The sequence below is a fragment of the Salmo salar genome, chromosome 20 (genome assembly GCF_965601325.2).
Source record: "Salmo salar chromosome 20, fSalSal1, whole genome shotgun sequence".
Classification (NCBI taxonomy): Eukaryota; Metazoa; Chordata; class Actinopteri; order Salmoniformes; family Salmonidae; genus Salmo; species Salmo salar.
Window position 1 is genome coordinate 55,451,648 of NC_138310.1, and position 144,179 is coordinate 55,595,826.

The following is a 144,179-nucleotide window of genomic DNA, read 5'->3' on the forward strand; positions in this document are numbered from 1 at the left end:
GCAGCGTAAAAATGCAGTTTGAGTCGTCAGGCAAGCTTTCTGCAAACACAGTCTGAATTAAAGCACTGCAAAAACGTAGAAAGTTTCCTTTCAAGCCAGAATGTTTAATAAAATTGCATTTGAACTTGTATGTGCGGTTGGTCCTTATTCGGGTAGAAATTTGAGAGAAAAAAATATCCACAGGACAGTATTATTTACCTGACCTTTTAGAGTGATGGTACTGCCTTTGAGATTTCTATCACTTGGCACATGCACAAAACCATGTAAATACCTGCAAGACTTCGGTTAGTATGCATGCATCACATGGATGTACTTGCGTCTTGTGCACATCCCTTAGGTGATGAGCAAACAAATTGTGATAGATACACAGAGACCCGTGTTTTGAGTTGGTTTAATAATACTTTCCTGTGGATATTTTGTCTCATATTTCCACCAGCAGAAAGACGAAATCAGCGGACAACGGGTAAAGTTAAAATTAAGTTTATTCAAGATTCAGATTATTATTTTTTTTATCTAAAAATGTTAGAGAGGAGAGTAGACCAGTACACACTCAGATTCACCTGATTATGTTTTTCTCTCACTGTAAGACATATGCAAACCAACCAGTGGTGGTCAGTGCCATTTAAGATAAGGGAGGACGATTTTTTTTCATGAGCATGGCCTTATTTCTATTAAAGCATATTGGATGACTGTCATTCATATTCCATTCCTCCAGTTCAATGTAACAGCAATAGGTTTAGTCTAATACATGATACTAGAATTTTCCCTATACCCATCATGCGGTTGCTACAATCTAGCCTATGAATGACAGTTTACAACGCAGATGCACACAGGTCGAGAGACAAATTTGAGGTGAAAGACAGTGACACATGGACAGACGTGACATTCAATACCGCCTTGCACACTCTTTCCTGCATCTAGCTGATATAGGGTGTAATCGTTAGTCCAACAATTGCAAACAATAGTTTCTATTGGACAAATTCAGGTATGCTTATACCCATTTTGTTCAGTTTGCTTCCGTTTAAGAAAAGTTTCAGCAGAATCGGCGGAATGAATATACCCCTGATCATGCGTAAACACAGTTCACTTTCATAGCAGCCACTTTGTATTCCTCCTCGCATCCATGCGCTCTCCTCCTCTCACCTCTTCCATTCGCTTATGTACTTCAATGCACAACACACCTGGGACCAGGCGAAAAAACCTTTCCAAGCCGAACCCTACATCGTTGCCACCATATTAGCTAAAGTAACATCATAGTCAGCATAGCTAATCGTTAGTAAACCCGCTACAATCATGCAGTGTAGTCAGTAAGCAATTACACCGGCGGCCCCGGTGGAAATACATTTGTAAAACCAAAAGCTTAGCTTGACTTGGAAGAGTTCCAGTGTTGTGTTGCAAAGTCATAGCCAACTAGCTAACATAGCATCCCTCTGTTTGAGCAGGGTGTTTCAGTAGGCTAAACTAACTAGCTGCATTTGCTAGCTAAGTAAGTGAAAAAAATTACTCTCTCCATTTTAGAAGAAATTTGTTCAACTAGACTTCCTCTCTCATTGAGTCAAATACTCACCACATTTTTATTTAACTAGGCAAGTCAGTTAAGAACAAATTCTTATTTTCAATGACTGCCTAGGAACTGCCTTGTTCAGGGGCAGAGTGACAGATTTCTACCTTGTCAGCTCTGGGATTCGAACTTGCAACCTTTCGGTTACTAGCCCAACACGCTAACCACTAGGCTACCCTGCCGCAGTGCAGTGCTAGAACCATGAGACTCCTAGGTTTTGAATGGAAGTCAATGTACCCAGAGGAGGACGGAAACCAGCTGTCCTCGGGCCACACCATGGCGCTACCCTACAGAGTGCTGTTGAGGTTACTGTAGACTTTCTTTGCAAAATAGTGTGTTTTAATAAATTATTTGGTGACATGATTATATTTAGGATAGGTTTATCTAAAAAAGATGACTTTTTAAATGTTTAAAAAAATATATTTTGATAAAATTCACTGAGCATGGTCCTCCCCTTCCTCATCTGAGGAGCCTCCACTGATACCATCATAGCATGGGCCTACCAACAAAAATATAACAGTGAAAGAAAGCAATGTATTACATTTTCACATGCAGTGCTCAGACATTCTGTGAGAGGAAATGACAATTAAAACATGAAGCTATTACATTTGTTTACAAAGTTTCCTATGGCAACAAAAACATGAACAATGGAGCCTATACCTGGTCCTTGGTTTTTATTTTATTGTGATATGGCAAAACAGTTGAACCAATCAATCGAATTAATTAAATGTTACTGATTAGTTGAAATTTGACTGTGGCTTTAATCGTGAACTATAATTGGTACAAGACATGCACTACATACAGACTTGGGACACACGTTGCCGTCCACAGTTACCACCAATATTGTCATGCCATGGAGAGGGAACTGAGGACCAACCATCTAAGAAAAAAGCGAACTTGTTCAAATTACTGGACAAGCAGAAGAACACCTCAATATGCCCTAAAATCCAGACCCCTTGGCTGCAGATATGCATAGACCTATGCCATTGTGCTCTTTGACAACTGCTGAACGAAGAACGTTCGGGTAATTCAGTGACAAACGTCTGAGAACGTAATGTTTATGTCGTCACGTTCGGAATATCCCGCCCCTTCTCTTTGGAGGAGTCAGCCATTTTAAGTGGTTGAGTTTCATTTTACAGCGCAACTGTAGGACGGAGAACCTCAGGACACAATTTCTACCTATTTCTCTAACAACTGTTAGTGGGGAATTGACTACTATGAACTGAAACTCTTCCTAAAACCATTAACAAGTACTGTAGATCCAAGTTAAGTGACGCATAAGCCAGTAGAGTTGTAATTTTTTTTGCACCTAAATGTAGCTAGAGGAAATGGCTGTGGAAAGCATGACTGTCCATCCAAACTCCCCAACAACAACCAACCACGAACACAGTCTTCTCACTGACGAAAGGTCGAGTAATTCTACAATCATATTTCTATCAAACTATTTATTTGTCCTGTGCTTTTTAGGCATAAAAAGCACAGGTTTCTTTTTCATTTTTTTTCTTTCAAAGGGATTAAAGTCGCCTTTTTCTGGGGAACAAGTACAGAGGTAACGAACGCCATCTTGAAACGTTGCTCAGCGCAAACTGGAAGGTCAAATATGAACATGGGATTTGTTCAGTTTGAATAAGTATTTCAAGAAGTTATTTTATGAAGAAGTGACCATCAGTTCAAATAACTGATCCAGCAAAGTTGCATCCCCATCAAAGTAAAGACCGAATGAAGAAAAAAAAATAGGATATTTTTTTTTGCTTGCTAATTGTCCACCATTAACTTAACTAGCTACAATTAATTAATTTCTGAATATATGTCCAATTATCTAGATGTCCAAACGTTTTTGAACACAAAAGCTTTGCAAAATTACATTGCAAAGAAAGGCCTAGTTAAGGTTCCAACTCGCTAGCTAGTTGGCTAGCTGGCCTCCCTTCGTGAAAAAAGGCAGTTTGCAAACTATCCGCCAAGCCTATAGGGCGAATTTAATCCGTTTCCTAATTAATCATTCCATTCTAGGTATTTCAGGTCAGATTAACGACTTTATTGTAATTGATTTCATTCGAAAGTTGTTGGAAATAGTATGTATTTCCTTTATTGGCACTCCAGCTAAGTAACGACGTGGCTAACTAGTTACGCTAGCTAACTACGCAGTTTCTTTTTTGATAGCTAGCTTGCCAGACCAATCTAGCCAGACTAGCTAGTAAACCAAAGGCCGCCATTGTGCCTGCCTTTGTAGCAACTAGCTAGTTGTGTTGAAAACATTTTTGTCATTGGAATTGATGCAGATGGTCACTTGTCACCCAGTAGACCGAGCCCTCTTGAATCGGCGAATAAAATTAATTGCTTCTATTAGCTAACTATAGCTAAGTTAACTATTGGTCCACAGGTTAACGTTAACTAAGCCAACCAGCTAGCTATTGATAGAACATTTAATCACTAACAATTAAGAAATTGATACAATTCCAAGGCGTGAAGTTGATCATACTAACTAGTCAGCAACAATGTAACCAAAGTGATTGCACAATTATTTTATCGTTCTCATCTCCACTTGGAATGTGTTTGTGCCACCCATACAAAAAGTAATTACTACATCTGTACATTAATGGATTTTCTTCCATGTACGTTCAGGAAAATTGGCTAATTTCGTGCCCCTATAAAGTTTCCCCCTTCTCTCTTCTCAGGATAGACTGCTATTTTACTTTAGATTGTTATCCCAAACACCCACCAAATCCCAGAACTGTGTTGAACGTTTGCAAAGCATTTCAGATGTCTAAAAAGTGAAGTAAAACACAAATGTTCCCTATTTAGTTACCTGATTGCCCTGTCTGCAACATTCATTCCCCCCAACAACCCATGTTATAACATTGCACAAACCCTAATAATAAAGTGGGGAGACCACTATTAAGTTCCAAAAACTTTGGGGGGGTCATACCAGTGCTTTTGAGTGCAGAATGTGAAGAAAACCTCTCACAGTAAGTACTTCCCATAATTTTGATAAAGGCCCATTGTTTGTAGTTTAATTGATTATTAGGAAACTTTTTGACCTTTTTAATTAAGCTGTAATCCTGTTGTGATAATGCATGAATAGTGTTGTAAAATGTATTTGTAAGTGAAAACGTGAGTATACATTAGTGATTGTACCTGGTACTTTCAGTATTAACTCAGTTTATGCTCTTGGAACCACACAGGGTGTGTCCAGTGCGCACACAACTTTATAGCAACAGTAAAGGTTGTCTTGTTTGATGTCTGATTATCCAAGCCTATCCTTTGATTGCGGATTATTTATTTTTATTAGGCTATATATTTGGATCCAAGTGTAACTTTTTTCCCTGTTAATAGTTGCTTGGCATTGTTGCTTGGCGTAGAGTAGACTAGAGCCTTATCTAATTGGCAGTAGTGAGTGCTGTCATTTACTGACTCATCTGTTGTTATTGGAGTGATGCAACATTTCTTTGCAAAATCGTTGTGATGTATGTAGGCTATAAAACCCAGAGGAGGCTGTTGACAGGTGCTTGGCATTTGCTATTTCACGCATTTGTCAGGAAATCTAACCAGCCTGACTATCATTTTCATATACACCCTTTATTACCGTAATGTTAATAAACCAAAACCCTTTTAATCTCAGTTTGAAATAGGCCACTGCATAATGTTGTAAGAGTAAGTTTTCATTCAGTACAAGACAAGATAGGGTTTGGCCAGACCCTAACATCTCTTTACACAGCCAAATGGTTAGGCATACTCCCAGCCAATGGGAGTGGGACACCTCTGTAGAAGTATAGGTTGGCTTGGCTGGCATCTGAACTGAGCAAAATCATGATAAAGCGTTTTGCTTGTCCACAGAATCCTCAATACTTGTACCTGGCACCCCACTAGGGAAATGGCCAGGAGTCAGAGCTGTGTCAGTAGAGCCTTTGATCTGTGTGTGCCCATGTCAGTCCATAGAACCCACAGCAATGCAAAGCTCAGCGCTCATCAAGAATGGCCTCCCTGTGCCTCTTGAAGGACGTGAGTGTTTGTGTGACTGCCATGACAGATCTTGATTTAAGGGTGGGCTGTGCTGAGTTAAATTATGTGGACTCCATTGTTTTAGGCCAGGTTGTAAAACCATGCCATTGACAATGAAGGAAAAATAAACGTTTTGATTAATTTGGTTTATTTAAGAGTGACTAGATCTATATGTGGTCCCTCTGGCTGAGAGTAAACTTAGGATAACTAAACGTAAGTAGGAGCAGGAGACTTTAGTAAGACCCAGAAACCTTCTGGCCCAGGAGGAAAGTAATGTCCTAGATAGGAAGTTAGTATGTTGAGGATGTGGTGTGAGTATAAAGAGAGATAGTTGACATTTTATTTGTTTCAATTGGCCTATAGGCCTATGTCCACAGATTGGGTCTGTATGCTCAGAGTAAAGTCTATTCTATAGCCTACATCTAACTCATTGTTTTACTACCCAAACCATTTCTGTGTACTTTGGCCAAAAGTCAATTCTATTCCAGTCTGTATTTGGATAATAGGGTAAAGGCCTAACCTGTACCATTTTGAAATTAGGCTATACCAGAGACTGAAAGCTAGGCTGTTACTCAAGCCTGCTCTGATCAGTGTCAGCAAATATCTGTTAACTCTGTAGGCTGGACTCGATGGCTAAAGTGAGGCTTCAAATGGACATGGTGGTCATATCCTACTTATCATCACCACCACCACACCTGCCTTATTGTCACACCAGTGTGTTTCAGTAAATCATGCAATGGTGTCTCTGTGTGAAACTACACCTTGAAAGCAGGCAAGGGGGAAAAGTATCTGTTTCTTGCTGTCTGTGTTCTCTAGTTACATTTAGGTCTGTGTTCTCTAGTTACATTTAGGCCTAGCTATTCCAGTTGTAATATAGTTTTGACCATTGTGGTTTTCTGTGTAACGTTTGAGATTTGTATTGGTTGTTGGTTAAATATTTGTAATCTCCTAAGCAAGCATATTGTATGCTGTTGAGGACTGTTGCGAGAGGAAATTGACTGGTCTTCACTGATAAATAGCAGACTGTTTAAGATTATTTGTATGTAAACACTTCTGTCTCCCTGCACAGGAATGACTAACTCGATTTAGTGATGGGCCTATTGCTTTCAAAATGTCCTTGAGATAGTGTTGAATGTTGATGTTGAATCCACCCTGCGTAATGAAAGCCCACGGATTGCCCATGTCCAGTCCAGCAAGTTGGGACCTACTGAATCGCCCTCCCCCAACCTGTTACATCATAATAGTTGCATCACTTTCAACTTTTCCCAGTCCATAGAGACAAACCAGTGAAGCTCAGTGTACACACTACACACACATGGAAATGTCATACCTATATTGAAATGCTGTTCAGAGAAACTTGCTGTTACTGATTGCTGTCCCATATATTAACTGCCATTTAATTTGTTTACCACAGAGCACACCCACCTTATCCCTGACCCCCTGACAATAACTCTGCTTGTTTTGACCCAGAAATAACACACAGCCTTTACACCCTAGCAGTCCTATCTCCAGCATACAGTCAGTAGGCCTATGCCTATGCGGTCAATCTAAGAAAAACATGATCTGGCCCTCTTGACTCTCAGCAGACACTAGGTCCTTCATGTCACCCACAATAACAGCCAACCCAAACACAACACTAATGACTCATCAGAGTGTTATAGCAGAGCAGCCTACATTGTGTCATGGTTTGTGGGTGAACGGTGGTGTGACTGTTTGACGAGTTCAGACAAACGCAGCTCTCAGACATTGTCATAGGATAACAACAGCTGATTGGCCCTGCGGATAACCGTGTTATCTCCACTGTCAAGACAAACGTACAGAAACACACAAGGAAACGCCATAATTAGCAACTGAAACCTACTGATTGAATTACTCGAGTTAGAACATGAGGGAAGTGACTCGCTCGGGCTACACCTCAATATAAAATGTGTAAAACGGGTACACCTGAGACTTGCAATGTTACCACCATGAAAAAGGAATTATCCAAATTCCCAAACTAGCAGTCGCGGTTGTTAATGCCATTTTATTCCACTGTACCTTTCCCCAGACAAAAAGCTTTGATCCCTTATTATTATAGTCTGGTGGTGTCTAGGAATGTAATGTTCAACACCCAGGAACCATCCACCTGTCCCATACTGGGAGTCCAAACATGAACTACTCGGATGAGACCTGAGTGTGGCTTGAACAGCATTTTGATGTCCTGTCTATCTGTCCTCTGTCACAGGCGTGAGGATGGTGAGTTGGAAGAGGGGGAGCTGGAGGATGATGGTGGAGAGGTAGAGGTGGCAGAGGAGCCCAGCGCCGGAGGAGGAGGAGAAGATGGAGGTGAAGGTGAAGGAACAACAGCAGCAGCAGAGGCGGCCCCCCCAGAGAAAACTCACCGCAGCAAAGAGCGCCACGCCAGCGGCGACGAGAAGGATGACGAGAAGGCCCGCCGCCACAAGAGGAAGAGGAGAAAAGAGAGGGAGCGGGAGAAGGAGAAGAGGAGAGCCAAGAAGAGACGCAAATCCAAGCACAAAGTAAATGTTTGTGTGTGTGTGTGTTTCACATCCAGCTCTGTTCTGGGTGTCATCGTCCTATACAGACCCTTCAGATCAGGGAGGTTATTGCTTTCCTACTGTAGTTTAAAGATGTTTCTAAGTTCTTTTTCACTCAACCTATCCCTCTTTCTGTGTTGTGTGTGTGGTGTTACAGCGTCATGCCTCCTCCAGTGATGACCACTCAGACTTTAGCGATGACTCTGACTATAGCCCAAGTGAGAAGAGGAAGTATCGGGACTATAGCCCTACGTATCCCCCTTCTGTAAGTTACCCCATGGCAGTGCTCTAAATCACATGATTGAAGATACTTGCTGTGGAGTTACTAATCTGTTTACTACCATGTAATCACAGTGGTCTAACAATGATTGATTGTTTCCAAGTCCCTTGGAGGTTACCCACCAGCCCCGTCCTCCGGCCACGGTGGCCCCATGCCTAAGAAGGGCAGCTACGTAAAGATGGACAAGCAAGGCTACGGGGGCTACGGCGATTATGAAGAGGAGAACTACGAGGGAGAGGAGGACGAGGAGATGGGCGATGAAGACTACGATGACTTCACCAAGGAGCTCAACCAGTACCGCAAGGCCAAGGAGGGAGGCAGCGGTGATGGAGGTGGAAGGGGCAACAGTCGCGGGGGCAGAGGTAGCAAAAATGGGGTCAGAGGTGAATTGAACAACCTTTACTAGTTTGCTTGCAGGTCCCCGCGTGCCTTTCATATGCTAACAAAAGGTGCTGACAGTGTTTCGTTTTCTTTCTCCACAGGAGGTAAAGGTCGTATGAAGAACCAGCGAGGTCGAGGAGGCATGAGAGGAGGAGGGCGTGGAGGTAGAGGAAGAGGAGGGAGCAGGGGTCGGGGGCGAGGGGGCAAGATGGGTGGAGACAATGAGGACGGAGAAGGGATGATGTACGGAGGAGGAGGAGGGGGAGGAGGAGGAGATGAGATGGAGGTGAGTCAAAGACAGTCATCCTCTGGCCCCAGATGCACAGACAATGTGAAATTATCTATCAATCGTACTGGTGTGCTGCTAAAGCAGCAAAATGCTGAACATCTCAGGAAAGTATATTCTGGTTTCTGAATTGTTCCTCATTCAGTTGATGTTGTGTTCTAGTATGGAGATGATGACTATGACCACATGGGTGAAGATGACTATGATGAATACTCTCAGTACAGGAAGTCCAAAGACCGTGGAAGGGGTGAGTTGGCTGTCAGAATTATTCATACTAAACAATACTTAGTCATGCTACTGTAATATACATACTAGGTTAGCTGTTCTGATGTCCTTTCTAAGTAAACATGCTTTGCACCCGATCCAAAATGGTTGCCTTGCTTGTTCCATTGTAGCCCACTGATGAAGTGTCTTTCTCCCTGCTCCAACCAGGTGGCAAAGGTGGGCGGGGAAGGGGCCGTGGGAAACAAGGGCGTGGTATGAACCGGGGAGGCCGAGGGCGGAACCGAGGGAGAGGCCGAGGGGGCGGAGACCAGGGTCACGAAGAGGACAACAATGGAGACATGGGGGACATGGGGGTGAGAATGAAACCAACACCTTACAGACCTGCTCGCTCCTCTGAATGAATACTCAACCTGTACAAGTTGGATTTCTGATAACACTCTAAAACTAGTAATCCTTGGAAGACCTCACCGCAAGGCCAAATAGAACCTGTTTGTTTGTGTTGTGGTGCAGGATGGAGGAGGCGGCCAGCACAACAAGCACCAGGGGGACAAGCACCAAGACAAGAAAGGGAAAGCTATCTGCAAGTACTACATGGAGGGCCGCTGTACTTGGGTAAGAATGAAATCATAGAATTTGAGCGGAGAGGCATTCTCAATAGAATGTCAAATCATTCTTCTAACATGTTACCGTCAACTACTTTTTAAAATCTTGTCCAAACGTGATTTTGATCGTTTTATCTCTTTGCCAACTTTCCAGGGGGAACACTGCAACTTCAGCCACGACATTGAGCTGCCCAAGAAGAAAGAACTCTGCAAGTTCTACATCACCGGCTTCTGCGCGCGGGCTGAAAACTGCCCCTACATGCATGATATCCTTTACCTGCAGTCCACTTTGTATCAGATAGGACATTACATATATTCCCTTCAGTGTGTGTTTACAGCTAGCATAACTAGAACGGCCATACTAGTTGCCAAGTTTAGTATAGCCTATATCACTGCTACCCCTGGGATGCTTTTTGAGTATCGGGCCTATATGGCCATGAGACCGTCTTTGAGTAAGTTCAGTCCATCCAGGCCATCCATAGTTCTTTAACTCGCCAGCACGTGATTTCCCCTGCAAGCTATTCCACACCACCGGGAGCTGTGTGAATGGAGACGAATGCATGTTCTCCCACGAGCCTCTGACCGACGACACCCAAGACCTGCTGAACAAGGTGAGCCGTCCTCAAGTGGATTTAGACACCACCTCTGTTTCTTTAACGCTCTCGCACTTTTACTCACTCTCTTCTCATTTCTGGTGTTTCTTGCTCTGTCTGTGTTAGTCTGTTAACCCCTTTTGATCACCTTTTGATCTCTTGTGTTCCTAGATGCTTGCGGAGGATGCCGAGGCTGGAGCTGAGGATGAGAAGGAGGTGGAGGAGCTAAAGAAGCAGGGGATCAACCCCCTTCCCAAGCCTCCTCCAGGGGTGGGCCTGCTCCCGACACCGCCCAGACCAGGGCCTCCTGACAACTCTGGTTCTGGGGACTTTGGACCTCCTGGACCACCACAGGGCCCCATGTCCCCCAACGGCCTCCCCGGCCCAGGGCCTACCCAAGGGCCCGGTCCCTGTCCTGGCCCCCCTCCCCCCTACCCAGAAAGTGGCCCCTACCAGGGCCCTCCCAACCCCAATGGTCCCCCACCACCATCCATGGGCCCCCCACCCCCCTGTTCCGGCAATGGTGGGAAGAAGATCCCCTCGCTGTTTGAGATCAAGGTGCAGCCCACTGGACAGCTAGCTCAGAAACTAGCTAATCACAGGTGAGCTTTTCACATCCATCCACACCTATTTATGTGGCTTTTATAGTTTGAGTATGTACTAGGAACATGGTTTAACTCAACAATCCTTCTCTCTACAGAGGTCAGACCCCTGGAACTGCCACAGGCCAAGCTGGTGTAACTGGCCCCCAAGGGCTCCCCGGTGGGCCTGGTGGGCCTCCACCTCGGTTCCCTCCACCTGGCATGATGCCCCCAGACATGTCAATGGGTCCTCCCCCGCCTATGGGCCCCGGAGGACCCCCCATGATGCCAGGCTTTGGCCCAGAAGGGGGGCCCATGATGCCCCCCGGACCTCCTCCAGGGGGTAACTTCTTTGACAGCTTCTTCAACCAGCAGCAAGACATGAATATGGATGGGGTGGTGGAGGAAGGTAAGCTGAGCTGACAGCGTATCACATAATTAACGAACCATACAGTCACTGTTCGCATCAGAGACTAATGTTGGCCCCTCCAATATAATTTCAGATTGAATCTAAACCTGTACTGTAATGTGTCTCAGAGTGTTGGAGTTGTCAACCCTCCTCCTGTACCTTCCAGGTGATGACTTCCAGGGCTTTGGAGGGATGGACGAGAAAGAAGGAAGAGGATCGGGAGGAAACCAGAGCTCCATGGGAGGCCCGGATGTTCCCTCGAACGGAGGCTCGGCCAGTCAGCAGGCGGGGATGGGCATGCCCGACTTCCTGCCGCCGGCCCAGCGCATGCTGTTCCTGAGAATCCAGCAGAAACAGCAGGAGGACGAGGAGAGGGCCAGACTGGCCAAGGGGGGAGGAGAAAGGGATGTGGACGGTACGCTCTTCACACACACTGTAGACCAGGGGCAACATACGTTCAGTGTTTCATCAAATCATTTTTTTATATATTTTTTTATACCTAAAGGGGTCCTAAAATTCTAAATCAAATATCTAAATGATCCTTGGTATGATCATCTTAAAACAATTCCATATGTTAGCTTAGTAGAACCCCCCCAGGCTTAGACTCTAGGGGGTTAAAAAAACTCCAGGCCACTCAAAAAAAAAAAAAAGGTTATTGGATAGGATATAGAGATAGGATAGATAGAGGAGAGTTGCTGAAGTGCTCCACCAGTCTAGGCCACCCAGGCCACTCTTCAATGTCTAAAACTAGATAGAATGTACAGTCCGTTGAAATTATAATGGACCTATACGTTTTCAAGTAACTGCCCTTCCCCTCGATACATTTTGAAATCCCGATGTGGCCCTCGAGCCATAGACACTGTATTGATGTCTATTTTGCTTAGGGACTAATATAACGGCAAGCCTGCACAGGCAGTAACATAAGCACTTCTCCTGGGCCTGGTAAACCTGGCATGCACCACCATGGGAAATTACTGCAGGCACTGTCTCAATTCTCCATAGACAAAACAAACAATTCCCACTGACACAGTATAAACACTGCAGGACTATGCAATATTGATACAGACACAATATAAATACTGGCTAGAGGTCGCGCTCACCCGTATAGGCTACATAGAGCGCATAAAAAAGGTTGAGTCGAGTGCATATGCTGTGTAAACCCTGGCTACGTCCCTGGCTGGGCCCTGGTCATAAGTAGTTCACTATAAAGGGAATAGAGTGCCATTTAGGACACAACTAAAGCTAATGCTATGATTCATAAGTTGTACGGTTTTAGACCCGAAAAGTGCTTGCTTAAGTCCGTGGAAAGTTTACAGTGTTCCTGTCTCTTTTTGTTTGGATACAAATGTACACTACCGTTCAAAAGTTTCGGGTCACTTAGAAATGTCCTTGTTTTTGAAAGAAAAGCAAATTTTTTGTTGATTAAAATAACATCATAGTGATCAGAAATACAGTGTAGACATGGTTAATGTTGTAAATTACTATTGTAGCTGAAAACGGCTGGTTTTTAATGGAATATCTACATAGGCGTACAGAAGCCCATTATCAGACACCATCACTCCTGTGTTCCAATGGCAACGTTGTGTTAGCTAATCCAAGTTTGTCATTTTAAAAGGCTAATTGATCATTAGAAAACCCTTTTGCAATTATGTTAGCACAGCTGAAAACTTGTTCTGATTAAAGAAGCAATAAAACTGGCCTTCTTTGGACTAATTGAGTATCTGGAGCGTCAGCGTTTGTGGGTTCATTTACAGGCTTAAAAAGTACTTGCAAAACACCAGTCTCGACGTCAACAGTGAAGAGGCGACTCCGGGATGCTGGCCTTCTAGACAGAGTTGCAAAGAAAAAGCCATATCTCAGACTGGCCAATAAAAATAAATTATTAAGATGGGCAAAAGAACACAGACACTGGACAGAGAAACTCTGTCTAGAAGACCAGCAACCGGAATCGCCTCTTCACTGTTGCTGTTGAGACTGGTGTATTGCGGTTAATATTTTAATGAAGCTGACAGTTGAGGACTTGTGAGGCGTCTGTTTCTCAAACTCGACACTAATGTACTTGTTCTCTTGCTCAGTTGTGCACCGGGGCCTCCCACTCATCTTTCCTTTCTGGTTAGAGCCAAGTTTGTGCTGTTCTGTAATGTGCCATTGGAACACAGGAGTGATGGTTGCTGATAATGGGCCTCTACGCCTATGTAGATATTCCATTAAAAATCAGTAGTTTCCAGCTACAATATTAATTTACAACATTAACAATGTCTACACTGTATTTCTGATCAATTTGATGTTAATAGACAAAAAAAAAGTGCTTTTCTTTCAAAAACAAGAAAATGTCTAAGTGACCCCAAACTTTTGACTGGTAGTGTATATGTATCCCGGGGAGGCAGGAAATGTCTGTATGACACCGTTGACCCTCACCGGAACCCCTCAGCAGAGTCAACATCCTCTGGGCTGTGGTTGCGTAATATACTCCCATGGATCAGATTAGGGACTCCAATTGGCCTCTACACCCTCGCTAGGTGGAGCTGTTGTTGTGTGAGATACTTTACTAATTATCTTGGGCTCTGACATTGATTTAAGTCAGGGTTCTCCAACTGACGACCCGCGGGCCGATTTTGGCCGTGGGTGTTTTTATTTGGCCCCCCAAGTTTTCTGTTTTTTCATTGTTGGACATAAAAGACTGTAAAAAAAAAAAGGCATTTTTTAAAATTTGTTCCCAAGTATTCCTAGGCATAAAGGAGCGATACTGTACATGTGATTGTATACAAATGTAAGCAAGGTCTGAAATTATGTTTTAGTCAAATATTATATCTGTTTGGGGTTCTTGCGGTCAAATTGCAGTCTACAAATGATTTGTAATTATGTTCCGGCCCCCGACCATCCACTCCAGAAAAAATTGGCCCGCGGCTCTGATTGTAGGTGGATTTCAGTAGGGACGTGACAAATGGACAATTTTGCTTAATGTTTAAAACAGCAATTTTTTCTGTTTTCCATTAAAACTATAAGAAAAATATAATACAATTCCACGTCAATGCAGAATAATGGTCCTATTACGTATGTATGACCACTTGGGAAAGGCAATGAAGTCAAATCTACCGTAGTCATATACCCTTATAAGGGCTACGGCTGTAAGGGTACACTATGGCTTTTTAAATGCCAACACGAAACCTTCTCTGGAGATAGGTTTGAAGCATCAGTGAACAGGCATTATATTTCTCTGTAAAGGAACTGTCAATCAAATTATCTTGAGCTGCCTGTGCGCAGCCTGCCTGCGCGCAGCCTGCCTGCCTGCTCGCAAGACCACTCTCCTACAAATGTACTTTAAAGTTGAAATACCGTGACTTAACAAGACATTTAGTAGAAACAAAACATCTTCCACTAGGAATCGACACCTAAGATTCAGTATTTTTGGAAAGGACGAGACTGATTAGTTGCCGTACTTCCGAGAACCCAAACACTCACATCTTTCATAGTGAGCTAGCCAGGGACGGATAGAGAGAGGAGGGGCACAGTATAGGCAGGTCAGGCAGACAGTCAGAACTGTACACTAGGCCTATCTACCGGCAATCAAAAGCTGTATCTCCCAATGGAATGCTGTGTCTCGAAATTTCTTGGCTTGCAATGTCTCACAACCTCAGTAAAGCAGGGCCTGTCAACAATGAATAGGCTAGGATATTCTACACGCTACAGACCGAAGACTGAACACACTCTCATCATTTGCAAAGAGAAAGAGCAGGCGAGCCAGCTGCACTGTGATAAAAATTGTGGGGGGGAAAAAACATTGTTCTTGATGTTAAGGGTCCCAAATACGTTTAAATGTTTAAATGTTCACACCCCTAGTTTTTGGTGGTTGTGGTTGCTATACTGGTTGTGGTTTCTAAACTGGGTGACATCACTGATTCCTGTTGCTTTACCTCCTAGGTGACTCAGCTAACTGGTACTCCAGTGAGGATGAGGATGGAGGCGGCAGTGTCACATCCATCCTGAAGACGCTCCGCCAGCAGAGCCAGGGGCCCCCCAAACCTGAGGGCCCACCCAGCGACCCCCGCCTCCAGAAAGGCTCCCCAGCGCACCCCCCCATCCGACCGGCGGACCCCCGCCAGGGGGATCCCCGGCTGGCTCGTGATCCCCGCCTCTCCCGGGCCACAGACTCTGCCCAGGCCTTGGACTCTCCCAACCCCTCCTCGGCATCCACCATCACCCCTGCAGACCCCCGCCTGGCCCGGCTTGCCACCGCCACTCTCACCCCTAAACCAGACGCCCCCCTGGTGTACAAGCCCCCGCCCCTCACGGCGCCCCCTGCAGAGGAGGAGGAGACGGAGAGGGTTCTGAGGGACAAGCCTGTGCCCATCCCCCTGGACCCCCTGATGGGCATGGCCCTGAGGGACCCGCGCTCCCAGCTGAAGCAGTTCAGCCACATCAAGAAGGACATTCTCCTGCACATGCCCCCATACGCTAAGACAGTGACATGGAACCCTGAGGACCTCATCCCCATCCCAATCCCTAAACAGGACCTCCTCCCCCTCCCCCCAGGCATCCCCCCTGTCTCAGCCCTGGACCCCCGCCTCTCACGCAGCCAGCAGCGGATCCACACGGCCCTCCCCCCTACCCCACCCGTCCCCCCTCCCTCCTTAGAACCCCCCGCTCCAGCCTCCTCCTCCCTCCCAGACTTTGAGCTGCTCTCTCGCATCCTCAAGACTGTTAACGCCTCATCCAGCCCCTCGCAGTCATCCCCTCCTCTCCCCCTTGTCCCTCCAACAACTCTCTTGCCGGGGCCTCCTGCTTTGTTGCCCACCCCTGTCGACAAGCCCGTCGATCCTCGAATGGCCCGCAAAGCCCCTGCTGACCCACGGCTCCAGCCGCAGAAATCTGCCCTGAAGCAGCCTTCAGAGTCCCCTGTCCCCTCTCTGACGGTCTCCCCGGTAGCCCCTCCACCCACCACCGGTTCCTCCTCCCCCACCATCGCCCCCTACGACCCTCGGCTACTGTCTGCAGGTGGGGTGGGCCGTGGAGGGGGTGCAGTTGGTGGCAGCAGTGTGCTGAGTGGGATCAGTCTATATGACCCCCGGACTCCTAGTGCAGGTAAACTTGAGGGCCCTGGTGCCGCCACAAACACTACCCCCAGCAGCGGCCCCACAGAGCCCAAACCCAGTGAGGCGGCGCCAGCCAAGCTCAAGGCCAAGGAGCCCCTGTTTGTCCGTAAGTCTGCCCTGGACCAGCCGGAGCCAGAGAAGAGCAGCGAGCAGTCCACTGACCGCTACAACAGCTATAACCGACCTAGGCCCAAGCCTGCACCCTCGCCGTCCACCGGGCCCCCCGGAGGTCCTGCTGCCTCTGGCTCCTCCACGGCCGGACAGGGTCCCCCTGGTGCTGCTGAGCAGGCCCCGGCGGGTGTCCACAACCTGCCTGTGTCCTCGCTCTTCACCATGGTGAAACAGGCCAGCAAGCCCAGCGGCTCCGGCAGCCCCTTTGGTGGGAACAGCCCTGCCCAGCCTGGCGACACCACCACCACGGAGCAGGACAATGCTTCTCTGAAGGAGGTTTTCAAAGGCTTTGACCCCACGGCATCACCCTTCTGCCAGTGATATCTGAGCCTATCCACCTGGCTGGTCGAACATTGTTTTAGACACGGACACTGAACGCATCAGCAAGGAGCGCACTGAGGCGGGAGCCGGACTGGCCACAGACGGTGAACGTTTGAACGTGTTGGTCAGGCGTCACACCTGCAGTGTTTGCTAATGAGATTCTATAACAGACTTTGGGGCCGGGGAGGGAGGGTGTGGGAGGGAGGGATATGTTGGAGTCTGGGAAAGAGAGACCTCTATTTTAAAACAAACAGATGTATAAATAAATGTATTCCCTTTATGAGAGTTCCTCCCTGCTTTGAGAGAAAACAATTGTTGGACAACAGTAACATAAGAGTCCAGAGATTTAAATGGGCTGTACTTCCTCATTTATGCTCCTCCTAGTCCTGTTCATTTTCCTTTGCATTTGTTTGTAACTCCAGTCTCCAAACTCTCCCTTTATCAACCGTTCTGTCCCATCCCACCAACCCTTTCACGTCACTGACTTCCACTGTCGCCGTGGGAAGAATTCTTGTCAATCATTGTATCTTTTCTAGTCCAATCACAGGCTAAGATAACACATAGAGAATATTTACTGCCAATCCCTCTGCCTGTAGCGTTATAACAGTACAGTATATTATATATGAATACAACTCTTTTGTTTGCTTGATTTGAAGTAATTTCTTTGTGCTTGTCTGTCTGTTATCTGTCACTCTTTCTCCTCTGTCGGCTGTCTCTTTTTTGTTTTATATATTTGAGCCCTCTGCTCTTTCAGCACTGTGTTCTCTCTAGCCTCTTCTGTTTGTTTGTTGTGTGTCGGGGTGAAGCCTATGACTATGTCGGCCATGTTGGTCCCACCACCCCACACACCCCTGCTTGAGGTTCCACTCACACCTCTCTGCCACTGAGTCAGAACTGTACAATTGAAAACCACAACTGTCATGAGTGTCTGTCTGTCATGTGTGAGATATGATCATTTTAATTTATTTTTTTATACTTATATCTGCCTGTCTCCTCCCTATGTCACATGACAGTTAAATCAAATCATTTGGTGAGAGACACTTCCCGCCTGCATTTAAGTGCGATGCAGCCTGTAACCGTGAGAGGAGAAACAGACACTGACATTCTTGTTTTGTTGAAGTTTCAAACAAATAAAATAAACTCACTTAATTCCGTAGAGGTATGAAAAGTCTGGGGTGACCTGGCTATACAAGTGTCTTTTTTTTGTTTTCCCTTTCCAAAAAGTGACTGCTTTGTAAATTGAACAGTGTCCTGTTTGATGAGAGGTACCATTTTGTAACCGTTCACTGTAGGGGAGGTTGTTAAGTATTTAATAAAGGCGATACGTGATCAATCGGTAACTGACCAGTGTTTCTCGTAGTTTGGTGGGCAGCCTAGGCGGTAGGGCGAGCAGGCGTCTCTGTGGTAGTATGTCATCACCATGTAATCCTAGTGTTTCCTGCTAACCATCCTTGTGATTAATTTCCTTCCATCCTGATGTCTCTTGGCTCCAGGAAGTCACATCATCATCCATCACAGATCTCTTTAACTAATGGTGCATTTCCACTGAGGATTTATCCCCGTGTTTTACCCAGAAGGCTCACACTATTCTATTTCCATCTATGCGGGTCAGCATCTGTGACTCACTGGGCTGTAGTTCCGGTGGACCTGCTCTGACTTGGAGCCAAGGCAAGGCCCTGGGTACTTTTTAAGATATTTACTTACACAGTAATAATGGCTAACTGAACTTCAACATCTTCTCACAAAGCAACAGTCTTGAATGATGCAGAGGTTGTTGATTATGCTCACCACAAGTCTTTTGTGTCAAGCTACTGATGGAAGCACATTGGGCTAGTTCGGCGTTGCTGCCGACTGCGCAGGCGACTGCCGACTGATCTACAAAGAACCTTGCATCATAAATAACTACTCATTATTATTTGTAGATCAGTCAGTCACAATTTACCTATGACACATTACAGTTTCGAGCCTCTCAAACACGGCCAATAACACTGGAGCTTACATTAACATAAACCTCTGGTGACACCTTGCCTGGCTACCCAGACTCCTTGCTCTTGCCAAACGCTAGGCCACGGACGTGAGCTTCTTCTCTGCAAGGAGTCTGGATCCGAGAACCTGCCCGACGCTTCACCAAACGTGAACACATTTGTGGCCATCTGATTGGTCCAAAAACCGATGGGTTGATACACTGATTGGTTAGAGACAATCCAATTGCTGATGACTTTGTTTTGTACAAAGCCCCTCCTTTCCCCTCGTCAACACAAACGACTTCAATGATTGCAGTCAGACTTAATTATGACATAACCTATTGTTGGTTTAGTGTCACTGAGTTTCAGGCATGGTTGGTTGGCTGCTGAAGAACTTCTATGAGTGACTTATTCTTAAAACGTACAGTACCAGTCAAAAGTTTGAACACCTTCTCAGGGTTTTTATTTATTTTTACTAAATGAAAGTCCCAATAAGTGCAAACCAGATGCGATGGCATATCACTGCAGAATGCTGTGGTAGCCATGCTGTTTAAGTGTGCCTTGAATTCTAAATAAATCACTGACAGTGTCACTAGCAAAGCCCTCCCACACCATCACACTTCCTCCTCCATGCTTCATGGTGGGAACCACACAAACGGAGATCATCCGTTCACCTACTCTGCGTCTTGCAAAGACACGGTGGCTGGAACCAAAAATCTCTAATTTGGACTCATCAGACCAAAGTACAGATTTCCACCGGTCTAATGTCCATTGCTGGTGTTTCTTGGCCCAAGTAAGTCCCTTCTTATTGGTGTCCTTTAGTAGTGGTTTCTTTGCAGCAATTTGACCATGAAGACCTGATTCACACAGTCTCCTCTGAACATTTGATGTTGAGATGTGTCTGTTACTTGAACTCTGTAAAGCATTTATTTGGGCTGCAATCTGAGGTGTAATTAACTTATCCTCTGCAGCAGAGGTATCTCTGGGTCTTCCTTTCTTGTGTCGGTCCTCATGAGAGCCAGTTTCATCATAGAGTTTTATGGTTTTTGCGACTGCACTTGAAGGAACTTTCAAAGTTCTTGAAATGTACCGCATTGACTGACCTTCATGTCTTAAAGTAATGATGGACTGTCTTTTCTCTTTGTTTATTTTAGCTGTTCTTTCCATAATATGGACTTGGTCTTTTACCAAATAGGGCTATCTTCTGTATACCACCCCTACCTTGTCACAACACAACTGATTGGCTCAAACGCATTAAGAAGGAAAGACATTCCACAAATGTACTTTTAACAAGGCACACCTGTTAATTGAAATGCATTCCAGGTGACTACCTCATGAAGCTGGTTGAGAGAGTGCCAAGCATGTGCAAAGCTGTCATCAAGGCAAAGGGTGGCTACTTAGAAAAATCTAAAATATATTTTTATTTGTTTAACACTTTTTTGGTTACTACATGATTCCATGTGTTATTTCATATTTTTAAATGTCTTCACTTATTCTGCAAGGTAGAACATAGTAAAAATAAAGAAAAACCCTTGTTGAGTAGGTGTGTCTAAACTTTTGACTGGTATTGTATGTGAATTGCGAGGTAGTGAGTATTCAGGCAACTGATTCCATACCATATTGGGAAATTCTTGGCTTGCACCCAGCTCTTTTTTGACAGGAATGCCTTTCGTTTTTGGCATTCAGGATAGTGGGAGTGTTACTTAGGCCTCATTCCAAAACTGCTCATGAACTTCCTCACGATCCCCCTGGCAACGAACAAATCAACAACAGTAGCCCAGAAATGAACACACCAGAAACATAATATGAAATCCTACTACAGTAGTGTTTGTTTTTGGTTTTATATTTAGTCCTCAGCTAAAGACGAGCCTACTTTGAGTGTTGCCCCTCCCAAATCGTCATAAATTGTTGCTGTTGGCTTTTGGAACCTTGAAAATGTGTTTATTTTCTTTGGGTGGAATCTGAATAGTAACAAATAGGCCTAGCTCTTATAGGCCACAAAGGCAAATAAAGAACACTTTAACTAACATAGATTACTGACCACTAATCCTCTTAAATCTAAACTCAGCAAAAAAAAGAAACATCCTCTCACTGTCAACTGCGTTTATTTTCAGCAAACTTAACAATTGTAAATATTTGTATGAATATAACAAGATTCAACAACAGACAAACTGAACAAGTTCCACAGACATGTGACTAACCTAAATTGAATAATGTATCCCTGAACAAAGGGGGGGTCCAAATCAAAAGTAACAGTCAGTATCTGGTGTGGCCACCAGCTGCATTAAGTACTGCAGTGCATCTCCTCCTCATGGACTGCACCGGATTTGCCAGTTCTTGCTGTGAGATGTTACCCCACTCTTCCACCAAGGCACCTGCAAGATCCCGGACATTTCTGGGGGGAATGGCCCTAGCACTCACCCTCCGATCCAACAGGTCCCAGAAGTGCTCAATGGGATTGAGATCCGGGCACTTCGCTGGCCATGGCAGAACACTGACATTCCTGTCTTGCAGGAAATCACACACAGAAGGAGCAGTATGGCTGGTGGCATTGTCATGCTGGAGGGTCATGTCAGGATGAGCCTGCAGGAAGGGTACCACATGAGGGAGGAGGATGTCCTCCCTGTAACGGACAGCTTTGAGATTATCTGCAATGACAACAAGCTCAGTCCGATGATGCTGTGACACACCGTCCCAGACCATGACGGACCCTCCACCTCCAAATCGATCCTGCTCCAGAGTACAGGCCTCGGTGTAACGCTCATTCCTTCGACGATAAACGCGAATCCGACCATTATCCCTGGTGAGACAAAACCGCGATTTGTCAGCGAAGACCACTTTTTGCCAGTCCTGTCCGGTCCAGCGACGGTGGGTTTGTGCCCAAAGGCAACGTTGTTGCCGGTGATGTCTGGTGAGGACCTGCCTTACAACAGGCCTACAAGCCCTCAGTCCAGCCTCTCTCAGCCTATTGCGGACAGTCTGAGCACTGATGGAGGGATTGTGCATTCCTGGTGTAACTAGGGCAGTTGTTGTTGCCATCCTGTACCTGACCCACAGGTGTGATGTTCGGATGTACCGATCCTGTGCAGGTGTTGTTACACGTGGTCTGCCACTGCTAGGACGATCAGCTGTCTGTCCTGTCTCCCAGGGACCCTGGGCATCTTTCTTTTGTTGTTTTTCCAGAGTCAGTAGAAAGGCCTCTTTAGGCCTCTTTTGAAAGACAGGGTCCTAAAAAAGGGACTTTTCTTTTTTTGCTGAGTTTATATGAAGTGAAGGTACCTGTTCCTTGTGTGTGTATATATTGCATCCCTGATCTTAAAGGTCCAGTGCAGTCAAAAATTTGAATTTTCTGTTTTTTAAAAATATATTTCCACACCATGAGGTTGGAATAATACTGTGAAATTGTGAAAATGATAATGCCTATTTAGTGTAAGAGCTGTTTAAAAAGAAAGCCTGAAATGTCAACCTGTTTTGGTGGGGAGTTTTGGCCTGCCTGGTGACATCACCAGGCTGTAAGTTAGTTCCAAACCTCTCTGTCAACAACAGCTTCTTTTCAGTTTTCCCCTCCCCACTCAGATCACTCCCAGACAGTCCTAGCAAAATTGTTACTTGAGAAATTGTTCTTTGCTAAGAAGCTATTTTTGTTTGGCTACATTGGACCTTTAAGGTTGCATTGGACCTTTTTAAGGGGTTAAAATAGGTCAGGATTTGAAGGCACCTAGGACTTGTAGTACTGCCATCAGCTGGGGGCTCCTCTGTGTATTCAGTGTTCTACTAACATTCCTGCTTGATCACGTTGTCTCAACGTCAGCTGAATCCTTCTAAACTCCTGTCTGAGCTGCTATTCTGGAGCAGTCAGTCGCAGAAAACATTAACCATCATTTTTTTTTTAAAGGTTTGTTTCCCAGACATATTAAGCCTAGTCCGGCACTAAAAAGCATTCTCAATTGAGAATCCTAATTTAAAGCGCTCATAAATCCAGGACTAGGCTTAATCTGTGTCTGGGAAATTGGCCCTTAAATTTGCACAACATTGTCATGCCATCTTCTTTTCCCTTTGAGAGTATGTATGCATCAGATATGCAAACATTTTCAGGGCCAATCATTGGGGAAAATATGATATTTTTTTATTTGCTCAAATGAACAATGTACCTTAGCGTTTTCTCTGCATCAGTGACATTATTGTATATTTGTATGAGCACACTGACATCAACCTCTTGGTATGTGTCTGGTGGAGATATGACACAGAGAGCTTTCTGGTGTACACGTTGTTGTGTTTGGTGGTGTAGGCCCATGTTGCATGCCAGTGATTGACTGTCTCCCTGTGGACAATGAATGCACACATCTCAAAATGGTCATAATATCCATAACAATAAAACACCCACAGTCTGGAGTGAGTCTAACTATGGAAAAATGTACTGCTCTTGACGTATACATGGGAAGCTTACGCACATGGGGTCAATTGTGTTCTTTTGGGGTCGGGTGGGGGTTGAGGATTTTTCTATTCCTCCTCTGTGTGAACAGCATGTACCCCTCCAAAGTGTTGTGCAAAACGTCTGGAACTGTCAAGTTTGCGATTCCCATGGGACTTCAATCCCAGTTTGTACACCTCCCCCCCGTTTCCTGTCCCCTTTGGAAGAATTCCACGCAATGCTTGCTTTTCATGAGAATACTCTGGTCTGAATACGGTAGAGACAACTTTGCTCCTCCACGCCAAAGTGACCGTTTAAGAAACTTCAAAATAAAGCTCTGGCTTCATTTGGAAATAACACAGTGAAAAGTACACAGTACTCTTTAGCAGGCCCCCTCCCCTTGATTCAGTACTTTATATGTTGATACTTTGAAGTACTAAAATAGGCTATTATGCAATGATATATTATGGGTGTTCAGGAACTAATTGGTCTCAACTTGTTGAATATTTAAGTTTTACTAAAATATAAAAAATACTTTTTTTACTGCCATGAAGCATATTTACAGATATGGTTTGTTTTAGCTTCTACATTTCTTTTAAGGCTCTTATGAACTGATAGTCTGAGAAAGTAATATCGACACATGACTTTGTAATAGCAGCTATATCACAGGGAATTAGGATTTAGGTGTCTCTACTCTCTCTACTCTGACTCAACTGGCATTACAGTGGATTCGGAAAGTTTTCAGACCCCTTGACTTTTACCACATTTTATTACGTTACAGCCTTACTCTAAAATGGATTCAATTGTTTTTTCCCCTCATCAATCTACACAAAATACCCCATAATGACAAAGCAAAAGCTGTTTATTTAATTTTTTGCAAATGTATATAAAAAAAGAAATAACGGCAATATAACATTTACATAAGTATTCAGACCCTTTACTCAGTACTTTGTTGAAGGACCTTTGGCAGCGATTACAGCCTTGAGTCTTCTTGGGTGTGACGCTACAAGCTTGGCACAACTATATTTGGGGAGTTTCTCCCATTCTTTTTGCGGATCCTCTCAAGCTCTGTCAGGTTGGATGGGGAGCATCGCCACACAGCTATTTTCAGGTCTCTCCAGAGATGTTTGATTGGGTTCAAGTCCGGGCTCTGGCTGGGCCACTCAAGGACATTCAGAGACTTGTCCCGAAGCCACTCCTGCATTGTCTTGGCTGTGTGCTTGGAGTCGTTCTCCTGTTGGAAGGTGAACCTTCGCCACAGTCTGATGTCCTAAGCACTCTTGAGCAGCTTTTCATCAAGGATCTCTCTGTTCATCTTTCCCTCGACCCTGACTAGTCTCCCAGTTCCTGCTGCTGAAAAACATCCCCACAGCATGATGCTGCCACCACCATGCTTCACCGTAGGGATGGTGCCAGGTTTCCTCGAGATGTGACACTTGGCATTCAGGCCAAACAGTTCAATCTTGGTTTCATCAGACCAGAGAATCTTGTTTCTCATGGTCTGAGAGCCTTTAGGTGCCTTTTGACAAACTCCAAGTGGGCTGTCATGTGCCTTTTACTGAGGAGTGGCTTCTGTCTGGCCACTCTACCATAAAGGCCTGATTGGTGGAGTGCTGCAGAGATGGTTGTTCTCCCATCTCCACAGAGGAACTCTGGAGCCCTGTCAGAGTGACCATCGGATTTTTGGTCACCTCCCTGACCAAGGTCCTTCTCCTCTGATTGCTCAGTTTGGCCAGGCAGCCAGCTCTAGGAAGAGTTAGTGGTTGCAAACTTCTTCCATTTAAGGAGGCCACTGTGTTCTTAGGGACCTTCAATGCTGCAGAAATGTTTTGCTACACTTCCCCAGATCTGTGCCTCGGCACAATCCTGTCTCGGAGCTCTATGGACAATTCCTTTGACCTCATGACTTGGTTTTTGCTCTGACATGCACTGTTAACTGTGGGACCTTACATAGACAGGTGTGTGCCTTTCCAAATAATGTCCAATCAATTGAGTTTACCACAGGTCGACTCCAATCAAGTTGTAGAAACATCTCAAAGATGATCAATGGAAACAGGATGCACCTGAGCTCAATTTCGAATCTCATAGAAAAGTGTATGGATACTATTTCTGTTTAAAAATATAAATTAGCAAAAATAAATAAAAACCTGTTTTCACTTTGTCATTATGGGGTATTGTGTGTAAATTGATAAGGATTTTTATTTATTTAATCAATTTTAGAATAAGGCTGTAACGTAACAAAATGTGGAAAAGGGGAAGAGGTTTGAATACTTTCCGAATGCACTGTATGATCTACAATATAACCAAGACAAGCAGCACTGATTTATGGTGATTAAGAAAACAAGTGTTGTCAATTTATAAGGCCTTCGCCCTCCACACGCCGCCAACATTCAACGTGGATATCTCCCCATCCTGTTGTGGTCAAGAGCACACAAACCCAGAATCAATATGTGGAACTGGAGAAAGATATACTCCACCTGGAGTTGGCACCCAAACTCCAACATGCCTCTCTGCTCCAAAAACACGTTTTTCAGGGTAGACGTTGGCATGATAAATTGTGAAAAGGCCTTCTGGGTTCTCACTGTGTGAACTTGCCACCCCACTCACTGGAGTATTGTGCCCTCCATCCCCTTGAGACTTGGTCACATTCAATGAGCCGTGAGCTTTGTTTATTTATCTTACTGCTCAGCTGTAGTATTTCTCAGGTTCACTTTTAGTTGTGTGTGTGTGTGTGTGTGTGTGTGTGTGTGTGTGTGTGTGTGTGTGTGTGTGTGTGTGTGTGTGTGTGTGTGTGTGTGTGTGTGTGCGGCTTCTATCAAATCAGGTTTAGTAAATCATCTTTCCTCCATAAAAATGTTCCAGCCCAATGTACCATCTACCAATCAAGTAGCCATCCGCCCAGGTTTGGCCATGTAGAGTTTATTCTCTTCCTCTTTTCTTTGTTTTTGTCTATTTTGGTTTGTTTCTTCTAGCGTGCCCTTATCCATGACCCACGAATCCACCCTGGCCCTGTCGTGGGGGGACAGAGGGAATGATGGGAAAGGAAGGGGACGGGAATGGCTGGCCTTCCTTAAAGGGAAGTGTGCGTGCGTGTGTGCGTGCGGCATGGTGGTAGCAACGCCAGGACTGTGGGTTCGATTCCCATGGGGGACCAGTACATAAAAAATATGTATGCACTCTACTGTAAGTCGCTCTGGATAAGAGCATCTGCTGAATGACTAAAATGTAAAATCTGTGTCTGAGTGAAAAAGAAAGAGAAATAAAAGAGGGAGAGAGAAAAGACAGACAATATGGAAAGCCAGTCACTCTATCTGCTTGTGTGTACAGTAGTGTGGAGGACGGCTACTTTTTCAGCATCCTTCCTTCACCCTCTGCTATTTTCGTCTGCCTCGCACCCTCCTGTTTCATCATTCATTGTTATGTGTTTCACAGGCTAGACCAATGAAAAAAGTGTGTGGAAATAGTGACCACGAATGAATTTTCAAAGTTCATTCAATAAGGCATTCTATCATCAATGTTTATTGTCTCCTTGTTTAATTTCACAGAAATGTTCTAGTTGTCTGTCAACAAGACTGACTGTCTTTTTACGACACATTTTAAATTAGACTGGAAAGAACTGAAATACACCAATACCAACACATAAGCATTGATGGCCATTCTCCTTCCTTACCCATTACTATTGATGCAAAAGTGTCCAGTAGTTTTTCACTGTGAGTTTATCACCATAACTGACTTGTACATCCTAATCTAAACTGGGTAGACAGTTGCAGTTAATTTGTGAGTGAGTCAAGGCTACTGCTGCCTCAGACTCTGACACTTAGTACAACTTGACTGCCTGATTAGTTTGTCACCTTCCCTGTTTGAGTCATCCTTTCCAAATGGAGCTTCTCAGCCCAATTTTCCCCCGAGTTTAGCTGAAGCACTCAGAGTTGTCTATAATGGAAACCACATGACATGAACACACACACTCCCCAGGATTCCTGCTTGTGAGGTCACTCTGTTGCTCATCTGTCCATTGTCCGTGACTTTCACTGCCCAAATCCCGCTCAATCGAATACTTTATGATTGTCAGTGTTCTCTTATCAACAATGGAGCCCTTGATGGATTTAGGTAGCCATCTGAGACTTTCTAAGGAGTTGTGGGAAGAACCCAGACTGGGAGGGGTCATTGTAGTTGTGACCAGGCCCACATAGCCCTATTCCGCCCTGTGCATTTAGAGCTGGCCACCTGTTGAACCCATACAGCAAGGAAGAACTGCTGCATATGACCCCCTGATAAACCCAGCACCACAGGCAGGGACGATCCACAGCTTAACAGACAGATTAGAGGTGAGGGTGGGGGTGGAGGGACAGGGCACCCACAACCTTTGAGGGGGTCTTCTTGACTTTACCCCACCTGTCTGTGTCCCCAATTACTCAACCGTTTTCATAACTCTCTCCCGCTTTGTAGTGTGCTTGTACTGTCTTTGATCTATCCACATTTACTATCAGTCTATTGCTCTGGCCTGTGTCAGTTCTTATCTTGTGTACAGATTCTCCCAACACTTCAAAGGCTGGAATTGTGTGTGTGTGTGTGTGTGTGTGTGTGTGTGTGTGTGTGTGTGTGTGTGTGTGTGTGTGTGTGTGTGTGTGTGTGTGTGTGTGTGTGTGTGTGTGTGTGTGTGTGTGTGTGTTCTGGAACCTGTCAACAATTCCACTGGCAAGTTCTTGGGTTGAACTTTAATGAGCATTTAAACCACAAGACCATAAAAGTTAAATTAAGACTTTTTTTTTGTAGATTGTTGGGGTTGTTCTGCCTGCATGCAATTTTACAGTGTTAAGTCAATTCAGCGGAAAAAAATGTTTGTCTTGCAGACCCGCCCGAAGAGTAATACTGACTGTGAAACAAATGTTTCTAATCTACACTGCAAGCATAACGCAAGGACCACAAATCAGTTCATGCTCTGTTGTCAGTATGACTCTTGAAGACCTAACGTATCAGACTAGTCTCAGAGCAAAACGTATAATATTTTATAAAAATGAAAGGAGGGAAGTTGGTCGGGTGGATGGGCGTATAATGCGAACTGACAACTTGTCACGTCCTGACCATAGTAAGATGTTATTTTCTATGGTAGAGTAGGTCAGGGCGTGACAGGGGTTGTTTTGTGTTTTCTATGTTTTGTATAACTATGTTTAGGTTCTAGTTTTTCTATTTCTATGTTGTTGTTTTTTGGGATTATCTCCAATTAGAGGCAGCTGGTCCTTGTTGTCCCTAATTGGAGATCATACTTAAGTAGGGTTTTTTTTTTCACCTGTGTTTATGGGTTGTTGTCTTCTGTTTAGTGTTCTGTACTTGACAGAACTGTGCGCTTTCGGTTTCTCTTTGTTATTTTTTCTTTAGTGTTCTGAGTTAAAATAAATATTCATCATGATCAATCAACACGCTGCGCATTGGTCCCCTCTCTACGACAGCCGTTACACAATTTTAGCTAATTAACAACTTTGCAACTACCTACTACTTTGAGCTTCTTTGCAACTACTTAGCACGTTAGCTAACTCTTCCCCTACCCTTTGACCTAAATCCTAACCCTAACTTTAACCCCCAACTTAATGTAGCCTATCACACTAAAGCAGTCAAAGGTAGCATATCATACAGTAGAACTTAATATATCATACTAAACTGAACAAGAATATAAATGCAACATGTAAAGTATTGGTCACATGATTCATGAGCTGAAATAATAGATCCCAGAAATGTTCCATACGCACAAAAAGGTTATTTCTCTCAAATGTTGGGCACAAATTTGTTTACATCCCCGTTAGTGAGTATTTCGGGCGGCAGGTAGCCTAGTGTTTAGAGCGTTGGGCCAGTAACCGAAAGGTTGCTGGATTGAATCCTCGAGCTGACAAGGTAAAACTCTGTCCTTTTGCCCCTGAACAAGGCAGTTAACCCACTGTTCCCTGGTAGGCCATCATTGTAAATAAGAATTTGTTCTTAACTAACTTGCCTAGTTAAATAAGGGTTACATAAAAAAAAAAAAAAATCCTTTGCCTAGATAATTCATCCACCTGACACCTGTGTATATCAAGAAGTTGATTAAACAGCATGATCATTACACAGGTGCCCCTTGTGCTGGGGACAATAAAAGGCCACTCTAAAATGTGCAGTTTTGTCACACAGCACAATGCCACAGATGTCTCAAGTTTTGAGGGAGCAAGTAATTGGCATGCTGACTGCAGGAATGTCCACCAGAGAATTGAATATTAATATCTCTACCATAAGCTGCCTCCAACGTTTTAGAGAATTTGGCAGTACTTCTGTACAACTGTCCTCACAACCCCAGACCACTTGTATGGCATGGTGTGGGCAAGCGATTTGCTGATGTCAACGTTGTGAACAGAGTTCCCCATGGAGGCGGTGGGGTTATGGTACGGGCAGGCATAAGCTACGGACAACAAACACAATTGCATTTTATCGATGGCAATTTGAATGAACAGAGATCCCTTGACGAGATCCAGAGGCCCATTGTCGTGCCATTCATCCGCGCCATCACCTCATGTTTTAGCATGATAATGCACAGACAGCCCCATGTTGCAAGTATCTGTACATGCTTCCTGGAAGCTGAAAATGTCCCAGTTCTTCCATGGCCTGCATACTCATCAGACATGGCACCCATTGATAACGTTTGGGATGCTCTGGATCGACGTGTACAACCGTTTCAGTTCCCGCCAATATCCAGAAACTTCGCACAACCATTGAAAAGGAGTGGGACAACATTCCACAGGACACAATCAACAGCCTGATCAACTCTATGAGAAGGACATGTGTACAGATGCATCTGTATTCTCAGTCATGTGAAAGCCATAGATTAGGGCCAATGAATTAATTTAAATGAACTGATTTCCATATATGAACTGTAACTCAGTCAATGTTTTGAAATTGTTGCATGTTTCGTTTATATTTTTGATTTAGTATAAAATGGTCAAAGCAAATTGGTGCTATCAAGATGTAGGATACTATATGTCCTATAATTCGCGTTGACCTAATGTAAAGTATCATTATACTAAATGGAGTGGCACGGATTTTAGTGCTCTGAGACCAGCAGACGACCTTACGCCTGACTTTAATGGGGTAGATTTACGGTGCCAACATTTTGGCTACCTAAATAGCGCACTGTCTTTAATTACCTTCATAATAGCCTACCTGTAAACTTTTCAAAGTGCTGAATTGAGACATAAAACGTGTTGTGCATGGGGAACGTTCTTATGGAGTAAATATAGGCTAACCTTATTCTTGCAACAGTAGACTAGGTGTGTATGAGATGTAGCCTAGATGGCATGTACTAAACCTTAAATATGTAGACCGAGTAGGCCTAAATCGAAACATAGGTTAGCCTACGTGAACAAGGCAACAACGCAGGTCTTTGGGTTGTGTCAATGTGTTTGCCCATGAGGGGCATCTGCTAAAGTCTACAAATGAAATTGGCGAACAGTGCTGTCACTTCACTTTCACCGGCTCCGATGAACTCCAATCAGATTAATTATCTGGCGGGACAGTACGCCTGCCTAGGTAGTTCTTGGCCATCAAGACAGTTCCTCAGAGACGTGAAAAGCAATGACAGATCCATTTTAAAGGCTGACTTTCACAATATCACATACTCAAAATGATTAGGCCTATGCTTAATTGGTTGGCCCATATGCAGTATGTGCGCATCAACTGTTTGTGCTTCACTGAACTTTAAAAACTGCTGTGTTATGCTTAGCTAAAGATTTAATAGACTGTGATGAATTTACTTTCACAATGTTTTTGAACAATCTGTTGCTGCATGCTATTTAGCCTACTATACTTTACCAGTCGTTAATTGCACACAAGAGCGCGCAACACAGGATCGCCTTTCACTTTCTTCATTCACAACCATCACGCCCCCTCCCTTCTCCACCCAAACTGTTTGCGAGGCTCCTCGATTACAGAAACAGTTCGCAGTAAGAGGTTTACCTGTTCTTAAACTAACCAGAGAAGCTGACGCCTTAATGGTGGACAATGGACACATCTCCGCGATTATTCCTTGTGGAAATATAGCTATTCCTTTACAAGGTAGGCAAGTATTCACTCAATAATCTATTATTTACTTCTGTTTAGGCTATTATTACGACATTAAAACTGTTGTTTCACAAGTAATTATGGCTGCAAGCTGTTGTCACTTGTCCGTTCTGTCTGAATATCTCTCACCTAAATTATAAAAATAATATATAGGTTATATTTCGCCAGCCTGCATGACTGCAAATTAGAAAACAATTTATACCCCTGTTTGATTACCAACAATGAAATCAAAATGTGTTGAAATGACAGTCTTCACATGAGATGAGCAGTTTAAATGTGTGTAATTTGGTAGCCGATACAATTTGATGTGTCAGAACCACTGTCTGCATCTGATTATGATGGATCTAATATCATAAGAAGATTACAAGTTTAATAAATAGGGCGTATGATATAACAGGGTGTTCCACTACCAGAGCTGTCAACCAGTGTGAGCCACGCGACCCTCACAACGCTCTATCAAATAGATATAAAATAAATCAGTGAGAAGAAGCCACTTTAAATTCAGTTGTTTGCTATAAACATGTTCGTACTTTTGTTTGGGTATATTCCTTATAACCATATAATACTGTAGCCTACATCGTCCCATTATTTACAGCCTTATATAGTAGTCCTCTGCTATACCCTAATCAATGGCCTCTTCAATAAACGTGAACGACTACTCCTTTAAGCGTGTGTCCTATAGGCCTACAAACGTAAGCCTATGTATTGCTCTCTTGGAAAATAATCGCCTTTAAAATAGCCGAGCTGTGAGTGTGGATTAGCAGGTATACAGTGGTAGCCTACCAAATAGTTAACTGGGGGATGTCCGGGAATTGGATGATCTCAGAGCCTAACTATTACATAAGGCTTGTGTTGGTACAACCCACCCACTGGGCACAGACGCCAATTCAACGTCTATTCCACGTTGGTTCAACCAGTATGGGTCTGAGTGAGACTGTTACACAAGGGCACAAGAACCTGGGACCTTAATCACGACAAGAAATCAGAGCCTTTCGCTCTACAATCTAATTTCAAACCCAGAAATCTGTTTTCCACAAGCCATATGACAAATGAATTACATTGGCCATACATTTTGATGCTTACGTATTACCTCTTCAACATTGCACTGATTGAATTCACTGCTGGTTTGATTCAATTATACCGTCTTGGTAGGCTATATAATATGCACAACAATGCACAACATTAATTAATGATGGTAAAGTTGACAGGCAATACGTTTGCGCAATAGCCTGAGTATTCCCTCCAAAAACGTCTGGATAATGTATTGCACCTACTGAAAAATACACCAGTAGAATTATTTATATATTGGGCGTTGGGTTATTTTGTTGGCCTGGTTTTGATCATCAGAAGAGAGAAAAACTAAGCAAAATGTCAACCACATTACGCATGACGCAGAACGCATTCTGATTAGGGGACAGCGTGCCATTAGGATGGCCGAATTAGGAGTTTCAGGACAAGGAATGAAGCACAACTTCTTAATAGCCACTTTCCTTGGTCGGCTAGAGAAGTAACAAGGAGTGCGGAACTGGCGGTATAATGGAATAACCTTTTGATACACAACGCAAATTGAGACCAAATGTGGCAGAAATAAACTACAAACAGGTGTTGACTTGAATAATTATGTAACAAATGTGTCCAGGAAAATAATAACAAAATATAACATAATGCAGTCAGAATTGTGATTTTCCTGTGTTTTATATATATTTCCACACTATGAGTTTGGAAATATACTGTGACGTTCTGAAGAGGATGATAATGCCATTTTAGTGTAATAGCTATTTGAAAAGTACACTTGAAATTTCAGCCTGTTTTGGTGGGATAGAGTTGGTGACATCACCATGCAGTAAATTAGTTACATTACATTACATTACATTTAAGTCATTTAGCAGACGCTCTTATCCAGAGCGACTTACAAATTGGTGCATTCACCTTATGATATCCAGTGGAACAACCACTTTACAATAGTGCATCTAAATCTTTTAAGGGGGGGGGGGGGGGGGGGGGTTAGAAGGATTACTTTATCCTATCCTAGGTATTCCTTAAAGAGGTGGGGTTTCAGGTGTCTCCGGAAGGTGGTGATTGACTCCGCTGTCCTGGCGTCGTGAGGGAGCTTGTTCCACCATTGGGGTGCCAGAGCAGCGAACAGTTTTGACTGGGCTGAGCGGGAACTGTGCTTCCTCAGAGGAAGGGGGGCCAGCAGGCCAGAGGTGGATGAACGCAGTGCCCTTGTTTGGGTGTAGGGCCTGATCAGAGCCTGAAGGTATGGAGGTGCCGTTCCCTTCACAGCTCCGTAGGCAATCACCATGGTCTTGTAGCGGATGCGAGCATCAACTGGAAGCCAGTGGAGAGAGCGGAGGAGCGGGGTGACGTGAGAGAACTTGGGAAGGTTGAACACCAGACGGGCTGCGGCGTTCTGGATGAGTTGTAGGGGTTTAATGGCACAGGCAGGGAGCCCAGCCAACAGCGAGTTGCAGTAATCCAGACGGGAGATGACAAGTGCCTGGATTAGGACCTGCGCCGCTTCCTGTGTGAGGCAGGGTCGTACTATGCGAATGTTGTAGAGCATGAACCTACAGGATCGGGTCACCGCCTTGATGTTAGTGGAGAACGACAGGGTGTTGTCCAGGATCACGCCAAGGTTCTTAGCACTCTGGGAGGAGGACACAAGGGAGTTGTCAACCGTGATGGCGAGATCATGGAACGGGCAGTCCTTCCCCGGGAGGAAGAGCAGCTCCGTCTTGCCGAGGTTCAGCTTGAGGTGGTGATCCGTCATCCACACTGATATGTCTGACAGACATGCAGAGATGCAATTCGCCGCCTGGTTATCAGAAGGGGGAAAGGAGAAGATTAATTGTGTGTCGTCTGCATAGCAATGATAGGAGAGACCATGTGAGGATTTGACAGAGCCAAGTGACTTGGTGTATAGCGAGAATAGGAGAGGGCCTAGAACAGAGCCCTGGGGGACACCAGTGGTGAGAGCGCATGGTGCGGAGACAGATTCTCGCCACGCCACCTGGTAGGAGCGACCTGTCAGGTAGGACGCAATCCAAGCGTGGGCCGCGCCGGAGATGCCCAACTCGGAGAGGGTGGAGAGGAGGATCTGATGGTTCACAGTATCAAAGGCAGCAGATAGGTCTAGAAGGATGAGAGCAGAGGAGAGAGAGTTAGCTTTAGCAGTGCGGAGAGCCTCCGTGACACAGAGAAGAGCAGTCTCAGTTGAATGCCCAGTCTTGAAACCTGACTGATTAGGATCAAGAAGGTCATTCTGAGAGATATAGCAGGAGAGCTGGCTAAGGACGGCACGTTCAAGAGTTTTGGAGAGAAAAGAAAGAAGGGATACTGGTCTGTAGTTGTTGACATCGGAGGGATCGAGTGTAGGTTTTTTCAGAAGGGGTGCAACTCTCGCTCTCTTGAAGACGGAAGGGACGTAGCCAGCGGTCAAGGATGAGTTGATGAGCGAGGTGAGGTAGGGGAGAAGGTCTCTGGAAATGGTCTGGAGAAGAGAGGAGGGGATAGGGTCAAGTGGGCAGGTTGTTGGGCGGCCGGCCGTCACAAGACGCGAGATTTCATCTGGAGAGAGAGGGGAGAAAGAGGTCAAAGCACAGGGTAGGGCAGTGTGAGCAGGACCAGCGGTGTCGTTTGACTTAGCAAACGAGGATCGGATATCGTCAACCTTCTTTTCAAAATGGTTGACGAAGTCATCCGCAGAGAGGGAGGAGGGGGGGGGGGAGGGGGAGGAGGATTCAGGAGGGAGGAGAAGGTAGCAAAGAGCTTCCTAGGGTTAGAGGCAGATGCTTGGAATTTAGAGTGGTAGAAAGTGGCTTTAGCAGCAGAGACAGAAGAGGAGAATGTAGAGAGGAGGGAGTGAAAGGATGCCAGGTCCGCAGGGAGGCGAGTTTTCCTCCATTTCCGCTCGGCTGCCCGGAGCCCTGTTCTGTGAGCTCGTAGTGAGTCGTCGAGCCACGGAGCAGGAGGGAGGACCGAGCCGGCCTGGAGGATAGGGGACAGAGAAAATCAAAGGATGCAGAAAGGGAGGAGAGGAGGGTTGAGGAGGCAGAATCAGGAGATAGGTTGGAGAAGGTTTGAGCAGAGGGAAGAGATGATAGGATGGAAGAGGAGAGAGTAGCGGGAGAGAGAGAGCGAAGGTTGGGACGGCGCAATACCATCCGAGTAGGGGCAGAGTGAGAAGTGTTGGATGAGCGCAAGAGGGAAAAGGATACAAGGTAGTGGTCGAAGATTTGGAGGGGAGTTGCAATGAGATTAGTGGAAGAACAGCGTCTAGTAAAGATGAGGTCAAGCGTATTGCCTGCCTTGTGAGTAGGGGGGGAAGGTGAGAGGGTGAGGTCAAAAGAGGAGAGGAGTGGAAAGAAGGAGGCAGAGAGGAATGAGTCAAAGGTAGACGTGGGGAGGTTAAAGTCACCCAGAACTGTGAGAGGTGAGCCATCTTCAGGAAAGGAACTTATCAAGGCGTCAAGCTCATTGATGAACTCTCCAAGGGAACCTGGAGGGCGATAAATGATAAGGATGTTAAGCTTGAAAGGGCTGGTAACTGTGACAGCATGGAATTCAAATGAGGAGATAGACAGATGGGTCAGGGGAGAAAGAGAGAATGTCCACTTGGGAGAGATGAGGATTCCAGTGCCACCACCCCGCTGGCTCGATGCTCTAGGGGTATGCGAGAACACGTGGGCAGACGAAGAGAGAGCAGTAGGAGTAGCAGTGTTATCTGTGGTAATCCATGTTTCCGTCAGCGCCAGGAAGTCTATGGACTGGAGGGTAGCATAGGCTGAGATGAACTCAGCCTTGTTGGCTGCAGACCGGCAGTTCCAGAGGCTGCCGGAGACCTGGAACTCCACGTGTGTCGTGCGCGCTGGGACCACCAGGTTAGAGTGGCAGCGGCCACGCGGTGTGAAGCGTTTGTATGGCCTGTGCAGAGGGGAGAGAACAGGGATAGACAGACACATAGTTGACAAGCTACAGAAGTGTTGTTTCTTGTATTATTGTCTCTTGTGTCTTTAGAGAACTGTTTCACTTTGATATCCTTTTTCTTCTGTCCTGATTTTCTCTTTCTTTTCTTCTGTTAACTAGATATTCTTTATTGTTCTTCGTTAGCTAGCTAGCTTCTTCCAAAAGAGTCCCTAGCAACTGCTTAGCAACTGATAAACAATTCAGCTAGCTAAGATAACTACAATTTTATGAAAAATAGTTATTTTTCAAAAGCCTATCTTCTTTGTTTGTTGCTTGTTTTTTCTCCTCTTCAGTCTTGCAGTTTTCTTTTGCTTTTTTCCGATGTACTTCACTCTAAAAACCATGTAAATTTCAATATTTGTAGGAGCTCAGTAGTTAATAGACCAATAAGAAATAGAGATCCAAACCACTCTGCCAATAACAGCTAGTTTACAGTTTTCCCCTCCCCACTCAGACCACTCCCAAAATTCTTGCTTGAGAAATTGCTCTTTGCCCTTTGTTTCTTTTTGATGGTGGCTGCATTGGACCTTTTAAATATCCCCATTAATATTTTAATTAACAAGAAATATCTAGGCATATTTTTTTTAGTTGAACCTTTATTTAACTAGGCAAGTTAAGAGTAAATTTTTATTTACAATGATAGCCAAACCCAGACAATGCTGGGCCAATTGTGCACCGCCCTATGGGACTCCCAATCACAGCCGGATGTGATGCAGCCTGGATTCAAACCAGAGACTGCAGTGATGCCTCATGCACAGAGATGCAGTGCCTTAGACCGCTGCGCCACTCGGGAGCCCAACAGATCTGTCACTTTTGTGATGAGTAATTCAACATTTCTGTCAGTTTTCATCCAGCTGTCTTATCAGTAGTGTGTGCGTGTGTGTGTTTGATAAAACTTCCTCTGTGATGGAATTAGGGTAAATCCCTCACCATAAATAGGTGAGGAGCAGGGCCCAGGACCTTCTGAATGAAGAGTGGAGCAGGACAGGATTACAGCATTGTCATGCAGCACCAGGACTGTCAGCATACATGGGCAAGCACAGCACTTTATCCCTGTTGTGTTGTTTGTCAACCAGCATGTTTATAGATTCACTTACCTGCATACAATCTGCCAGACACATAATATAAAGATAGAAGGGTGAAATATTGTTTACTTCCTACTCAAGAAAGAGGATTCAATCTCTCTGTCTCAGAGAATAGTAGGCTGTTTGTATCTTATCTGAGGGCGTGTCACAAATGGTATAGTCCCATTGCCAGTGAAATCTTTCACTATCAGCCCCCATCTGCTGTCACTACTCAGTGACACAATGCCTTGTCACAATGTGGCTAACGACTCTGCGGTCAATTCCTCAGTGAGTCAGCTTAGAGCACAGCCATGAACTACACTACATGACCAAAAGTATGTGGAGACCCGCCCGTTGAACATCTCATTCTAAAATCATGGGCATTTGGAGTTGGTCCCCCCCTTTATTGCTATAAGAGCCTCCACTCTTCTAGGAAGGCTCCCCACTAGATGTTGGAACATTGCTGCGGGAACTTGCTTCCATTCAGCCATAAGAGCATTAGTGAGGTCGGGCACTGATGTTGGGCGATTAGGCCTGGCTCGCAGTCGGAGTTCCAAAAGGTGTTTGTTGGGGTTGAGGTCAGCGCTCTGTGCCGGCCTGTCAAGTTCTTCTACACTGATCTCGTCAAACCATTTCTGTATGGACCTCGCTTTGTGCACGGGGCATTGTCATGCTGAAACAGGAAAGGCCCTTCCCCAATCTGTTGCCACAAAGTTGGAAGCACAGAATTATCTAGAATGTCATTGTATACTGTAGTGTTAAGATTTCTCTTCACTGGAATTAAGGGGCCTAGCCCGATCCATGAAAAACAGCCGCTTTGAAAGTTACTGAGCTCTTCAGTAAGGCCATTCTACTGCCAATGGTTGTCTATGGAGATTGCATGGCAGTGTGCTCGATTTTATACACCGGTAAGCAACGGGTGTGGCTGAAATTTTGGGGCTCCCGAGTGGCGCAGCGGTCTAAGGCACTGCATCTCAGTGCTAGAGGCGTCGCTACAGACACCCTGGTTCGTATCCAGGCTGTATCACAACCGTCTGTGATTGCGAGTCCCATAGGGTGGTGCACAATTGGCACAGGTTTGGCTGGTGTAGACCGTCATTGTAAATAAGAATTTGTTCTTAACTGACTTGCCTAGTTAAACATTTTTTTTTTTTTACATTTAAAAAAAATATAACCGAATCCACTAATTTGAAGGGGTGTCCACATACTTTTGTATCGTGTATGATCAGCAGGAGTAAAGATGCTATGCAAAAGACCACAGATCATGATGAGCAACTCGTGATTTTTTTTATGTCTGTCATCCAAATGGGCTTTGAAGAAAAAGGCTACAGTTAACATGCATTTAAATGCTTGTTAGTGTAATGTGCATACAGCTCTGGAGAAGAAAAGTGTTAGTTTTGTATCTAAAGTGTTAGTTTTGTATCTAAAGTGTTAGTTTTGTATGTAAAGTGTTAGTTTGGAAGGTTAAGCTATTTTTCTCCCTCAGTATGTATGCAGCAGTATAATACGTCATTTTTGTCTCAGCAATGGAACCACAAAGAGGTCCTGATAACAGGTTACCACACAGGGAGACGCACACAAAATACTTTTGAACAAATAACTTCCTTGGAAAATTGTGTTTCCACAAAAGTCCAGCAAGTCTTTGGAATGCACAACGAATTCCCGAGGATGTATGATTTACTGTGTGATTCACTGCAACACCCCACACAAACCTCAAATCAGCACACACCATCTGCCATGTAAAACCATAGGCATTTTTGGGTGGTTTCAGCCAGTCCCCTTCAGCAAACACACAGATTCTTGAAGTGTTTCCCCTTGTATATCTGTCTTCTGGCTCCAAGGTTGTAAATCTCTCTGTCTTTCTCTCTGTGTCTCCACAGACCTCCAAGACTAGCGTTTTGATGTCACATTCCCAAAGCAACTGAGCCTGGTCAGAGAATCAGCAGACATAAAGATAGCCAAAGGATTCTTCATCTTCAGAGAGGCCAAAGGATAAGGAAGAAAGGAGGTTTTGAAGCTGGAACACCCACCACCCTTATTGAATAATGGTGACTTTTTGAGATTGCGTTGATCTCAGGTCAAGGCCAACATGCCACTGTGATCACCAGGAAGCGGACAAAGGAAAACATAAATAATAATAAATTCATATTAAAAGGAGGTGCAAATCTCATCACTGAGAGACGATCCCCTCACAAACTGAATTCTGGGAAACAGAATGCCAGCGAAGACGCCCATGTACTTAAAGACTACCACACCCAAGCGGGGGAAGAAGCTCAAGCTGCGAGACGTCCTGTCCAGTGACATGATTAGCCCCCCGCTAGGGGACATGCGCCACAGTGCCCATGTCGGGCCGGAGGGAGAGGGCGACATGTTTGGAGACGTAGGCTTTTTGCAGGGCAAGATGGACATGTTGCCCGCCCTGAACGGCTTACCACGCTCCCACAGTATGGAGAGGCAGCTGGATGAAGCCTACCCCATGAACGACAAAGGACCCATCCACTCTTGTAATAACCACCGCAATCCCTACCACCATTCCACCAGCCTGCTGAAGAGCACCATCTCCATGCCTGTGTTCATCGCCCCCGAGCAGGCCCCTCCCAAGCCGCCTCGGCTCCACCTGGAGGACTCGACCCCCCCGTCCCAGCAGCAACAGCACCAACCTCAGCCGAACAACCATAACCACAACGACCACAACCAGCAGCAGCATCACTCCATGTATGTGTGTGACCAGGGTGTTGGCTGCTACATGGAACCCTGCCACGACCTTAGCTACTCTGCCTCCTTCAGGCACCTGGTGCCCTCCTCCGGCTCCTTCTCAGAGGTCTCCTCAGAGGACTCCATGTCAGAGAGCTGTGGCCCCCTGGACCCTCAGAGGGGGCTGAGCCTGGATTCAGACGCTGGCCTGAGCAATGAGGACCTGGGGAGTGAGCGGAGTGAGTCGCCCACTGTGTGCCCTCGATTCTCTCCCGGTGTCTCCCGCTCAGAGTCCCTGATGGGCTTGGATCTGGACCTGGGGCCATCCATCCTGGAGGATGTGTTGAGGATCATGGACCGCTACAAGAGTGTTGATGACCGCTGTGAGTTGTGAGCAGATGGGGGGGGGGGGGGGGGGGGGTTTAGACACTGCTGTGCAGAGAGGTGTCTGGGACACTTATTTTTTTTATCATCCTCCATATAGCTTAATGATGATTGGGCTGGTCCAACAGACAGACAGAGGATAGTGCCAGGACTGACAGGCTAAAAAGCCTGGGACATAAGACGCTGGAAATGTGGGACTATATAATATCCAGACTGGATACACAGCAGCTTCAGAACCAACCATTTGTCTTTTGATATTCAGAATCAGAATGGGGGAGAGACAATAATTTATCCCACCCAAATGTTGTCTAAGTTTTCGCAGACTATCATTTTACATGTTTTTCAGCATTTCACTATCGTTAGGGCACATCATTCATGCTTCACTAACTCTCTAAGTAAGCTCTGTAGTTTTGTGATAGGATGAAACGTAGTTGTCTGAAAATACAATTCATGTACTTAAAAAGCCTGCAAGGTTTGTGTTTTTTTTCTTTCCTGAAATATCATATTGCTGATATTCTTCCAGGAACACATTTTTAAAAATTCTGTATGTACATCTGATTGAATTTTACTGTTCTATGTCAGGACAATATGATCAAGACGGGAGTATGCTATGTATTAGTTTGCCATCTAGTGGCATATGTAAGAATGACACCCAAAATGCAGCAGTTCTAGCAGGGCGAAAAGTGAGGTCAAAATGTTGTTTTCTGGGGGCTAAAGTGCATTAGAATCAAAGTATCAGAAATGTGCAGCTTCTTCAAAATCCTTTAAATATAGTGGGATGACCAAAGAAGGTTTCTCTTTTGTAACAGCTGTGCAATTTGTGGACTTGAATCGAATCCTTCAGCATTTTCTTCTATTGCGTTGTTAAATTACAGTGTATCTCCAATTGTTATGTACATAACTGTAATGTATGAAATAAATATGGGAATTAGATGCTGTACCATTGTATCATTCCTTTCTTTTATACACACTACCGTTCAAAAGTTTGGGGTCACTTAGAAATGTCCTTGTTTATGAAAGAAAAGCAAATTTTTTGTCCATTAAAATAACATCAAATTGATCAGAAATACAGTGTAGACATTGTTAATGTTGTAAATGACTATTGTAGCAGGAAACGGCAGATTTTTAATTTCTCGCATGGAATAGCCTTCATTTCTCAGAACAAGAATAGACTGACGAGTTTCAGAAGAAAGTTATTTGTTTCTGGCCATTTTGAGCCTGTAGTCGAACCCACAAATGCTGATGCGCCAGATACTCAACTAGTCTAAAGAAGGCCAGTTGTATTACTTCTTTAATCACACAACAGTTTTCAGCTGTGCTAACATAATTGCAAAAGGGTTTTCTAATGATCAATTGGCCTTTTAAAATGACAAACTTGGATTAGCTAACACAACGTTGCCATTGGAACACAGGAGTGATGGTGTCTGATAATGGGCTTCTGTACGCCTATGTAGATATTCCATTAAAAATCAGCCGTTTTCAGCTACAATAGTAATTTACAACATTAACCATGTCTACACTGTATTTCTGATCACTATGATGTTATTTTAACGGCCAATTTTTTTTGCTTTTCTTTCAAAAATGATTTTTTTTTTAAGTGACCACAAACTTTTGAACGGTAGTGTATATACAGTACCAGTCAAAAGTTTGGACACACCTACTCATTCAAGGGTTTTTCTTTATTTTGAATATTTTCTACATTGTAGAATAATAGTGAAGACATCAATACTACGAAATAACACATATGGAATCAAGTACTCACCAAAGAAGTGTTAAACAAATCAAAAGATATTTTATATTTGAGTTTCTACAAAGTAGCCACCCTTTGCCTTGATGAAAGCTTTGTACACTTGGCATTCTCTCAACCTGGAATGCTTTTCCAACAGTCTTGAAGGAGTTCCCACATATGCTGAGCACTTGTTGGTTGCTTTTCCTTTACTCTGCGGTCCAACTCATCCCAAACCATCTCAATTGGGTTGAGGTCGGGTGAATGTGGAGGCCAGGTCTTCTGATGCAGCACTCCATCACTCTCCTTCTTGGTCAAATAGCATTTACACAGCCTGGAGGTGTGTTGGGTCATTGTCCTGTGGAAAAACAAACGATAGTCCCACTAAGTGCAAACCATATGGGATGGCGTATCGCTGCAGAATGCTGTGGTAGCCATGCTGGTTAAGTGTGCCTTGAATTCTAAATAAATCACTGACAGTGTCACAAGCAAAGCACCGCCACACCATCACACCTCCTCCTCCATGCTTCACGGTGGGAACAACACATGTGAAGGTCATCCATTCACCAACTCTGCGCCTCACAAAGACACAGCGGTTGGAACCAAAAATCTCAAATTTGGGCTCATCAGACCAAAGGACAGATTTCCACCTTTCTAATGTCCATTGCTCGTGTTTCTTGGCCCAAGCAAGTCTCTTCTTATTATTGGTGTCCTTTAGTAGTGGTTTCTTTGCAGCAATTTGACCATGAAGGTCTGATTCACACAGTGTTCTCTGAACAGTTGATGTTGAGATGTGTCTGTTACTTGAACTCTGTGAGGCACTTATTTGGGCTGCAATTTCTGAGGCTGGTAACTCTAATGAACTTATCCTCTGCAGCAGAGGTAACTCTGGGTCTTCCTTTCCTGTGGCGGTCCTCATAAGAGCCAGTTTCATCATAGCGCTTGATGGTTTTTGCGACTGCACTTAAAGAAACTTTCAAAGTTCTTGAAATGTTCTTTATTGACTGACCTTCATGTCTTAAAGTAATGATGGACTGTCATTTCTCTTTGTTTATTTGAGCTGTTTTTTGCCATAATATGGACTTGGTCTTTTACCAAATAGGGCTATCTTCTGTATACCACCCCTACCTTGTCACAACACAACTGATTCGCTCAAATGCACAACACAAATGAACTTTTAACAAAGCACACCTGTTAATTTAAATGCATTCCAAGTGATTACCTCATGAAGCTGGTTGAGAGAATGTCAAGAGTGTGCAAAGCTGTCATCTAGGCAAAGGGGGGCTACTTTGAAGAATCTCAAATATAAAACATATTTTGATCTGGGGCTCCCAAGTGGCGCAGCGGTCTAACACACTGCATCTCAGTGCGTTAGTGCAGTCCCTGGTTTGAATCCAGGCTGCATCACATCCGGCCATGATTGGGAGTCCCATAGGGCGGTGCACAATTGGCCCAGTGTCATCTGGGATAGGCCATCATTGTAAATAAGAATTTGTTCTTAACTGACTTGCCTGGTTAAATAAAAAAATGTCTTAAACAATTTTTGGGTTACTACATGATTCCATATGTGTTATTTCATAGTTTTGATGTCTTCACTATTATTCTACAACATAGAAAATAGTAAAAATAAAGAAAACCCTGGAATGAATAGGCGTGTCCAAACTTTTACCTGGTACTATATGTACCGTTAATTCCTTTAATTTCTAATCTACAATTTTTGTTACTTTGGTTATGTATGATATATATATATATATGTGCCCATCTCAGTGAACTAATCCATTGCGGAGGCCTAGACTAAAAGCCAATTCATGCTTGATTCGCAAATGTGGTTGGAGGCTCCATATGGAGAGTGTGACGCATATGCAGAGCCTCCAGAGTCACGCAGAGGCCAAATCGAGGTCTGTGCCGCATCGCCCGGTGCCTGCCAAAGGTTGTAACAATTCGGAGGGCTCTGTATAGCTCCGCATTGACATGATTGGTTGACAGTAGGTGGGGGCGGTACATCCTGTATAAACACAAACTCCCTTCCTTAAGAACAGCTCTGCACTTCTCGGTGAAGCACGAGAATTATGAATGCCCTGACCTCTGCTGAGGCCATATCACCGTGAATGCTGCATGGCCAATGCAGAAGTCGTATTGACATTAGCTCAGATACATAATACACTTCTCTCTCCAGAATGCGCACTCTCCTGCCAATTTGTGCACATTTATTGTTTCATAACTTCATTGTGTGAATTGTTTGCGTTTGATTGTTAGTATATATTAATTCCCCATTACATATATCACCAGTAGTACATGTACCGTTAATTCCTATCATTTCTAATCTACAATTTTTGTTACTTTGGTTATGGTCATTTCTTTAATTGCATCCAATATTATTATTCCAGTCTTCCTGTTCTCATTGTCGGAGTGGGCACATTGTTTGCAGAGTGCACAACCTATGCTGCACTTGTGAGAAACAAGTTTTGGTTTATTGAATTACATTTATGAGTTCAGTCAATTTAGTCAGTGTCTTTCGTTTGGAGCGCTCATGTCAATGTTGAGTAAGGACGTGAACATAGAAGTAGGCCTATAGGTTAACTGGCCTGCATGTAAATGTAGGCATAAATGTGCCCATTTGGGGATCTGATAGTATTTCTGATTGGCTTAATTCACCACCACTAATGACCTGTGGGTCTTCTGAAAGTAATGTTTTCTTCACCTCAAACAGCAAGCAAACAGTCTGTTTTTACATTCATTGAAAATTACAATAGTTCCTCAATGTATTTGAACAATCTTTCCAGCTCTCCCCCTTTTGATAACCACTCAGCATGATAGGGGAAAATGCAATGCTCTGATCCAGTGGAAACGTCATAAAATAGGTTTCTTATCAGTGCTTGACTTGGACTGAAATATGTTCCAGTACTCATTTTGGGCACTGGTTCTGTTTATATTTAGTTGCAGGAGCACCACAATACTTTTGAGCTAATATTCTAAGAGGAACAGGAGCTCAAGCAGTAGAACATTTGAGATGCCGGTACTTAGCTCTGGTGAGCTCCTGCCCTGCTGGCTTTCGCAGATTCTGCCATTACTCTCATGAAGTTGCTGGTAATAGGCTACACAAGGAATAGCAAACCTTTCTCATGTGGAACGCCAATTTAACTTACAATTTCTAACGATCTATGTGCCAATTATGGTTTTCATATCCACATGTTCGTGAAACAGTTCCATCTAATTTATAATAACGTCTTCAGATCTCAAAAATCATTGTCATGTGGTTAATCAAAATTCTATCCAAATCTAAATGAAAATTATATAAACCTAAAAAGTAACTTCTATTGTCAACTATTTAAATATAGCCAACAAATAAAAACATTTCAGCCTGCAGGTAGAAAATATCCCAAGTTAAGAGCGGGAGGAGACTAGTTGGGCCAGGTGAATTTTTCTTCTTCTTCTGGTTATCTACATCTCTGGCGCCCTCTGGAGGCATCAAACCATAAGCTTAAAGCATCAGACAAGCTCAAAAGATATTGTTGATTTTATTAAAACACATAGGGTGGGTCTATATAAGGAAAAATACACGAGCAATCGATTGGTCGAAAGAACAGATGACTTTCGGTCTACCAAGATTTTTTTTAGTCGGGACAGCCCTAAATCTGAGGAAACTGCAACTTTTGGCTTATCTTTTCTAATATTGAGGTCATCCCACCACACAACCTATTAGGGGAGAGTGGGTTAAGTTGAGTCAAATGGGTAAGTTGAGCCACCCTTGTTTCTAGGAAACCATACACAAAATTCTGAATTTGACCAAATATTTAAGAAAAGGTAATCATTTCATGGAGTCTGTGAAGGAAGAAACCATATGGAAAAAGTGGTACACAAGTTAGGTTTAAAAAAAAAAAAGCATTCACCAAGTCCAATGAATTTATTAGATGTTTCATGATGCTTGTATCTAAACCAAAGTAGATAATATTAAGATTGTTCTATACATCAGTTGGGGTCTCTATACGCTTCAATGTGAGGTCCTAAACCTAGCATGAAAGTGCATCCTTGTAGTTGTGTGGGCTAATATAGTCTAAATGTTTGCCTTGGGTTATTAAGTTGAGCCAATGGCCAGGGGGTAAGTTCGGCCAATGGTTGAGCCAATGGCAAGTTGAGCAAATTGAAATGTTTTCTTCCCAGGCGTAATGCAAGGCATTATTGCTGGGATATGAGGTAACAACAGGGCCTGGCCTATGTTAAAAGTGCAACAACAAACAAAATGTACAAAGTTTGTTTGTCAGGTGTTAAGCCTGTGTTAAAATATACTTAACATGATTAAAATACAGGGTTTTAAAAAGGTAGTGGTATTTCATTCAGTACCGAAGATTTGTTGCCACGGGCAGCACCGCAGATATTGAGAGGAGCGAGATGCAAGACTTAGCTCTCACACAGGCACACACAGTATCTGCGCATGTGCACGGGTTCACTTCATGCTGTTCACAGCGTGGTAGTCAGGGCACCAACACAGCGGAGTAGTTGAGCCCGGTGCTTCAATGCTCTTAGTTGTTGCTGAAATTGACTCATTATGCTGTTTCTTTTCTGCATCTACGCTATATCGCTGAATCTACCTTTAACTTACCCTGTCCAGAGGCTAAACTTACCCCATTCCCGGGGTAAGTTGTGCCAAGAGACCAATCTTTTTGGACAAGCTACAGTATGTTTTCAAACTGTAATGTTTACATGAATTCTCATTATTTCCATATATCTTTGTTAGAAAGAATACCATATTTCCCTTGATGGAGTAATGCTGAATGTAAAAATGGCTCAACTAACCCCACTCTCCCCTACCATACAACTTGTCAAATGTACAATATAGGAAGTACCTTTACTACTCTTATGACAATACCTTCTGCTCATGTTGAATATAAATAGAATGTTCTTTTCAGGTAAATCTTTATTCTTTCTTTAGTCTGCAGTATTTCAGTTTTCTTCTTTCGTTTTATGAAGTTGAATAAAAGACTGCACAATAGTTCTCTGAACCTCCCTGGCTGGCTGAATCGCTTTAGTGGATACTCAAACTGCTCTCAGACAGGTCTGCAGGTTTTGACTAGCAGAAGTGTCGTATCTGGTTATGAGAATTTACGCAACAGTTTAAGAGAATTAACTTGGACATTTAGGACAATTTAAGTTAAGGTTAGGAAAAAGGGTTAACTTTTACCCGACGCGACTCAGAAATATCTAGCTACACCCAGGTCTGCTCTGAGAACAGTCTTGGTTTCCACAAATGCGATTCAGCTCAACATTTAACTCGATATTTGACTAGTTAGTTCTGATTACAGGAATGGGACGTACTTCCATTGAGGGATGCATACAAACCCCAATCAGAGAAGACCAAAGGATTAGTTTACAATTCTGCAGCCAATCAGAGAAGCAAAAGATAGGGCTTTGTGTAGACGGAGGATGTCTGAAGAAATCTAATGTGTGGAACACAGCTAGCTCGCTAGTTCAAGGGTTTTGTTTTGCCAATAAATTAGCTAGGCATCTATTTATTGTAAAAAAGGGACTGACACATAAGCAGCTAGCTCGCCGCGGCAATAAATCCACTAAAATGAAGTAAGTGCTCGTGGCAGAGAGATTCTCAGACAGGGCAAAGTTAGCACTATGTAACGTTAGCTAGTAAACTCTTTGCTAACATAGCTAGCAGTTGACTATCGTAAGCTAGCTAGCTGGTTAAACTATAAACATTACACCGTACGATGTCTGTTGGAACGAACTTAGCCACAGATGAATAGGGGAGTTAGCTAGTTATGTTTTTTTTATATAGGTAATGCTATATTCTGAATGTTACCTGGCTAAAATGCCCTTACTATGACTACTACCTTTTTATTCTAGGCTCAACATCGAAGGGTTGTTAGTCTATTTCCCATATGACTACATTTACCCAGAGCAATATTCCTACATGCTGGAACTCAAGAGGACCCTGGATGCCAAGGTAAATAGAGAGACCCAGCAACATGCCACTTGTTGTAGACCTATCCTAATGCTATGGCCCTATTCATGATGGTAACACATTGTTTATCGAAAGGGACATGGAGTTCTGGAGATGCCATCTGGAACCGGGAAAACCATCTCTCTTCTGTCATTGATTGTTGCTTATCAGCGGGTGAGTCAAGATATGTCCGTTCCTCCATCAGGACTCTGTTGGAAGAACCTTTGTCACCATCTGGTCCTCTTTGACAATTCACTTATACAGTGATCTCTTTGACAGGAGTATCCTCTTGAAGTCACAAAACTGATCTACTGTTCCCGAACTGTTCCTGAGATAGAGAAGGTGATCTCTTTCTTTCTCTCACACCTTTCTTTGTGCTCCCCTGTCCTTGAAGAACATATGTTTCTCATCCCCTTCTCTGATGCCATGTTGCTCCCTTGTCCATCAGGTGGTGGAGGAGTTGAGGAAGTTAATGGAGTTCTATTCTAAGGAGACGGGAGAGAAGAACAACATCCTGGCTCTGGCGCTCTCCTCTCGGAAAAACCTGTGTGTTCACCCCGAGGTAGGAACAACATGCCGTAGCATCATATTACGAAATTACAGTAGGCTGCCGGTATCGATTACCCTTTTTCAGATATAATGGCATGTGGCCCCTTGAAAGTGCTACGGCATGTTTGTTTGTCTGTTAGGGTAGGCTACACTGTCTTTTTTAAATGCCAACGCGAACCCTTCTCTGGAGACATGAACAGCATTTTACTGGTCTGTAAAGTAAAGTTGCTTCTGAAGCGAGACTAACGTCCATCAGTAGGTGAGCAGAACAGTCAATCCTAGCCTGCCTGCTGCCTGCGCGCAGACCACTCTTTCCTAAAAAAAAAAGTACTTTTAAAGTTTGTTAAATATCGCAACTTACCAAGATATTTAGTAGAAAGAAAGCACATCTAGCTACCCTACCATTAAAAAAACAGCAACGGCTGCACATCAATCAGCAATGTTTATTGTTGTCAGGGAAACAATAGAACATGATATACAGGCAGAATTCTACTGTCTGAAAAGGTACAGACGCTTCTAATGTGGCACTTTTTCAATTGTCTGAAAAGTGATCAATTATTGACATGTTACTACTGTAATGCGGTCTATGTCTGTAAAGGGCCACGGTAGACAACTTCATTGCCCGGCCCTAGCGGTCAGTACACATATCTTCACGATGACACCCACTAACCGTGGTTCTGTAATGCTCTTCAAACACATTTGTGTGTGTTCAATATAGCGCATTTCTTTGCATGTAGTTAAATTGTGTGTGTCCATGTCATGGTGCAAATTGCATGATTCTTTGTGTTCAGGTGAGCTCCTTACGCTTTGGGAAAGAGGTGGACGGGAAATGTCACAGCCTGACGGCGTCATACATCCGCGCCCAACGGCAGAGCAACCCAAGCCTGCCTTCCTGCCGTTTCTATGAGGTGATGGGATTGTGACAAAGAGAGTGATCTGGAGAGTTCCATGCCTCTGTCTGTCTGTCTGACTGACTCTGTCTGTCTGCTCCAGGAGTTTGATGCTATGGGAAAGCAGGTGCCCCTCCCCGCTGGAGTCTACAACCTGGACGATCTGAAGGACTTTGGGCGGAGGAAAGGCTGGTGCCCCTACTACCTAGCACGCTATTCGGTAAGAATAGCCCATTGTCATAGCATCTGATGTTTTTCTTTTACCAGTGTTTTTGTAGCATGTTATATTTGACAGCATTACTAAAGACGGTACAGTATGAAGATAGGCAGAAAGTACTTCTCCAATAGAAATTGACGATCACACTTGTAGGCGATGTTGACGTTGGCTAGCTAAGCTCAAGCATAGAAACACGTAATCAGATCTAACGATCGTCTCACGCCGAACTGAGCATGTGCAAGCGGTCAAATCATAGGCCCTTCCGGCGATAAAGTTGTTTTTTACAAATGAAAACGTGTCTGTTTGTCACTTTCACAAGGTTGCAGTATTAACAGGTTCAACTACTTATGACATTGGCTCGAATCTAGGTTGTGCCTTTAAATTTTGAGAAAATTAACATCCAAGGATGTTTCACTTCTCTCAATGTCTTCTCAAACACTGGCCTGCTCTGATTGGTCTGTTTCGCAAGCGTTCCCGGATGTCTCGTGATGTTGCACCTCTGGGTTTAGAAACTCTGTGGCATTACTGTATGAAGGAGATGGATTAGTGGTGGTGTTTTTCTTTTTGCTTCTTTCCTTAACACATACAGATCCTCCATGCCAACATCATAGTTTACAGTTACCACTACCTCCTGGACCCAAAGATTGCAGACCTTGTCTCAAAGGAGCTCTCCAAGAAATCAGTGGTTGTTTTTGACGAAGCACATAACATCGGTAAGGACATCCAGCTGTTTCTTTCCCATTTGTTTAAGCAACCCACTGTTTCAAGCCTCCACAAGCTGACGTTCCATCCTCCTCTTCCTCAGACAATGTGTGCATCGACTCAATGAGCGTCAACATCACCAGGAGGACTCTGGACCGCAGTCAGGCCAACGTGGAGACCCTACAGAACACCATTCTCAAGTAAGGTCATACACTAGTGGATCTAGTGGAGAGCAGCACTAGAACCACTGTCATGTTCTGTGTACAAAGGAGAACGTACAAGGTTTCTATAATGAGACCGACTGAACCAGTTTGTTGTTCTTGCCCCAAAAGTGTAGAGGGTTGTGATGTCATCTCAACTGCTTGTCCTCTGCTGTAGGATAAAGGAGACAGATGCAGCCAAACTGAAAGAGGAATACAGACGATTGGTGGAGGGCCTGAAAGAGGCCAACGTTGCCAGGGAGACCGACATCTACATGTCCAATCCTGTGTTGCCAGATGAGATCCTCCAAGGTTAGCCCCCTGGAGTCCAGTTGAAAACAACCAGTTATTGAATATTTGTATCGATTTATGCTCAAACAGGTTTTCATGTATCTATCTTTGCGTTTCTATACCCTGTCCTCCCTCCCCCGCACTGTCTGCCTTTCTTTCCCCCCTCCAGAGGCTGTGCCTGGCAGCATCCGCACGGCAGAGCACTTTGTGGGCTTCATGAAGCGTTTCCTGGAGTACTTGAAGGCCAGGCTGAGGATTCACCATGTGGTGCAGGAAAGCGCTCCACAGTTCCTCAAAGACATCTTCGAGAAGGTCTGCATTGACCGCAAGCCCCTCAGGTAACTTCTACAGTACTTTTGTGTTAGTTTTGTATAGCCTGGTGCCCTCAGTTGGTGGAGATTTCCACTTTAGGTCCTAACATGTACAAACTCTGTCCACCAGGGCACCGGCAATGTAAACCAAATGCTCCTAGACCTAACTGACTTCATCGTGGATTATGTCTCTTTGGTACATTGAAAGAAGTTTCTAGTAACTCCTACTCACTCCTTTATATGACATATCTATTTGTTTCTCTAGATTCTGTGCCGAGAGGTTGCGTTCATTGCTGAGGACTTTAGAGATAGCGGACATCGCAGACTTCTCAGCCATCACCCTCATCTCCAACTTTGCCACTCTGGTCAGCACTTACAGCAAAGGTACTGAACCTCTCTAACCTGACTGTGTCCATGTTACCTCTACATGGCTACAGTTCTGTGGTTATTTACTTTCTTTGTTCTTCCCTTGCTATCTTCCACAATCAGGCTTCACCATCATCATTGAACCCTTTGAAGACAGAACCCCCACCATTGCTAACCCCGTGCTGCACTTCAGGTGGGGTTAATTTGTGTTGAGTATGTTCTGTTTTGCCAGCAGAACGGTGTGATATTGATGGATGAGATGTTGTACCACTGCAAGAGCCAAGGGTGAAATAATCCATCAGGATGCAAGTGGAGGAGATCTACTTTTAACCCTGCTCTTCTCTCCTCTCCCTTCAGCTGTATGGACCCTTCCATTGCCATCAAGCCTGTGTTCGAGCGCTTCCAGTCTGTCATCATTACGTCAGGGGTAATCTCTGTCTCTGTCTCTGTCTCTGTCTCTGTCTCTGTCTCTGTCTCTGTCTCTGTCTCTGTCTGTCTGTCTGTCTGTCTCTCTGTCTCTCTGTCTCTCTCTGTTCCTAGATTAACTGTGACCTAGCCACTAATCTGTGATTATAAGGCACCTGCTGATGGTCTCATCTGTCTAAGATGGGGCCATTCACATTCCATTGCAGTTGGGCTAGAGTGCCATTTGTGAATTTAATGTGTTAATGAGGAACAAATGGCTTTTCTTTGTGTTTCTCAGTACTTTATCAACAGGGATCCCCCCTTAAATCTGCAGCTTTTTAATGATTTTTTACCACCATTCAGAATTTAGTTTATCAATGAATTGGCATGTGGCGCAAACAGAAATGTAAAGTTTGACAGTTTATATTATTTTCAGTATATTATTTAGCCTTTTCGGTGTCCTCAGCAGTCAGTTCAGTCGTATGATCATCACTTCTCTCTATTGATCCTCTCACTAGATCCCTTGGCTGTCCTACCCTGTGGTTGTCTACTTCTGATCATGTTTCTACCCACAGACCCTTTCACCGTTGGACATTTACCCCCGAATCCTGGACTTCCGGCCTGTTACCGTGGCATCCTTCACCATGACGCTGGCACGCACCTGCCTCTGCCCTCTTGTGAGTAACCTCAGAAACCGTCTACATGATATGACCTGAGTGGTTAATTCAAGCTATGCTGAGCTTCAGAAAGGATGGAAGGGGGTGACACTGAGCTCTTCCTCTTTCAGGTGGTGGGGAGGGGGAACGACCAGGTGGCCATGACCTCCAAGTTTGAGACGCGTGAAGATTTTGGTTAGTGATTGTTACATTTTATCTAAATATTGTAAGCTTGCCTTGCCTCTTTGTAAGCTTAGACTCTCCTTTCCTTAGATGTGAAAAACAAATCACTGAAATAAACCTGGTCTGGGTTCAATTTTTCAGCTGTCATCCGTAACTATGGCAACCTGCTGCTGGAGATGTCTGCGATTGTGCCAGATGGCATCGTGGCCTTCTTCACCAGCTACACCTACATGGAGAACATCGTGGCGTCGTGGTATGAGCAGGTGTGTACACACGGTCCACAAATGGAAGGGAGGATAAATGTTGTTAGAAGTGAATAACGTGTTGCTCCGTCTGTACTGTTATAGCAATAGACATATCTATGTTAGCATTTTATTGGCAGCAGATAGAATTGTGGCCAGAAATGTAATATTTTGCAAGGTAGTAATCAGGAAGTTGAGTAAGCGCTGTCCTCTTGTCCTGCCCCTGTGTCTCTGTCTGTAGGGCATCTTGGAGAACGTCCAGAGGAACAAGCTGATCTTCATCGAGACCCCAGACGCAGCAGAGACCAGCATGGCTCTGGAGAAATACCAGGAGGTCAGGAGACCCTTTCTTTGACTGTCTTAGGTTGTCTTCTGTCGTTGTCTGTGATCTCTGACCTCTTATCTGTTGTGCCCCAGGCCTGTGAGAACGGCAGAGGAGCCATCCTGCTGTCTGTGGCCAGGGGGAAGGTGTCCGAGGGAATCGACTTTGGTGAGTGTTGTTTAGTTCCTGTAACATAGTAGTTGAGCCTCCATTAGGCTCATTTGCTAAACATAATGGCCGCCAAAGTTACAGCATAGGTCATGTGTAGTTATTTGAAGAGATAAGTGATATGAAACTGTCTCCCTCAGTCCACCATTTTGGCCGTGCGGTGATCATGTTTGGAGTGCCTTACGTTTACACACAGAGCCGGATCCTAAAGGTCAGTCTAACTCCTCTGTTCATCATCCTTCCCTTGTTCTTCTCTTCTGCTTTATTCACTGTTTTGGTCTGTTCCTCTCTTCTGTTCAGCGTATGTCCTCCTCACCCCTCTGTCTGCTATTCTTTCACTTCCTTTAATCCTAATGGTCTGTTTTTCCACGATAGTTATCCTTCTCCTCTTCTGTCCATCTCCACCAGGCTCGTCTGGAGTACCTGCGGGACCAGTTCCAGATTAGAGAGAATGACTTCCTGACGTTTGACGCCATGCGGCACGCAGCACAGTGTGTGGGCCGCGCCATCAGGGGCAAAACTGACTACGGCTTGATGATCTTCGCAGACAAGGTGAGGACCTTCAGAACTTGGTGTGTCAAGTTTTAAAGGAACATTTCTTACCACTCTGATCATTGATAGACTCTACCATGATCATTTTGTTTCTTTTAATTGTTTGTAATTTAGTTCTGTGTTGGACGCCAGGGAGATTAGTTGACGCTGTGGCGTCAGCTAATGGGATCCTAATTAAAATTCTACATTTTGTGGCTTTCTTGAATTTGAAAGCCATAATGCACTGAGGTTACAGCAGGTTGTTCCATAATGCTGTTACCTATCTAGTGCCTTCACACCAGTGGTAACAAAATAAATGGGTCAAATAAAGGCTATTGAAGAGAATTGGAACAATTGTTTCTCTCTCGTGTTGCAGCGCTATGCCCGGGCTGACAAGCGAGGGAAGCTGCCCCGGTGGATTCAGGAGCACCTTACTGACGGCAGCCTCAACCTGACCATCGACGAGACGGTACAGCTGTCCAAACACTTCCTGCGCCAGATGGCCCAGCCCTTCAGACAGGTACATCACAGTACAGGGACATGTTTAGCAGGGTTGTGTAATTTTTTTATTTTTTATGTAGACGCCTGTCTGACTTGTAGAATAAGAAATCACATCAGATGTATTCATGACATCTCTAACTGCAACGTTCAATGTTTTTGCCAACTGAACCTGTCCCAGGTCTCCCCTTAACCTATCCATTCCCCTCAGGAGGACCAGTTGGGCCTGTCTCTGCTGACACTGGAGCAGCTGCAGTCAGAGGACATGCTGCAAAAGATCGCCCAGATCGCTCACCAGGCCTAAGAGGAAGCGTCATCACCCAGTCAAACCCACAGTTACTGTTCCAATACTGTCCTACTGTACATAGTTTATTTTTTAAGTGTATATTTGCATAAGCCAGGAGGCCGAAAAATAAAGTTTACAGTTTCTACCATGCAGTTGGCATGTTTTTTTTTAACACAATGACTTGTCTTTGGCATCATTAAATGTGAAGACTGTTATTTTATCAAATCAATTCTCTATTATTATTACGTGATTAAACTAATCATGTAAATGTAATTAACTTGGAAGTCGGGGCACCACGGAAAATCTTCAGATTACAAAGTTATAATTTTCCAAATATAACTCTTCAGATATTTTAATATCTGATCAATTAGTCTTCTATTAATGAATTATTCTTTACCTCACGTCAGTCTCATTTCAAACGTCGTAAATTGTTGGTTATCTGCACGAACCCAAACTTTTATTGTGAATCATCCATACACTAATTAATTGGCTTAATAATTTATTTACTAACTAAATAATCACAGAAATGCATAAACAAACATGTTACTAACAAATGATAGGGAAGATTCCCTAGTGGGCTAAGCCGATATGACGGCTTGGTGGACAAAGGGAAGTGGGTGTGGACTGAGAAAGAGCGGGAAAGACAAAAGGAATCACGACACAGTTAATTATATTAATTGAAATGCTAATCCTTTGCACATGAACGCTCACTCATTCGGGAATAATTGCAATCAATATATATTTACGCCCATGTGTCGAACTTTTGTTGGAATCTGGTCCGTCTGCTGGACAGTGGCGGTTCTAGACCATTTCAACTGTGGGGGCCAAGCTGGGGCCAGTTGTACTGTTAGAGGGGCCAGTTACATTAGACGTTGTCATATCGTTTTCTTCACATTAGCAGGCAAAAGACCATGTTCATAATCATTAGTGTTCCGCTTTGCCACTGTCTAATAACGGATGTAAAAAAAGACCGATAGCAAAAATTAGTTATGTAAAAATTATTTCATACTCCACATTTAGGGGGGCCACAAGGGGGTCCAAAATTGTCACAGGGGCACTGACCCCCCCTGCCCCTCTCAGAACCGCCCCTGCTGCTGGAGAGTTCATCCGAGTCTCTCTCTGTCTGTTCCCTGAAGATCAGTCTTTCGTGGTTAGAATGGATACTTCAGAGTACCATTCAGAAATGGTCTCATAGATGTTTCGGCGGTACTCGGCATTCGCATCCCAGGTTTACATCATTTCTAGCTGGAGACTAGCAATTAGTATCTAAGATTTGCTCTTATTCTGTATGAATCGATAGTCTCAGAGTTTAACTATTTCCAGCTGTGTAGCCAATGCTCCACGTGATATGGTTAGGAATTCAATAACTATTCGCAAACACAAATCACGCTGTGGGTTTGCTCAGTCTTGGTACTCAAACCTGTGCCACCTCAGTTTACACCGAGGTATGTGTGGTTTAAAGAGGGTTTCCTCAGGAGGGGTTTTTATTCGTAACAATAGGAAAGGCGGTTCTATGATGCCTGATCATGTCTGTGCTCACGGGGGCGGGCCAATGATTTAAACTTTAAAGGGAATACATTTCTCTCACATTAAAGGTTTATCACATTTCACAAATAGTTTAATCTTTACTCATTTTATACAAGAATTAGATGCAAACCCCATAATTGAGAAATGTACACATTCAGAGATATAGTTGTGTTTCCTGTGCTCTCTGAGGTCACCAAATGAAACACACTCATCATACATGTCCCTTAAGTGTCCACGGACCATTCCCACCTCACAAGTGGACGGGCCTTTTGTTTCATTTTCCCATTTTGGGGATTTAGGAGTTTGGCCACGTGAAATCCTTTGTTCACTCTGTGGTCTCTGCATAAAAAGGGGAAGTAAAATTCCATCAGGAATTTACAACCTGAGATAACAGAACCTGGGTGTAGGAGAGAGTGAGAAGCCATGATCTATACCCAGAAAGGGCCACGTCATGACAACATGTACATCATGAAACATACCCAGACAAGGCTAGCATGAACACAGTAGATTGAAGAGACTCAATATACTTTATTTGGCATTTGTCTGTTATGGTTTCCAGATATAAAATATGTTTGTAATTTTCAATAGCATTGACAATCTGCAAAGAAATCTCTCCATATGTAACAGCTAACATAATTCTACATAAATAAGATGTAGGGCTCTATTCAATCTGTATCGCTGAAGTTGAGCGTGATTGAAATTTAAAGGCAATGTTAGCGGAGATTGCACTCATGGTATAACGCTGCATATGAAACGCTTGACACAGTTTGGATAGAGCCCTTGTGCTTTGTCAGCTTATAGCCCTTTTTATACTGTAAATGGTGCTAACATGCATTCTGTGTCCTGATGTTGTCCACATTCGGATTGTGCCCACTTTTTAGGCCAGAGTTGATCGTTGAAAGAAAGGGCAAGATTAGAACCTGTGACCTTCTGGTTCTTATCCCAGTGCCTAGTCCACTGCAGCAGCATGAGGGAGGGTTCCACAATTGTTTCCCACATGTATACAGCTATTCAGTCAATTAGAACATCAAATGAGAAATGTGGTTGGTTAAGGTTGGAAAACAAGACTCATTGTGATTCGAACTGGCGACCTTTTCACAACCCACATTGAACTCCCTCCATCCACCTCAATGGGTTAACAATCTTTCTACAATAGTGAATCCTCTACCGCCCTTTTAAATGATCACTTGGAAACACCACCACAGTAAATTAATCGCTTTTTGTCCCTCAAATTGCATATTTACTCTTGATAAGATCCAGAGTAAGATGCATAGACAACAAAATCAAATCATTTTAAAAACATGTTTCAGAAGGAATTTAAATTAGCTAGCTATCCAAAAAAGTCAATGTATCCCAAACTGAGACAAATAAAAAATTACATACAGGCACATAGTGCTTTTACTTTTGGGCCATAAAAATAGCTTATGCTTTTTATATCTGCTTATAATGAAATCTGATAAACATATTTTGACAGTATGCCAAGCCTTAGACAAATTGAATTCTACCGCTGGACTGGGAAGTGAAGATTTCTCTCTGGTATTGTGGAATAAGGAGAGCACTTTACCACAACCTAACATGGAAGCAAATACACTGTGCATCACATTGACTAGATATTAGTAAATATTTGTTTTAATTGTGGAATTAAAATCACCTAGTGCCAATAACAAGTGTACCGCTGGTAATGGACACGAGATAAAATCGGAATGTAACACGTTTTAAAAACCACATTGTATAAATAAGACCTTTTTTGCATGCACAGATAAATTAATTTGGATAACATCCAACAGCTGCAGACACTTACTTGTTGACCCAACTGCAGTTGAGAGTGCCAATTGCAAATATCAAGATGTTCATAATTGTGAACAATCGTTGAAGAATTCAAGTTTTCCCTCCTTGTACAGTAAGTTACAACAGAGCATTACTAAATCTGGTCTGAAACAGATACAATCTGCATCTCTCAAAACCAGTCCTCATTGCTGTGTGTATCCTAATCTATACCTCAGAACTGGGGCACCAGGGGTTAAAACTAGCAGGTAAGGACTATCAGTGACCTCCACCCGCTACAACATAGTACAGTAAACAAACCTAAACGGATCATTGTTCGATTTAAACAGAGCAAGGGAAGGGGGTTGCAGTGACCCACTGAGACAGAGAGAGGAGTAGGGACCAGAGCTGTGTGAGAGTACTTCCTGGATGTGTGTGTGTGTGTGTGGGGGGGGGGGGGGGGGGGGGGGGGGCGCTAGTGTTCAGAGGTGTAGTGTGCAGAGCTGAGGGATCCTCGCCGTGCCAGACTCTGGGTGCTGGAGCTCAGGGTTCGGTTCTCTGTCAGGCTGCAGGGGTTCTGGAAGAACATACAAAACACTTGACTAGTCTGACTGTATGTGTATAACAATGACATATACATTCATTTTGATGACACACAGCCAGAGAAATGCCTTAGGATATGAAGCACATAAAATGAAAGGTGATGAGTAAACAATCATATTGTACAGAAATGTGAGAATAAGCCAGAAACTGCTGCTCACACTTGCTGCTTCTTGACGCTCCCTCGCACCCACATTCAGCACATTCAGAGAATTAGCCCTTTTCATCCTGAGGGAGAACAAGAAAGAGAGAGAGTAAAAAATTGGACATCATTTTGAGAGCTAAGACGTGCAGATTGAGGACTTGGTCTTTACCCAGGAGTCGGAGGGGTGGTATCCTGAGGTCCAACTCCTTTCAGCTTCCTGACCAGCTTCTCACTGCTCCTCCGTATCGACTCGCGGAGCTTGGTGAATGAGCCGCTGCGCTTCAGACTGCCCAGCCCATCCTGCATGGAGCCCTCCTCTTCCGTGTGGGTCCAGGTGTCCCGCACCTCACCTGAGCCACCAACATCACAGAGGATGCACATCAGTGGCATCATCCAGTATGATTAGTTATTTACAGTACAAATCTGAGATACATTTTAAATTCCAATACATACACCCTTTTGGATCAAAATGCTATTGAATCTAGAGAGCAGGTTTCAAAGATCATATTATGAGTTTGCTCTCACCATCCACAGATCCAAACTCTTTTTCATGGGCCCGGGTCAGGATCTCTTTATACAGAGCCTCAGCTTGTCTGTACTTCCCTTGTTTCAGGTAACATGAAGCCTGTAGCCAGAAATACAGCAATACTAGAGTCACAAATAGCGCTATCACACCTCAGATAGATAGACACACGCATGCAGCTTGGGTCATGTCCCCCACTTCTACCCAATCATAGCATATTATACACACACACTATATGGTAACATCTAGCCCAGTGACCATGCCAACCACGTTCATCCCTCCCTCCATTCACCCTCTCCTATTCTCCATCCTTCACCAGGTTATTCTTGGTCTTGGCCACGTTGGCATCGTCGGGGCCCAGTCTGCTCTGGTAGATGTGCAGGGCACGCTCGTAGTACTGCTCCACTTCCTGGTACTTGCCCTGGTTCTGACACAGCAGCGCCAGGTTGTTCAGCTGCTTTGCCACGTCAGGGTGGTCCGTGCCTAACACCTGCCCACGACAACAATAGGGGTGGGGGGTGGAGACGAACAGGTTTGGGTAATAAGCAGTGTCAGGGGTAGCGCATTTCAAAGTAACGCCTTACAGTAATTAAATTACTTTTTGCAATAACGAATAATATAACACAGAGTTACTGTTCCAATTGAAATAATACAGTTACTGATAAAACAATGGGTTGTTACTTGTGTTATCATTCATTTCCTATTACAGTTACTGATCCAAATAACTATTTGTGATGGGAGATAAAAAGTGGCAGAAACGTACTCCCATTTCTTTGATTTGGTAGGACAAGAATATAACAGTAAAATGTCAACTGTGCCCTGGCGAGAAACACCTCTCCACTGCTAGCAACACGACATTGTTTACATCGAGTGAGGACGCGCAACGTAATATAACGAGTAGTGTAACAAATTACTTTCCCAGGGAGTAATAAGTAATTATTTATTGTTGAAAGAAGTAACGAGTAATAGGTATATGATTATTTGCTTGCAAGACTGAGAAATGATTGTACAATATAGTACTGTAGGAGTGCTGTACTACAGAATGCTTGCAGAGTTGCCATTAGTCCATCAGAGGGCAGGGTTTCTAGTCAAGGTGGTGCTAGGTTACTGCCTCATTACCTTCTCTCTGATATCCAGGGCTCTCTTACACAGTGGCTCAGCCTCTTTGTACTTCCCTCTCTTTCCATACAGGACAGCAAGGTTGTTGAGTGTGGCTGCCACCTATAAACAAATACAGTACTGTTAGTTACATACAGTGATATACTCTGATCGCCGGTCGAGGTGAAAAAAGAAACGCTCCCGATACTTTCAATGCGTTCTGTTGGGCAAAAAAACATTTACCCTACACCACTAGTTACATACTGTAGCTGCTTTTCCACTGTGCTGGGGAAAGCCATTAGCTATGCATGGTTTAGACTTCTTGTTTTGTCAATTTTGGTGACGCTTGAACTTCACTATAGACTATAGAGGAACATACCGCAGGGTGATCTATGCCCAGGGTCTTCTCCCGAATGGCCAACGCGTCATTCAGGAGGTTAGCCGCCTCTTTGTACTTGTTCTGGTCTCTGCAGAGAAGAGCAAAACAGCCTTTAGCTTTAGCATACAGCTAACGTAACCAGCCACACTATGGAAATCCCCCACAGTAAGACCTAGCATGGAGGATATGCTAGGCTAGCGTGGCTCCACTCACCTGTAGACCAGAGCCAAGATGTTGAGCATGGTGGCCACGTCAGGGTGGCTGTGGCCTGAGGACTTCTCCAGGTCCTCCAGGGCCTGTTTGCAAAGGGGCACAGCCACCTCGTAGCGGCCCTGGGAGGCGTACTGGATTACCAGGTTATGAAGGGTCCTCAGGCGGGCCGGGATCTCATAGCCGCCCTGCTGGGCCGCTGCTGCCGCACTACTACCGTGAGGCTGAGATACTGGGGGACAGGAGGACACGAGAGGGAGGCAGAGTCATTCATACAGACACACAAATATACATTAACACAAACACGTAGACATACACAAACAAACACACAGCGAGTGACAGACTATACAACACAGAGTCACACCGAGACATCGACAAACATACATGCATAGCTCGTCTACACAGCAGATAGACAGACAAGAATATCCGGCTCATTTGACGAGTGCACGTACTCTGTGACTGTTCCTCCTCATCCGTGGGAAAAAGGTCATCTAGGGACTCATTGGTGGAGCCCGTCTCTTTGTCATCCTGTCGACATAGAAAACATAACTAGATTGATAGTACAGAGCTGAGGGGAGTACCTATATTTTTTATTTATTTAACCTTTATTTAACTAGGCAAGTTAAATAAAGGTTTAACTATGAACTATACAGAGAAACACATAGCAACCTGCTCTGATAAGCCACCAACAGCTTAGCTTTAGTAATAACATAAAGCTGAGGCAAAGACATGCACCGGGTCATATTCACACCATAGCGAAACATTTTGTAATGGAAAGTGAATGAGCAGTTTTGGTAGTTCCTCACTGTATCAGTGTGTTTCTTCCCGTTTGGTGTATAATGAATACGACCCTGGTTGTGGTGGTCTGTGACATACCGGTGGGGGCGACTCCTGGTCGTACTTGCGGATGCTGCTCATGAACTGCAGGTGTCTGTTCTGCTCCTCCAGCGTGACCACCACCTGCTCCCTGTCCTGCAGCCTCTGCTGGGCCCCGGCCAGCTCGTCCCTCAGCCACTGGTTTTCCTGGCACAGCCTTCGTACCTGGGTCCGCAGCTTCTGCTTCTCCGCCTCCAGGGAGCCCAGGTGGGCCGACAGAGCCATCATCACCTGGGGAGGGAGAGGGAAAGAGAGCGAGAGCAAGAGAGTGAAGTAGGTGTGCATATAAGCATGTACACATCCAATACAGTCAAAATACAACTTCTCCCATTCTGCCATCTTCAGTATGACCCCACCTGTGCCTCTCCCAGGCCCAGCTCTATCCTCTCCAGAGACTGGCGGATGATGCCACTCTTCTCCTGCTCCACACTGCCACTCTCGGCCACCGGCCGTCCCTCCAGCACCTCCTGCAGGTTGTCCAGGAGGGTGTGGTTCTCACCTCGCAGCGCCTCAAGGCCCGCTATCACTTGCCGCGTGCTGCACAGAATCTCCTCCCCCGACAGCATGGCGCCTCTCTCAGCTCAACCCTGTATGGAGAGGAGGCGGGAAGGGAGGGGTCAACATTTATTTTTATATTTGTACAAGGTCATATGGACTGTACAAGGTGTTGAAAGCGTTCCACAGGGACTCTGGCCCATGTCGACTCCAATGGTTCCCACAGTTGTGTCAAGTTGGTTGAATGTCCTTTGGGTGGTGGGCCATTCTTGATACACACAGGAAACTGTTGCGCGTGAAAAACCCAGCAGCGTTCCAGTTCTTAAAACAATCCGTTGCGTCTGGCACCTACTACTTCACCCTCTGAATGGCACACATACACAATCCATGTCTCAAGTCTTACAAATCCTTATTTAACCCGTCCCCTCCACTTCATCTACACTGATTTAAGTGGATTTAACAAGTGACATCAATAAGGGATCATAGCTTTCACCTGGTTTCATCTGGTCAGTCTATGTCATGGAAAGAGTTAATGTTTTGTATACTCAGTATATATGTACGTATGGGACACACAAATAGAATAAAGGTATAACAGTGGTGTGCAATGGCAGCATTTAATTATGCACATTGAGGGGTTGGAGTGGGATGTGTAGTACAATGAGAATGGGTCCAGCAAGAACAGGTTTAATTATATGGTTGGAGTGCAGTTCTGACATTAAATGAAAACACGATACAAGATCAACCATGACCTGCTTCAGATACAAATAAAAAAAATTGTAGTGAGTGTTATATTTCTGGTTAGGTGTTCTGCTCCCTGTGGCAATAACATGTTGATGCATCTTGCAGCAGGGCTACAGAGGATGGCCTCAAATTATTACAAAAATAATATGTTGGCTTCTCAAAGACCAGATGGGCAGCCTGAACTCGAATCATGAGCATAAAAGGCCTCTGATCATCCTTCCACCATACCAATACTAATGGGGGTTCAAGACAGGAGGGCTGCGCTGTGAAGCCAAGCGCCTAAGAGGAGAAACAGGTGTCTATGGGGAACAAGAGGGAGCTGTGCTGGGCCTGAGCAGGAGGTTGCATCAGCATAACACCAAAAGGCAGGCCAGCTGCAGCAGACCATACATTAACACAAGGATATGGGTTTACTAGTGGCTCCTAGGAGGAGGGCAGCATATGGCAGTTGTAAACAACAGTGGTCATTGGAATTGATTGGGACTCATGTTGCAGTCGTTTTTTAACATTTTATTTCACCTTTATTTAACCAGGTAGGCTAGTTGAGAACAAGTTCTCATTTGCAACTGCGACCTGGCCAAGATAAAGCATAGCAATTCGACACATACAACAACACAGAGTTACACATGGAATAAACAAAACATACAGTCAATAACACAGTAGAACAAAAGAAAACAAAAAGTCTATATACAGTGAGTGCAAATGAGGTAAGTTGAGGCAATAAATAGGCCATGGTGGCGAAGTAATTACAATATAGCAATTAAACACTGGAATGGTAGATGTGCAGAAGATGAATGTTCAAGAGACACTGGGGTGCAAAGGAGCAAGATAAATAAATAAATAAATACAGTATGGGGATGAGGTAGGTAGATAGATGGGCTGTTTACAGATGGGCTATGTACAGGTGCAGTGATCTGTGAGCTGCTCTGACAGCTGGTGCTTAAAGCTAGTGAGGGAGATATGAGTCTCCAGCTAAATAGATTTTTGCATTTCGTTCCAGTCATTGGCAGCAGAGAACTGGATGGAAAGACGACAAAAGGAGGATTTGGCTTTGGGGGTGACCAGTGAGATATACCTGGTGACCAGTGAGCTGAGATAAGGCAGGGCTTTACCGTACAGGTCGCAATGGTGGGTAGTGTATGGGGCTTTGGTGACAAAACGGATGGCACTGTGATAGACTGCATCCAGTTTGTTGAGTAGAGTGTTGGAGGCTATTTTATAGATCACATCACCGAAGTCGAGGATAGGTAGGATGGTCAGTTTTACGAGGGTCAGTTTTACGTGGGTATGTTTGGCAGCATGAGTGAAGGATGCTTTGTTGCGATATAGGAAGCCGATTCTAGATTTAATTTTGTATCGGAGATGCTTAATGTGAGTCTGGAAGGAGAGTTCACAGTCTAACCAGACACCTAGGTATTTGTAGTTGTCCACGTATTCTAAGTCAGAGCCGTCCAGAGTAGTGATGATGGACGGGCGAGCAGGTGCGGGCAGTGATCGATTGAATAGCATGCATTTAGTTTTACTTGCGTTTAAGAGCAGTTGGAGGCCACGGAAGGAGAGTTGTATGGCATTGAAGCTCGTCTGGAGGTTAGTTAACACAGTGTCCAAAGAGGGGCCAGAAGTATACAGAATGGTGTCGTGTGCGTAGAGGTGGATCAGAGAATCACCAGCAGCAAGAGCAACATCATTGATGTATACAGAGAAGAGTCAGCCCGAGAATTAAACCCTGTGGCACACCCATAGAGACTGCCAGAGGTCCGGACAACAGGCCCTCTGATTTGACACACTGAACTCTATCAGAGAAGTAGTTGGTAAACCAGGAGAGGCAATCATTTGAGAAACCAAGGCTGTCGAGTCTGCCAATAAGAATGTGGTGATTGACAGAGTCGAAAGCCTTGGCCAGGTCGATGAATACGGCTGCACAGTAATGTCTCTTATCGATGGCGGTTATGATGTCGTTTAGGACCTTGAGCGTGGCTGAGGTGCACCCATGACCAGCTCTGAAACCAGATTGCATAGCGGAGAAGGTACAGTGGGATTCGAAATGGTCGGTAATCTGTTTGTTAACTTGGCTTTTGAAGACCTTAGAAAGACAGGGTAGGATAGATATAGGTCTGTAGCAGTTTGTGCCTAGGGGGATTACCGCGGCAGCTTTCCAATCTTTGGGAATCTCAGACGATACAAAAGAGAGGTTGAACAGGCTAGTAATAGGGGTTGCAACAATTTCGGCAGATAATTTTAGAAAGAGAGGGTCCAGATTGTCTAGCCTGGCTGATTTGTATGGGTCCAGATTTTGCAGCTCTTTCAGATCATCAGCTATCTGGATTTGGGTGAAGGAGAAATGGTGGGGGCATTGGCGGGTTGCTGTGGAGGGTGCCGGGCAGTTGACTGGGGTAGGGGTAGCCAGGTGGAAAGTATGGCCATTCGTAGAGATATGCTTATTGAAATTCTCAATTATAGTGGATTTATCGGTGGTAACAGTGTTTCCTAGCATCAGAGCAGTGGGCAGCTGGGAGGAGGTGCTCTTATTCTCCATGGACTTTACAGTGTCCCAGACCTTTTTTGAGTTAGTAATACAGGATGCAAATTTCTGTTTGAAAAAGCTAGCCTTAGCTTTTCTAACTGCCTGTGTATATTTGTTCCTAACTTCCCTGAAAAGTTGCATATCACGGGGGCTATTCGATGCTAATGCAGAACGCCACAGGATGTTTTTGTGCTGGTCAAGGGCAGACAGGTCTGGAGTGAACCAAGGACTATATCTATTACTAGTTCTACATTTTTTGAGTGGGGCATGCTTATTTAAGTTGGTGAGGAAGCACATTTAAAGAATAGCCAGGCATCATCTACTGACGGGATGAGGTCAATGTCATTCCAGGATACCCCGGCCAGGTCGATTAGAAAGGCCTGCTCGCAGAAGCGTTTTAGGGAGCGTTTGACAGTGATGAGGGGTGGTCGTTTGGTCGCAGACCCATTACGGATGCAGGCAATGATCGCTGAGATCTTGATTGAAAACAGCAGAGGTGTATTTGGAGGGCGAGTTAGTTAGGGTGACATCTATGAGGGTGCCCGTGTTTACAGATTTGGGGTTGTACCTGGTAGGTTCATTGATAATTTGTGTGAGATTGAGGGCATCAAGCTTAGATTGTAGGATGGCCGGGGTGTTAAGCATGTCCCAGTTTAGGTCACCTAGTAGCATGAGCTCAGAAGATAGATGGGGGGCAAACAATTCACATATGGTATCGAGGGCACAGCCGGGGGTAGAGGGAGGTCTATAGCAAGCGGCATCAGTGAGAGACTTGTTTCTGGAAAGGTGAACTTTTAGAAGTAGAAGCTCGAATTGTTTGGGTACAGACTTGGATAGTAATACAGAACTCTGCAGGATATCTTTTCAGTAGATTGCAACACCGCCCCCTTTGGCAGTTCTATCTTGGCGGAAAAGGTTATAGTTAGCGATGGAGATTTCAGGGTTTTTGGTGGTTTTCCTAAGCCAGGATTCAGACATCCAGGTTGGCAGAGTGTCCTAAAGCAGTGAGTACGGCCCCCCCTGTAGTGCAGGGGCGGTTCCTCCTGCAGGCAGAGGAGGGTCGTTAGTGATTGGAGCTGGCGTGATTGGAGCCACCTGGGCTCAGGGTATTTAAAACTGCTTCACTAACCGCTCTCTCTCTCTCCCTTCTCCTCCAAGTATGATCCTGTTTTGTTTGTTCCTTTGTAGGTTTACTTAGTTTCCCCTCAGTCATGTTCCCACACACAGATTCATGCATCCATGCACCTTACATACACCCTACATTATGACACTTCCACACCTCATTCCTTTTTCTTTGTTTAAAGTTAATCGTTTTTTGTTTACAATAAAGAACCTTTTGATTGGCCTATACCTGTTGTTCATGTTCCCTAATTTTTGCCACAGGCTATGAGCCGGCCTGTGACAAGTGCGGGCTCGTCCGTAAGTTAAAGTTAATTGTACTTTAGTCTTATTTTAGTATTTTAGTTTACTTTAACATTTTGTCATAGTTGGTTAAGGTTGTCTAGATTGTCTTTGCTTTTATTATTGATACGTTTATTTGTAATTTGGCTTATTTGACTATTTTATAGTTAACTTGGGTTAGTTTAGTTCAGATTGCCAAATTTTTTTGGGTTGAGGGGATGTTTTGGTTGGGCCAATATGGTTGGAGAGTTGAGAGCCATGTGTTCTTTTGGTTCAGTTAGCGTGGTAGCTAAATTTGCTTAACAATTCACTCTGGGTTTTTCTGGGTTTTTGTTCAAGTGGGAGTCCTCTCCTGTTCAGGTTTATCAGCGAGTGTCAATAGGAGGCTCTGTGTTTTTGTTTTAGGTGGCAGTGAACGTGGGTAGAGCTTCCCTTTTCCCCTACATCGGCTCGGGAGCACCTCCGTGGTTATGGGGGGGCTGCCAGTTCTGGTTGTCTTTTCCACTCCACTGGTTTTGTGTGCATAAAACCCCACCACATGTGACTGCATGAAGACCAGGGCCAGTTAGTTAGTTGTTTTTGGAGGATAGTGGGGTGTGGCTCCTGTTCTTGAACCCAGACTGACAGCAGGTGAGTTGTGTATTTTTTTTGGAGCATTTGTAATAGTTGTATTGGTTGAGGAAAATGTCTTCCATTCTGAGTGGTTTTGTTCAAGCTCCTTCAGAGGTAGCCTTAGAGTTGTGTACTAAGGAGCAGTTCATTGAAATTGCTGAACATTATCAGATTGTTGATAAAAAAAAATTTAAGAGATTATTAAAGCAGGGTCTTAAGGAAATGGGTGTTTTTTGGGGTCAGTCTGCTAGTAGTGAAGGTACAAGTTTTCAGTCTAGCCCTTCATTAACTTTTGAGCAGCAGTGGGAGCTGTTGCAAATGCAGTTGGAGATATTAGCATTTCTCAATCGCTCTAGAACAAAATAATTACCACAGTTTGATGTTTCACAGAATCTTCGTTTGTTGCCTAAATTTGAGTCAGATCCAGACACATACTTTGTTTTATTTGAGCGTATTGTGGAAGCTAGAGCTTGGTCAGGTTTGGACATGACTATGTTGTTGCAATGTGTACTTACAGGTAAAGCACGTGAGGCTTTTGCAGCACTGAGTGTAGCTGACAGTAAAGTGTTTGCTAAAATTAAATCAGCAGTTCTGAAGGTTTACGAGCTTGTGCCAGAGGCATATCGTCAATGTTTTCGTTACAGGAAAAAGTTAGATTCACAAACCTATTCTGAGTTTGTTCGTGATTTGACTTCTGCATTTAATCGTTGGTGTACAGCTTCTGAAGTTAGTACTTTTGAGGATCTGTCTAATTTGATTGTGTTAGAACAGTTCAAAAATTGTGTCTGACCAGGTTGCTACATACATGAATGAACGTAAAGTTAAGTCTCCAAGTGATGCAGCAGTCCTCGCAGATGAGTACAGGCTAACACATAAAAGCCATTTCGAGTCAAACAGTGACATGTACCATAAAAATAACTTTACTTCTAGGAATAGTAGGTCAACTTTTTTTGGAGCTTCTTTCCAAAGGCCTCAGCAGAAGTTTGGGTCTGGAGGACTTAAAGCACCGGTTAATGCTAATACCTGTCGCTACTGTTTAGTTGAAGGACATTGGAAGAAAGATTGTCCTCTACTTAAATAAAAAAAGTAAAGTTAAACCTGCTGTGATGGCAGCTCCTGTTTCAGCCTCTGACCACCAGGGTGAGCTTTTTCAGCCACTAGTTGAGTTTGATTCTCAGTATTCCCACTGGGATTTTTCAGACTTTATTTCAGATGGTGTAGTGTCCCTGAAAGATGGCAACCAAAATGTTTCAATCAAGATCTTAAGAGACACTGGAGCTTTAGATTCTTTTATTCTGGAATCTGTTTTGCCGTTCTCTAAGGAGTCTGATACTGGCATATGTGTAATGGTACGTGGTATCGGTTTAGTTCCATTCTCTTCTCCTTTACATGAAGTTACCCTAAAATGTGGTCTGGTAGAGGGTGATGTTGGGGTTAGACCCCAGTTGCCAGTAGAGGGAGTCCACATGATTTTAGGGAATGACTTGGCAGGTAGTAAGGTGTGGGCAGATGGCAAACTAAACATCTTTACGAAGCAACCTTCAGTGTCCCCAGCAACGGTATCTTCAGATCGCAACTGTGTGTCTCCTGAGGTATTTCCAGTTTGTGCTGTTACCCATGCTGCCTCTCGTAATAAGGTTGAGAGTAAGCCAGAAAGTATTGCATTGCCAGTCAAATTCCAGACAGAACAGCTGACTAGTTCTAGAGATTCATTGATAGCTGAGCAAAAGGCCGATACTACCTTGGCTGATCTGTTTGATAAAGTTGTTCCTAATTCAGTGGTGAGGGATAGTGCTCAGTGTTTTCTTCTTGATGGGCTGTTGGTTAGGAAATGGGTTCCACACTATGATCAGGGTCTAGAAGAACCAGTCTTTCAAATAGTTGTACATACTACTTTGCGAAATAAAGTGTTGCAAACTTCACATGGTGATGTGGCAGGTCATATGGGTGTTCGGAAAACTTATGATCGCATACTCGGTTATTTTTTCTGGCCACGTTTAAAGCGGGATGTAGCTCAGTTTATTAAAATTTGTCATGCGTGTCAGCGCACAAGCAAGCCAAACCAGGTTGTAAGCCATGTGAACCTGTTAAAATGTTATCACTCCTGTGATCTAAGCAAAGTGGAAGGCACTCCAGCGGTGAGGTCAGCATTGACTGCTGCTCCAGTCACTGCATCTTGTGGCTTTAACTTTGTGGAGGGGGGAGAAGAGGAGGTAGTTAGGGTTTTAGATGAGGTCTTACAAGGTCGGTTGAAAAACTCCCAGACTTTGCAAAACCTTGGTTTTGGTAGATCATTTAGACTCAGAAACGTGATGAATTGGTAGTTCTTATTAGAAGCTACCCTGTTTTGTTTTCTGACACTATCGAAAACCCATTTAATTGAGCATGACATAGACATCGGAGATGCTAAGCCTATCAAACAGATTTTATTGTGTATCTCAGGAGAAGAGACTGCAATTGGAAACAGAGGTGCAGTATATGTTGGACAATGGTATTGCGGAGCCATGTTGTTCAAATTGGGCTTCACCCGGTCTTCTGGTCAAAAAGACTGATTCCACTTTCAGACCTTGCACTGATTATAGGAAAGTTAACAATGTTACTAAAGCAGACCTTTACGCTCTTCCTAGGATGGAGGACTGTATTGATCAAGTTGGGTCAGCAAAGTATGTTAGCAAATTTGATCTTTTAAAGGGATATTGGCAAGTACCCCTTACCAAAAGAGCTTGTGAGATTGTTGCCTTTATAACTCCATCTGGTTTGTTCTCTTATACAGTGATGCCTTTCGGGTTGCGGAATGCTCCAGCCATCTTCCAGAGGCTGAATCGGGTGGTCTCAGGTCTGGAAGGGTGTGCCGTGTATTTGGACGACGTGGTCGTCTACTCAGACTCTTGGGAGGAGCATGTCTGTAGAGTGAAAGCCCTGTTCGAAAGACTGGTGTGGGCCAGGTTGACTATCAATTTGGCAAAGTGTGAGTTTGCCAAAGCTACAGTCACATACCTAGGCAAGGTTGTTGGTCAGGGTGTTGTCTGTCCCGTGGAAGCCAAGGTTCAGGCTGTGAAGCAGTTCCCACAGCCCTCCACAAAGAAAGAACTGATGCGCTGCCTGGGAATGGCGGCGTACTACCGTGCTTTCTGTAACTACTTTTCGGTAGTAGTGTCCCCCCTGACCAATCTGTTGAAGGCCAAGGCTGAATTTATCTGGTCCACCCAGTGTCAAGAGGCATTTGATGCAGTTAAGGCTCTTTTGTGTTTGGCACCCATGTTGGTAGCACCAAATTTTGGGAAACCTTTCAAATTGCAGGTAGACGCCAGTCAAATCGGTGCTGGGGCTGTGCTTCTCCAGGAAAATGATGACAATGTTGCGTGTCCAGTCGGTTTCTTTTCCCGGAAATGTAATAAGTATCAGCAAAACTATTCTGTAATTGAAAAGGAGGCTTTAGGTCTCATTTGGGTTTTACAGCACTTCGAAGTCTATGTTGGTTCTGGTTTGTCCCCTTTAACTGTGTTCACTGACCACAACCCACTTATTTTTCTGAAGTCCCTGCAAAATCCCAACCAGCGCTTGATGCGTTGGGCTTTGTTCTTGCAACCATTCAACCTGGATATTAGACACACTAGTGGTAAGGATAATATTATTGCTGATGCTCTGTCCCGTGCTCCTTTAACCTAGTTTGTATTTTCTCTCTGCTGACCCCTGTGGGCTGTCTGCGCCTCTTTTCTCTTAAATTGCTCCCCAGGTACCAGGGCTGCTGAGTTTGAGGGGGGACAGTCAGCTAGGGGACACAGGGCTACTGCTAGGAGCCGGGACTGGTATCCGTTTTTTGGGGGGGGAATTCTGGATTGTTTTAAATATGTTGGGTCGTGTTTGGGTTGAGGGTGGGACCCTCATTTTAAAGAGGGTGGTGTCACAGCCCCTCTGCAGTGCAGGGGCGGTTCCTCCTGCAGGCAGAGGAGGGTCGTTAGTAATTGGAGCCACCTGGGCTCAGGGTATTTAAAACTGCTTCACTTCTCTCTCTCCTCCTCCTCCTCCTCCAGGTATGATCCTGTTTTGTTTGTTCCTTTATAGGTGTACTTAGTTTCCACTCAGTCATGTTCCCACACACAGATTCATGCATCCATGCACCTTACATACACCCTACATTATGACATTTCCACACCTCATTCCTTTGTTTAAAGTTAATCGTTTTTTGTTTACAATAAAGAACCTTTTGATTGGCCTATACCTGTTGTTCATGTCCCCTCATTTTTGCCACAGGCTATGAGCCGACCTGTGACACAAAGGGAGAAGGCTTCTAATGTTAACATGCATGAAACCAAGGCTTTTACGGTTACAGAAGTCAACAAATGAGAGCACCTGGGGAGTGGGAGTGGAGCTAGGCACTGCAGGACCTGGATTAACCTCCACATCACCAGAGGAACAGAGAAGTAGGATAAGGGTACAGCTAAAGGCTATACGAACTGGCCGTCTAGCACATTCGGAACAGAGTAAAAGGAGCAGGTTTCGGGGTACGATAGCATAGATTCAAGGCATAGTGTACAGACAAAGGTAAGGTAGGATGTGAGTACATTGGAGGTAAACTAGGCATTGAGTAATGATAGAGATATAGTCTCTAGAGACGTTTAAACCAGGTGATGTCATCGCATATGTAGGAGGTGGAACAACATGGTTGGTTAAGGCATATTGAGCAGGGCTAGAGGCTCTACAGTGAAATAAGATAGTAATGACTAACCAGGACAGTAATGGACGAGGCATATTGATATTAGAGAGAGGCATGCATAGCCAAGTGAACATATTATAAAGGACCTATAACAGATCTAATGTTGAAAAGAGCGGTGCTCTTATTTAATACTTGGGTAAATCCATTTGAATTCAATCCCTTTTTGACATCATCCCTTTTGATTTAAACATACGGTAACATTCCATACATGTTCGCCCATGGAAGAAGTGGTCAGAAAGTGACTTCTTGGACCTTATCAGTATTTATCGGGTCAATATGTTAGTGTATTATGTCTGTTTGTAACAGTGTGTTTATATGTGAAATTGTGTTCATATAAATTGTATTTTAATGTTTAAGGACTCTTGGAAGATTAATCTCTTTTAGTCCTCATTTGGACAATAATAATAATAATAATAATAATAATAATAATAATATATATATATATATATATAAAAAAATCAGGACATAAAAGTACTTAAATTTGACACATTTTGCATGTCTTCATCACTGGAAATGATAAATGGTTCAGTTTGATATTTAAAACCTTACATTTTTTAATAAAAATTGTCATTTTAAACCTTTAACGTAAATTAGGTTTTTGTGTTGTGCCTACCACCGTTTACCTGCTCTTGAATACAGGGTGTCATTTCAATCATAGAAAAACAATTCAGAGAATTTACCTATCCTTCAGACCCCTGCCATTTAGATTTAGCTGGTACACCATTGGAATTTAAATTAAATTGACATTAACTTCTAATTACTACCACAAAAGATGACCGCTGGTCCACCCACAGTCGAATGTCATCTTAAATGGTCATGCCTATTATCTATATTTTTATGATTTCAATAGGTTTCTTATAGAGGATAGAGTATAATTTAAAAACAGATTCAAGTCAACCTTCTATATGTGAAACTCCAACCATATGGTACCATTTGAAAGTTGAAATGTAAATTCTACTCCCATTTTAGTACATTAATCAGCCAAAACATGACACTCAACCTGTATTCAAGAGCATGCGTCTCAACCAATGGCAGGAACAACACAACCTCAAATTATGTAAAATGGGGACAAAGCTGCAACATATGCAAATATGGAAAAAAATCTGCCTTTTAATGTTCTTAGATCATTTACGTTAATGGTAAAAAAAAAAAGTTAATTAAAAAAACGAAACAATCTCAACCGTTGGTCTTTTCCAGTGATGAAGACATGGATGTCTCATGGTATGGTGGGGTATGCAAAATGGGTCAAATTTGGAGCACCTTTATCTCTAATGTTTTGGCATTCATGTCCAAAAAGTCACTTTCTGACCACTTCTGCAATGGGCAAATACAGTGCTTTTGGAAAGTATTCAGACCCCTTGACTTTTTCCACATTTTGTTATGTTACAGCCTTATTCTAAAATTGATTTAAAAAACCCCAAAAAAACTCAACACCCCATAATGACTATGCGAAAACAGGTTTTTAGACATTTTAGCAAATGTATTAAAGATGAAAAACAGAAATACCTTATTTACATTAGTATTCAGACCCTTTGCTATGAGATTCTAAATTGAGCTCAGGTGCATCCTGTTTCCATTGATAATCCCTGAGATGTTTCTACAAGTTGATTGGAGTCCACCTGTGGTAAATTCAATTGATTGGACATGATTTGGAAAAGCACACGCCTGTCTATATAAGGTCTCATAGTTGACAGTACATGTCAGAGCAAAGACCAAGCCATGAGATCAAAGGAATTTCCCGTAGAGCTCCGAGACAGCATTATGTCGAGGCACAGATCTGGGGAAGGGTACCAAAAAATATCTGCAGAATTGAAGGTCCTCAAGAACACAGTGACCTCCATTTTTAAATGGAAGAAGTTTGGAACCACCAAGACTCTTCCTACAGCTGGCTGCCAGGCCAAACTGAGAAATCGGGGGAGAAGGGCCTTGGTGAGGGAGGTGACCAAGAAGCCGGTGGTCACTGACAGAGCGCTAGAGTTCCTCTGTGGAGATGGGAGAACCTTCCAGAAGAACAACCATCTCTGCAGCACTCCACCAATCAGGCCTTTATGGTAGAGTGGCAAGACGGAAGCCACTCCTCAGTAAAAGGCACATGACAGCCCGCTTGGAGTTTGCCAAAAAGCACCTAAAGACTCTCAAACCCTGAGAAACAAGATTCTCTGGTCTGATGAAACCAAGATTGAACTCTTTGGCCTGAATGCCAAGTGTCACGTCTGGAGGAAACCTGACACCATCCCTACGGTGAAGCATGGTGGTGGCAGCATCATGCTGTGGGGATGTTTTTCAGGGCAGGGACTGGAAGACTAGTCAGGATTGAGCCAAAGATGAATGGAGCAAAGTACAGAGAGATCCTTGATTAAAATCTGCTCTAGAATGCTCAGGACCTCAGACTGGGGCGAAAGTTCACCTTCCAACAGGACAATGACACTAACTACACAGCCAAGACAACGCAGGAGTGGCATCGGGACAAGTCTCTGAATGTCCTTGAGTGGCCCAGCCAGAGACCGGACTTGAACCCGATCTAACATCTCTGGAGAGTCCTGAAAATAGCTGTGCAGCAATGCTCCCCAACCAACCTGACAGAGCTTGAGAGGATCTGCAGAGAAGAATGGGAGAAACTCCCCAAATACAGTTGTGCCAAGCTTGTAGTGTCATACCCAAGAAGACTCGAGGCTGTAATCACTGCCAAAGGTGCTTCAACAAAATACCGAGCAAAGGGTCTGAATACTTATGTAAATGTAATATTTCAGTTTTAATTTTTTTTATAAATAAGCAAAAATGTCCAAAAACATGTTTTTGCTTTTTCATTACGGAGTGTTGTGTGTAGATTGAGGGGGGAAAAACAATTTAATAAATTTTAGAATAAGGCTGTAACGTAACAAAATGCAGAAAAAGTCAAGGGGTCTGAATACTTTCCGAAGACACTGTATGTGTGGAAGGGTTTGAATTCAAATGGATTTACCCATTTCTTTCTGAGAAAGTGATCTTAAGGTACTATATCTTGAATTACTGAGTTAACAATGACATGAGGTTTAATCATGTCAGTCATAGAAAGTAGACAACAGGATCTGTTGCATTATTTGTGATACTTCAATGCAATACTCACACTTTGTGTGCAAAACAAATGAGTTAATTTCTCATTTTATGGATGAATAGGCCAACAGCTCTATATTCACAGAATTAAGAAAATAGAATATATTTAAGAAAATTAGAATATATAATTTTTATAATGCATTCTTTCAGCCTTTTTATGCACTTACTAGGACACTTTGGCAGGTCAGTAGACCTAAATGAGAAATAGAGAAGCAATTACCATAGGCCTACATTAAATTGGATGATGACCTACAGAGGAGCATCCTGTCTGAGAGAAATGCAACACCAGTCAGAGACAGATAAACAACATATGCGCGTGTACAGGAGGACTTGTTCCATAAGCTATTGTATTTGGATGTTTTCCAATATTAGACCATGTCTGCCTTCACAATGCACACGGTTTTATATAGATTACGAATTTGCATAACATTAGGCAATAAGAACAGATGGTTAGGCCTGTGTGTGCATTGTTGTGGTTTTGTCAACGCGTTTTAAATGGTATAGGAATACTTATACTGCGTAGGCTACAGACAAATAAATAAAAACATTTATTCATCAAAATAAATACATGTATTGATGACATACTATAAGCATACAGTGGCAATTCGGCATTAAGGGAGCTGAGAGAAGAAAATAAAATACCATTGGGATATAACGCTGCCATTGAAACTACACAATTATGATCCACTCGTCAAATATTTTTTTTTATGCGAAAACATTAACAAGAGTACGATCAACAGAAGTAATTTTGAACCTACCTGCTGCTAATTCCAGGTTTTTGGCGAGTTGTCGACCACTTTTTCTTGCGTATCTCCGCCTTTCATTCGGGCTCCCATTAAAGTTAATTGGACTCCTCGCGTCAAAACATCCACTATTTGTTTGTTATGGGACCAAGATAAGGGATATATTTGGACGACGGCATTAACAGTAGGCCAACAGTAATCATTCACCTGTTCTTGCGGCTCAGACTGTCTCATTTCAGCTTACCTGATCTGATCATTCCCACCATGCACCGCGGTAGATTGATGCCATCTCCCTCTGAGGACAAGGCCATCTATCTGTCGGTGCTCTGAACTGCGAGAGACGGGACAAACCAGCACAGACAGGACTGCAAGGATGACTGTTACCGAGATAAACTGCTCTTTTGACATTTTATTTTAAATAAATGCATAAAAAAGTGTATATAAAAAATATTATATTATGTATAAAATACATATGATATAAATTATACTGCTCTATGACAGGCTCTCAATTTATTAGGCTGTAATGGAATGAGATTTTAGTTTTAAAGTGCTACATATCCCTTACCAGAACTGTATATTTCTCCATTAAATCTTTTTTGCTTTGGTATTCTTTTGGAATAGGCTACATGCTGGTGTGCTACAGTGTTACTGTTATTGTTAGTAACAAATTGGTATGTGCATAATTCATTTGTTGAGTCAGTGACTATTATCAGTAAGAGTCAGTTACATTGTAACCAACACAACAAACAAACATGCCCAGTAGCACCACACATCACTGCATGGTGTTGCATTTATCATGCAGAGTACGAAACAATCAGTAATAACAGAAAAGTGGGGGCCGGTATGTGTGTGGGGGGCTGGGGATGTGTTCTGGTGGTATAAGGGGTGGAACCCTGTGGGGACTTATTATAACTTGGCAAGTTTTCAACAAAGCAGATTAGAAGGGTGGGATGGCATGGAGGGATGGCCCAGGGAGAATAATAAACATTAGTAGCAGTAGCAGTATTAGTTAAGCTGCTGGGCTTGTGTGGCTACTGAGGCTCCCAAAGTGGCGCAGCGGTAAAAGGCACTGCATCTCAGTGTTTGAGGCGTCACTACAGACACCCTGGTTTGAATCCAGGCTGTATCACAACCGGCTGTGCTTGGGAGTCCCATAGAGCGGCACACAATTGGTCCAGTGTTGTCCAAGGTCTGGCTGGTGTAGGCTGTCACTGTAAATAAGAATTTGTTCTTAACTGACTTGCCTAGTTAAATAAAGGTAAAAAATAAAAGACAGTGGTGATGGCAGGGTGGTATGTGGCATCAACATTAGTTACAGTACGAGAGCAATGGCTTAGGTAGATGTGACAAAGAGAATGTAAGTAAACTAAAAGGTATTGAAGTCTGTGGATCTTGGACAACATATCTGATGTGCAGGCCTCCCAGAATCTACAACATTAATGTAGACATGTGCATTGCAAAGATGAAGGATGCATGAAAAGTCAGAGTGATGGGAAATGATGTCAGGATGCAATGTGAGAGACTAATTGCAAGGCTGTAGAGACCAACATGGACTAGAACACAGTGGCATCTTCTACAGAGATGAAGAGAGAGGGAGACAGAGAGCAGGTCACTCGGTGGGTGTCTGCAGGCAGTTATACGATCTGGGTGATTGATGGTTCAGCTGCTGGGCTGGTGTGGCTACTGAGGCAAACATACCTTTTAAGGGCAGCTCGGCCTCACTACTCCCCATGTCCTAGGTCAGGGATGGGCAACTCCAGTCTTTGGGGGCCGGAGTGGTGTCGCTTTTTCCTAGTAAACACAGCTGATTAAACTAATTGCATTCTAAACTGAAGAGCGTGATTAGTTAATTATTGGAGTCAGGTGTGTTAGCAGGTGCTGGGACAAAAGCATGACATCAATCAGGCCCCCGAGGACTGGAGTTGCCCATCCCTGTTGCCCATCCCAATTCTAAATTCAGTGGCGTGGACCAGAATATTTACGTTTGCCAGTTGGCCTTGGTTTTGACACCTTTATTATTTAATCTTATTTAGGTCTGCAAATGCTATTCTGTTCCCTCTGAGCCCCCCAAAATATATATAAATATATAAATACTAAGAGAAGTAATTAATATAATATAACATTTGAGGTTAATAACAGTACAAAACTGTCCTACCAATATTGTTCTAGATTTATATCTCTGGCAATGTAATAAAGTGAATCCTCTCTTTGTAGTGTGATATCAATGTTAAAAAGAATATATCATTACCGGCCCCGCATGTAATTATTTATCTTACCAATTCCTATGATGCTTATCAAATTATCTCCCAAATGTCAGTGGTTTGAACTGTCGTAGGCCTGATTTATGCCATGAAATCCACTCATTCCTCTATTGAATAACGTGAGCCAGTGTCCATGTAATCCTTCAGAGTGGATGGTCCGTTTAATATTGGCAGAGGACATTGTGTGTGTGTGTGTTTTCCTATAGCTCATTGCATGCAGTGGGGCTTAAGGCTCCAGAAGATAGGGGTTTGTGGAAAGCCTGTGTTAGTCGCAGGGAATGTGATATATGCGTCTGTGTCCAGGGGGTTTGGCAAATGGTAGAAGCAAACGTTAAATCAACTGAGGCCCACTGGACAGCTGTCTCTGTGCATACTGGCCATGCCTGAGAGGGGAGAATCATAGGACAGTTGGACGAGTGTGTATCAGTCAGTGTGTGGAGGTTAGTGTGTGTTTGGGGGTGAGCGGTGGTAGTGGATCTTATGCAATGTCTTCATGGCAACATGTAAAGTAAGTAAGCAATGTAACAATGTAAAATACATACTCTAACATGTACATCAGGGGTTCCCAATCTTTTTTTTAGCCCACCACCCCATTTTGATATCTGAAAATTCTCTCATCCCCACTCATGTGAAAAAAGTATGTAATTAACAGCCAATGTTTACTTTTTATTTGGGGCTATGGCAGTCAATTGAAAAACATTCTAGCAGTTGCAAATTGCAAATTAGTCTAACACAATGTATCTTATCATAACCACTAATGAGATAGGAGTGCTTGATGCATGTTGTGATGGGAGGTGTGGTTAGGGTAGCCTACCATGAGTTTTATGGTGCTGTCAAGACAACTGGGAACTCATAAAAATACGAGGTCAAATCATGACGTCAGTGATCATTAGGTAGGAAAGTCTGAGTTCCAGAAAGAGGCCCGACTTCACAAGTTGTAATTCCGACCTGGATGACAGTTCAAAAATATTTTTTCCAGTCGGAGCTCGTTTATTTCCGACTTCCCAGTTGTCTTGAATGCACTGAAGCTGGAAGTCAGAGATTTCTTAGTTCCGAGTTTCCAGTTCTTTTTAACGTGGCTTTTAATGCTCAGAGGTAGACGACAGGGAATTCCCTTTGAGTCCAGTGATAGATGGAGCCATCTGTGCAAAAGCCCACCATTTGATCCCATATGAAATCTGTTTTCCGTCAATATAGCCATTCAGCACAGTGAACATCCCATATGCCGTTTCACGCTCGGGAATCGTGAGACAGAACAATATGTCCTCGTGAATAGCATCCCTCGACATGTATAGTGAACAAAATTCAATGCATGGGCATCTCAGCCCTCACTGCTAACGTCCATTTGGAGATCATAAGCTAGGGAGTTTGAGTCCTTCAGTCAGTTTCCTCCTGATTGCTTGAAATATCATACATTCTTTGTTTAAAAGTGTTATCTGACAAAGATATTGATGTCAGTTTCTGTTAATATATAAAAGGATTTTGGAAATTTTACCGCAATCCCATTTTTGTATCTGGCGATTCCACTGTTATAATATATATTGTTTTGTATAGGCCCTGTATGTTTTTTCTCTCAAGATTTGGGCAATTCTCCCGCGACCCCATTTTCATATCAGGCGACCATACATAGTGTTCTTAAAATTAGAGTGTTGCTCCAGGGATAACAGGTAGCCTGGCGGCTAGGAGCATTGGACCAGTAACCGAAAGGTTGCCGGACTGAATCCCCGAGCTGACAAGGTAAAAATCTGTCTTTCTGCCCCTGAACAAGGCAGTTAACCCACTGTTCCTAGGCTGTCATTGAAAATAAGAATTTGTTCTTAACTGACTTGCCTAGTAAAAAATAAAAAGGGTCACGACCCCTACTTTGGGAAAGCGTTGATGTACATAGACAACCCACTCAGCCATACCCCCATCTAGGCTATGTAATTCTGGTCAGTAGAAATCCACTGTGCTAAAGTCGCAGGTCAAGGGGAGGAGAGGAGGTATCGGTAAATAGACGACAGACAGACAGACTGACTGCTGAGTCGATGCAATTTAATCAGCCAATCTGGCACCGGTGGACGGAGAACTTTACACTGTGGCACTAAACATAGCCCCTCCAGCACAAGTGACTGAACTGGCTCTGGTTTCAATGGATGTGATTTCCTCACCCAAACTGAGAGACACTATTTTAATGGACCCGTTTCCAAAGATTTATTTTGTTTAATGTTTATATGTGCTTGACTCTGTGTAGGAATAACATATTATCTTAATAATACATTACAATGTGTACTTTCTCAATCATCCTGGGACCAATCACATATAAACCTATAGTCTAGCTAGCACCTATCCTTTGACACATTATGATGTTGCCATAGATTGTTGCCATACCTAGTTGATCCTTTCAGATCTAGGCTACCAAGGAGTATCTAAGGTCGTGGCAGGTAGGTGTGGCAGGTAGCTTAGTGGTTAAAGTGTTGGCCGGTAACCGAAAGGTTGCTGGATCAAATCCCTGAGCTGACAAGGTAAAAATCCATTGTTCTACCCCTGAACAAGGCAGTTAATCCACTGTTCCCCGGTAGGTTGTCATTGTAAAATAAGAATTTGTTCTTAACTGACTTGCCTAGTTCAATTAAAACATAAAAAAATCTAGTGCAGTGCTATTCAAAATCCCTAGTGGAGGGGAACTGCAGTGGGGTTGGTCATTTTTGTAAGAATACATTTTGGGGGGGAACAAAAAATTAAGAGTACATGTATGTGACAATATACAAACATTTTTGAGAAAGATTATTTGAAAAAAAAAATGTATTGAGTAAATGTATTTATTGGTTTCTTTTGATGAATCAATTGATGAAAATGTAATCAATTGAAGGCTATTTGGTGTTGTAAAAATCGGAATTGACCACCTTTAAGGTTGTGTCATTAGATTTGGGGTGGTGTGGGGTCATGATAAATTCTTTCCCCAAAAATTGGGTCCCCAGAAATTCTTGTGAAAAAAGTTGGATACCATTGGTCTAGGGGGTAGAGGGGGTAGAGTTTGGATTGGGATTGGGTGGGTTGATCCTTCTCACCTCCAGTTACAGACGTCCATGTTGCAGCTACAGTATACAGTATGTTCCATAGGCAGCCTGATAGCAGGCTCCTAGCTTGTTTATAATTTTGACCATGGCAGGTAAGCTGTGGTGCCGACAGCACAGAAAATTTGTACATAGAAAATGTAATATAGGGCCCTGAGATGCATACCACTGCCATTTTGAATAGCAACACCAATCCACACACAATCTTACAAGGTTATTTTTATTCTGTAATGTGTGAAAGTATTGAAATAGTGATGGCTATGGGAAGCTGGTTGTACTGTGATGAGGCTCTGACACCTCTACGTGAAATTGAATGTTAAACACATTGAAGTGCTTTACAAATATCTATACGATCTAGTGTACATGGTACTACAATGCTACCCGATATCTTAGAAGGCATCTGAGACTCAGACAGTGAGACCTTAAGTATACACCAACACCCACTTCTCTGTCTAGTCTTTAGAACTCTACTTCAGTCTATTCCACTTTGCAACAAATCACATATGTTGATGGTGTCCCCTTTCAAGGCATGGATCGATTTGAAAGGTCTGCAAACTGCTAACTTGTTTTTTTCTACATAGGTGTACATGGTTGACACTGGCCGCTCAGAGGTCACACCATGTATGGATTCCAAAGAAGATGCCACTGTAGCCCAGCGTTAACTTCCTGTCTCATATTCTGTTTGGTAGAGTACAGCCATCATCGCTTCTAGGGAAGTTCTCTGCTCTTTCAGCCTCTTCTAGGCCTCTTCTACCCTCTAACCTTCTAGGCTTCCCTAGATGTTTAAAAGTATCCTATTTAAGAAGCCAATGTATTATCCTGTGCATATGTAACGGAGTTGGATATGTAACCTCACTCCTCAGCTTGAAATATCTCCACTTGCGCTATCAAATTGCTAGCTTTTTGGTATCGTAGTTGGCAAAGACATTTTCAAGGGGGCGGTCACGTGTGTTTGTGAAGCAGAGGATCCAGGATCACTCCCATTGCACACGAGTAAGGAGAGAAGCTAAATGATAAGCAAGCGCATTGACGCCTGTTACGCATGCTTTATTTTCAACAAGTAGCAAGCCAATAGTAGATTGACAAACACCAACATATAATGTGGAATGGTGGGCGTTTTATGGGCTCCTGACCAATTGTTCTATTTTGTGTATTTTTTTGTGCTGATGGTTTCTTATGAACGGAAATATATTCTGGACATCAGCACAGCTATCACTAAGCTCCATTTGGATGAGGACTTCTACCTCAATGAGTCGGAGGAGAAAGGCATATTGATTATTTCGGACCAGACCCGAATCCCCGACACTCGAAGAAGGAGGAGATGGTGCTATAGAGGCCGGCGTGCGGGAACCCTGACAAGACTAAGTCAGAGAGTGGATTAATCGCCTCTACCCTCCGTTCTATTAGCGAACGCGCAATCACTAGAGAATAAACTGGATGAGCTCCGTTCGAGACTATCCTATCAACGTGATCTGAAGAACTGTAATATCCTATGTTTCGCAGAGTCGTGGCTGAACAAGGATATTGTAAATATAAATCTAGCTGGTTTTCTATACATCGGCAGGACAGAATGGCTGTGTCGGGGAAGCTCAGAGGAGGGGGTGTGTCTCTTTGTTAACAACAACTGATCTCTAATATCACAGGTGTCAAACTCATTCCATGGAAAGCCGAGTGGCTGCGGGTTTGCACTCCTCCCTTGTACTTGATTAATGAATTAAGGTCACTAATTAGTAAGGAACTCCCCTTACTAAAAAACAAAAACCTGCAGACACTAGGCCCTCCATGGAATGACTTTGACACCCCTGTCTAATATTAAGGACGTCTCGAGGTTCTGCTTGCCTGAGTTAGAATACCTCATGATAAGCTGTAGACCACACTATTTACTATTTTAAGAGAGTTTTCATCTATATTTTTCCATAGTTGTCTATTTACCACCACAAACTGATTATGGCACTAAAACTGCACTCGACGAGTTGTATAAGGCCATAAGCAAACAAGAAAATGCTCACCCAAAGGCGGCGCTCCTAGTGGCCGGTGACTTTAATGCTGGAAAACTGAAATCTGTTTTACCTCATTTCTACCAGCATGTCATCTATGAACTTGAGGAGAAAAAAACTCTAGATCACCGTTACTCCACACACAGAGATGCATACAATGCTCTCCCTCGCCCTTCATTTGGCAAATCTGACCATAACTCTATCCTCCTGATTCCTGCTTATATGCAAGAACCCAATCAGTGTCAGTATCAGCTACAGGACTGTTTCCCTAGCACAGTCTAGAATATGTTCTGGGATCCATCTGATGGCATTGAGGAGTTTACCACATCAGTCACCGCCTTCATTAATAAGTGCATCGATGAAGTTGTCCCCACAGTGACCGTACGTACAGTACATATCCCAAATAGAAGCCATGGATTACAGGCAACATCTGTACTGAGCTAAAGACTAGCGCTTCCACTAATCCAGACGCTTATAAGAAATCCAGCTATGCCCACCAACGAACCATCAAACAGGCAAAGTTTCAATACAGGACCAAGACCAAATCCTACTACACTGGCTCCGATGCTCGTCAGATGTGTCAGGGCTTGCAAACTATCACGGATTACAAATGGAAACCCAGGCGCGAGCTGTCCAGTGACGCAAGCCTACCAGATGAGCTAAATACCTTCTATGCATGCTTCGAGGTTAGCAACACTGAACTATGCATGAGAACAACAGCTGTTCCAGATGACTGTGTGATCATGCTCTCTGTAGCCAATGTGAGTAAGACCTTTAAACAGTTTAACATTCACAAGGCTGCAGGGCCAGACGGATTACCAGGACGCGTAGTTAGAGCATGCACTGACCAGCTTGGAAGTGTCTTCACTGATATTTTCAACCTCTCCCTGACCCAGTCTGTAATACCTACAGTACATGTTTCAGCAGACCTCCATAGTCCCTGTGCTCAAGAACGCCAAGGTAACCTGTCTAAATGACTATCGCCCCATTGCACTCACATCTGTAGCCATGAAATGCTTTGAAAGGCTATTCAAGGCTCAAATCAACACCATCATCCCAGACACCCTGGACCCACTCCAATTTGCATACCACCCCTACAGATCCACAGATGACACAATCTCTATTGCCCTTACCCACATGGACATAAGGAACACCTATGTGAGAATGCTGTTCATTGACTACAGCTCAGCGTACAATACCATTGTTCCCTCCAAGCTCATGACTAAGCTAAGGACCCTGGGGTTAAACACTTCCCTCTGCAACTGGATCCTGGACTTCCTGACGGGCCGCCCCCAGGTGGTGAGTGTAGGCAACAACACATCCGCCATGGTGACCCTCAACACAGGGGCCCCTCAGGGGTACGTGCTTAGTCCCCTCTTCACCCACGACTGCGTGGCCACGCACGACTTCAACACCATCAGCAGATGACAATGGTGGTAGGCCTGATCAATGACGACGATGAGACAGCCTACAGGGAGGTCAGAGACAACCTCTCCCTCAACATCAGCAAGACAAAGGAGCTGAACGTGGACTACAGGAAACGGAGGGCGGGGAACGCCCCATCCACATCGACGGGGCTGTTGTGGAACAGGTCGAGAGCTTCAAATTCCTCGGTGTCCACATCACTAAGGAATTATCATAGTCCACACACATCAACACAGTTGTGAAGAGGGCACGACAACGCCTCTTCCGCCTCAGGAGGCTGAAAAGATTTGGCATGGGCCCTCAGATCCTCAAAAAGTTACACAGCTTCACCATTGGCTGTGTATTGGCCCATACGCGTTACCCTCTGTAGCCCCTTGCGCATCTTGGCTGCATCACAGCTTGGTATGGCAACTGTTTGGCATCCGACCACAAGGCGCTACAGAGGGTAATGCGTATGGCCCAATACATCACTGGGGCCGAGCACCCTGCCATCCAGGACTTCTATACCATTTGGTGTCAGAGGAAGGCCCTAAAAATTGTCAAAGACTCCAGCCACCCAAGTTATAGACTGTTCTCTCTGCTACCGCCGATGCACCAAGTCTGGAACCAACGGAACTCTGAACATCTTCTACCCCCAAGCTATAACACTGCTAGAGAGTAAGTTATATAGTTAACCAATAGCTACCCAGAATATCTGCATTGACCCTTTTTGCACTAATCTCTTTTGACTCATCAAACACGCTGCTGTTACTGTTTATTATCTATGCCATTGCCAAGACATTTTATCCCTACCTATACAGTACCAGTCAAAAGTTTGGACACACCTACTCATTCAAGGGTTTTTCTTAATTTTTACTATTTCTATATTGTAGAATAATAGTGAAGACATCAAAACTATGAAATAGCACATACGAAATCATGTAGTAACCAAAAGTGTTAAACAAATCAAAATATATTTTATATTTGAGATTCTTCAAAGTAGCCACCTTTTGCCTTGATGACAGCTTTGCACACTCTTGGCATTCTCTCAACCAGCTTCATGAGGTAGTCACCTGGAATGCATTTCAATTAACAGGTGTGCCTTCTTAAACGTTAATTTGTGGAATTTATTTCCTTATTAATGCATTTGAGCCAATCAGTTGTGTTGTGACAAGGTAGGGGGGTATACAGAGGATAGCCCTATTTGGTAAAAGACCAAGTCCATATTATGGCAAAAACAGCTCAAATAAGTAAAGAGAAAAGACATCATTACTTTAAGACATGAAGGTCAGTCAATATTGGAAAATTTCAAGAACTTTGAACGTTTCTTCAAATGCAGTCGCAAAAACCATCAAGCGCTATGATGAAACTGGCGCTCATGAGGACCGCCACAGGAAAGGAAGACCCAGAGTTACCTCTGCTGCAGAGGATAAGTTCATTAGAGTTACCAGCCTCAGAAATTGCAGCCCAAATAAATGCATCACAGAGTTCAAGTAACAGACACATCTCAACATCAACTGTTCAGAGTAGACTGTGTGAGTCAGGCCTTCATGGTCAAATTGCTGCAAATAAACCACTACTAAACGACACCAATAAGAAGAAGAGACTTGCTTGGGCCAAGAAACACAAGCAATGGACATTAGATCGGCGGAAATTTGTCCTTTGGTTTGATGAGTCCAAATTTGACATTTTTGGTTCCAACCGCCATGTCTATGTGAGACATGGTGTGGGTGAACGAATGATCTCTGCATGTGTATTTCCCACCGTAAAGCATGGAGGAGGAGGTGTTATGGTGTGGCAGTGCTTTGCTTGTGACAATGTCAGTTATTTATTTCGAATTCAAGGCACATTTAACCAACATGGCTACCACAACATTCTGCAGCGATACGTCATCCCATCTGGTTTGGGCTTAATGGGACTATCATTTGTTTTTCAACAGGACAATGACCCAACACACCACCAGGCTGTGTAAGGGTTATTTGACCAAGAAGGAGAGTGATGGAGTGCTACATCACCCGACCTCAACCCAATTGAGGTGGTTTGGAATGAGTTGGACCGCAGAGTGAAGGAAAAGCAGCCAACAAGTGCTCTGCATATGTGGAAACTTCTTCAAGACTGTTGGAAAAGCATTTCAGGTGAAGCTGGTTGAGAGAATGCCAAGAGTGTGCAAAGCTGTCATCAAGGCAAAGGGTGGCTATCTTTGAAGAAACTCAAATATAAAATATATTTTGATTTGTTTAACACTTTTTTGGTTACTACATGATTCCACCACATGTGTTATTTCATAGTTTATGTCTTCACTATTAGAAAATAGTAAATATAAAGAAAAACACTTGAATGAGTAGGTGTGTTCAAACTTTTGACTGGTACTGTATGTACAAACATATCTACCTCAACTACCTCTTACCCCTGCATACTGTCTCAGTACTGGTACCCTGTGTACATAGCCAAGATATCGTTACTCATTGTGTATTTATTCCTCTTGTTAAAAAAATATATATAGTCTACTATTTCTCTTTTTTTCTTTCTGCATTGTTGGGAAGGGCCCGTAAGTAAGCATTTCACTGTTAGTCTACACCTGTTGTTTATGAAGCATGCGACAAACACAATTTTATTTGATTTGTAAGCATAATTTTCACATTTGCATGCACGGACAGATATTTAGGATTTAATTTGGATCTCCATTAGATGTTGTAAAAGCAGCAGCTACTCTTCCTGGGGTCCACACAAAACATAAAACATGACATAATACAAAACAATAATAGACAAGAACAGCTCAAGGACAGAGCTACATACATTTAAAATAAATATAGAAATACAAAAAAATCCGTGCTGACAAAACACTTAAGAGAAACGTATGTGGCGTCAGGTTGCCTAGTGGTTCAGAGCATTGGGCCAGTAACTGAGGTTGCTGGTTTGAATCCCAAAGTCGATTAGGTGAAAAATCAGTTGAGCAAAGCACTTAACCCTAGTTGCTCTGGATAAGATCGTCTGTCAAATGTAAATATTACTTTACATAGACGTACAAGTTATTTAGGTCAGATAGGGGAGAGGCATTGTGTTGTAAGGTTTTGTTTTTTTCTTTTGTTAAAGGAACCAACGGAATGGTATCAAACACATCAAACACATGGAAACGATATCCTTGACTCTGTTCCATTGATTCCGTTCCAGCCATTACAATGATCCCATCCTCTTATAGCTCCTCCCACCAGCCTCCTCTGAAGTACACACGTACACACTCCGATCACAGAGGCATTTTATAAAACACAAGGTGCTTTATAGGAGCAGCTGTCATGTGTGTGGAGATCCTTCCCCATTTTCACTTCCTTCCTGCTCCCTTATCACTTCCTCCCTGCTCCCTTATCGCTTCCTCCCTGCTCCCTTATCGCTTCCTCCCTGCTCCCTTATCGCTTCCTCCCTGCTCCCTTATCGCTTCCTCCCTGCTCCCTTATCGCTTCCTCCCTGCTCCCTTATCGCTTCCTCCCTGCTCCCTTATCGCTTCCTCCCTGCTCCCTTATCGCTCCCTCCCTGCTCCCTTATCGCTCCCTCCCTGCTCCCTTCTCGCTCCCTCCCTGCTCCCTTCTCACTCCCTCCCTGCTCACTGGAGCTTCCACAAGCTGCGGCTAGCTTTACATAACTGTTCCTCCTGTCTGCCAGCCCAGGCAGCTGAAGCCAGACAGAGGATTAAGTGGCAGGCTAAATTGAGTGTGGCACTGGCCCAGAGTACATCACTCTCTCCCCTTCTTCTCCTTCTCTATTGTCTCCTCACAGTGCATCCTCACCAAGCAGAACCGGTCTGGTCTGGCTTCACACCAGCACAGAGACAAGCAGAGCCCAGGCACCCAGGTGGAGAGTCCATCATGTGTCATGGAGGCCTCAGTTGGCAGAGTGGATGTGTAGACGGAATTCAGAATGATCAAACCTATGCATGGACAGTAGTCTGCATGTAGGTGTATCTTGTTCTACATGGTCAAAAGTCAAAAGGCAAAACTACAAATCTCAAGAGTTTGACAAATGAAATGACTGATTGGTTGACAAGATTGAATGTCTTTTATTGATTGGTTGACGACCATTTAAAAAGGGAACCTCAAATAAGCTGCAAACGTGAGTTGTGTGCCCAACATGCAGTCATGGTAATGCTGTTGACCATGGTGCATTAATAATGAGGATGGATGAGGGTTGACTGGGCACACGGGAGGGGCATGGGGACATGGACAGAGACTAACTTGGTCAGTCATATTAGGGGAGGATAGGCATGACACAGCTGTAAAACGTCATTAAATAGTAGCCGCAAAACACCAGTCTCAACGTCAACAGTGAAGAGGCGACTCCGGGATGCTGGCCTTCTAGACAGAGTTGCAAAGAAAAAGCCATATCTCAGACTGGCCAATAAAAATAAATTATTAAGATGGGCAAAAGAACACAGACACTGGACAGAGAAACTCTGCCTAGAAGACCAGCAACCGGAATCGCCTCTTCACTGTTGACGTTGAGACTGGTGTTTTGCGGCTACAATTTAATGAAGCTGTCAGTTGAGGACTTGTGAGCCGTCTGTTTCTCAAACTAGACACTCTAATATACTTGTCCTCTTGCTCAGTTGTGCACAGGGCCTCCCACTCCTCTTTCTATTCTGGTTAGAGCCAGTTTCACTGTTTCTGTGAAGGAAGTAGTACACAGCATTGTACGAGATCTTCAGTTTCTTGCCAATTTCCCACATGGAATAGTCTTAATTTCTCAGAACAAGAAAGACTGACAAGTTTCAGAACAAAAGTTATTTGTTTCTGGCCATTTTGAGCCTATAATCAAACCCACAAATGCTGATGCTCCAGAAACTCAACTAGTCTAAAGAAGGACAGTTTTATTGCTTCTTTAATCAGAACAACAGTTTTCAGCTGTGCTAACAAAAATGCAAAAGGGTTTTCTAATGATCAATTAACCTTTTAAATGATAAACTTGGATAAGCTAACACAACGTGCCATTGGAACACAGGAGTGATGGTTACTGATAATGGGTGTCTGTATGCCTATGTAGATATTCCATAAAAACAATCTGCCGTTTCCAGCAACAATAGTCATTTACAACATTAACAATGTCTACACTGTATTTCTGATCAATTTGATGTTATTTTAATGGACAAAAAAAAGTAATTTTCTTTAAAAAATAAGGACATTTCTAAGTGACCCCAAAATGTTGAACGGTAGTGTACATACTGTACATGCACACACACAGACTTAAACCTGCTACTCTGCTGTTTCTTTCTACAACAAAGGATTTAGAGCAGGAGTTCCCAAACCTTTTTCCCCAGGGCCTCCTTTTTCACATGTATTATTGTTTATTGAGAAAGCAGATATTAAATACACCACCAGCTTGATTTTGTTTAATTTGAGGGACCTAGGAAAATGTTGTTTTGAAGCTCATTTCCTGCAATTCTACATAGTTTAACAAAAAACTCTTGACAGAGCCCTGACCTCAACCCCATCAAACACCTTTGGGATGAATTGGAACGCCGACTGCGAGCCAGGCCTAATCGCCCAACATCAGTGCCCGACCTCACTAATGCTCTCGTGGCTGAGTGGAAGCAAGTCCCTGCATCAATGTTCCAAGATCTCGTAGAAATCATTCCCAGAAGAGTGGAGGCTGTTCTAGCAGCAAAGGGGGGACCAACTCCATATTAATACCCATGATTTTGGAATGAGATGTTCAATGAGCAGGTGTCCACATACTTTTGGTCATGTAGTGTATTATTCCATTTTTTAATTTTTTAATTTTTTGTCATTTAGCAGACGCTCTTATCCAGAGCGACTTACAGTAGTGAATGCATACATTTCATACATTATTATTATTATATTTTTTTTCTCTACCAAATATGTTTTATTATGATTATTTATATTACCCCTCAATTTAATTATATATATTTTATTTTACAGAAAGTGAATAGATCAATTGATAGCGACAGAGTCACACATTGCATAAGATTACTTCCCAAGCAAAGTCTAATTTATTTGACTCTTTTCCTTTGGAATGTCATAGTTCAGCTTCTGAATGTCATAAGGACAAACCAAAGATATTCCCATGTGCAGCAGAGTCGCATGTTCTTCGGGCATTTTACCGCCTGTTTCTATCCTAAAGCATTGCATATTTATGCTTTGTTTTATATCGGTATAAACAATAGTGATGTTTTTTTTGTTGCCCTTAAAGCAAGGAAGGCCCCCCCATAAAATGTTGGTGCCCTGCTATGGGGGTAGCGTCCCCTAGGTTGGGAACACCTGTTTTAGAGAATGCTTTGTTCCACAGAGTATAGCAAGCTTGAAACATATTGCAGAGACACGTTCCACTTCCCTCATTAAGAAATATGAACTTGGTCATTGAAATATGAACCTGGTCATTGAGTCTTCACACATTTGGTTATTACATTGCTATGACCGGAACCCCTCAGTAGTGTTGCAATAGAAACCCCCTGAGCACGTCAATAAGTACTGAGCTTAGCTTCTCTTGGCTGCCCCCTACTTTGCATAATGGGAGGGTTTAGAAGTGTTTGCGTCACACCCATCAACAATTTTGTTGTCACAGGGGCTCTCTCTGATTTAATTTCTGTCAGTAATTGCACTACTGATATGTAATAGATCTCAGACACAAGGCACCTGCTATATCTCATACTCCTGCTGAACATCTCAAAATAATTTGATATAAAACCACTGGCTGGTACCCTTTGCCAATTTCCCTCTTGTATTATGTAAGGTGCATTGTCTACATGAGATCGAATTTTGACAAATGTTTTTTACTTAATAATACTTTTGATAATACATACTGAACTAGGCTTGTGCACAAGGCCTGGACAATCAACCTCTATCACTTTTGCCCTTTCTAAATCTGCTTCAGCAAACTTTGGTTGTATACAGTAGGTGCTTAGGCTACCTGGGGTGGCAAGTAGCCTAGTGGTTAGAGTGTTGGACTTGTAACTGAAAGGTTGCAAGATCGAATCCCCGAGCTGACAAGGTAAAAATCTGTCGTTCTGCCCTTGAACAAGGCAGTTAACCCACTGTTTCCAGGCCGTCATTGAAAATAATAATTTGTTCTTAACTGACTTGCCTAGTTAAATAAAGGTACAAAAAAAAGATGATTCAATCTTATGCAGTACTTCCAACCAAAGACTCTTCTTCTTCTTCTATCTGTGTGTGCATATTTGTTATGACTTTCACCCCATGGGGACACAGCATTTTTCTTTGGCAGGGCCCTGGCATGATGCTAGAAATAGACATGAAGGCATATATTATCTAGCACCGTTTGGTAGATTTGTTCTGACAGAATGGTTGGCACAAAAGCTCAGGGTAGAGGGTGGCCGGCATGGATTTGTAAGTACGGCACACTGAAGTGCGGGGTTTGTCTAGTCATTGAGCTGGGAGACACAGTGGCACTGTGCGGAAGACTTGTTTTAAACAAGTCTCCTCATTAACATTGTTAAACCTTGTGTGAAATCACATTAAGCCTTGATTGACTATGAGCTTCAACAAAAACCTCTGCGAAGTGCAATTGCTCTGAATCCAAGTGGAGTGTGTCACATAGTTCCAGTTTGTGGTTGATATTGTCAGGTATTGTTAATGAAATGCTCAATGAAGTGGCTTTCTCCTTTCTCCTCTTCCGGTTCGCCATCTCTCTCAAGGGACCATAACCATATTCCTACACAAAATCATATTAATTTTTTTGACTGATTCAAATTAGGACCAAGGGGGTACTCACCAAGGGAATACTCACCAAACACACTACAGATGAATGAGAGGGAGCACCAATCCCTGTAGGGGAGAACTCCCATGAAATCCCACAACTAGTAATATAATATATGCCATTTAGCTGACGCTTTTAGACATAGTAGTTATTTGTTCCCCCAGGATCCCTCAATCTCTCAGTGTGAACACTTATAACAGTGTCCACGGAGAAAGTGTATTTTTACAACTGTCGCTTTACTTCAACTGTCTCCTTCAACCCCCCCACCTCAACTAGCTAATCAGAGGAGGAGGGGGATGTTGCCGTTCAGGGGCTAGGCACAGCTGTTGTACCGTCTCGGGTGATGTGATGTAAGTTCATGCCTTTTAGAAACTAAACTGGGCATCAGGGGTTGTGGCTGTCCAATCGAGTGAGAGAATTCAGAGACAAACCAGCCAATGGTTGCAAAGGTCTGGGTATATAAACTAGGGTCTAACACCTGTCAAAGTTGGGTAACTCCTATATTGGCTTTGGTGGATCCCGGGAACGTTACCTCCTTCTTTTCTCCTGTGCAGGTAAAACCTACAAGGCAGCGAGCTTCTGGAAAAGGGTTTTTAAGTAGAAATGAGGAGAATTCCTGAAAAAGAGCACAAAAAGAAAAGAGGAATTAAAAAAAAATACTTTAGGCAATTGAAACCTCTCCGTTGCCGCACCATTTGGAATCCTGAAATCGGTTCTTCTTGCATTTTTTTGCATTGGACTTCTCTTCAGTTTCTTGCAGCATTTCCTAAAATGGAAGATCTACTGTTTTTTCATCTTTAAACTACTTCTTATGCGTTTATACTCGTCATCCTCTTCTGTGCAAACTAACTTTGTTAAAGGTTTTGTCGGTAAAAGAGAGCACTAGTTTGAAAACAGCCATGATCACTAACGGCTGTTAGTAGAGGAGGGATAGTCACAGGAGGGATAGTCACAGGAGGGATAGTCACAGGACAGCGGCTGGTTGATTTGTTACCAGTGGTGATCTATAGATGACACCGAGTTATTTTAGATATTTTGCTGAAAAAAACATGCAAAGTGAAGTATTGAATTTCTATAATGTCTGCAATTATTCCACAACATGTTTGTAGTTCAGATGTTAATCTGAGATCCTATTCATTCTGATTTGAAGGTCAGTTGTGCTAATAACCGGAGAATGAATCAAGTCAGTCTCTGGAACTCTCTGGTACCGCCTACTGGGGTGGTAGCCAGACTAGGTTCCAGTGGTAGTGTTTCCCTTGAAGGAATGGAAAGGTGGCTTGCATGCCAGTGTCAGAGTATAGCCATAGCAAGAGGGTGTAGGGTGGATGGCCTGGTCTAAAAATACCTTCTGATGCTAAGTGCATAAAAGCACATAGATCACACCCGTCACTCTCCGTGGAAACATGAGGCGGTGGCCGGAGGGGTCAGGAGACTGATAGATAAGACACTAGGAGACTCAGTACTACAAATCACAAAATATGGTATATTTAGTGGTATTGGTTGTATTGTTAGGCCATTGCTAGGACAGTTCCTCGTGATTTTTTCCTGAAAACCCATCATGCTCTCTTTTATAAATTGTGGCACAATTCTGTTGTTAGGGACCCAGATATTGTTCTTTCACCATTCTTGAATATTTAGTTGGGAGGCCTTTCGATACAGTGTGCCAGATCATCCTTCATAGATTCACACTTCTTCCACCTCTCCTTTTTGCAGGACAAAAGAAAGCCGCAATCATGACGAAGAACTGCCACAATGACTACAAGATGAAATTCTCTGATGAGGAGGAGTTCCCAGACCTCTCCCTGCACAACAACCACATGGCCAAGGTGCTGACCAAGGAGATGTACAAAAAGCTGAGGAGCAAGTCTACCCCCTCCGGTTTCACCCTGGACGACTGCACCCAGACCGGTGTGGACAACCCTGGTAAGACTTGGAAGCACACACACAGGAAAACCCGTCAGGTCCCTGTGAGGTCACAGGATATGCATGTCCTGATCTGCTCTGATTGGTGGCTGATAAGGGCACCTGAAAGCAAAACATTCTTAGTGCTATTAATTAATACACTATTAGCATGAAAAATGAGACTGTTGGTAGTGCACTTTGTTGGGGGCCTGTTACATGTAGTTTTCCTGTGGCAATAGTTCCCACTTATTCTCTTTCTGTCTGCAGGACACCCCTTCATCATGACCGTCGGCTGCGTTGCTGGTGATGAAGAGTGCTACGAAGTCTTTAAGGATATGTTCGACCCCATCATCTCTGACCGTCACGGAGGCTACAAGCCCACCGACAAACACAAGACCGACCTGAACTTCGAGAACCTGAAGGTGAGTGAAGAAAGTGGTCATGGCAATCACATTTCTACATTGGAGTTGCTCCTTTTGCAAGCTTGATTTCTTAGCTAATATATAAGGCTGCAGTGGACCGTGGTGACTAGACAGCATTTGAATGAGTTCCATGTGTAGAGCGACATAATTCATTTCCCCGTTGACAGGGAGGTGATGATCTTGACCCCGCCTACGTCCTGTCCAGCCGTGTGCGTACCGGACGCAGCATCAAGGGATACACCCTGCCCCCCCACAACAGCCGTGGCGAGCGGAGAATGGTTGAGAAACTGTCCATCGAGGGTGAGTGTCTGAGCCCTCAGAAAAAATCAGCACTATAAAATCAGGGTCAGCTGTGCTGCCATGGAGCACGATCATGTCAATCTCATGTTTATGTCTCTCTCCCCTCAGCCCTGGCCACACTGGATGGTGAGTTCAAGGGAAAGTACTACCCCCTGAATGGCATGACCGATGCCGAGCAGGATCAGCTGATCGCCGACCACTTCTTGTTTGACAAGCCCGTCTCCCCCCTGCTGCTGTCCGCTGGTATGGCCCGTGACTGGCCCGACGCAAGAGGAATCTGGTGAGTGCCCAGGACACAGGCCCATACCAATACCCAAAACCAAAACGATACCATTGGTGAAACCAGATAATGAATGTACAGTATGTCCCACAGTCATGTAACACGTACTCCCTCCTTTCTGAAGGCACAACGATGCCAAGAGCTTCTTGGTCTGGGTGAACGAGGAGGATCACCTGCGTGTCATCTCCATGGAGAAGGGCGGCAACATGAAGGAGGTCTTCAGACGCTTCTGCGTTGGTCTGCAGAAGGTACGCTAGCCACAGAGCCTACAGGACTGACACACTCTCAATACCAACATTGTTCTTTATCGCTTGTTCACAACAATGGCAGCTGACTTTTCTTATAGTCAATAGTCGAACACATCCCTTTCGGTTGGCTATTCTCACCTGAAAACGCACTCACTGGAACCTCCTCGTCTCCTGTCCTTCTCCACCTTGTGCAGATTGAGGCGGTCTTCAAGAAGCACAACCACGGCTTCATGTGGAACGAGCATCTCGGCTACGTGCTGACCTGCCCCTCCAACCTGGGAACTGGCCTGCGCGGTGGCGTGCACGTCAAGCTGCCCAAGCTGAGCACACACCCCAAGTTTGAGGAGATCCTGACCAGGCTGCGTCTGCAGAAGCGCGGCACAGGTACGAGCTTCTCTCAAACTCTCTTCACAGTCTTAATGCATGAAGTCATACTATACCTAGCAATAGTCCATAAAATGCTTTTACACTGCCATTATATATGCATTTCTGAGGTGACTAGTAAAGCCATATATAACCTGACATGTACATCATGGAACACCAGTGTTAAGGATTATGAAGACTCACCTTTGACCTCTTTGCCTGCAGGTGGTGTGGACACGGCCTCCGTGGGTGGAATCTTCGACATCTCCAACGCTGATCGTCTGGGCTCCTCAGAGGTGCAGCAGGTGCAGATGGTGGTGGATGGCGTCAAGCTCATGGTGGAGATGGAGAAGAAGTTGGAGAAGGGAGAGGCCATCGACGGCATGATCCCCGCCCAGAAGTAAAGCGGCACTTGAGCTTCTGAGTTTTTTTGTATTATAAAATGAGTAGCCTTGTCGTCACGCGGGCAGGAGACATCCTCACTGGACTTTTCCTAAAGACACTCCACTCTGATCCAACTCTTTTTTCCTTCCTTCAATATTTCTCTTCATCATTTATTTTTCTCCTTCCTACAGTCACTTTTTACCATCTGTCCTGTTCTTTCTGTAACATCCTGGGAACAAATACCATCGCATAGTCTGGTGCCATGGGCCATGACTATGTTTATGCACCAAATCTTAAATCCGTTCTTTGGTTGTAAAAATGTATTGAGCAAATAAAACAAGCCCCAATTAACAATCAATCCCACTGTCTGATGTATGGTCTCGAAACACACACAAAGACCCTCGCACGTACACATTCTTCCTGCATGTGCACACACGGTGCACGCACACACACACACACACACACACACACACACACACATAAACTCAGTGAGCGCAGCCCTGTAAATGCCCTAAAACCATGGTACAATTAAGCACTAAAATGAGAGGCCATGTGTTATGACATTTTTATCATGTCTGTGATGTGGTCATAGCCACGAGGCGAAGGCGGGTGGTCATGATGACTTCTAGGTGCTAAGACTAGTAGTTTTAAAAGTACTGGGTTGCTAGGAAACGACGTAAACAATGCCCCTTTATATGAACGTGACAATGTGTATGTTGTCTCATATATCATGGGCAGGAGAGGCTCTAACAATGGGAATTCCAAACCATCCGTTACACATATGACCAACCTGTAATCTACTGAGACCACGTCAACCACAGGGAGAACAAAAATAAACTTGATCCAAAATGTCAGAGTTTGAAAGGAGAATTTATTTTTGCTTCAACACAATTTTCCTATGAGACATGCAGGACTGCAGGTCAGTCATTTCCATAGTTGCACCCTGTTTTATCGATAACAGCGACTGCTTCAAACGCACTACTACTTCCTACTGTTGAAGCATGGTCCTAAGCTTTAAGCAATATATATGGGAATTGTTGGGCAAGAGGTCCTATTTTGGACAACGTTGCCCAAAAATTGCACAAAATCACAGCTTTCACATTTTAAGACATTTGTGGCCACCTGTTGCAACTAAAATCTCCCATGATTCCTTGCAACGGGAAAACTGAAGTCATTGTAGTGTCATGGATTACTATGTACTACTGCCATACATGTGTGCAATAAATATTTTTGCCAAAAGGAATAAGGTGGAAAAGGGTGGAGTTTGAAAACAACTGAAGATTTGCTAGTGTGTTGGGCAGGCAGTCCAGTGTAGGCAGGCTGGCGGAGATGGTCAGAGGTGTAATAGTGACAAACAAGCACACTCTGTAATGAGAACATCATCCACTGTTGATGAATCTTTGAGCCATTTACAAAGGCCAGACAGACTTTCAGAAAACAAGGAAGGTTGAAGAACATTCAGCGACACCAACAACACAGTCTGAGCTGAGAAAACAGAAACATGGTTGAGATATCTAACCTAGAAGAGCCCACTGCAGCAACTGGGAATGAAGATCTGGCATGTCTGCTGCTGTGACCCACTGACAAGCGACAAGGACCATTACTGTATATTGGTGCAAATGAAAGCCAGTGACAAACAGTCAAGGCCTGAGTGAGTGACTATCAACCTGACTTGGATCAATTGTGAGCAGCTTGGAATCGTGGTTCATTTATAGACAAGTGTCAGGGTTAATTTCAACAAGGTCACCCAGGGTCACATTCTAAACTACCCCCCTCAGCAATACAGAAGTCTGATTGGCTACCAGACGGGAAGCAGCTACATCACACCTGTTTTGTTGACCAATTGCTCAGTGTTGCTGAGGGCTGAGTTGAGGAGCAGTTCGGAACTCATGGAACCACAGATAAAGGAATCAATGGACATAAATACTTAATGCAATTCAACTAGCATTGCTGTAGTTATTATAGTCTGTTTGATCAATCATATTATTTTCTTTTTGAGCAGAAAATTAGGAGTTGATGTAATTTTATTTTTTATGCGATCTTGGGTCATTTTATACAAAAAAGTGCTCCAAATTGTGATTGTGGAAATGTGACAATCAATATTCCCCAACATAATACTAACCACAGCTTATATCAAATCAAGTTTGGAATCTTGGCCCTGTGGATGTGTTGTAACATTTAAGAGAAAATACAATTATAAGAGGTGATATTGCTAAACCAAAAGTTCTACCAGAAGAATGTGTAGAATCCTTGTGTACATTACCTGCTGAAATGCAGAAAATCAAAAGGTTAGTGGCTCAGAAGAGCAGTCATTACCTACTCTGCTTTGGACATTGAAGTCAGACAGCCTTGCTCATTAGCAACCAACATTCCGGTATATACAAAACACAAAATGAAACTTGATGAGAGTAGCAGACGGGGTCGTACAGAATTGAGCAGATGATGGATGGGCAGAAGGGTCTGGCATTTGTTTTACAGCATACTTTTTTTGTCCGTCTCTGCATTTCGGCATGTCTCCCTATATAGCAGGGGTGTCAAATATATGGCCTGCGGTGTGCGAGAGGGTCCAATCTGGCCTGCGGGTTTGAGTAAAACCCCCCCAAAATAACAACAAAATAAATCTTTTTTTTTATATATCTGTAGCGGTACCCCCTGTATATAGACCCGCTATTGTTATTTACTGCTGCTCTTTAATTATTTGTTATTCTTATCTCTTACTTTTGTTTAGGTATTTTCTTAAAACTGCATTGTTGGTTAAGGGCTTGTAAGTAAGCATTTCACAGTAAGGTCTACTACACCTGTTGTATTCGGCGCATGTGACAAATACAATTTGATTTGAATATATTTTAAAATGACTACAACCAAATCGAAACTGTGTAGAAATGATAAGATAATGGACCTACATTCATACAGTTTATTGATTGTATCCAGATTGTTAATAATCACTGAAATGAAAGCTAGACAGTTAGGGAGCATCAAAAATGCTAAAAATTATGGATAGGGTGGATAGACTATATTTGGCAAATTTTGACGGCAAGGAAACATAACACATTTTCAGTGTTGCCGTCCGGACCTTGTTGAAGAACGAATGCGGTGTCCAGGGCAAAATGAGTTTGACACCCCTGCTCTATAGCCTGGAGTTCACTCTAGGAAGGGCTGGCCCCTTGTTTCTTAAATATGCATTCATGTCTGTCAATTGCTCATTGAACTGAAAAAAATAAAAACAAAATAAAAAACCTTTAGAATAGCAGCTGTTAAAAAGGAATGACAACATATATAATATAATCATAACGACGTTGACGAAAAATATCTTAATCTGCAAATATGGAATTAAAAAATAACTGCTTGACTCCCTAGATTCACATAATATTGAGGTGCCTTAGCAGGGTTCATAGGTCATAGGTCTGTGAGTGGCGGGGCCGGGCCGTCCGTGCCGGTGCGCCTGCGTGTCCGTGTGGCACCAGAAGCGGGTCTTTGGCGGGGGTGAGGCGAAGTTGGCAGTGGGGGTAGCGGGTTCAGCCTGTCTCCTTCTCCCGCCCCCTCGGTCAGTCTGTCCAGTGTAGAAGCCCTCTGCCCCACCCCCTGTTGCCCTCAGAGCTCCAGATCCTTGGACACTTTTGTGGCAATATCCCGGAAGGCAAGCGGCGCCCCCCACAGGCGTTTGAAGCGCACGCCGCTGGTCTCGGCGGGGCCGGCGGGCAGCTGGCACACCTCAGCCTCGAAGGCCACACGTGAGCCGGCCGCCCCGTGGGTGCAGGAGAGCAGGAAGGGCCCAGCCAGGTGGACCTGGCAGCCGCAGCCCTGGGCCGCCTCGCGCAGCGCCAGCACCACCTCCGCCGGGTCCCGCGGGCTCCGCACCCTCACATCCCAGCTGCATCGGGGGGTCCGGGGCTCTGCCGCTTTTTGATGCCCAGGTAGATGGCGACTGCAGGGGCAAAGTGGGTGAAGCGTGGGAGTGGGGGAGTGATTGGGGGTGAGAGATTGAATGAGAGAAGAGGATGCAGGTGGAGTGTGGGTGACGTGCATTAACGTGGATGGGAAGAGAGGAACAGGGGAGAAATATATTAGTATCATATAGGGTTTGGTTTAACAGCCACAACTCTTAATTTATCAATAGCAATAGAAATCCATTCCTCAATTTCTCATTAAAATAGATAACAAGGCCAATAGAAATGAAAGTATATAAAATGTTTTTAACAGTCTTTACTGAAGAGTGGCTGTAGCTTCCACAACACACACAAGTTGCATTACCATCTTAAAATCATGCCATAAATTAGACAATTCTAGAAAAATAAATCTGTGGTTCAATTCAGAGAACAATTCAGAGGATACCGCAGTGCAATAAAATGGAATGTTAGGAAGCAACACAAGTTAGGCAAGTTAACAACACAATTTTACCTTTTTGAGGACACGCTTGTTCTTCAAGGCAACAACATTCTAAATGATGCTGTACCATTATATCTCATTCATTAGACCAGGCTACAGTCATGCCCCACTCAATGATCTGAACTGTATGCAGATATATATATATATATATATATATATATATATATAATATATATATATATATATATATATATATATATATATATATGCACACTACCGTTCAAAAGTTTGGGGTCACTTAGAAATGTCCTAGTTTTTGAAAGAAAAGCACATTTTTTGTCCATTAAAATATCATCAGATTGATCAGAAATACAGTGTAGACATTGTTAATGTTGTAAATTACTATTGTAGCTGGAAACGGCAGATTTTTTATCTACATAGACGTACAGAGGACCATTATCAGCAACCATCACTCCTGTGTTCCAATGGCACGCTGTGTTAGCTAATCCAAGTTTATCATTTTAGAAGGCTAATAGATCAGTAGAAAACCCTTTTGGAATTATGTTAGCACAGCTGAAAACTGTTTTTCTGATTAAAGAAGCAATACAACTGGCCTTCTTTAGACTAGTTGTGTATCTGGAGCATCAGTATTTGTGGGTTCAATTACAGGCTCAAAATGGCCAGAAACAAAGACCTTTCTTCTGAAACTCGTCAGTCTATTCTTATTCTGAGAAATGAAGGCTATTCCATGCGAGAAATTGCCAAGAAACTGAAGATCTTATACAACGCTGTGTACTACTCCCTTCACAGAACAGGGCAAACTGGCTCTAACCAGAATAGAAAGAGGAGTGGGAGGCATCGGTGCACAAGTGAGCAAGAGGACAGCCCCGATGCACAACTGAGCAAGAGAACAAGTACAATAGAGTGTCTAGTTTGAGAAACAGACGCCTCACAAGTCCTCAACTGGCAGCTTCATTAAATAGTACCCGCAAAACACCAGTCTCAACATCAACAGTGAAGAGGTGACTCCGGGTTTCTGGCCTTCTAGGCAGAGTTGCAAAGAAAAAGCCATATCTCAGACTTGCCAATAAAAATAAAAGATTAAGATGGGCAAACACTGGAGAGAGGAAGATTAGAAAAAAGTGTTATGGACATACGAATCCAAGTTTGAGGTGTTTGAGGTGTTCGGATCACAAAGAAGAACACAAAGAAGAACATTCGTGAGACGCAGAAAAAATGAAAAGATGCTGGAGGAGTGCTTGACGCCATCTGTCAAGCATGGTGGAGGCAATGTGATGATCTGGGGGTGCTTTGGTGGTGGTAAAGTGGGAGATTTATACAGGGTAAAAGGGATCTTGAAGACGGAAGGCTATCACTCCATTCCGCAGTGCCCTGTGGATGGCGCTTAATATGAGCCAATTTCGTCCTACAACAGGACAATGACCCAAAGCATGACACAATCCAAACTATGCAAGAACTATTTAGGGAATAAGCAGTCAGCTGGTATTCTGTCTAAAATGGAGTGGCCAGCAGTCACCGGATCTCAACCCTATTGAGCTGTTGTTGGAGTAGCTTGACCGTATGGTATGTAAGAAGTGCCCATCAAACCAATCCAACTTGTGGGAGGTGCTTCAGGAAGCATGGGGTGAAATCTCTTCAGATTACCTCAACAAATTGACAACTAGAATGCCAAAGGTCTGCAAGCCTGTAATTGCTGCAAATAGAGGATTCTTTTACGAAAGCAAAGTTTGAAGAACAAAATTATTATTTCAATTAAAAATCCAACGTCTTGACTATATTTCCTTTTCATGTACGTTTTCATGGAAAACAAGGACATTTCTAAGTGACCCCAAACTTTTGAACGGTAGTGTGTGTATATATATATATATATATATATATATATATATATATATATATATATATATATATATATATATATATATATATATATATATATATATATATATATTCAGGTCATTATATTGTTATTTCTGGAGGTGTCTGTGGTTTGCAGAGATGTGGTCAAATCCATTTAAATCTGGTCCATTCTGAAAGTAAACCAAATTCCAATTCTAATTCCACATTTTCCTCATTGAAGAGAATTGGAAATTCAGTGTACTTCCTGACTGCAATTGAAATGGAATTGAGCCCAGCCCTGGTAGTATGCACAGCTAATTAAAGTTGGCATTGATTTACATTTCAAAGCAGACATTTTTCTTTGGAATGCTGTCCTGGTGGGTCACAGAATCAGCTTACTATGCTTGGTCACAAGCTAGCAAAAACACATCTGCTGGGTAAGTAGGTGTAGGTTTAACGGTGGACATAGCCAGAATACCACACACTAGTTCTAGTACTACTCTTGGAAACAAGTGGAAGCTCTGTGTATTATGGGTATTTATTCATTTATTAAAATCGTTTGAGTAAGTGAGAATGAGGTTCATGTCAATGGATGGGGAGTTGAAGTTGTTATTACACTGAGGGAACCTACTTGATAAAACACACAGAAGGACCCTACTTCAGAAAAGAATTAGAGAGGCAGTCACTCACAGGCATCTAGCACAGAGTACCACATCTACTATCTACGAGTCACACCAAGGGCATTTAGAGCTAATGCTGCATTGACCCATGCTCTGAGCTTTACCTGCTGGTTTTAACCAGAGACTGTCTGACCAGAGACTGTGCAGCTGAGGCTACAGTGTGAGGGAGAGAATAGAAATGCCTTTAGTAACTACTAGTCCTGGAGCTATCACACTGCCTAATGGTGGGCAGACATGAAGTGATACAGAAAGTCTTTGATTGATAGCACAACTATCTAACTGGCCTGGGTTCAGTTTTGCATTGTGTGATCATAATGAATGTGGTTACAACTGGGTTTGGGGAAACTAATATTGGGCCTGTAATTAAATAGTTTCTCATCACAGTGGGACATACTGTATTGTAGACACTCACCTTGTGACCGGAGATCTGCAGACTCTCTCAGGTTCGTCTGTGACCCTCAAGAGGAAGACAAAAGTGCGTGTTAGGAATGAATCAGCCAATAGAGCAATATCCCTTGTTCCCTCCACTTCCTGTTCCAATCCTTCCCTCAGCAACAGCCAATAGAGAAATAACCACAAGACCATCAACTCATCAGAGCCAGAGTGACATCAACCTTCCGAAATGCAAGGAAATCATATGAAATAAAATAAACAAAACATACACTTTTAAGCCACACTAGGAATGTTTTTTAGAGGAAGGGCTCAGGGCAGGTTTGGGTGTCTTCCAAGAGACTAGAAAGCTGCTGCTTCTTGCGTTGCGTGACATAACTGGACAATTCTTACGTGTGCTGTGATGGATTTTACCTGGGTTTGTAGAACATTTATTCGAACATTTTAACAGAAAGCATAATGAAAGCACATAGTGTTTGCCCAATGACTACTACCACTAAAGTATGGTCAGCTTTTGAGATGTCCCATTACACATGCATCTAACACACACAAGGGGGCGCTGCTGTTCAAGCACCACAAAGAGTGTCGCCATGTTCGTAACCTTCCCATTTCAAATGCCGTCTCCACCAGCCTGACCAAACCAAATGCCATCCCAGGAACTGGGTGTGTCTTGAAAGGACTAGAGCCTTCCTTCTATAAAATCTCCATCTAACAGGATAGGGGAGAGATCTGAGCTGTAGAGTGTCTGAAAACAAACCTGCAAGTGGGGATAGTGTCTGGGCTGCCATGTTGGGTAAAATCTCTCTGGGAGAGAGGGAGTGAGTGGAGTCCATGGTGAGTGGAGTAGAGTGGAGGGATAAGGACTGACAAGCGTGTGCCTCTGGCTGGGACTGTAAAGAGGATCCCGTTAAGAGGGGGATAAAGGCTCTATTACGCAACTAATCCTGCTTTGAAGTGTCAGCGATGCTAAGGACGCATGGCAGCAGCTCCTTACAAACAAAACTACCACCCCCTCCAATCTGAATCTCCTTGGCCTTGTGATAGTGTTGTCTTGTGTGGCAAAGAGGGAGGTTGGCTAAACCAAAAACACTGAAACAGCTTCACAGTACTGGCTCTGGGACTGGTAACGTTTTAACAACGCGAGGAATATATGGAGTTCATTAAATGAGTCACCGTCTTACAATCGCGTTAATAAGTACAACTGGACGGCACACAACTGCACAATGAGTGAAGACGTCACCAGGATTAGGTGCACCCTGAAGCATTAGGAGAAGGTAAAGAACAGCCCGTAGAGTCCAAAGCCACATCAGACCCCTTTGATTTGACTTTCAAAGATAAGAATAAAGAAATGTTTAATGTCCAATCATGTATTATTGTTTTAAGTGCCACAATCATTTGGTAGATATCCATACAACAACACATCCACTAACCAACTACCTTTACATGAACTGAAAATAGAAGAAGAATGTATAGGGGATCCCAAACTGCTCCTACATCAAGTACTACAAGCGTGTGCGCATTTTAAAAGCCTTTGGAAAGCAGGGTTATTGCTGGCTGTTCTGTTGTTGTCAAGGGTATGCTGTGTCACCTGTGGCCTCTAGGGCGCGCTCTTGTACTGAACTCAGACAACAGACACAGCGCACAGACTGAGGCAGTGAATGAGAGGGGAGTGGGCGAGGGGTTGGAGGTGCTGGCAGACAGACAGACAGACAGACAGACAGACAGACAGACAGACAGACAGACAGACAGACAGACAGACAGACAGACAGACAGACAGACAGACAGACAGACAGACAGACAGACAGACAGGCAGGCAGACAGACAGGCAGGCAGACAGACAGGCAGGCAGACAGACAGACTGACAGGCAGACAGAGAGAAGGAGCCAGAAACATGGGAAGAAGAACTTACTAACTGTTTTTGATCCCTGCGGAAGAGTGCAGCCCGAGACGGACTTGTTTGAGTTGGGACGCTTAGAGGGGTCAAGATTGACCCTACGAGGAAGAAGAGAGAGAAACAAGGAAGAAAAATAGAGAGACAAAGAAAGAAAGACAGAGAGAGAAAGAGATATGGATAAAGGGGGAAAAGAAGGATAAAAGATTGCAGCTGATTGGCAAGGAAAAGTAAAGTTAACAAGGAAAAGCAAAGTAGTTAGGAAACAGAAACATGAAGCACTTCCCCAAAAAACAGCCGAGAGCGAGAGACAGAGAGAGAGAGAGAGAGAGAGAGAGAGGGGGGGGGTAGTAGGGAGATGTGAACTGGGTAAGTGGGGGTTTGAAGCCTGTTGTTAATAGAGGAAGAAGTAAGCCTGAGGAAAATCAATGCAGATTAAGGAGAGAGTGAGAGAGGGGGACGTCAGAAGCATTTTGGACCCTCCAGCAGTGTAAGTCTGAGTACCGATGGCCAGACACACACACCTTACTGACTCCACTATGTCTCTAGGGCTAAGACGAATATCCTCCATATTGAGGAAGGGTTCCAAGTATCACTGCTAGTCACTGTCACCTGTCTTGGGCTTTGTGTCCCCTCCTCTACAGTAGCCTAACTGTCTTTTCCTTAACACACTATCTATCTAACACTGTAGCCTACACAATAGAGGTCTTCACGGATCCGAATATCCGAGACCCGATCCAGTACCAGAGCGGTTCTGGATCCAGAATTCTAAATAATGACACGGGTCTGATCTGATTGTCACAGGTATGTGTACTTTTAACTGACTTGTCCTGAAGGACCCATACAGATCCAAACGCGACTGCTGCAGTAGAGAGAGAGAGAGAGAAGTTTAGAATTTATGCTGCTACTCTTTGCTTTTCACGAGTGGCGCGTAGCTGGTTGTTGGTCAATCACAAGTCATCAAAGCGGCAATAGGCTATAGTCATAGAATCTCTAAGTGGGACCAAGGTCAGGAGATATCTAATCGATGGAAGATGGAATTAAAATGATGGAATTTAAAGTTAAAAGAGAAGGATAGGCTACAACGACCAAGAGCCAACAGATAGACTGCTACTTTATATTCTGAATGGTGTTGTTGTTGTTTGTAGCTGTAGGACGAGAAAGAGCATGCTGCATCAATTAGCCTTGCTAGCTAGCTGCTAGCTTAACTAGCTTCTCCCGGTTTGATGCAGTCAAGACAGTTACTACGTAATCATATTGGATGATAAATAACCTAGCTATGGCAGCTATTAGTCTACTATAGCACGAGTTGGCTTGGTAGGTTGTGGTCTCACAGATGAGCAGTTTAAATGTGCTTCGCTAACAAAGATCTCCCCAGATTTCCACAAGTAAAATAACACGGGGGAGTAACAGGAGCGAAAGCTCATAGTAATCCTTGTCCTTGCTAGGCCGTACATGATCTTTATTTGATCTAATTGCTTAAACGGCAGTCGCTATCCCTGACGAGTGTTGAATTTTCCAATGGCGCGCGCAGCATCGTATAATTACAACTAACATGTATTCGAATCCTCCTAATTGTACACTGCCTGTACCTTTCAGCTGTTTAGATTAGGATTGCTTACACTTCTGATGTTTCTACTGAAATTCCCTCAAGCTATGAATTGAATTCTACCCTCACTATGAACTAGCCTAGAATTGTTGTCGTCACTATACCTGGGGGCTAAAGCTCAGGGCTTCCTCACACTCCCTTCACTCTCCTCTTACCTGCGTGTGAGCTTGGAGGTGAGCTTGCTGAACAGGTTGGAGGTGGCGCGGGTACGTGCGTGGGGCAAGGGGCTTGCGTCGTGGGACAGGGTGGGGGAGGTGGGAGGGGCGTGGGAGGGAGGCCGCCGGTCCCTCAGCTGGCCACCGTGGAAGGTGCTGCGGATGCTGGAGCCCCGAGTGAGGCGGGAGCCCGCAGAGGAGGAGGTCCCCGAGGCCCCAGCGATGCTGTGGGTAGAGGGCGAGGCCGGGGGCAGCCGGTGGGAAATGGAGCTGAGAGAGGAGAGAGAGAGAGCAGAAAGGACAAAACAATCAGATCATCATCACATTCATCCATCACTCAACCATTAACAGTGAGGTGATCAGTCCATAATGTATGACAACCCCGGGCATATCATCGTTCTAATGTATCGGTTGAGACAAAGGATCTGACCCAGAAAGGCTCTAGCGGGAGTTAGTTGAGCATTAAGGCAGAGGGATGGTGAACCATTACAGGGTAGGAGCTTCCACTTGTGTTGGCTTTCAGCAGAGGTAAGGTGGTGAGGCCAAATCAGAACTGGGCCTTTGGTGGAAACAGACTGTGAGGGGGAGATGGGGATCAGGGAGGAGGAGGGAAGGACAGACTGGAAAGGGGGATGTGGGAGGGAGGTGACTGGTATGCTGGTAAAGAGTGAGAAAAGAAAAGTGAGCATAGAAATAGAAAGAGAGAGAAAGAGATAGAGAGAGAGGGTGAGAGAGGGCTTGAGGGAGAGTGACAGACTGAAAATGAAGATCTCGGCCATCTGCTTGGAGAAGTGTGGCTGGCGTGTGGACGTCCAGCAGTAGCCATCTCTCCTTCCCCATGCCCCCTTAACCCTGCATCCTTTCATCCACTTGGCAGAGCTCCTCCTCCCCTCGTCCCCTTGGCCCGCTCCCTACAGTTCTCCCTGAATGGCTGGGTTAGCTAGGCTGGCTTAGCCCCTGTTGGCCTGGGGCCGCTTCACTTAACGCTCTAAATAGCCAGAGCTCTGATAGACAGACACACACTCACACAGGGAGAGGGGCCAAGTAGGGCAGACACATTAGAGTCCTTTGGTTGATTTGCAGCCATTTCAGAGCACAATCATTTACCCTCAACCTGAGCCCCAAAGCAAAAGAGACCAGGGGCAGGAACTAAACATGTGTAGAATGTAATGCATGATCACTATGACAATGTATTTCTGTGTAATGTATTTCTGTGTAATGTATTTCTGTCTATATCATGTAATTGTACGACTGCATGCACTTGTTTATATGAGCATTATTATTTGTGTCTGTTTCCGAGTGTGTTGGTTTGTGTATTTTATCATTGTGTGTGTGCAGCGTTGTATTTGTTTGTGCGGCTGCACTGTGTGTGTGCGCTCTAGCACGTATGTGTCCCATCAGCCCATCTATCGTGGCATTGCATTGACAGGGCCTAGAAGGCGCTTGCTGGTCAAATTGGGACACTGCCATCTCCCGCTTTCCCCCTCTATCTCCAACCCCCTCCCTCCCCCAGTCCACGTGGCCCTGAGCTGGGACTTCAGGTCACATGATAACCACCCCCTTCTGGCACACAGCAGTAAGCTCTTTATCTCCTAGTCAAGAGACGTAATGAATGTTATACACACACAAACACACCACTACAGTCAAAACACACAGGTTATGTATGCACACATAATGCTGAGAAGGTCAATGTATCCCTGCTATTATACTCAAGGACTCAACAAATGTAGAAGCACATGTGCAACACTCAAACACAAACATGAAACCCAAACGCTCTGCTCACCTGTTCTCCTTTCCGTTCTGCAGCAGGGAGGGCCTGTCTGTGCTGTTCCTGTCCGTGGTGCACACGTACGTGTTCCGGCGGATCATGGCACTTGCTGGGACGTTGTTCTGAAAGTCAGGGAGAATGACAGTTAGATAACACATTGACTGTGATTTGGTGAAATTCAGAAAGGCATCCATCCTACTGTATATCCCTCCTCTCCTCCATATAATGGCATTGTCTAATGGTCACATAACGCTAGGTATGTTCATGTCTATTCAAAGCCCTGACTCTGATAATATCTACACCCCACATCACAGTGTCAGTGGAGGCATCCCAAATGGCACCCTATTCCCTTTATAGTGCACTACTTATGAGCCCTGGTCAAAAGGTGTGCACTTTAAAGAACCACAGTATCCGTGTTGAACTTTTGTTGTCACTCTCAGTCCACCCTGTCAGAGCGCCTCTGAGCCCTTCAAAGGGTTCATCTCAGGTTCATCTCCATAGTCTGTTGTTGTTGTTCATCAAATCAAATCGGATTAGTCACATACGCATATTTAGCAGATGTTGACTACCTATATGCTAGCGTTGAATCTCTATTCTCTCTGTCCACATCTTAGTTGAGCATGAATCTGTATTCTCTATTCGAAGTGTTATTGGTTCATTCCCCCGCACACTGGTCTTAGTTTCATTAACCTCTTGTAACATTGTCTCTTGATGGTGTTAACCCTTCTTTTCCCTGTGTGTGTGCGTGTGTTTATAACGTACAATTATTTGTAAGGTCGTGTTGTAAGCCGACTGCATTGCACACATTGCATTGCATCAACCAATGGTTGTGTGGCACGCCTTCGACGGCGCAGTCTGGCATCAGATAACTCTGTTATATGTGGTTTGCAGACATGTAGTCTGCCTGGAACACGGCCTGTCTGTATGTGTGTGCGTGCGTGTTCACCGTGGCGGTGATAATCTCCTTGCGGCGGTCGGGGATCTCTGACTTGTTGGGGTTGTTGGCGCTGCTGACCATAGGGCTGGAGGGGGGCTGGATGGAGCGGCTGCCCACCACGCTGCTGCTGACCTTCCGGGACGCCATGCGCCCCCCCTCCTCCTTCAGATCCCTGTCTGCCCCCGCCACGCTGCTGGGGCTACGCTTGGGGTGGGACGGGGGCGCTGCTGGACCGCCTGCACAACAGACAGACAGGGCAGATGATACGACATGAGAATCAAAGTCCGGCTCTGTGTGGTTCAGTTGGTAGAGCAAGGCGCTTGTAAACCCAAGATCGTGGGTTTGAAATCTGCTGGCGCCACCCATATGTAAATGTATGCATGGACTACTGTAAGTAGTTTGGGATAAACAGCATGCTATTATATTATAGACTGACAGATAAGTGGGCAATGTACAAATTATGAATATCTCACCCACTTGTAAAGTGGTGGCTGGTGACCTCACACTCATACACACAAAGCAAACATTCTCAAACCTGGCAGAACGGAGAGGAATACAACTTCACAACCATTTAAAACACAAGTGAAAAGGTAGTGACGGACAGGTAGTTGGAAAACAAACACCCACTAATGGGTTCGGTCAGACACTAATGGATGTACAGTGCATTCAGACAGTATTCAGACCCTTTCCCTTTTTCCACATTTTGTTATGTTACAGCCTTATTCTAAAATGGATTAAATAAATGTTTTCGTCATCAATTTACACACAATACCCCATAATGACCCTTTGTTACGAGACTCGAAATTGAGTTCAGGTGCATCCTGTTTCCATTGATCATCCTTGAGATGTTTCTACAACTTGATTGGAGTCCACATTCAATTGATTGGACATGACTTGGAAAAGCACACACCTGTCTATATAAGGTCCCACAGTTGACAGTGCATGTCAGAGAAAAATCAAGCCATGAGGTCGAAGGAACTGTCCGTAGAGCTCCGAGACAGGATTGTGTCGAGGCACAGATCTGGGGAAGGGTACCAAAACATTTCTGCAGCATTAAATGTCCCCCAAAAACAGTGGACTTCATCATTCTTAAATGGAAGAAGTTTGGAACCACCAAAATTCTTCTTAGAGCTGGCCACCTGGCCAAACTAAGCAATCGGGGGAGAAGAGCCTTGATCAGGGAGGCGACCAAGAACCCAATGGTCACGCTGGCAGAGCACCAGAGTTCCTCTGTGGAGATACAAGAACCTTCCAGAAGGACAGCCATCTCTGCAGCACTCCACCAATCAGGCCTTTATGTTAGTGGCCAGACAGAAGCCACTCCTCAGTAAAAAGCACATGACAGCCCGCTTGGAGTTTGCCAAAAGGCACCTAAAGACACTCAGACCATGAGAAACAAGCTTCTCTGGTCTGATGAAACCAAGATTGAACTCTTTGGCCTGAATGCCAAGCGTCACGTCTGGAGGAAACCTGGCACCATCCCTACGGTGAAGCATGGTGGTGGCAGCATCATGCTGTGGGAATGTTTTTCAGTGGCAGGAACTGGGAGACTAGTCAGGATCGAGGGAAAGATGAACGGAGCAAAGTACAGAGAGATCCTTGATGAAAACCTGCTCCAAAGTGCTCAAGACCTCAGACTGGGGCGAAGGTTCACCTTCTAACAGGACAACGACCCTAAGCACACAGCCAAGACAACGCAGGAGTGGCTTCGGGACAAGTCTCTGAATGTCCTTGAATGGCCCAGCCAGAGCCCAGACTTGAACCCAATCAAACATCTCTGGAGAGACCTGAAAATAGCTGTGCAGCGATGCTCCCCATCCAACCTGACAGAGCTTGAGAGGATCTGCAGAGAAGAATGGGAGAAACTCCCCAAGCTTGCAGCGTCATACCCAAGAAGACTTGAGGCTGTACTCGCTGCCAAAGGTTCTTCAACAAGGTACTGAGTACTTATGTAAATGTGATATTTCAGTTCTTGATTTTTAATACATTGGTAAAAATTTCCCCCAAAATTATTTTTGCTTTCTCCTCATGAGGTATTGTGTTTAGATTGATGAGGGAAAAAAAACAATTTAACCCATTTCAGAATAAGGCTGTAACCTAACAAAATGTGGAAAAAGTCAAGGGGTCTGAATATTTCCCGAATGCACTGCAATGTCATGGAAGCTGCTATGACACATAATACTCACAGATGGACAGACAGTAATGTATATCAACAATAACTACTACCTATTCCCTTTATAGTACACTACATTTGACTAGCGCATTACTTTTGAACAGAGCTCTGGGCTCTGGTCAAATGTAGTGCATCATATAAGGAATAGGGTGCATTTTGGGACATAGAATAAGAGACAGCCCACTCACAAAAGTCACTGTGCCTCCTGCGGGGGTGGTAGGTGGAGGCGCTGCGCTGGGTGGTCTTGCTGTGGGAGGAGGAGGAGGCCGAGGCGGAGGTGGTGGAGGAGGTGGAGTGTTTACTGGTGCCGTTGATGACGGTGCTGGGCCGTACCCGCGCCAGGCTCAGACTGCTGGTTGACCGAGACTCGCTGCCCTCCACCTGACACACACACACACACATACACACACACACACGCACACACACACGCACACACACAGACAGAGAGAGAAACACACACACACAGAGAGAGAAACACACACGTTAGGATCAGGACTCAGGTGACTGTAGACAGTGTGGACACACAGGCATGCATACACACGTATTGTGGCAGACAGGCACGCCAGGTGTTCCCCGAGGATTTATGTTAGCAGCGGTGGCTAAGGAAGCGGAGGGGGATTATTTTGTAGATTTTTCTGGTGACTTTTTAAAAGGACATTCTACTCCAAAATGCATGAAAATGTAATTATGTTGGAACGATCTTAAATATAACTGATGTGCGCCACTGCACTAAAGGGAGATGAGGAGCAGGCGGTGGCTGTGCAGTCATGACTCTCTCATTCACACTGGCGCCAACTCTGTTTGCTACAAATATACTTGTAACTTGTCAATTTCCCAAATCTCTCACTATCCCTTTAAAAGCGTGTCTCGGCAGAAATATATATATATTTTTAAAAAACGAACTGGGAACGCTGGGAACGCAGACAGGCAACGCAGAAAGCCTTAACGAGGAAGGATTCTCTCTCTCTCTCCCCCACCTCTATCCCAACCCTCTCTCTCACACACACGTTGTCTCGTTGTGCCTCACCTCATTCATGCGTCCCAGTAACAGGTAGGTGGCGGTGACCTCGTTGTACTTCCGAGTGGTCAGAGCGTCTTTGATGTCGTCACGGGTGTAACCCATCCCTATCATCACCTCTGAAGGCGAGCGGAGAGATGAGGGATGTTAGACAGAGATACAGGCTCAAAGAAAGAAGAGGATGGGTATGTCCCAAATAGCACCCTATTCCCTACAATAGTGCACTAGTACCACCAGGGGCCAGTGAACTAAATATGGAAAACGGTGCCATTTGGGATGCATACAATATGTAGGTAGGGAGTAGAGGGGAGTTAGAGAGGGGAGTATTTCACCGATGCGGCTGGCATCATTATGATCCTCTAGGGGCTCTGTATGAGGCTTCAGTTCTTCTCCGTCGTAGCCAGAGTTAATCCACTTGTCGTTCATGATTTGCTAATGAGGAGGGATAAAACGATGTGTTAAAGATGCCACAAACAGGGTGTGTGTGGGTTTGTGAGTGTGTGCATGTGTGTACTGTATGTCTGAGTGGCGCCTGCAGTTGCCCTCCTCACCTCCAGGGTGCAGCGTTTGGTGGGGTTGAGCACCAGGAACCTGCGCAGGATGCCCTCGCAGTCGGTGGACATGTAGAAAGGCACGCGGTACTTCCCCCGCAGAACACGCTCCCGCAGCTCCTAGGGAACAACACATACAGATAACGTTACACAAACCGTGCACATAACGTTATATAACGTTACACAAAACACGAGACATACTAATGGCAAATGGACCAAAAGACAATGTTTTCCTTCTCTTGATCAACTGAACATGAAAATAAAATGTGAACATGAAGTTATCAGCACAAACCCCTTGAGGAGCACAGGCAGCATTAGTAAGCAAAAACATCACATAACACATCAACTAAATAACATCCAAACCAGACACACGCCATCTTGACATTGACACCTCAGTGACACAGTCTGCGTCCCAAAAGGCACCCTATTCTCTATATACTGCACAACTTTTGACCACACCATATGGGCCCAGGTCAAAAGTAGCCCTATGTAGGGAATAGAGAGCCATTTGAAACTCAGACAAAGTAAAGGCCATTTGGCTGTGCTGCAGGGGGCCTTGCCTTGAGGTTCTGCCCGTCGAAGGGCAGTGATCCGCTGACCAGAGTGTAGAGGATGACCCCCAGGCTCCAGATGTCCACCTCAGGCCCGTCGTACTTCTTCCCCTGGAACAGCTCCGGAGCGGCGTAGGGAGGGGAGCCACAGAACGTGTCCAGCTTGTTGCCCATGGTGAACTCGTTACTGAAGCCAAAGTCTGCAATCTTGATGTTGGAGTCGGCATCCAGCAAGAGGTTCTCAGCCTGAGGAGACAAGTGAAGATAGCCGAGTGCAGCTTTAAGGACTGAGAGTTTGTTCAATTCAGGCTGAGTTTGTATGCTCATTTCAGGAAAGCAATTATCAGTGTTTCACATATGTTAATGAATTGATATTGATGTATAATATCAATGAGTGATTGTCATTTTGGACAATGAAAAGGGGCCCATGTCATCAGGTCTGAACCGGTCACGTACTTTAAGGTCCCTGTGAACAATGTTCTTCAGGTGACAGTAGTGTACAGCAGACACAATCTAGATAGATATATATAGAGAGAGAGGGAGAGGGGGGAGAGAGCGAGAGAGACAGAGAGAGTGGGAGAGAGAGAGAGAGAAAGAAGGGGAGTGAGACAAGTCACAGTAAAAAAGCCAAACACAGACACTGACATACAAGCTTACAATAATGCTCGCAATGTAATACAGGCCAACTCAGCACCATTCACCGGCTTTTGTTGCGATTATACATTTTTGGTCGCGTCTCACCTGACGGAATTTGGCCCGCGCCTCTTTCTCTTTCATTCTCCCATGGGACACGAGGTAGTCAAACACTTCACCTGAGGGAGAGAGACAAACCACATCAACAAACAGAGAAGCAGGCTTACAACACCCTGTCTGGTTGAATAGTCTATAATTGAGGCACTTATAGCGTATATTTGTGACTTATATCCGCGGGGCGGGAGGGTTAATGGTCATGAAATGAAGGGAGGGTGGTGGACGTGTTGAATAAAGACAAAATGATACATTCAGAAATGTATCATTCTTGTGCAATTCATATCTGGAGGCTACAATAAGGTTTTTCTTTCATTACTTTTATCTGCTGTTAGTGTGCAGATTAAGCTTTAGGGCCTAACTGTACGCTCGCAGACTACACGCCAATTGCCAAATACTTTTGAGAACTTAGGCAGAAAAAGTTAACTTCGGTCCACAGAGGCAAAAAGGACAATGCGGGAGTTTAATTCGATAAGAGAAAAGCTGCGAAATGGAAAGTTGAAAATAAAACGAAGGGAGGGACAGGAGAGTAGTCTAATGTTGGGGAACGATTTGGTGAAGTGGTAAGATGATAGCAGTGCTGGCTATGTTATGTGTGATGATTATGAGGCGCTATACAAATTCAACGGTCACAAGACGGGGACTTCCAAATGGCCCGTCAAGGGAACTACTGTTCAGGTGGGTTAAATGGAATAGTAGCCTGAAATCTGGACACTGAATGTAGGTCTATAACCTCTCAAATATAACATGAACTCCTGCAGAATTAAGCATTACTTACAGTGAAATTATACACCAAATGTACATTTTGACACTAGAATATGATTTCTTTCTTTCAGTATCTTGAAAGAATGAATTTGCAGTTAGGGACCATCTGTAAAGGTGCACTCTTTACTGCAATCTTATCAGAAACATGTAGGGGAGTTTCACAGCTTTACATTTTCTTAAAACAGGTTAAACTGATGTCATTTGGAAATCCCTTTTTAAAACATTTATTTATTTATTGCATTTTCTTCCGGCGAGTGAAGCAGAGAAGCAGAGATGAAAGAGAAAACTTTACCAATGTCAGCTAGATTGAAGCATCCATTCTATCAATTTATGACATTATTCTGGTGAGCAGGGTTTCTTTAGTCTTCCAGGGCAACAAGTAATGACAGAAGAGAATCTGCATTTATCTAATTATAGAAGTTGATAGACATTGACTAACAAATAGCCTGCAAAAATGTTGGAAATTATAAGCAGTAACATATGCCTATAAAAAATGTTGCCATCTCTGACTGTATAGCACATTTTCTATATTTGCAGATTAGGGTCGGGTGCGAACCTCAGATCTACACTTTACGACATGTAGTCGGGCGGTTGCGGATGGGTTATTAGAAATTGCGGGCCGGTGCAGGTGAACAAACTGCTGATTCGCGCACCCCTACTGTATATATAGTGTGTTTAGAAGAGTTATACTATAATGATATTGTAATTCTATGAGGCACACAGTAAGTGAGTGAGTGAGTGTGTGTGCGATGACGGCATTATGCCACAATATACCAGAGAAATTGCAATGTTAGAATTAAGGAGAACATAAAACAAATATGAAAAAATATGCTTAATTGTAACATAAACCGGATAGGTGCAGTACGGATAGGTCAGCATACACAGCTGTAGGATCATAAGTGAGATGGATTATTAAATTGAGCCTGATCTGGGATCAGTATCTTCATCATGGAGCCTATTGGGCCTCATTCATCTCAGTGATCCCTGGCCCTATGGTTGACTTTGGGTCATTTACTGAGCGATTATTGACCGGCTAACAAAAAGATGAGAGGAGTGAGAGGAAGATGATGACAGAGAGAGAGAGATGGAGGGGGGAGAGAGAGGCAGAGATAGAGAGAAATAAAGAGAAAGCGAGGGGCAACGAGAGAGAGAAAGAGCAAGTGAAAAAGCGAGAGAGAGAGAGAGAGGCAGAGAGAAAAATGGAGAGGGCGGCAGAGAAAGGGAAAGAAAGAAAGAGGCAAAGGGTGATAGAACGAGAGAGAGAGAGCGAGAGAAGTTATGAAGTACAGGGAGCCACTGTCACATCTGGATACCTTATTGATGTGACGGATGCATGGGCATGTATGTCTACATGTCTGTGACCCATGCACGTATTTGGGAATATGTGGTGGTGTGTGAGAGAGTTGAGAGTGACTTAATAATTGAGTGCACGAGTGTGTGTGTTGTGTTTATAAACAGTGCTTCATAAACAGAATAAAGTGCTTCATGCTAGAGGGCACATCCACTGTGAGAAAAGCAGTGAGGCTGAGATCAGGAGGGGGCACATGCTTGGCTCTTAGCTCCTTATTTGGCAAGAAACAGAATGGGAGGAAAAATTGACAATCGAGCGGAGAGGGGATTAGAGAAGGGAGGTGGGGGGGGGGCACAAGCAAAGAGAAGAATGGGGAGAAAGTGAACATGAAGGAAGGGGAGAGACAATGACAGTGCAGAGGGAGGGAGGAGGGCGGTCAAAAGACAATCGATGGGTCAGAGGTACCGGGGAGTGGGAAAGCGTGAGGGTGGGGTGGAGAGAAAACGGATGAGAAAGAGAAATAGAGGAGAGTGGGGATACTGATTGAGGGGAGGTACTCTGCTCACCCCCACTGGCGTACTCCATTATCAGATAGAGCGTATTCTCTGTCTCGATCACCTCAAACAGCTGCACTGTAACACACACACAGACAACTCAGTATAGTGGCACAGACAAACACACACAGTTCCTAATGCACAAAGTGATTGACTGTGTGTTCCTTAGAGAAGGGAGATGTGCTGTAAATGCCAACAGTATGGTACAGCAGTTTATGGTTCAGCTGCATGCAGTACTAAATGTGACTGTGCGCTTTATAATAAATGGAGGTAGTCTACTTGTCCTGGCTTTACATGAGCGACTGCACCCTATTGCCTTTATAGTGCACTATGTTTGACCAGGGCGCATAGGGAATATGGTGCTATTTGGGAAACACCCTCTGTCCATTACAGGGGCAGCACGAGGGTGTCTGGGGGACTGTATCCCCCTGGAAAGGAGGATCATTTTGAGTTCAGTGGGGGACTATTGTCCATATCACATGCCTTGACTCCTGCTCAGCATCTGTTTTGACAGTAAAGGGGAACATTGCGTGAGGATGGCTGTTAGGCTGATGATGTTCTGGGGTGGGGTATGCCCTGCGGCTCTACACCCTGGGGAGATTAGTGTAGCCGAGGCACTTACCGATATTTGGGTGGTTGAGGCCTTTCATGATGCGTACCTCTCTGAAGAGCTGGAGGAAAGAGAGAGAGCAGAAGCGAGTTAAAAGAATGGTATTTCATTATTCAAGTATTTTTTTCCCCCAGAATTGGAACTCTTCACAGTCACACTGATATATATATATATATATTATAGTGCATATGAAGATAGGCAAGAAAGTGGGGGATGATCACAATCCCTGATTCATAATATAAGAACTGAACATCAGACAGGCGGATAGGAGGAGGTTAGCCCGCCTCCACCACTGTCACTCATTTATTCATTCATAATGAAGCTCAGCTGCTTTTCGGTAAATGGACGCACCTCCCCCTCCAACACTTGCTAGCTTTCTGCTAATTAGAGAGAGGACCACTCCAGGGACAGCCTGACTAGACAGAGTACCTCTCTCCCTCGACAGAGCCTCCCTCCCCACAGGAGGTGCTGCTGCTTTTAGCCTCTTCTAATTCTAGAAATGGTGGGGACACCACATCACATAGTTGCTGCAATGGTGGTGCGGCACGGGCACCGTCTGCCGCAGCTGTGTGTGAGTCAATGCCCTGTGGTTATGAGGTGACACACAATCGTATATACACACAGTCTCACACCCAAAATATTCCCACACACACACGGCCCTCCCTCGAACACGTTCACAAGCCTCCTTTCCTGGTTGTGACATCTGCTGTAAGTGGGGGAACTGGGATCGCTGACGGCATCTTGGGGATAATTATAGTGTGTGTGTGCACCAGCACAGAGAGTCCTCTCTTTCAACTGTATATGTTGAGACTGGGTGACGAGGCATCGGCTTGCTCTGACCACGTAAAGGGGAATCAGTGAGCGACTGTGTCACAAGGGCTGGGTTTGTGGGAGGGGGAAAAGAAAGACTTCAATAAAGACAGAAATAGAGACAGACACAAAGTTATATTTCCTATTGTATTAGTGTGAGTGGAAACAAGAGGAGGAAAGAGAGTAAGGGAAAAAGACAGGAAGGATAGGGAAAGAAACACACACAATGGATGGAATGTGCTGATGGTTGTGTGAGAAGGCGGCCAGCTTCCTTAGAAGTTTGAGCCCATTCTTCCAAAACACATAGCGTCACCCAGGGAGCTGCGTTTCACCATGCCTCTTTCTCAGCCCCCCTATGCTCGATCCTGTGATTCCGGCCTTCGACGGCAGCTTTCAAACAAGATATCTGCACACGGAATTGGCAAGAGTAAAGTTGCTAGGATTATCTATGTATTTTGGGTTGCCTTGAGGACAGAGGGAAACAGAGAGAAGGAAACTGTGAACGATTCAAATGTGTATGCCTCAGGGACTGTGCAAACAAATGACTAATGTCTCAAATAAACATGCACCAACAGAACAGAGCTGGGCTGATTGGTGTACAGTGTCCTGATTCAATGATTTAAATTACGCTCGTATAAATAATACGAGGAAAAATATCTAAGGATATGGCCAGGGGAAGGAGAAGTAAAAAAAATATGAACATAGATTGTTTGTGGTGTTACTTACGGGGGAAAGTTCCATCATAGCATAATGTAAGCATAACTGTCTACTTCCTGGTAGTGATGTAATAATACATGGAGGATGCCATAACAATGCGTGTTGCTTGAGGCGACTGGATGAGCCAACCTTCAGCATGGACATTACCAAACAGATTCCTGGTATTCAATGGCCCCCATTGTCCCGAGGACAAACTCAATATAGCTCCTATCGTCGGAACAATAGCCACGCTCTCCCTTTCGTGCTGTTGCACTGCAAAGTGACCTGCCTAAACCAGTACGGAGACATGTTCACACAAAAACACAGTATGTGATGCAACACAAGATGTTGATCGGTTTGTCGCTGCGCCACATGATTTTAAAAAAGCAGGCGGTGTCCACAGACCCACTTTTGTTTACCAAGTTCAACTTCAAGTAGAGGGCTGGTTTAGTGTTGTTGTACTAATGTATTGTGCATTTGTATCCAGGACCCTGCACTGAATGTAAATATTTATCAAAACCCAACAAATATACAGTGGACTATAGGCTAGTGATACATGACTGTAGGATATAGGCTAGTGAGATGAAACACCGTACAGGGAAAAAAACCTTCTGAGAAACCATGTTCTTGAAAAAAACAATTCAGGCGGCAAATCTGACTCGCTGATTCCCTTGTTATCAATTGTCAAAGCCAAAGTTATTAGACGGTTATTTTCAGTGACAAAGTTATTAGATGCCTGTGCAGGGCAGCTGGACACCACCATGGATCTGCTGGTGGGCATGTGGCTGTCTGAGAGAATCAGCCTCTGTGAAGCAGACATGTTACATAATAGTGCTGCTAATGTGGACCAGAGCTACTGTGAGTGCCACAAAGTATACATTCAGTGTCCACAAACACACCCCACCGAGGGGATGTCTTATTATCATTTAAATGACATGATGCATCTCCATGCGTGAACATACCATCCAAATCAAAACACAGTCCCACATCCCTTGAGACTGTCTGTAATTGAATTGAGAAGAACAGAGCGTATCAGCTGTTCACCTGAGCTCTAAAGATAATAATCAGATAAGCCCGTCTCTCCTCTCCTCCTCCGCTGCCTCCTTGCTCTTTCTCTCTTCAGTCATATCCCCCTCCCTTCTATCTAGCACTTTCTCCCTCTCTCGCAAGCCCATAAATGACTTCCTGGTCCATTCCCTTGGCAGTGGCCCTACGTCACTGTTGCCATGCCAACCCCGGTACCAAAGCCAGACTCTCTAGTCCTTGTCCCATCCCCAGGCCAGTCTCTTCCCAAGGAATTACTCCACCCCACCCCACCTCTGCCCTGCCTTGCCTGCCACCCACAGCACATGACAGGCCAGGGGGTGGGACAGCCTATCGACAGTATGCATCTGTCTAATGCAGGCCTCCCTCCCTCCTCCCTCCCACCCTGTCCGTCCCCGCGGGCGTCACACCGGAAGCCGTTCTCGCTCTGAAGCAGAAAACAGAGAGAGAACAACAAGGCAGAATTAATCAACTCTGAGCTCCCTCTGGTTTTTCACCTGTTTTGCATGTGGATTTGCACAAAGCAGTTTACTAAGTTGTCTCTGTCTCTCTCGTTCTCTCTGTGTGTCATTGTGGGTCGAGGTTACGGGGGGTGGGGTGGGGGGGGCAGTCAGTGGTGGACACAGGCAGTTGTTGAACACAAGGCTGTGTTTTTGTCTGGGCCGCATCCTCGCGGGCCTCACTCGGACCATTTAATCCAGGCCTTGTGTCTGAGCTCTCGCCTGAACAATCACACGCACAGTCGCATACACACACACAGGCAAAGTATGCCTGCACAGGACACACACATATACACACTCGCTATACCCACACACAGACATTTTTGTAAATTGCTTCAACAAATATTTGACACAACCACATTGCGCACGTACAGTCGCACACAAGCACACACCTCCTCCCCCTGACCACACTGTCATGTGACCAGAGAGAGAGCCAGAGAGAAAGCGAGCGAGAGAGGTAAACGGAACACACAGGCTCCCCTCTGAAATGACTCAGCAGAGCCACTGAATAACCTCCTCTTTCTCTGAAAGAGACGTCTATCCACCAACAGCCAACCCAGCCGTCGACCATGAATGACTGTTCCCTCCCTCCCTGCAAAAACAATAACATCTGATGCAAGTGACACAGCCTACTGTCTATAACCCCCACCCCACCAATAGAATACCCCTCCACCCCTCCCTCCCTACTCTAAACCTCTCCCCACACACCCCAGCCCCCCTTAATGTCCCTGTGGGACCCAGGCTGCTCCTCTGGGAAAGGGGTGTGATTAAGCAGAGGAGAGGCCTTTCATGTTGGACACTGTGGTGAGGGGTGTTCCAAGGCCCCAGCTGTTGTCAACATGGCCCCTCAACAGAGACCTCGTTACAAGCCCATCTAAAACCACACAGTCACTTTGGAAGGAAGGGCCTGAGAATACACTGGGCCTGGATGGGACTGTGTGGTTTCCAAGGTATCTTGTGAACCAATAATGCATCAACAATATCTGTCTGGCCAGCAGCCCCAGGGGCCATGGCTCAGGTGAGGGGTGCCCAGGGGCCAGGACAATTTTTAAAATGTAATTACCCTTTATTTAACTAGGCAAGTCAGTTAAGAATAAATTCTTATTTACAATGATGGCCTACCCCGGGCTAACCCAGATGACGCTGGGCCAATTGTGCGCCACCCTATGGGACTCCCAAACGCGGCCGGTTGTGATTCAGCCTGGAATCAAACCAGGGTCTGTAGTGACACCTCTAGCACTGAGATGCAGTGCCTTAGACCGCTGCGCCACTCGGGAGCCTACAGGTGTTTCCATCTGGATTGAGTTTGCCCTGTGTAGCACCCACATGCATGGAGGGTAGATTGGGTTCAATGTTCAAACACACATTGGTGACTATTGGTATGGCATAATTCCAGCCAGCCTCAGCTAAAATATACCTTCAGTTTAAGATAGGACACACTTAGATTCACGTTTCATTTAAGTTTTTGAATGATTCATGGATGGTAATAATAAGCAATAGCTTCTTTCAGGACTGCACCTCATGTTTATTTGACCATAGTTTAGGACTGGATGTCCTATAATGTAACTGTAACACAGAGACTGACAGATTAAAATCTACACAGAGCATGAGGTAGTACAACCTTGTTTGGCAAGAAGCAATAAAACTCATTCAAGTCACATGCCTATCCAGAACTACAGCAACTGATTTCAATTGTTTCCTGTAAAGGGTAGCAACAACAATCAATAGATCCCAAACAAAAAAGACACCACAGTCCATGTCGGCATCCCAAAATGGCACCCTATTCCCGTAGGGCTCTGGTCAAAAGTAGTGTACTACAGTGCCTTCAGAAAGTATTCATACCCCTTGACTTATTCCACATTTTCTTGTGTTACAGACTGAATTCTAAACTGATTAAATTGACTTTTTTCCCCTCACCCATCTACACCCAATTCTCCATAATGAAAAAGTTAAAACATGTTTTCAGAAATGTTTGCTAATTTATTGAAAATGAAACACAGAACTATCTCATGTAAATAAGTATTCACATCCCTGAGTCAATACATGTTAGAATCACCTTAGTCATCAATTACAGCTGTGAGTCTTTCTGGTAAGTCTCTAAGAGCTTTGCAAACCTGGATTTTGCAATATTTGCACATAATTATTTTATTCTTCAAGCTGTCAAGTTGGTTGTTGCTAGATGGCCATTTTCAAGTCTTGCCATAGATTTTCAAGCCAATTTAAGTCAAAACTGTAACTAGACCACTCAGGAACATTCAATGTCATCTTGGTAAGCAACTCCAGTGTATATTTGGCCTTGTGTTTTAGGTTATTGTCCTGCTGAAAGGTGAAGTTGTCTCCCTGTGTCTGTTGGAAAGCAGACTGAACCAGGTTTCCTCTAGTGTTTTGCCTGTTAGCACTATTCTGTTTATTTTTTATCCTAAACTCCCTAGTCCTTGCCGATGACAAGCATACCCATAACATGATGCAGCCACCACCATGCTTGAAAATATGAAGAGTGGTACTCAGTGATGTGTTGAATTGGATTTGCCCCAAACATAACACTTTGTATTCAGGACAAAGTTAATTTCTATGCCACATTTGTTTTCTTCAGTTTTACTATAGTGATTTGTTGCAAACAGGATACGTGTTTTGGAATATTTGTATTCTGTACATGCTTCCATCGTTTCACTCTGTCTTTTAGGTTAGTATTGTGTAGTAACTACAATGTTGTTGATCCATCCTCAGTTTTCTCCTATCACAGCCATTAAACTCAGTAACTGTTTTAAAGTCACCATTGGCCTCATGGTAAAATCCCTGAGCGGTTTCCTTCCTCTCAGACAACTGAGTTAGGAAGGACGCCTGTGTCTGACTAGGTGTATTGATACACCATCCAAAGTGTAATTAATAACTTCACCATGCTTTTCTTTTTTTCAACTACCAATAGGTGCCCTTCTTTGTGAGGTATTGGAATACCTCCCTGGTCTTTGTGATTGAATCTGTGTATGAAATTCACTGCTCGACTAAAAGATCTTACAGATAATTGTCTGGGGTACAGAGATGAGGTAGTCATTCAAAAATCATGTTAAACACTATTATTGCACACAGAGTCCATGCAACTTATTATGTGACTTGTTAAGCAAACGTTTACTCCTGAACTTATTTAGGCTTGTCATAACAAAGGGGTTGAATACTTATTGACTCAAGACATTTCAGTTTTTCCTTTTGTTATTAATTTGTAACAATTCTGAAAAACATAATTCCACTCTGACATTATGGGGTATTGTGTTTAGGCCAGTGATACAAAATCTCAATTGAATCCATTTTAAATTCAGGCTGTTACACAACAAAGTGTGGAAAAAGTCAAGGAGTATGAATACTTTCTGAAGGGAATAGGGTGCCATTTAGGACGCACTCCATGGGCAACAATTAATAAACTGGATTACTGCATATATTCTGACCCCTGGATGAACAGAATGAAAACCCCTCTTCCCATCATCCTTCAACAGTGTGGGAAAATATCCCGCCCCCATCTGTATTAATTATTTTAATATCTTAATGATACACACTACCCTCTGATACACAAACATACTGTCAGGCGGCATCATTATCTCGAGTGCCGCAGCGGGCTAAGGCACTGCATCTCAGTGCTAGAGGCGTCACTGCAGTCCCTGGTTCGATTCTAGGCTGCATCACATCCGGCCGTGATTGGGAGTCCCATAATGCGGCGCACAATTGGCCCAGCGTCGTCCGGGTTTGGCCGGGGTAGGCCGTCATTGTAAATAAGAATTTAATCTTAACTGACTTGCCTAGTTAAATAAAGTTTAAATAAATAAAATAAATACAAATAAAATATCCCTTTCTCTACAACACACACACCAACGCGGGCACACACACACACACTCCGTCTGTGCTCTTTGGTTCTGCCTCATCTCATGGTCGCTTGCTTTCTCAGGATCCCAGCTCCAGTACCCTGGCCCCCTGGAGGCCCCCACCCCTTCTAGGTTCGGCTGACCCCATTGTTCGTCTGTCTGGAATGCTGCTCCTGACTGAAGGGGCCTGATAGAGGGATAACAACTCCTCCCGCCTCGTCCCTGCCTGCATCCCTCTCCCAGCGTCGGATGGCTGCCTCCCGAATGGCTCTGTGGACCATGCTGAAGCTGCTGGGAAAATACACTGTGTGTGTGTGTTTCAGCTGCCGGGGATCCCCCATGCAGCCCCTAATGGGATTAGAGGGAGAGTGAGTGAGTTTAGGGGGGCGGTGGGCCAACATGGAGCATTGCTGCTGCAGCCCTGCTGTCACTGTCAGATTAAAGCCTGCAGATTGCAACCAGATTACCCCAAGAGTACTGCAGCATGGCAGCTGGCTGGGAGGGGGCGGAGCCTGGGCCCTTAAATCACCTGCCACCGCTTGGGTGTGGGACACTAGCTAATGTGTGGGGCCCAGTCTCCAGAGAGTACATCTGTGGTTACCCTGCATCGCCTGAAGAGAGAAGGGAGGGAGGGATGGATAGAGACAATAAATAAAGTAGGAATAAAGTGGGGCAGGTGACTAATAGAGAGGAGGTCAGAGTGTGCGATGAGAGAGGGAGGGCGAAAAAAAGACAGGGTGGGACAGGGGAGTGTTGCAATACAAGAGAGAGAGAGAGAGAGAGAGCGAGAGAGAGAGAGAGAGAGAGAGAGAGAGAGAGTCACCTGGTGCTCTGGTCTAGTGTGTCCTGAATGGGAGGAGAATAGTGCTGACAGGACAACCGTCTGCCCGTTGCGCTACTGCAGCAGTATCCATCCACCAGTGCACCTCTGCATGCAGAGATCACAAAATGCCCCCCGTCCCCCTCCCTCCCTGCCTGCATCCATCCCCAGTCCCCACCAGGCAACCACTCAACACTGGGGGTGCATCGTTAATGGCCCTCTATTCCCAACAAAAGTAGTGCACTATATAGGGAACAGGGTGCCATTTGGGACTCAGCCTGGACCAGCCGGCATTTATAAGATATATTCTTCAAGAATCAATGGCTACAGTATATAACTACTTTAAAAGTCCAAAATGGATATACTAATCGAAACCGATTTAACCCTATGGTGGCCACTTGATCAATGAAAACTTGAAGGCGGGAGTTTCTTGCAACAATTACAAAATGTCTACAAATATGTTAACTTTACAGGATGTCTGCAAAGCGATAGTAGCTAACTAATTGTGAACAGTATAATTTGCAGTGGCTGGTGCCAGCCATATCTGTATCCGCGGCTGACAAATAATACCTTACACAGAGCCACAATCGATAGCTGTGTGTTTTAAATGGATTCAATTGTCCTAAGTAAGAGCCTGCTCCTGGTGTGCTGACAGGGTGGAAGCACAACGAGGCTAAAGTTTGGTCAACAGATGACGGTTTGGTCCGAATATGTGCAACAGACAAAGATCACCTCGTCAGATGTCTGTGAGAAGATGGTTGATCAAAACATGTTCGCCTAGCAACAGGGAAGCATGAGTGTGATGTCATCCGCATCAATTCTCACATGGGAGGTGTGAATGCCTCACCATGCTCATCAGCACGTATGGACCCTCTCATTAGCAACTGGACTGATTATGATGGGTGACTGGAGTTGCGTCTCAAATGGCACCCTATTCCCTATATAGTGCACTATACAGTGCATTCGGAAAGCATTCAGACCCCTTCACTTTTTTCCACATGTTGTTACGTTACAGCCTTATTCTAAAATTGATTAAATCGTTGTTGTCCCTCATCAATCATAACACAATACTCCATAATGACAAAGCAAACACTGTTTAGAAATTTTAGCACATTTCTTAAAAATAAAACAATTAAATATCCCATTTACATAAGTATTCAGACCCTTTACTCAGTACTTTGTTGAAGCACCTTTGGCATTGATTACAGCCTCAAGATTTCTTGGGTATGACACTACAAGCTTGGCACACCTGTATTTGGGGAGCTTCTCCCATTCTTCGCTGCAGATCCTCTCAAGTTCTGTCAGGTTGGATTGGGAGCGTTGCTGCACAGCTATTTTCAGGTCTCTCCAGAGATGTTTGATCGGGTTCAAGTCCGGGCTATGGCTGGACCACTCAAGGACGTTCAGAGACTTGTCCCAAAGCCACTCCTGCGTTGTCTTGGCTGTGTGCTTAGGGTCGTTGTCCTGTTGGAAGGTGAACCTTCGCCCCAGTCTGAGGTCCTGAGTACTCTGGAGCAGACTTGACGCTTAGCATTCAGGCCAAAGAGTTCAATCTTAGTTTCATCAGGCCAGAGAATCTTGTTTCTCATGGTCTGAGTCCTTTAGGTGCCTTTTGTCCAACTCCAAGCGGGATGTCATGTGCCTTTTACTGAGGAGTGGCTTCCGTCTGGCCACTCTACCATAAAAGCCTGATTGGTGGAGTGCTGCAGAGATGGTTGTCCTTCTGGAAGGTTCTCCCATCTCCACAGAGGAACTCTGGAGCTCTGTCAGAGTGACCATTGGGTTGTTGGTCACCTCCCTGACCAAGGCTCTTCTCCCCCGATTGCTTAGTTTGGCCAGGTGGCCAGCTCTAGGAGGAGTCTCGGTGGTTCCAAACTTCTTCCATTTAAGAATGATGGAGCCCACTGTGTTCTTGGGGACCTTTAATGCTGCAGACATTTTTGGTACCTTTCCCCAGGTCTGTGCCTCGACACAATCCTGTCTTGGAGCTCTACAGACAATTCCTTCGTCCTCATGGCTTGGTTTTTGCTCTGGCATGCACTGTCAACTGTGGGACATTATATAGACAGGTCTGTGCCTTTCTAAATTATGTCCAATCAATTGAATTTACCGCAGGAGGACTCCAATCAAGTTGTAGAAACATCTCAAGGATGATCAATGGAAACAGGATGCACCTGAGCTCAATTTTGAGACTCATAGCAAAGAGTGTGAATACTTATGTAAATAAGGTATTTCTGTCTTTTATTTTTAATACATTTCAAAAAACCTGTTTTCGCTTTGTCATTATGGGGTATTATGTGTAGACTGATGAGGATTATTTATTTTTTAATCCATTTTAGAATAAGGCTGTAATGTAACAAAATGTAGAAAAAGTCAAGGGGTTTGAATACTTTCCAAATGCACTTTAGGGAATAGGGTAAAAACGGGATGCACAATGGGAATAAGCCTGTATGATGTGTGGTCAAACCAAGCTCAAGCCTGCTGTTCAATTGCCTCAAAATGTGGAGGGACATACATACACGATTCAATACATGTCTCTGTCCTCCATTGGTTTTGTCTGAAGAAAGCCTACTACAGTCATACGAGGTCGGGCCAGCATACTAATCTGATTACAGCTTCTCTATGCAATGTATCTATACATAGGCTCCGTCTGCCCATGATCTCTGAGCACACTGGACAGTTATGTGCATCGCTCCATGCTTAAATAGAAATCCACTTAGTTCCACTGAGGGGCAACACATGATACAGCAGCACAGTCCTACAGTTCTCTCTCATATGGACAGCAACATTATCATTGCATAGTTGTCAATGTTCCAAAATCATTGCCCCCATCACTCCCATAGATTTGTAGCTAGTGGTGGCTAAAGTTAGCTGAAGTTTGTAATGGCTGTTTAGAGAAAACAGAACTATGGATTATAGGGATGTGCATATTTCCCTTTTAAGAAGATTCAATACGCATCTAAATACATGGACTCCGATACAGGAACGACATGTTTTGGTTTCAAACGATTGGGTGCGATTAGAGAATGTGTGTGTGTTTGTGTGGTGTGTAAATGATGTATGTCTTTGCTGAATGTACTGTAAGCACCTGAGCAGTGCCATAAGGGAGACTAGACATCTACCACCCCACTACCACTATCAGACTAGGCATCTACCACCCCACTACCACTATCAGACTAGACATCTACCACCCCACTACCACTATGAGACTAGACATCTACCACCCCACTACCACTATCAGACTAGACATCTACCACCCCACTACCACTATCAGACTAGACATCTACCACCCCACTACCACTATCAGACTAGACATCTACCACCCCACTACCACTATGAGACTAGACATCTACCACCCCACTACCACTATCAGACTAGACATCTACCACCCCACTACCACTATCAGACTAGACATCTACCACCCCACTACCACTATCAGACTAGACATCTACCACCCCACTACCACTATCAGACTAGACATCTACCACCCCACTACCACTATCAGACTAGACATCTACCACCCCACTACCACTATCAGACTAGACATCTACCACCCCACTACCACTACGAGACTAGACATCTACCACCCCACTACCACTACGAGACTAGACATCTACCACCCCACTACCACTATCAGACTAGACATCTACCACCCCACTACCACTATCAGACTAGACATCTACCACCCCACTACCACTATCAGACTAGACATCTACCACCCCACTACCACTATCAGACTAGACATCTACCACCCCACTACCACTATCAGATTATTGGGGCAATGTAGACTGTTTTTTGTCCCCCCACTTTGGTTCTGAAATCACCATCACCTTCTAATTAACTTGTCATTTTTGCAGTTTAAGTGTTTTAGCTAGTAATGTATCAATATTTATTGTTTACAAATTAGCTATGACATAGCCAATGAATATATAGCACAATTTTGGATGTCACCCCCAACTCAAAATCGAATGGTTATGACCGTTTGGAAGTTTTTATGAAGTGATCTTCTCTTCTCCTCTCGCTTCGGCTATGCAGTGCGCCTCGCACGTGATTGCTGTCCTTGTTATGAAATTATCAACTTTATCCTGTATATAAAAGAAATGACCATATACATTGATTGTTTAAAGCAAAACTACCAAAACTATTGCTGATGGTGAACCTGAACAATCAGCAGGTATAGCCAGATGAGAGTTGTGTCTCCAGTAGATTACTTTTTTATTCGTTTTTGGTGTGTAATTTTTACCCCCTTTTTCTTCCCAATTTCGTTACTACGATCTTGTCTTATGGCTGCAACTCCCCAACGGGCTCGGGAGAGGCGACGGTCGAGTCATGCGTCCTCCGAAACATGACCCGCCAAGCCGCGCTTTAAACAGAGCATAGATAACAATAACCTAGCAAATGACATAGGTTCAACTAATAAAGCCTAATATCACACAAGCCATTTTAGCATTAGAATGCTGACAGTGTGAATCGCTACATCCCCAATGGATAACAGTTTCTCCTGTATCTGAGAAATAGACTACTTTCACGGTTAGGAACCATCTCAAATCCAAATGGTAAAATCCCGAACTTCCCCTTTAAATGACCCTAAAATCGCTGGTATGTATGCAGCAAAATTATTAGTGCAATCCGGGATCCTTGGGATGTCCCTACCCTAAAACCTGACACCTACCCCAGTGTTTCCCAAACTCGGTCCTCAGGAGCCCAAGGTGGTGCACATTTTTGTTTTTTGTCCTAACACTACACAGCTGATTCAAATGATCAAAGCTTGATGTTTAGTTGATTATTTGAATCAGCTGAGTAGTGCGAGGGCAAAAACCAAAACGTGCACCCCTTGGGGTCCCGAGGACCGAGTTTGGGAAGCCCTGCCTTACCCCAACCATAACACTAACCTTAACCATTTTAAATGTTAACTTCAATGGGGTAGGGACACCCCAAGGATTCTGGATAGCAAGTACGACAGCAAAACCATCAAAACATCCCAGACACTATAAGCCTCCTAGAACTTAGAACTAGGTCAAAGGTCAGGCCATTTCATCATCTCACTGGCCAAATGTCCACCAAAACAATCACACAGGAGTCCACTTGCTGTCACGGTATATTGATATTAGCCTAGTTGTTTAGCCTAGATAGTAGCCTAGGTGTTGAGAAAGTTATCAGTTGTGTAGGAATAGAGTGCAGACAGAGCGCAGGTCAGCATAATATAGTCAATATCAAAACAAAAACCATGATGTTAGGAAGGTTACATTCAAGCTGTTACATTCAAGCAAACCATCATTATCTCAAATGACATGAAGAGAATGGTTCTCAATGCCTCTTGATGCTGTTTGTGTCTTGCAAAACTGTGTGACATCGCATGCTTTGTTAGGCCTCGTTGCCGGACAAGACTTTTAATCATTGCATCTCCAAACTGTTTCTCATGACAACCACACAACAGCACTCACCTTCTGTAGGCTGGTCGGGTTGAGCTGGTTTTTGTCAATGATCTTTATTGCAACCTGAAACGGCGAGAGACAAATCATTACCATCAGTGATAGAAAAACAGTGACATATTCAAGAGCATTAGTAGATCTCAAAGCTCAAACTCCAAAACAAACCAACAGGCCATAAGGCCCCATAAATGGGTTAACAGCGTGATTTGTCTCGGTTAAAGTGTGAGTGAGACTAGGACTGTAAATGTATATGGTTCACTACACACTGCCCTCCAAATGATCCCATTCCATGTCATTAGGTTGAACTTTATGGCAATCCTGTGTAATTATACACCTAAAAACGTGGGTCATGACTTGGGCTAACGTTAAATTATGTTTACAACTACACAGGCCTTAAAAGTCATGACAGACTAGAACAAACCCAGTCTTGTTCTGTCCAAAATGTAAGGGATAATCTCTAAAACTACAACTACCATCCATCCATCCCATATGTTCCATGCTCTCACCACAACCAGCCTGTCAAATGGCCTATTACAAACCTCACTGGCCGTGTGCACTATTCCTACCAGCCTAACCCCATTCTTTAGTCAAGTACCCACTTCTCTACCCCAGCCTCACCCCTCAGTCTAGCCCATCCACACCTCCAGCTCCCAAGCCCAGTCCAGCCCACCCCTCAGTCCAGCCTCACCCCTCAGTCTAGCCCATCCACACCTCCAGCCCCCCAGCCCAATCAAGCCTCACCCCTCAGTCTAGCCCATCCACACCTCCAGCCCCCCAGCCCAGTCAAGCCTCACCCCTCAGTCTAGCCCATCCACACCTCCAGCCCAGTCCAGTCTCACCTCTTTGCCCGTCAAGATGTGCCTGGCCAGCTTGACCTTGGCGAAGTTGCCCTTGCCGATGGTCTTGAGCAGACGGTAGTTGCCGATGTGCGGCTGCTCGTCCGAACACGAGGCGATAGAGTTCCGGCATCGTGCTCCGAGTGATCTGCTCGACCAACCGGTGCTCTTCTCTGAACGGCTCGTCGAGAGAGAGGTATGCTGGGAAAAGAGAGAGGGGTCATAAACAAAATGCAAAACAATCTAGCTGCATCGCATCTTGACACCAATGGCGTGAAATCACATTCTGGGCCAATAGATGATTCTTGAACACATACAAGTGATTTAAGCACACATCATCTAAGAAATTCAGGTGATCTAGAACCCCCAAATGTCTACACGTCTGAAACTACCAAAGGCAACATTTGTAATGGTTTTGTGTAATGGAATTGTTCATGTCGATTGTTGAGTGGCCATGAGTAATGCATCAGTGTCGGTTGAGAAAAACCTGTTGATGGGAAAAGATAACGCTATTGGGCTGATAGTAAATACTGAGCAGCACCAAGCTAGCTAACAGGCTAACACATTAACACGTAGGGGTTAGCAGTGGCTCATGAGGCCTATGGAAGCCAAGGAAGGCAGCTAATCTCATTCCATCCCACATTGCTGGCATTCTTCACACGCATGCTCCTCAGGTCATAGAATAGAAACAAGTGCCGTGGCCCAATTTGGCATCTCCTAATCGATCTGCTCTGGAATGCTCAACACTACACTGTAGCGCACGGCAAGCTGCGTTCACACGCCAACGCGACATGACGGCTCAACATTCCTCCTACACGGTGCCCTGGCTCGTTGGGTTACCCATCGCAGCATGTTCCAAGTCAACAAAGCATAAACGGAGAGATTGGATAACACAATCTATGACAGCATTTGGTAGAATAATTTCAAATAACTATCGACATTGAGAATAGTTTGGATAAGAGTCACAGCATGGTGTCCCTGAAGCAAGTGTCATTTCAGAGAGAGTACACTTTACAATGTAGTGTCACTAATGACTTTATGATACAGTGCCAATGCAGGAGAATTAAGAAAAAGAGAGGGAGGAGGGAAGGGAGAAGTGGAGGGACAAGGTTAAAATATTTTTCATCAACTGAATCATTTAGGTAAGGTGTGGTGAGGGAAGGGACATGTGGGGCCCCTAACGGAATAGGGCAGGAGGGGGGTGCATTCGGGTGGTTTCTAAGATGTGACCTTTTTCCTTTCCTAGTGACTTTACCTTGACCTCATTTGAAAAGATCAGTGTTCAAGGGAAAGCGGGTAGGAAAAGGAAAAGCGAGAAGAGGTTCGCGTTTGAATGAATCAAACCGTCCTCATTTACTCCTCGTTCACTCTGATGTCTATAAACTGAAATATAAATCATGAATGAAGCAACATTTGACGATGTATCCATATTTACAGAGGAACTCACTATAATGAAGATAATTATGATTTTGTGGTATATAAATCGTGTTACGCCAATGTTTCAGAGAACGTCCCAAAATTAGTTTACAGTCAAACCACGACATTATCTTTAGGCGGAGTTATGACGACATTAATCAACAACACTTCCACAAAGACTACTCATCTTCATCCTTGGCAAATTAACGTAGGTAAGGACTAATAGAGCGTCCTTCCCTTTATCATTCAATAAATCTGAAAGCGGTTTTCCTTGCTACCTGTCAAAAACGTCTAGGTCACTTAAGGCATTAGGAACTTTAAATTGCCTCAAAGGACTATTCAATGCACCCAGAGAGATAGACGTGAGATTGAAAAGACAGATGCAGGCGGGGTGAGGCCCACAATCTCATCAGTATCCCTGAGCACAACCAGTTCCCAGCTTAAGACCACAGCCAGGCTAGCACAGGGAAGGCATAGTGTATAACCTACCGACAGAATAGTGCCCACTCATTCCCAGGAGAGATCTCGCTGCCTGACTGAGACCAACTGTCTTTCTTTAAAACACACACGTCATTACCAGCCGTGACCAGGAGTCTCATGGGGCGGCGCACAGTTGGCCCAGCATCGTCCGGGTTAGGGGAGGGTTTGGCCGGAAGGGCTTTACTTGGCTCATCCCGCTCTAGCAACTCCTTGTGGCAGGCCGGGCGCCTGCAGGATGACTTCAGTCGTCAGCTGAACGGTGTTTCCTCTGATACATTGGTGCAGCTGGCTTCTGGGTTAAGCGGGCGGGTGTTAAGAAGCGCGGTTTGGCAGGTAATGTTTCGTAGGACGCATGGCTCGACCTTTGCCCTTCCCGAGCCCGTTGGGGAGTTGCAGCAAACATTTTTTTTTTAAAGAACACAAACACGCAGACACCAACTCACACTACCATAAATGTGCAATGCACACGCAAGCGCACAAGCCTTAACCCCAGATCAGCACATCAGGTGAAACAGAGCATTTGGTGCTGCATCAGACTACTCTTGGCAGAGCCCTTTCAACCCCCCCATCCCCCTCAACCAGTCTGGTTTATCACTCCTCTAATCCACCTGTTCCCATGTCGTGTCCCTCGCTCGTTCGCTCCCACGGGAAGGAGGAGAGCTCCTATTGGGCATCGTCTCCAACCAAGCTCCATTGTCCCTGCCTGCATCCCTATCCCGCTGGGTGTGACAAGCCCTCAAGTTAGCCTCCTTCCCTTCATCTCCCCCTCCCCAAAAACAAATCAATTCGGCTCCCTCTCCTTTCCACACCCGAGCCCAACCCCCTTGTGTCTAGTGTTGGTATATTTCTCTCATTTTTAGCCAACCTCACAATCTGGGTTTCTCTCTTTCCCCCGCCCCCGCCCTTTTCCATTTTCCCCTTTCAAGGAGATCCCATCGATTCTCTCTCTCCGTCCGATTGCCACGCCAATGCATTCAGATAGAGGGATGAAGGCTGAGGGCGGAGGACGAGATGGTGTCGCTGATACATACATAGGGAGACTGGAATGGTGTGTGGGGGGCGCGGCTGGGGATACTCTAACCCCAATAAAACCAAATCACCTTGATATCAAAAATAACTCTCCAAGCTAGGATGTCCTTCTGCACCGTTTTCCTAAAACCAAACTGTCCATGGTTCAATCCACACCTTTTCTAATGACACAACGCAGAATGCATGTTGTAGCAGTGTCGCAGTCCAACAGAGTAGGGTCACAGACAAGTCTTTGAGGTGAAACTGAACAACAGCAAAAACGCCAAACAACAAAAAACAAGTGACTATAAGCCTGTGATTTTTACTTGTTTGTTGCTACAACAATGTTCTGTGTGGGCCATGAGAACCCTGGAGGGTGAAGGCCAGAATAATCAAGTGTGAGAGATTGGATCCGTTTGAGTGTAAACAATAGGGAATGGATAGAATCTCAAATGTTCCACAAAATAACATTCAACCAGCTGAAATAAATGGAAAGTGCTGCTGGGTCAAAACAGAATTAGTCATAGTCAAGTAAGAGATACAGGTCGTGTCATAGCCCACAACTACAACAACAGGAAGTGATATGAACACACCAGTACACCCAACAAGTATGCTATACCTGTTTCTAGTCTAAGTTCTCTCGCTCTCAACCATGTCCTTCTAAAGGAAGCTGGTCAAGAGAGAAAGAATTTCAGGCTCAAGGCTTCACCTCCTTCAGAGGAAAGTAGTCCAGACCCAGTCATGTGATGGCAGCCTGGAGGCACACTCAGTTTCCTGTGCATCACTGGGCAAGGTGAGGCCAGCCCTGAGATATTAGGTCAGTATGGCAACCTACAAGAAATGCATACAGGCCAATAAAAGCCTGTAAGCGTAGGTTAGCATGAGTGCTAACATATATAAGTCATTCTAATAGGCTACATGGCAATCTGTACCATCTGTGTCTATGGGCATACCACTGTAGACAAATGTGAACCACTTCCGTCTTTGAGAAAGGCTGGACAGTGCTTGGGGGCGGTTTGTGTCTATGTTCGCCTCTGATCACATGACTAGTGTGCGGCATAACAAAACAATAGGAGGCATCCTGCTAAGATTTGCAGTTTCGGTCCCCAGGGTGGGGAGGAATGATGATTGGTCAGGGTTGCACCATCCAGCCACCACGCATTCCGTCTTTGCACAATGCCCTCCACCCCATAACTCCCTCTCAGACTTACTCTCTCTGCCTGTGATGAGTGTTTCACTCAGGCTGGATCTGTCCATAGAGTATAATCTCACTGTAACCTCAAGAAAAATATGATGGCATATGAATTGTTACCAGTGACAAAATCTATGTCCCTCTTACCAATGTGTATGGTTGGAATATCTCTGTTCATAAATGCTTGAAATATAGCCTCTCTTGCACCCATCTAAGAGGACTTGGGCAACAGGAAGTTCTGACCCTAGCCAGCGTCACTTACTGTCGTGAAGAGTACGGTGACATGCCATGTTGTCACATCATCAAACTGTGCAGTGTTTCCTGGACTGGCTGACAAGGAAATCCAGCTTGGTAAAAAACAGTGTGAATATGACAGCATCCAGAAATGTTGATAGACTATGGCCAAAACATATATCCCAATATTCACTGGCAGGCAGCTGCATCAGGGAACCTGACTGAACCAATATTAGGCTACTTTATTCACTGGCACCAAGCTAGTAGATACATTGACAGATCTTTTGCTCTGTCGTGCAGAAGTCAGACTGAGCTAGTGAACTATAGTTTATTCTGACCGTATCAATCCTCTTCAATAACTTTTAATTCCACAGCAGTTACAAGTCAGTACATTTTCACACAAAACCTGCTTTGCCGTTAATCCAGAGCATTGACTGATCTTTTGGCAAATACCGTTGTGTTGGTTGAGGGCAGATTAGTTTGCAGCAATGACCTAACATTCTCTATTCTTTGGGTGTCCCAGACAGTCTGCTCTGCTGCCTGCCAGTGAATTCTACAGCATGACTCATGACTGAATGTACTCTCCTCAGTCAGTCAAGTCTGTAAACTACCACTGGGGTTTTACCAGAACCATGAGCAACAGAGCTGAGAAGCTACTGCGGATAATGGCTTCAGAACACTAGACACACACAGCCACTGCAGCCAGTGTTGTTCACAGCACACGTCTCACCTTGGCGTCAGATGAGAAGCCCAAACAAAACCTTGAAATGTGAAGACCATGTGCTAACGGCAAAGAATACTACAGCAGGATAGGTCCATACCCTCAGGGCTTGTACCCTAACCAATATAATACTAGAATAACCCCTAAAGCTATCATCAGGATCATTCAATCCTAAGTGTATCTCAGCACCGGAAGAGGTGAGAAGTCTTTCCCAAAAGTATTTGTATGAAGAGCAGAAGAGAATGAGGGTCAAACTTGAATAACTTAACAATCTGCCTCTGAGGAGTGCCTAAAGCCTTCACATTCAACAACAACTTCAACAAAATGGCCACACACACACACCATCCCACTTTCAAATCTCTCATAGGATAAGCTTCTATACAAACTAAGCAAATTACAGATACAAATCTGTTCATGTTGTATTAGGTGACAGGTTTGGAGATTCCATCCCTTGAAGTGAATTTTCCATTGCAACAGGTCTAATAATCCCCCACATAGGCACGTGCTAGTAACACAAACACACATCAACAGAGGCAGATGAAAAGAGAGAACTGAACTCTACCAGCAAGCACTTCTGCTTATTTATGTTGCTTTATTTCTCGCTGTGTCAGATATCCGTCTCTTTTTCTCTCATCCGACACACAAACCAAACACATAATCTGCTCGGTCAGGTTCTCTAATCAATGCAACTGAGAAGCCTGAAATGAATTTAACTGATGTTCTTATCCAAAGCCACTTACAGTGCACTGCACAGCCTACACAGTTCATCTATACAGCACTGCCATAAGAAACAGCCTAAACACCAACAAGAACACAGGAGCACTGGCTCAGAGAGACAGGGCCATTAGCCTTCAATAGGAAGGTTCATTTTACTACAGTATGCAAAGTGTGAAACCGGATGCTTTGCTCACAGAACAAAACGCTGTCACTAGACTGGCCAATCACTGTAAGCCTACCATATTGCTCAAATTTTGCAATTGTGCTCTGGTCATAACCCCACACAGGAGTCGCATGGAGCACATGCCTATCTGACCTTCTGCTGAAGACGTTTCCAACATCAACAGATGCTCCACGTCGAGGCCAGGGGAGGACGAGCAGTACTATGCAGTGAAACTGAGTAGGTTTATGTAAATAGGATAGATCCTACCATATTCTATGAGTCCACTATAAAAAAAAAATGAAACTAGGCATGAAATGAAACTAGGACTAACGACTCTACCATCTATATGAACAGCTACAAGCCTGGTGTCTTCAAGGAGGACTGAATCTTACATTTTCCAATAATCATTCATCCAGATGAAATCATTTTTAATATTGAAATTTACATGAAGAATCTTTCCACAAAAAGGCCATTCCTTTTTCTACATCCAGAAAATGCTCAATTTCACAGTGACCCTTCAGTTGTGGAAATTGAAACAGTTTACCCAACAGACTACCTTTTGACTTGAATGTGACACTTCTGTAATGTTCACTCAATTCATCCAGCTGAAATCTATTTCAAACTCAATGAAAATGTAGCTTTCGAACACAGGAGTGGAATGTTCTAGCGCAGCCTAGTCACTCTGGAAAGCGACAGTAGGCCCAGGTGAAACAGATGTCTTACATGCTGACCAGACCGCACGCGTGCGTTTGCATGCACCACCCCACACCAGACGCAATCAGAACACGCAGGTTGAAATATCAAAACAAACTCAGAACCAAATTATATTAATTTGGGGACAGGTCAAAAAGCATTAAACATTTATGGAAATTAAGCTAGCTAGCTTGCTGTTGCTAGCTAATTTGTCCTGGGATATAAACATTGGATTGTTATTTTACCTGAAATGCCACAACCTACCGGAGTGTGGACCTCAGTTCAGCTTTCAATCACCCACATGAGTATATGCTCCTAAAAACCAATGAGGAGATGGGAGAGGCAGGACTTGCAGCGCGTCGAGCGTCACAAATAGAACCAAGTTCTATTTTAGCGCCTGGCCACCCAGACGCTCGAGAGCATTGTGGGTGCAATGATTGAATAACATGTATGTGTAAATGTATTTTGCATCGCTGGCGTAAGCGACACGTCTGGTCTGGTCAGCATGTTATGTATCGCTAGGTAACCTACTCAGCTAGGGCTGGACAATATGGACAAAATATCATATCACAATATTTTTCACGGTACGGCGGTATTTGAGGGTATTTTAATTTTTCAGAATATTAAAAGTTCTTAATAGGCTTTATGAGTAATGCATGACACTAGAAAGGCCACACATTAATTCTAAGGGATTTTATTGGTCTTTGTCGGTTCTGATGGTTTTATACTCAACCAAACTAGGACAAAATTGACAGTGACGTAGTCCAATTTGTAGAACTTTGCATTTATTTAGCACTGTATCAAAATACCTTTATAGATGGTATTGTAAAAATGTGGATCCATACCAGTATACCGGTCTTCGCAATATATCGCCCAGCCCCACACTCAGACCTGGAGACACACAGGTAAAATGACACCAGAGTGCAGCGGTTACATAACAGAGCAGGGAGCTGTGTGCGAATGTTCTTGAAGCAATTTAAATAGACTCCTGTCCTGACAGCTTTCCAACTAAACCAGTTCAACACAACCAAAGCTAGCCTGATACTTAGGCTTACTTGGTCATATAAATGGGAGTAAATCAAGTTCATTTCTACTAGACGATAGTCATCTTTAACAAGATGAGCAGGTCAAGTATAGCCCACCATTGATACAAGGTGCTGTTCAATGCAAATCAACAGACTGAACAATCCTATGTGAACTGCATATCTTCAATGGGATTCGAGGAGTCCTTTTCATGTAGAGACAGCCAAATCATGAATCCATCAATACAAGGCCACACAATGGCTTTGTTCTGTGCCACCAAGAAAAACCTGTTAATTCATTCAGACCTGCATGTGGTTGCATTATAGAGGCTCGTGAATTATTTTCAAAAGGGACAAACTATTGACAGGTAAATAAAACAAAACATTTATATGCAAAATGTATGACTAAAAGTTTGTTCACAATATTCAGCGTTCTCTGTATATTTGCAAGCTGAGCTGGATAAGAAATGTATAGAGGTACTGATCAAAACAACAGAAACTGAGCCTACATGGGCTCCATTCATGGGACTGGCTGGGCAACTGGAGAGTGAGAGTAGTGGTCACTCTACCAGATGGTGCTGATTGAAGCGAGAGAAGAGGGGCATACAGAGGATGTCACAATGCAGGGGGGTGCGAAACTGTACCAGCCCGAAGACAGCATTAGTCGCCTGACTCAAAACGACTTGGATTCCTGGGACGTGCTGGAGCGGGAGGTGCGAAGCGACTGCGATTATGCAAATCTCAAATCTGGATGACTAATGTGTGCCACCATGTGTGTTGTTAGGTTTATTATTCAAGTTATGATGATAGGGAGATAATATGCCTTTGAATAAGCATCATTAGCCTGCCCTACATACCAAATTCCTTTGCTTTACCGACATGGATTTACATTGATTAGGCTTACACAGATTGATGTACAAGGATATAGGTAGATGTCTTACACAAGGGCACAACAAAGTGAAACCCCGCCTGGAGTTAACATCATGTCATCTTCTGGTCAGTAGTCTATTTACCATGTAGGCCTATTATCTATTCTAACAGAAAAACTCATGTGCATATTGAAAATGGTGGTTGAATCAACTGTTTACTGAGCCAAATATGCTACCCTCAGCCCTGTTCAAGAAATTCCGCATTTTAGGTCAACAGCCTCACAGGTCTGGTTTGTTGTTAACAATGATTTACCAAAATTTTAAAAACATGTCGAAGCCCCATCCCACCCTACTTTGCACACATCCTGATACACTACGTCAACCTTAATGCAACACGTTTTCACTCTCCCACTACACCCCCAGGCTGTCCCAGGGAACGAGACCGAGGAAGACGATACAATCTAAAATCATTTTAATTACAGATGGGTCCTTCTGGGAGGTACGGCGCGAGCAACGTGATAGGAGGAGACCGGTGTGGGCTTTCTCGTGTTATGCCACCTCCTTTTCTCTCAGCATAGATCTCGGATTTGGAGGGAAGTGGATTGGGAAGCGAAAGACCCCTAAGTTTCCATTGAGAGATTTCAAACAAAACGTTTGACCCAGTTGACTCCAAGAGCAGGTCAATCATTTTGATCCCTGGCTTGCAACATTTCTGTCACATAAAGGACCACCAACATGGGTTTTTTGTTAAACGGCCAGTGCAGCAAAACAAATGTTTTTCCTGTGTAATGTTTATACCCACACTATGAGGTTGGAATAATACTGTGAAATTGTGAAAATGATAATGCCCTTTTAGCGTAAGAGCTGTTTGAAAAGGCTGTCTAAAATTTCAGCCTGTTTTGCGGGGATCGAGTGTTGGCCTACCTGGTGACATCACCATGTAGTAAATTAGTTAATAGATTAGTTAATAATATGAAAGAGAGTTCCAAACCACACTGCCAATAAGAGCTAGTTTTCAGTTACCCCTTCCCCACAAACCACTCACAGACAGTTCTAGCAAAATTCTTGCTTGAGAAATTGCTCTTTGCTAAGAAGCTATGTGTTTCTTTTTGACTATTTTAATTCAAAACAATCACACTAAGGTACTTAATTGTTACCCAGAAATTATTTGATATGGAGATTAAAAACATCTACATAGAAACTTTGAGATGATCATTTGGGGATAGAATAGTATAGTATTGTCTCAGTGCAGAAACATTTGGACCATATCAAAAACATTAGGTGTGATGAGAGGAGTCTGTTCATTTGATTATCTGTGCTGTAAATGTAATCAAGTTTAACAGTGTGGCGTCACTAAAGACCCAGGTTCGATCCCAGGCTGTGTCGCAGCTGGCCGCGACCGTGAGACCCATGAGGCGGCGCACAATCGGACCAACGTCGTCTGGGTTAGGGGAGGGTTTGGCCGACCGGGATTTCCTTGTCCCATCGCGCTGTAGTGACTCCTTGTGGCAGGCCAAGCACCTGAAAGCTGACCTCGATCGCCAGCTGGACGGTGTTTCCTCCGAAACATTGGTGCGGCTGGCTTCCTGGTTAAGCTAGCAGTGTGTCAAGAAGCAGTGTGGCTTGACAGGGTTGTGTTTTGGGGGATGCATGGCTCTCGACCTTCGCCTCTCCCGAGTCCGTAGGGGAGTTGCAGCGATGGGACAAGACTGTAAATACCAATTGGATATCACAAAATTGGGGAGAAAAAGGGGTAAAAGTACAAAAAAAGAAAAAATAGCTTAGCAGTGTCACAATGACAGTACTTAAGTCAAATAAAATAAAAGGTTATTGTCACATGTGCCAAATACAACAGGTGTAGACTTAACTGTGAAATGTTTGCTACCAAGCCCTTCCCAATGATGCAGAATTGAAAAATATAAGACAAATAAAAATTGTAATACAAGAGGAATAAAATACACAAGAATGGAGCTATATACAGGGAGTACCAGTACCAGATCAATGTGGAGCTATATACAGGGAGTACCAGTACCAGATCTATGTGGAGCTATATACAGGGAGTACCAGTACCAGATCTATGTGGAGCTATATACAGGGAGTACCAGTACCAGATCTATGTGGAGCTATATACAGGGAGTACCAGTACCAGATCTATGTGGAGCTATATACAGGGAGTACCAGTACCAGATCTATGTGAAGCTATATACAGGGAGTACCAGTACCAGATCTATGTGGAGCTATATACAGGGAGTACCAGTACCAGATCTATGTGGAGCTATATACAGGGAGTACCAGTACCAGATCTATGTGGAGCTATATACAGGGAGTACCAGTACCAGATCTATGTGGAGCTATATACAGGGAGTACCAGTACCAGATGTATGTGGAGCTATATACAGGGAGTACTAGTACCAGATCTATGTGGAGCTATATACAGGGAGTACCAGTACCAGATGTATGTGGAGCTATATACAGGGAGTACCAGTACCAGATCTATGTGAAGCTATATACAGGGAGTACCAGTACCAGATCTATGTGGAGCTATATACAGGGAGTACCAGTACCAGATGTATGTGGAGCTATATACAGGGAGTACCAGTACCAGATCTATGTGGAGCTATATACAGGGAGTACCAGTACCAGATCTATGTGAAGCTATATACAGGGAGTACCAGTACCAGATCTATGTGGAGCTATATACAGGGAGTACCAGTACCAGATCTATGTGGAGCTATATACAGGGAGTACCAGATCTATGTGGAGCTATATACAGGGAGTACCAGTACCAGATCTATGTGGAGCTATATACAGGGAGTACCAGATCTATGTGGAGCTATATACAGGGAGTACCAGTACCAGATCTATGTGGAGCTATATACAGGGAATACCAGTACCAGATCTATGTGGAGCTATATACAG

At 44.2% G+C, this 144,179-nt stretch overlaps 6 protein-coding genes across 10 annotated transcripts in view; 4 read left to right on the plus strand and 2 right to left on the minus strand.

Annotated features, from left to right (window-relative positions):
• Window positions 1–2,659: 2,659 nt before the first annotated feature.
• On the plus strand, window positions 2,660–18,379 carry zc3h4 (zinc finger CCCH-type containing 4). Its single transcript, XM_014162366.3, has 14 exons — window positions 2,660–2,969; window positions 7,785–8,079; window positions 8,255–8,362; window positions 8,481–8,760; window positions 8,860–9,044; window positions 9,207–9,291; window positions 9,477–9,622; window positions 9,780–9,881; window positions 10,026–10,137; window positions 10,373–10,482; window positions 10,636–11,066; window positions 11,165–11,454; window positions 11,621–11,869; window positions 15,376–18,379. The coding sequence occupies exons 1-14, from the start codon at window positions 2,890–2,892 to the stop codon at window positions 17,037–17,039; spliced, it is 4,137 nt and encodes a 1,378-aa protein (XP_014017841.1). The 5' UTR covers window positions 2,660–2,889; the 3' UTR covers window positions 17,040–18,379.
• Window positions 18,380–31,304: 12,925 nt separating this feature from the next.
• LOC106580866 (cdc42 effector protein 2) lies at window positions 31,305–40,635 on the plus strand. The gene is made up of 2 exons (XM_014162367.3): window positions 31,305–31,487; window positions 39,406–40,635. The coding sequence occupies exon 2, from the start codon at window positions 39,741–39,743 to the stop codon at window positions 40,611–40,613; it is 873 nt and encodes a 290-aa protein (XP_014017842.1). The 5' UTR covers window positions 31,305–31,487; window positions 39,406–39,740; the 3' UTR covers window positions 40,614–40,635.
• A 7,129-nt stretch (window positions 40,636–47,764) lies between these two features.
• Window positions 47,765–55,244, plus strand: ercc2 (excision repair cross-complementation group 2). The gene is made up of 23 exons (NM_001139939.1): window positions 47,765–47,903; window positions 48,183–48,282; window positions 48,376–48,453; window positions 48,559–48,621; window positions 48,728–48,841; window positions 49,620–49,736; window positions 49,822–49,938; window positions 50,525–50,648; window positions 50,741–50,837; window positions 51,016–51,149; window positions 51,298–51,466; window positions 51,705–51,823; window positions 51,929–51,998; window positions 52,163–52,232; window positions 52,786–52,887; window positions 52,998–53,061; window positions 53,191–53,312; window positions 53,533–53,625; window positions 53,709–53,781; window positions 53,922–53,992; window positions 54,190–54,333; window positions 54,689–54,832; window positions 55,022–55,244. The coding sequence occupies exons 1-23, from the start codon at window positions 47,899–47,901 to the stop codon at window positions 55,112–55,114; spliced, it is 2,283 nt and encodes a 760-aa protein (NP_001133411.1). The 5' UTR covers window positions 47,765–47,898; the 3' UTR covers window positions 55,115–55,244.
• A 1,892-nt stretch (window positions 55,245–57,136) lies between these two features.
• Window positions 57,137–76,902, minus strand: klc3 (kinesin light chain 3). Of its 2 annotated transcripts, XM_014162378.3 has the most exons (13): window positions 76,789–76,902; window positions 76,560–76,672; window positions 62,575–62,805; window positions 62,219–62,449; window positions 61,795–61,870; window positions 61,346–61,574; window positions 61,133–61,220; window positions 60,775–60,876; window positions 59,972–60,145; window positions 59,658–59,757; window positions 59,302–59,482; window positions 59,149–59,215; window positions 57,137–58,964 (listed from the first exon to the last, which is right to left on the minus strand). In XM_014162378.3, the coding sequence occupies exons 3-13, from the start codon at window positions 62,782–62,784 to the stop codon at window positions 58,863–58,865; spliced, it is 1,560 nt and encodes a 519-aa protein (XP_014017853.1). In that variant the 5' UTR covers window positions 62,785–62,805; window positions 76,560–76,672; window positions 76,789–76,902; the 3' UTR covers window positions 57,137–58,862. The 2 variants fall into 2 exon arrangements, with proteins under 2 accessions (XP_014017853.1, XP_014017852.1); XM_014162377.3 differs by lacking the exon at window positions 76,789–76,902 and having other exon boundaries at window positions 76,560–76,782.
• Window positions 76,903–93,481: 16,579 nt separating this feature from the next.
• Window positions 93,482–97,241, plus strand: ckmb (creatine kinase, muscle b). Its single transcript, NM_001139715.1, is given in 8 exon segments — window positions 93,482–93,538; window positions 94,698–94,907; window positions 95,154–95,308; window positions 95,476–95,608; window positions 95,717–95,888; window positions 96,013–96,136; window positions 96,331–96,520; window positions 96,725–97,241. Coding segments are annotated over 7 exon segments (1,143 nt in total). The 5' UTR covers window positions 93,482–93,538; window positions 94,698–94,717; the 3' UTR covers window positions 96,904–97,241.
• Window positions 97,242–97,734: 493 nt separating this feature from the next.
• Window positions 97,735–144,179, minus strand: part of LOC106580867 (MAP/microtubule affinity-regulating kinase 4-like) — a 51,423-nt gene continuing 4,978 nt past the window's right edge. Inside the window, exons 2-18 of one of the 4 annotated variants that reach the window (XM_014162372.3) lie at window positions 132,749–132,946; window positions 131,922–131,975; window positions 118,769–118,817; window positions 118,159–118,224; window positions 115,531–115,601; window positions 115,246–115,302; window positions 114,799–115,035; window positions 114,239–114,358; window positions 114,020–114,119; window positions 113,697–113,806; window positions 112,858–113,050; window positions 110,506–110,732; window positions 109,575–109,681; window positions 107,792–108,061; window positions 106,046–106,128; window positions 104,159–104,203; window positions 100,598–100,808 (exon numbers count right to left, since the gene is read on the minus strand). In XM_014162372.3, the coding sequence (XP_014017847.1) occupies window positions 100,744–100,808; window positions 104,159–104,203; window positions 106,046–106,128; window positions 107,792–108,061; window positions 109,575–109,681; window positions 110,506–110,732; window positions 112,858–113,050; window positions 113,697–113,806; window positions 114,020–114,119; window positions 114,239–114,358; window positions 114,799–115,035; window positions 115,246–115,302; window positions 115,531–115,601; window positions 118,159–118,224; window positions 118,769–118,817; window positions 131,922–131,975; window positions 132,749–132,946 (2,052 nt within the window). In that variant the 3' untranslated portion in view covers window positions 100,598–100,743. Of the gene's footprint in view, window positions 100,809–103,175; window positions 104,204–106,045; window positions 106,129–107,791; window positions 108,062–109,574; window positions 109,682–110,505; window positions 110,733–112,857; window positions 113,051–113,696; window positions 113,807–114,019; window positions 114,120–114,238; window positions 114,359–114,798; window positions 115,036–115,245; window positions 115,303–115,530; window positions 115,602–118,158; window positions 118,225–118,768; window positions 118,818–131,921; window positions 131,976–132,748; window positions 132,947–144,179 lie in introns of those variants that run through there. The other 3 variants (XM_014162369.3, XM_014162376.3, XM_014162371.3) reach the window with 3 other exon arrangements.

What these genes read in the sequence shown, in the direction of transcription:
- zc3h4 (XM_014162366.3), top strand. Translation starts at nt 2,890, where the DNA reads ATGGCTGTGGAAAGCATGACTGTCCATCCAAACTCCCCAACAACAACC. An exon ending in TGGAGGGCCGCTGTACTTGG is followed by an intron (nt 9,882 to 10,025) that starts GTAAGAATGAAA and finishes CCAACTTTCCAG; the next exon opens with GGGGAACACTGCAACTTCAG. An exon ending in CCCAAGACCTGCTGAACAAG is followed by an intron (nt 10,483 to 10,635) that starts GTGAGCCGTCCT and finishes TTGTGTTCCTAG; the next exon opens with ATGCTTGCGGAGGATGCCGA.
- LOC106580866 (XM_014162367.3), top strand. Translation starts at nt 39,741, where the DNA reads ATGCCAGCGAAGACGCCCATGTACTTAAAGACTACCACACCCAAGCGG.
- ercc2 (NM_001139939.1), top strand. An exon ending in TGACGAAGCACATAACATCG is followed by an intron (nt 50,649 to 50,740) that starts GTAAGGACATCC and finishes CCTCTTCCTCAG; the next exon opens with ACAATGTGTGCATCGACTCA. An exon ending in TGAGACGCGTGAAGATTTTG is followed by an intron (nt 53,062 to 53,190) that starts GTTAGTGATTGT and finishes TCAATTTTTCAG; the next exon opens with CTGTCATCCGTAACTATGGC.
- klc3 (XM_014162378.3), bottom strand. Translation starts at nt 62,784, where the DNA reads ATGCTGTCGGGGGAGGAGATTCTGTGCAGCACGCGGCAAGTGATAGCG. An exon ending in TGGGCATAGATCACCCTGCG is followed by an intron (nt 60,877 to 61,132) that starts GTATGTTCCTCT and finishes ATTTGTTTATAG; the next exon opens with GTGGCAGCCACACTCAACAA. An exon ending in ACCACCCCTCCGACTCCTGG is followed by an intron (nt 59,216 to 59,301) that starts GTAAAGACCAAG and finishes GTTCTCCCTCAG; the next exon opens with GATGAAAAGGGCTAATTCTC.